This window comes from Molossus molossus, unplaced genomic scaffold (genome assembly GCF_014108415.1).
Source record: "Molossus molossus isolate mMolMol1 unplaced genomic scaffold, mMolMol1.p scaffold_m16_p_11, whole genome shotgun sequence".
In the NCBI taxonomy this organism is placed as follows: domain Eukaryota; kingdom Metazoa; phylum Chordata; class Mammalia; order Chiroptera; family Molossidae; genus Molossus; species Molossus molossus.
In genome coordinates this window covers 82,838,042-82,965,971 of record NW_023425346.1, presented here as the reverse complement: position 1 = coordinate 82,965,971, position 127,930 = coordinate 82,838,042, and the positions used below count along the sequence as shown (strand labels likewise).

The following is a 127,930-nucleotide window of genomic DNA, read 5'->3' as shown; positions in this document are numbered from 1 at the left end:
GTTTTGTTTTGTGTGTGTGTGTGTGTTTTTAAATCTTTTCTGTCTAGGTCATTTAAATACCAAGTTGGGAGAAGCCACCTCAAGAATTCCATTTCAAATCCAGAGCCCTACAAGTACATTTGATTTAGGAGATTGATTGGTAATTTGTGATCGAAATTAAGAGAATGAAGCACTGGAAGAAAGACCAGCCAGGAGAGAAGGGCGGTGTTCCCTTGACTGACACTGCTGTGACCCTGGCCGCCTCATCAGGTCCCTTCCAGACCTTCGCGGAGCCTCGCACAGCACAGCCTAGGAGAGCACCTGCTGGGTAAAGCAGAACAAACTGTTCAGGTTTCTATTATGTGCATCCATCGCCAAGAAGGTGTATCGATTTGCAATCCTATAAAATTTGCATAACAATTTTTAAAGTATTAATTTGTGAGGCAAACTACATCTCATTATTTTAATTTGCATGTCTTTGAATGTTAGTAAGGGAACTTTTTAGGTGTGTATTAACCATTTTTACTGCTATTTTAAATGACCAGTTTGTGTCCTTGACTCAATAGGCCATTTTTTAAAATAATCATAGCATACATATAATTAAATTAATGGACGTGGTTTCTTGGAACAGGTTGTTTCCTGTATTTTTTTAAAGAAGGGTACAAAACAAAAATGTTAACATTGTCAAGTGGTCATTGTAACTTGGACAATCAAAAGTACAAATAACTTTCTCTAGTCACTGTTTTAAAGCACAAGGCTTTTATTTGTGTTCTAAGAAGGATGGGGGCATGTTTTTCAAATGCTATTTTGGCTTAAGCCTATTTATTTTTTTAATCCTCACCCAAGGATATTTTTCTTTTTATCTTCAGATAGAGTGGGAGTTAGAGAGACAGAGAGAGAGAAACATTGACATGAGAGGAACACACTGACTGTTTGCCTCACGAATGACCCTGACCAGGGTGGGGGACCAACTGCAAGCCAGGTCCGTGCCCTTGGCCAGAATCACACCCATGACTCATTTGATCCTCAGGCCGATGCTCTACTGCTGAGCCAAACCGGCCAGGGCAATGCCCTTTAATTTCAGTCCAAAACACTAAAACAGAATCAGTTTGCTATATATGCATGACCTCTCCTTTCAGGGTGATCCCCTAAATGCTTCACTGTTTCATGGGACTACATAACTTTCAGGTTAAATAACAATTCATCTATCTAACAGAAAATTTCTTCACAAAAAAAAAAGTGTGTGTGTGTGTGTGTAAAGAAACTAGCATTCAGCAACAGCACTGAATCAACCATCTTTTGACACTAAGTTGTTCTTGGGTACTATTTCTTATGGGAGAGGTAATAGAATGGTAAGATGTTGGGGGCTTACCATCCTGCTTACCAAGTACAGATTTTAAAAAGCTCTCATCATGTCTCTCCCCACACCTTCAGAGGCCCCGTGTTCACAGATGTTTCCATATCATCATGCCCTATTCTTGCAGGCTTTTCGGACACACTCAAATGCACGGGCACAGCTTGTTTTTGGTGTGAGATATCCAGCCGTCTCTTTTCACCAATACGGCGCCTAGGGGCCTGGCCAAGCCCGACCTTCGCCAGAAACCCGCTCTAACAGCCCAGCCTACACTGAGCTCCGCCTTGTAAACTGCTGCCACACCCGGCTCCTGCGCACACGTGACTGTTCGGTCACATGCTCTCTTGCTTGGTATTTAGCTGTTTTTCAACTCAGGAGTGCTGTCTCATCATTCCTACCAAACCTGGCATTCCACTGCATCATGGCTCCTCCTTAAAAAAAATTCAGCCCAAGTTTCACTTAGAATGGGTGTAGTCAGAAAAATGGATCATCTTTTTTTAATACCTCATTATTAAGTAAACTATATTTTTCTATTTTCATCATAATGATTTTAATACCTTTCATGTATTTATTTTATTATGATATTTGAATATTTAATATGCCCAATTTTATTTCTGAAAATATTTTGCTAGAGCTTTATGAATTTGGTTTGCTAGACCAAATTCTCATTTCAAGACTGGAAAGAATGAACCATGGCCACTTGATTAGTTGTCATAGTTAAACAAGACATTTTTTTCATAGATAACAATTTTACAGTCATTTCCAATTTGTTTGCTAGCATATTATAGATCCATAGAAACTTTCTTTGGTAACTTCTCTATTCTCTATTCAGGTTTAATGTTTATTTCTAGAGAACAGAGAAATTACTAAAAATGAGTTCTATCGATCTATAATACTATGCTAGCAAACAAATTGGAAATGAATGTAAACTGGTTTTCCAGGGGGAGAAAACAAACAATTATATACTTTGATTAATATAAACAGACAAGGATTTTACCTCTCATTAAAGGTGGAAACCACATATGGTCGGTGAGAGATGGCAGCTTTTCAGAACAAAAGTCTTGACTGCACCAAAGGAACCGTTTACACCCTTTGTAGTAAGAGCTGGTTAGAACGGGAACGGAGCGGAGACAAGGCAGGTAGGGGACTGCGGCATTACCTCTGTTGGAGAGGAAGTGGCTGCTACTGAATTTTATTGAAACAGAAATAACTTTTCACTGGAGAGGAGGATCTTCTTTGTATGTGAGCCAATATTTTTAGTAAGTGCATATCTGCCAACTACATGGGTCAGAAAAGAATAAAAAGGAAAACTACCAAAATGGACACAAATATAGATCAGGCTTAGAACTTGCATAATCCTAACTTAGCAATAACTGCATGCCTGTGAATTAGTAGGAGCCTAATACAAATCCAGCAACAATCCTTAAATAATGTGTCTGCTTTCTTGCCTTCCTGTATTTTCCCATGATGTTATAAAATTTTTGAATTTTCATGAGGCCGTTATATTTTCAATATGTACACTTTTATTTTTTTACTCACCATAACATTTGCATGAATGACCTGGGTTGATTGTTTTAAAATATTTGCTATATGCTTTTATTTTATCTATTTTCTTTTTTTTTATCAAATTTATTGGGGAGACACTAGTTAACAAATGCTTTTAAATCCACAGAGCAGCCCAGCTGGTATGGCTCAGTGGTTGAACGTTGACCCATGCACCAAGAGGTCGCCGGTTTGATTCCAGGTCAGGGCACATGCCCAGGTTGTGGGCCCAATCCCCAGTGGGGGCATGCAGGAGGAGGCCAATCGATGTTCTCTTTTATCCATGTTTCTATCTCTCTTTCTTTCTCCCTACCTCTCTAAAATCAATTAAAAAAAATAAAAAAATCACGTTCTCAAGTCCCTGTGGTAGAGGGGAAGCATTAAGTGCTGAAGGTGGTCATCTATCAAATGTACCTTAGACACTAAAAAGAGGCAATTCCCATTAACTGGGGGGGGGGGGAACACATGGGAAAGATGGAAGGGGACCAGGAGCAGTGCGTGAGCAGAGCCCATATACGTGAGCATGAACAAGGCATGTGTCAAATACTGAGATCAAGAAATGAAACACTGCCCTGGTCGGTGTTGCTCAGTGGTTAGAACGTTGGCCTGCAGTCCAGAGAGATCCGGGTTCGGTTCCCACTAAGGGCACGTACCTTGGTTGCAGTTTGTCTCCGGCCCTGGTTGGTCGTGCGGGTGGCACTTTCATGTCGATGTCTCTCTCTCTTTCTCTCTTCCTCTCTCTCCCTCCCGCTCTATCTGAACAAAAAATGGGAAAAAATGTCCTCAGGCGAGGATAAAAAAAAAAAAGAAATGAAACACTGTCACTGAGTGCAACCTGGATTTTAATAGATGATTTGAATGAATGTTTCCTTTTTTCTTACTTAAAAGCCTTTGTGGGCTGGGGAGCAAATCCAAAAATAATAGCTAAAACCCTGTGGATACTCTTATAGATCAATTTACTGATTGTAAATGAGCTTCTGCTGATCAATTCTTGTAATAACATGAACTTTCAACCTCAAACAAGGACAAGTTTTACAAAATTATTTAAGCTTTAATCAAACAAAGCCTATCTAATGAAAAATCACCTATTTTCCAGTTCTGATTTTATTTACAGGTACAAAAATAGATTAGAATATAACAGCAGGCATTTTGATTTAAATAAGAACAATTCTAAAATAATATAAATAATAAAATTCCTTCTCAAGCTTACTGGGCTGGTTGTCTTTGCAATACTTTTAAAGTGCTCATTTACATTAAAAAGCACAGTATTTCACTCACGGGTATGGCTCAGTGGTTGAGCATAGTCCCATGGACCAGGAGGTCACGAGTTCAATTCCCAGTCAGGGCATAAGCCCTGGTTGTGGGCTTGATGCCCAGTAGAGGGCGTGCAGGAGGCAGCTGATGGATGTTTCTGTCTCCCTCTCCCTCCCCCTTTCTCTCTCTGAAACCAATAAAAATATATGTTTTAAAAAGCATAGTATTTCAAGCAGTATCATTTAACACTATATTATCTTGGCAAAAATGCAGGGATCACTGACTGAAAAACCATCAGAACAACATAAAGCTAAATGTTAGTATGGTGGAGTTGTCATGCTGTTACAACGTGTGATATGGCAACATAAGCATTAATAATTGCTCTTAGAATGTTTAGTGCCTAAATATTGTTAGACTCTTACAGGCTCTAAGTAAAAGGCACGCCCAGGTCACCTGATGGGCGTTTATTTCTATACACAGGAAAGAAAATCCTTGGGACCTACTTGGATTTCATGGCAAACTGGAGAGGCATCCCTGTCCTAAGTGGCAGCTCAGACAACAGAGAAATGTTTCTACCAGAGTGCTGGAGACATGGGCGTGTACCTAGCCACCACCTCAGAAACCAGCTCTCTCCTACTGCCTGCTCTACGGAGCCCACCGTACTCACGACTCGGTTTCCCCCTCGGTCTCTCCCTCTGTTGCCTCAGCTTACATACACAGTCCCTGCTTCTACCGCCTTCTCTGGAAATCAAAATGATCAAGAAAGAGGATGTGATTGGACCCACTGGGCACCATCCAACAGGGAGTCTTTCCGTTGGACAGTCCTCAAACCAGGTCACCTCATGGGCTGGTGGGTTCTGTACGTCTAGCCTATGGAGGGGGTTGCTTTGGGTACAAAGAAGGATTGGATCCAGTCAGTAAGGATTATATGATAACCAAGTGACATGACAAAACACATGGCAGCTTATATAGAAGGAACTGTGGCTACTTAAAAGGGGCTCCCTAGAACGTCATGGCCTCGTCTCTAGTTCAACTATGCAAAGCCTGTTACGGAAGACACAGAAGTGAGTAGGGAAAGGTCCCTGCCTTCATAAAGCAGTTCGAACTGTTCCTATGTTTTCAGGTGGGATTTCACGTGTCTTCTTAAGGGTTTTGAGTTATCGTTCTGCCTTAGCTTAGAGAACCTCCCTCTCTGAGCCAGTCAGCATGTTCAATGAGAAATGCTTGAAATCAGGTGTTCAAGTTGAACTTCCTTCTCCCTGACTTTCACAAAGAAGACTGTACCAAGTTTACATCTTAAAGAAAACAAAATAAAAGTTTTTATAACTAGCATTCTCTAAAATTAGAAAAGTAAAAACAGATCTCTTTTCTAGTCACCTAAATACAGCATTCTTCAAATCAGCAAATTTGTCGTGTTGCTTATTGATAACTGCATTTGTTGACTGCGTGAGTGAAGGCATTGTTTGGATTTAGGTGCTTTTAAAAATAAGTCTTTTCCATTTTAACCAGCCATCAACATGCATTTAGGCCACTAGATTTCACAAGCATGCTAAACCAAAGGTGACCGGCAGAGGCGTAATCGGCAGGGGGTAGAAAGCAGACTGCTGTGGGTGAGGGAGGTTAGTGTGCGGTAGTGATGGACGGGGAATGTGCCTTCTCAAGTTCTGTAATAGAAGAGGAAAGACAAGATTGCTGGATTAGGGGAGGATAAGGGAGAAAGCTGCGATTCCAGCTGGAACTTTGGCATACCAGTGTATGGAAAGAGTAAATACAACAGAAGAAGCTAAAGGCATCAGAAAAGGAAGGGTTACTTTTTGGAAAAAGATCTAGCAGGAGACAGCAGAGTACGGGATCAAGAATGACAGGAAAAGAGAGTTAATCTTGGAGAGGAAAAGGAACTCCTCCTCCTTCAAGATGAGGTTGAAAGTATACAGATGAGATGAGAAATAAATTCATCTAGTTTGCACAATAGATTAAACATATTCATGTAAATAAACAATACAGTACTACTGAATAATCTAGAGGCATGAAATGCATGGACTGTAAACCTAACATTTGCTTGGACTTAGGATTTATCTTATTCTAAAAATGATATATTTTGTTGCTGCCCTGAAAACAGTAATATTCCTCATTTAAACATAATATACACATCATTTTGGAACAATAGTAGGGACTGTCAGTTCTTAGCGTGCAGTTTTGAAAATCAGCAAATGCAGTTGCAAATTAGCAAAATTAAAACTGGTAAGTCTCATTGATACGCTCATCTAAGCATAAAAGTTTCCAGATCATCATTTTATTCATATATTGCAGCATAAGTTAATATACGTTCAGTCAAAAACAGCTTCCATTATACAATTTAGGTCTTCTCTGGTTAATTAAACTCGGTTGGAAGCAAAACAAAAGAAAAAGCATTTTAGAATCATCCAGCTACTGACAATTTTCCCTGTGAATTTACACATACACATACACACACACACAGAGCAATTTCAGAAAATGTTGCAAAATCAAAGTGACAGGAAGCAAAATAGCATGGACTGATTTATTCCAGGGAAACCCTCTGTTCACCAGGTAGTTTATTACCGCCATGATAGAGCAGAAAAGCATTACTATGAACACAACATACCATGTTGATGAGAAGTAGCAGGTAAAAGTCCCAGTCCTGTGGCAGCAGACAAACTTGCTAGTTAGCAGCCTGCAGGCTCGGATTAAGGCAGCGAGTGTCCAGTTCCCATCACCACTGGAGAGCCTGGATTTCTCAGCTTCTTCAGTGTTACCTGCAACTGCATTCACTTCGACAGACAGACGCAAAGTGCAGTCCTCTGAAATTAAGAGTAATTCTTCTCGTTTCCACCTATGGGCATTCAGAGATGAACATGGAAAAGATTCAACAAGGCCCCTATACAGTCAAACAGACGTCACCAGAGGAACCACTTCTAGAGCACCAGGGTGTGCTCTTCATTAGCAGCGTGAGGCAGGCTCTCCTAAGGAGCAGCTCTGTAATGACGTCGTGTTGTAGGTGGCACTTTAAGTGGTATCCCTGGAGGGGATGATGACCCTCAGAGTCTGGGGGCTGGAGCTGCCAGACAGCTTTTCCCTAGATGAAGCAGCAGGTTAGCAGCAGACATGCCCATCAAATTCTATGTAGAAAAATCTAGAAGTACCTACCAAGCTCTGCTGCCAACAGCTAAAGGACAAGTAATTACACCTAGGGCTTCTTGAACCACCTTGATGGTCAGTAGCACTTTCAAGACGAGAATCTAAAAGGCAGAGATGAGGGCAACGCCGGGCGCCTGGCTCAGGCTGCCGTGCTCCCCGGAGTGTGCTCTGGCCAGGTGACAATGCACATCTGTGCACAGGGTCACAACCATCTGGTGCTACCTCAAGGCATATTTTTGCAAGCTGAATGAATTAAAATTTCTCTCCCTAGTGATGGTAGTGTGTAATTGTTGCAGATAACAGGATTTCAAGTAGAAGAGATTGTATTTTTAAAAACAGTTATGGACTAAAAAACTCCCTTTTACTTGGACCAACAAGCATATATTACCCATATACTCAACATCGTCAGTCATCAGAGAAGTTCAAATCAAAACCGCGAGCTATTACCTCACACCCATGGGGATGGCTACCATTAAATAAATAAGTAAATAAATAAATCAAACATGTTGGAGAGGGTGTAGAGAAGTTGGAACCCTTGTGCTCTGTAGGTGGGATTGTAAAATTGTCCGACTATTATGGAAAAAAGTATGGAATTTTCTCATATTGTTAAAAAATGGAACCACCATGATCCCGCAATCCACTTCTAGGTATTTACCAAAAAAACTTAAAAAGGATCTTAAAGATATATTTGCACTCCCATGTTTGCAGCAGCACTGTTCATAGCAGCCAAGAGGTGAAAGCAATCCAAATGCCCACTGGTGATGCATTCCTAAAATGTTGTAAATACATACATACAATAAATTATTATTCAACCTTAAAAAAGGAAGGAAATGTTACAACATGAATGAACCTTGAGGACATTACACTAAGTGACATATGCCCATCACAAAAAGACAAATATTTATGAAGAATCTAGCGTTGTCAACTTCGTGGAAACAGAAAGCAGAATTGCAGTTACCAGGGGCCAGGTGAGGGGTGAGGGGGGAAAAGAGGAGTCCTCTAATGGGAATCGTTTGTTTCGCAAGATGAGCACGTTCTGTCGATGCATCGCCTAATGTGGGTATGTTTAACACCACTGAACCATACACTTAAAAGTGGTTAAGATGAATAAATTTTGTTATTTTTTACCACAATTTTAAAAATTAGGTTTAAAAAAATTTAGCTTCATAAGGCTTTACTCCAGAAATTTAATAAGAAAATAATATCCAGCCCTGGTCGGTTTGGCTCAGTGGTTAGAGCGTCAGTCACCCTGCAGACCGATGAGTTGCGGGTTCGATTCTGGTCAAGGCCATGTACCTGGGTTGTGGTTCAGTCCCCAGCCCTGGTCGGGGTCGTGCAGGGGGCAACCAGTCAATGTGTCCCTCTCATATCAATGTTTCTCTCTCTGAAGAAAAATGGAAAAATAGCCTTGGGTGATTAAAAAATAATAATTTCCAACACAAGAGACTTCTAGGGTAGTAAGGACAGAGAACTAGGTACCTGTGCCTTATGCTCCACTGCAAGGGAAAAGCAAACAGGTGGTGCCCCCATGCCCTCGGGAAGAGGTGCCACCCTCAGCCAGTGGCTCTCACTCCGCCATGCGTCCAGGCACCATAAGGTAGGCAGCCGTGCCCACAGCTGCAGGTTGCGCCACGATGGATCTACTTTAGGTAAATTCTGAACACGCGGAAGAAACTAAGGCGAACTCAACATTCCCAGCAGAAAAGGTGGACAGCTACTTACTGGCAGAAGGGACCCCCAAACTCAAGTCCCCCTTTCCAGGATGTAAGGAGAAGGGCTACTTATTAGTGAGAGATTTAAATTCTCCAAAAGCAAAGGGGGAGAGTATGAACCGAGGGGCCAGGCCCGGGGCCAGGTCTGCATGACAAACTCCAGTGCCTCCTGTCAATTTTCTCAAGCAGATTCAAAACTAAATGAAGCTGATTCTCAGTTTACTGTAAGTCTTCTTTATTTACAGTATAAGTCTTTAAAAGGTAAAGGCAGTTTTATTTCTTAAATAACATGTCAATCATATAAAACAGCTGGAACCAAAGTAGAGAAATATATACAATATAATACATTTGGTATTTTCAATATAATTAATTGAACTGTAGATACTAAGTTAAAAGAGGCATTATGATTTACAATATAATTTCTCTAGTTAAAATTAAACCTGTCGAAAGACATAATGTACATTTTTTTTACAAAACCAGCACAGAGGCATTAATAAAAATGCTCATAATTGTAATTGTAATTTTTCTATAATACACTGCACCCGTGTTACAAAAACAAACAAAAAAAGGCATTGCACTAGATGCTTTGAACACTGAAGAAGTCAGTATGTTAACACTGGAGGAATAATGAATGGCCCGATCTGTTTCACCAACAGGCTCATTCTCAAGTTTCCACTCATTAGCGAAGCGGATTTTTACCGATAAATTACTTTCCTTGGCAGTCTGATGCAAGCCCGCTGCTAAAGGGTCAAGTGCCAAGGAGAAACTAATGCCACAAAGACCAATACAACCCTACTATTCACACCATCCAATAAAAGCCAGAGCTAGAAAACCACTCACTGCTGGGGCAAGGAAAAAATTATAAGCAGGACATTCTATAGGAAATTTTGAATATCTATACATTTTAAATATTCAATAGACTATAAAAGGGCTTGCAACAGCTTACTCCCCTTATTTTCCTTAGGCGTGGGTAAGAAAAAGGTAAATCCTTTTTATTTTTTAATAAAGTTTTGATGGCATCAAAAAGCTTCAAATTTATACAATGCAACATGTTTACACAGCTTTCTTGTGCTACTATCAATTATTCTCAGGATTCATATTTTATTCTAAGGAAGAAAGTATTAAAATTTCTTATATATTCTTAACTTTTCAGCATTAATATTCTCCAGGCCTCAGAATGGAATTCAAGAGAGGTAAAGTCATCCAATGCTTCAACACTGAGTAGCATAATATTTGAAGCACCTTATATATGTGGGTGGTCGAAACAGCAGCAGCAAGGGCCGGAGTTATAGTTCTCCCACTCACAACAAATTGAACTTTAGATGGTTTTAAAAGGACAGATCACCCTTGCAAGGCAGCAAGTATTGCTTCAGATATTATATTGGAATTTTCTTTTAAGCCACAGAAGTATCTACGAGGCAGCAATACTTTAAAAAAAAGTAGTTCTTAAAGTCAGGGACATGGAAAACAAAATCAGCAAGTCACATAATTACTGTCAGGAGCTATTCCAGTGGAGGATCCAAGGAGCACACATGACATTGAGACTACAACAGAAACGGCCTGATGATAGGTGGGGAGACACTTCTACTGGAAGTGCTCATTACTGGGGGTGCAGGAATGGACAGGACACATAACCCAGAGGATCCAGACAGAAGAACTAAAGAGCGTTTGCATTCAAAACGAGATGCAGACGCCATTGCTCCTCTGTGCGTCACTCTGGTTCAACTCCTTCACTAGCGTTTGATAGCAAAACTAAAATCACCGTGTTTTGGTTTTCAAAAGGCACACCACATGTTGTTGTTTTTCAAATGCTTATCATCAGATCAGTCATTAGTCCTTGGTCAAGTTGTTTCTAGTTCAAAACAAACCATGTTTCTAATAATCACCATATACCAAACTAATGCTTTCATTTGCTAAAGCAAATTTTGCAAAATGTTCCCATTTCATGTATTACAGTCTCTGAAACTGAAATGAATCTAGATTTCTTTTTCTTATGTGAATGTTACAACAGAAATGTGCTATTTTATCAGAAGCCTGAAAAGAGTAGAACTCTACAACTATATAAATCCCCAAATTATACTTGTTGTGCAAAGAAGCTAAGAGGAAAGAGCCAGGGTTACCTTATTATTGTTTTGTATTTCTGACCACTTTCTAAACAACTTCTCTATTAATCAAGAAATTCCTGACTAAGACTATTTTCCCGTTTAACATTTCTCAACAGTCAGAACCAGCCTAAAAACTGGTACAGAAAGTTAGGAAACAGGGATGTCCGACCTGGAAATTTCTTAATTGTACAGATGTCACTTAAATTGCTGTTTATAGTGAAAAAGACACCACCGTTGCAAAAAGTGATCAAGTGCTTCCCTTGCTCCCAATCTTGGGCCTAATTTATTTTTTACATTTAAAACTATCCTCCATTAACCTTTCCCCCTTGGGGATTTAATCACTGTTGACTCATTTACTAATCAATGTAGACTCGTTACTAATTTACTAATTTCTCTTGAAATTAAGAGAAAACCTAGACTAAGAGCATGTGCAGTAAGTGAAGTTTCATATATTAATTGCACAAAAGTTGTAAACAAGCTTAAAAAATAGCTCTGGAAACAAGGCTTAAAGTTAGTGGCGGTGGCCTCCTGCCATCCACAGAGAAGTGAAGACAGGACCTAAAAAACATCAAACATACTGGAAAATACGACAAGACACACAACGCGGCAGGATTCCCAATTTAAGTCAAGTTCCTCTGTTAAAAAAAAAAAAAAACCAGATTGTGTCCATCTGCTTAACTGGCCATTAATAGAATTATTCAGAAATTTTTAAAGGTTTCAGAAATTCTGGTAACAGGCAACATTAGATTGTTACGTAAGAAACAAAGCCAAAAAAATTTACCAGCTCTACAAATGTTTTTTAAGTGGAGAATGTGTCAAATGTGATGCTAAGAGAGTCACAATTTATGAAACACTGTTTTCTTAGCAGGGCTGTTGGCAAATATGACAACCCATTCCTCACGCTGTCTCCTCATCGCTCACCAAACCCTGTCCTCAGACCTCTGAAGTGCGTCCACAGTTCTGCTCTAGTGAAAAGCGGTCGCGGAGCTCTCCGGCCTGGGGTGGCCGATGTGCAAATCCACGGATCTCCCCCTCGGGCACAGATGGCCGCACAGACAGAGCTGAAGGCCTCGGGCAACAGTGGCGAATGTGACAGAGAAGTAAAACGTAGCTTATTTTTGGTCCTTTGCTCCAGCCCCCTTCCCTTCTTGGTCCCTTTCAAAATAAGTGCTTCACTTCAGCAGTTCAGACCTAAACCTGTCCAGTGGTCTGGTACCATCAGGAAATACTTGTCCATTGCTTCACAAAATCTAGTTCTGTATAACTCTGGAGAGACCACAGTTGGCATTTTACCTAAAATTATGAAAAAAAAGGGGAAAAGGAAACTGTCACGTAAATGATCAGGCAACTGACTTCAACAACTATGTTCTTTCATGTAAACTGCCATAAAGACACACCCCCCGCCCCCCGCAGTCTCAGAAAGGGGAAGGGTGCTGTTCACTGAGCCACAAGGGACAAGTCCTCCCAGGCAGGAGTTTCTATTTTAAAGGACGAGCTCTTGCCTAGAGAGATGTACAAAGCACTGAGGGGCTAGCAGTGCTCCGAGAACTTAGAAGATTTCAAGTGTTAATTAAAGATAACCTCTCATTCAGAACCTCTGGCCTTTTTTTGTTTAGTTTTTTACTTTGAGTACCTCTGGCATTGTAACATCAATTTAAACACAGTATTTCCCCATCTACACAACTCCTTCTGTTATTTAATCTTTTTTTTTTTTTTCCATCCTCAACAGAGGACATTTTTCTTTTTTTTTGTTCAGATAGAGTGGGAGGGAGAGAGAGAGAAAGAGAAACATCGACGTGAAAGGGACACATCAAGGGGTTGCCACCCGCACGACCCAACCAGGGCCGGGGACAAACTGCAACCGAGGTACGTGCCCTTAGCGGGAACCAAACTCAGGTCTCTCTGGACTGCAGGCCGACACTCTAACCGCTGAGCCAAACTGGCCAGGGCTGTTATTTAATCATTTTAGAAATTATGATAAAATCAGAGATAATCGCCCTGGCCGGTTTGGCTCAGTGGTTAGAGCGTCGGCCTGCGGTCCAGAGAGACCCGGGTTCGGTTCCCGCTAAGGGCATGTGCCTCGGTTGCAGTTTGTCCCCGGCCCTGGCTGGGTCGTGCAGGTGGCAGCCACTCGATGTGTCCCTTTCACGTCGATGTTTCTCTCTCTCTCTCTCCCCCTCCTGCTCTATCTGAACAAAAAATGAAAATATATCCTCGGGTGAGGATAAAAAAACTAAAAAAAAAAATCAGAGATAACCACTAAATTTTTTGGAATTAAAAAGTACCCATTTTTTAAAACATTAACTGAGAAGGAAAACATGAGAATAGGTTAAAGAACAAACAAAAAAAAAATCTGCTCACCTTGTCCTCCTAAAATTCCTGTTGATTTCACAACCATCTCAAGCTTTTTGTCCCATGTAAATGTTCGGATATAATCTGTTACAGGAAGCAATATCAGCAATAACGGTGTATCAATAAACACGGCAAATGACAATAGTAGTTGCTATCACTCCGACAACAGTTAGCGCTCACTGAGTGCTGACCATAAGCCAGGTGTTCTCCTAAGGGTTTCCCCTGTTATTCATTTCATCCTCACAACAACCTCACAGGGCTTCATTTATAAGTGACTTTTTGAATACAGGTATTTTTGGTAAAGATAATGAAAATGAGGAAAACTGAATAGAAGGTATTATTTATATAACAGAATTTAAAAACTATTATTTTTAAGTGAAACTTGATGAAAATATTCAATAAGTTATTAGTGACCAGGTTCAGAATAATCTTCAAATTTGACTCTGGTTTCAATCATGAACTGTAAGGTATGCGTAAAAACTTACCTATGATTCCAACAACCAGCTCATTGCTGGTGTCATCTCGCCCAACCAGCAGAGAATAATCTATAATGAGGTGGCTAGAAAGGAAGTGGGAGTCGCTGCGGATCGAGGCTCTCAGCACAGCTTTGGAATGAGAACGGATATACAGAGGGTTGTCCCGCACCATCTTTAAAAGATTCTCATCCAGCAGGACGACATCACAACTCTCCTTCCCGGTATCAGTTTTCACATTCCTATTCCTAAGTGAGCCCTTCAAGTCAAAAACCTGGCAGGAAGAAAATATGGTCATATGTGAGTTGCTACAAATGATTAATGTAGTTAAATTAAACAGGCAGAAAGGTTTCCTATAGCCACTACCATTATATACAAGTTTTAAGTTAATATAAAAACTTAACATGCCATTAAATGCATGCATTATAATTGTATAATACATAAAATACGTGTGATATAATTGTATCATATGAAATTAATACCAAGTACTAAGTTACTGAAACATTTCAGAAATAACTGACCCATTTAATCAACTTTCAGAAACATTGACAAGTAACTCCAAAAATATATCGCTGGATTGAAAGGCAGTTTAGAAACCTGATGCAAACAGTCTCAGGACACTTAGAAGTTTTGATACCAAAACTCTGTGCGATTACTCATGGCAATGGAGAAGCAACAGCCTATCTTGAGGAATTTTGGGGTGGTGGCAAGTCAGGGGACTTGGATACCAGACCGGTTCAGCCTGAAGTGCACTGGACAGACCACTGCTAGTCGGTTGTTCCAGGCTCGTGACGACATAAGGAACTGGCGCCGGAATGTTAGTCAGTAACATCATGAAGCACATGGTCCAGTTCAGCAGCTGTTTTTCTCACAGCAAGACCTTCTCAGTGAAGAAAGCCGTGCACTGAATTACATTCTGGTACAAGCTCCTATCTCACTACAGGCTGGAAACACTTCAAGGACCAGCACTTTGAAGAGTCCTGCTCTAGAATGTAGACCAAACTGAGTTCTAGAAATATCTGTGTGACTGCCATACAGTACTTCATTTCTGTGGGCCTCAGTTTCTTCATGTTTAAAACTGAGATGGAGTAAGTAGATGTGCCTTCTAACCCTATACTTCTGTGTTTCTAGGACATTGGAGATGTTCAATTTTAGAATCAGCTCACAATATTTCTCTTTATTCTTCCATACAGGGTTCAACAAGCCAAAGTTAAATCTGCCCTACCAGCTACAGTTTAACAAGTACTATCGAACAGGATGTTATTTTTGATTCGGTATGTTCAGAAACCAGAAGTATAAAGGGTTCCAGTAGGGAAGTGCTTTGCAGAGTGCAACATTCTTACCTGTGCCATCTTTCTCCCGTAGAAAAGATTTTCCATGACAAGGAGATCGAACTTCTTCTCGGTGTTGTTTTGAGAATTCTTATAACCAATTCTGTAAACTCCAAGAATTTTGGCTAATGCAGTGGGCCTCTAATCAAGAAAACAAAGAGTAAACTCCTATCGAAAAGGATTATTTGTAATTTAATACAACATCTGGATTATGCATGTAATGTTCTAATGACTTCTATTAACACGAACAGTCAGAGGGCCTCGAAAGAAGCCTGAGCCCTTGAATCCCAGGAGCAAGCGAAGCAGCAATGCCAATAAAAAGATCAGCTCCCCCAAGGGATAATCCTCCACAATGGCTCAGATTCACTGATTTTATTATGACACAGAATTTCCCCAGTAACATGCAATAAACCATAAATGGGAAAAAAATCCACATGGCTCCCTCATATTTTCTCTGGGAGGGGCACCGCTCAACGACAACTGGACAAACCTGGGCCACTGGCTCCTCTCTTTCTGCCCAAGGGATCCATGCCCTCATTTCTCAACATACATTTCAAATTTCTGTCTCAGCAGAATTACTGATTACTAAATGCTCAGCTATTTTCATCCAGTCTTAGTGTTTTTCACTGACACATACATACTAAGTAAATGCAACCTGCTTGAGATCTTGTTTGCTCACGGCAACGGCAGGAAGGAGTCTGGAAGCACTGCATTCCAGCGCATCTCTGTAGCGTGACAGAGACCCAGTATGTCCTGGTCACACCTCACCACACAGGAAACGCTCGTTAGGACTAACTCTGAGGCTGTAAAAAAGCCCCCTGAGCCCCAGTTGCAAACCAAGGTTTGAGGTGTGTACCTTTTGCTGAACGGCATTTATAATGTAACTGAAGTAGTGTGGTGCAAAGTCGAGGAAAGACTGGACTTCCAGACGAGGCATCTGCTTCAAAATGAACCTATCATCTAAAAGGCAGAAATGTCATGTGTTTACTCAATCACAATTATTTACTGAGGTCATCTATAATAACGCATTCCAAAGATCCCAAATGACGTAGTTGCTTCATGTTTTTAAGAGATATGTTCTGATGTTACAGAGAAACTCCTCATCAGAACATAGTTCTCAAGAAACTAAACGCTGGGAAGGCTTCTGAGGATTTATATAGTCAAGAAATCTCTACTTTGCCAAGTACCATCCCTAAATTCATAGCTGATCTGCTTATTTATTTTTTGTGAATCTTCACCCAAGGATATTTTTTCCACTGATTTTTTTTTAGAGAGAAAGGGAGGAAGGAGGGGTATGAGAGAGAGAGAGAGAAAGAGAGAGAAACATGGGTGTGAGAGAGACATATCGATTGGTTGCCTCCTTCATGTGCCCTGACTGGGGCTGGGGACCAAACCTGCAACCCAGAGAAGTGCCCTTGCCCGGGAATTGAACCCACAACCCTTCAGTGTGCAGGCCACATGCTAACCACTGAGCCACACTGGCCAGGGCCTGATCTACTTTCTAAAACTACTAAAATCTTATAAAAACTTTATGTTTTCCTTTGCTAGCAATCCACTAAGTAATGTTACGGAAGTTCTGATCAAGCCACCCGCTGAATGATGGCAATGGCTGCTCTCGGTGGGTGTGCAGAACGGATGTGAAGAGCGGATGGTCACGACCGTCAGGAAACCTGGTGGTCAGAATCCTGGCCTTCCTACTTTCAGGTGAAATGTTCCATTTTTCTCTTTCTCTCATCTGCTCCGAGGTACCCTTTTCTGGAAGTTCTCTGTTAATTATTTCCATTTGGAACACTCAGGACTAGAGAGAATTTAGTAAGAATGTGATCGATGTTTGTCTCTAATTACACACCCTATATATGTATACTCTTTTAAGTATTTTATGACACAGCATCAAGTATAAACAGAAAAACAGAAGACTCCGCCAGCTGGCATACGACCTCCGCTCTGGCGCCCACAACCGGCTGCGGAGGACGCTCGGGCCGGTGGACACAGGCTCACCTTCAGTGGCGTAGAAGGCGGCCCCCGATTTGCCGCCTCGGGCCTGCCAGGGCGACGAATGCGACAGGGAGCGGATGAAATCTTCTTCACTGCTGCCCAAAATCACTTCGCGCATCTTATGGAACTCCCCGGCGTAGTAGAGCCGACAATAAAACTTGGCATTAGCATCGGAAAATTCTGTAAACAGAAGTGTTAACAAAAAAAAGCTTTTATGAATCAGAAACCTCTTTTCCCTCTTGCCCAATTCCACACCCCCACCACATGCAACCACTGAATTTTCTCCATGACAGCATTTTCCATGTTGAGTCTACTATATCCCTAAAATTATCAAAATTTTGTGAAAGTCATTTTTAGGGAGGACAAGAGAGCACCTGATGACCCCTTTACATACTTACAGAAACGGCACACATAATATAAGACCCAGTTCTCATTTCAGACGGGTTACTCTCTTTTCATCATTGTACATTTACATCTTAAACTTTACTGTATATCATATTCTGGGTGATCACTTCTAGCATCTACATATACACAGACAGACAATTCTAGATACCTTGTCGAGGCTCTCTAGCTCTAGATTACACAATAATCATTAAAACACTAGAAATGAAAGCAAATTATAATTTATGGGTTAAATTATAATTTCAACTAAATGTACAAGTTAACTTTCTTTATAAATGAATAATGTATATTTTATGAATTAAATCTAGATTAAATAAATGTACGTCAGCACAAAGACTTACTCACTTCAAAAAGTACTCTATTTAGTACATAGCTAGAAGCCTCAAATAATAGAGTCTGCTCAATTAAAGTCCCCGTCCCCAAACCCACATTTTCTCTCATACTTACGAAGCTCCACGTGAGGGTTTGTGAGGTGCTTCTTTTGTGTGTCTCCTCCATCCACTTCATCTGAAAGGTGAACCATCAGTCAGGCCAAAGTGGTCAACAGTCAAGGCTTCACGCTGCCTGCTCTTCCCCCCCCCGACACAACAGTCGAGACTGGCAGGTCCCCGCTTTATCCTAGTCAAGCCAATCTCGTGCCAGCATTATGTGTAAAATTTTTATAATAAACTATTACAATAAAACTGCATGTACCTTTAGAAGATCAATTTTTTTAAAAAATAGAGAATTTAGGATGAATAATAATTTTTCTTATATTTAAGTGATTTCTATGATAGCAACATATTAACTCAGCTCTTATACCAAGATTTTCCACAGCTTCAGATTTCATGACGTTTCCCCTATGTGGGTAATAATGCTTCCCCAAAGGTCTGTGATGCTTTCTTTACATATACTGAGATATTTATATACAATATATTAGTGTCTGCTTCAGAGCTACTTGTGTTTTATATCTGACTGATTTGTCTGACAAACCTACTGCCACATCCACTCTAATTACTGTAGATCTGGAATACTTTTTAACATCTAGAACAAGACATCCTCTAAGTTTCGTATTTCAAAAATTTTTTTTTCAAAGCACCAATGCCTTCCAAGGATCACAACCAACAATAGCAGCCTGTAGAATACTAAACAGATAACTTAAACACTAATGAAAATGTATCACGCAGTGGCTATGTTTTAAATAAACTACTAATTCATGATCTAACGCAGGGGTTGCTAGTCTATTTGGGCCCGATGTTAAGTATTTTACTCAGTTGCAATTACTCAACTTGCCAATATACACATGAAAGCAGCCAGACAATACGTAAATGAATGGGTGTGCCTCTAATCCAATACAACTTTATTTACAAAAATAGGTCAGCATAGTTGTCTGACTCCTGATCTAACTCCATACTCAAGCAGTCAGGCAGACATGTATTTTTAAATATAAAAATGAAGGTGGACAGCAATAGCCTCAACATGATAGGAACTGGAAAAGAAAGGAAACACCTGAGGGGTTGATGGAAGAAAAACATCTGAATATATACTGAGTTACACAGAAGACAGATGCTTACACGTGTAATGGCACTTAGTCCGCAGTAAACCTTGGGAAACACTGCTTTTGCCATTTCACAGGTACAGAAACTAAGGATTTCTGACTACAGCACAGTAAGTGGCTGCAAGGACCTGTGAAGCCAGGGGGACTCTCCGAGCACCACGCTCTTCCACGCGGCCACGTTGAGGTGTGAGGAGAGAACGGAGTGCCCTGGTTCAGCAGTAAGAGTTACCTACTAAGGGCTCTAAGGAACCTAAGGCAACCACAATAAGTTTATCAAAATGAGAGCCTGGAGTAAGCACATGCAGGCCCCTTTAACACACCTGGAGGCTCCGCGCCTGGATTCTCCGTGCCCTCCTTGCCCGTCTGCCCGACCTGGTAGTAAGCGCTATCTGCTCCGCGTAAGGTCTCTCTCTTCTGGGAAGACAGATCAGGGCTTTTCCCTGCTGTCCCGCGGAAGAAGGACAACATTCCAGAAGCCTTTTTGGCTTTAAAAATAAGAGGCCACATATTAGGTACAGGTCACTACAGGTGGAAAATTAAAATTTTTAACTCATTCCTTTGTTTGCAGTAACCATTTTCTACGGGCAATAAATATTAGTAGCCCTGATACTTTCATTTGCAGATTATTATTCCACAGCTTTTATGGGTTTGGAGGGGGGCAGTCAAGCACTGTCATTAACAGAAACAGAAAAAGAACAACAGTCAGACAGCTATATATCAATATGTGAGAAATCCGAATAAAATCTTTGAAAATATCTTTCTAAGACAGTCATATATCTTAAGCAACAAGATTAAGTTAGAGCTGAATTCTTATAGCATTACTATTAAAATAATATAAAACAATATTTCAAGCTATGAGAATCCAAAGTTAAAGGTACTACCTTCATATAACTTGTGTTCTTACTTTTTTTTTTTCTAATTTTTTTTTCTTTATTGATTTTAAAGAGAGAGGGAGGGAGATAGAAACATCGATAGGAGAGAACACTGACTGGCTGCCTCCTGCACGCCCCGCACTGGGGATCTGGCCAACAACCTGGGCATGTGTCCTGCCTGGGAATCAAACTGGAGACCTCTTAGTGCATAGGTCGATGCTCAACCACTAAGCCACACCAGCCAGGCTGTGTTCTTACATTTTTTTTTTAATTCATTTTTTATTTGGCAATTACAGTTGACATACAATATTATATTAGTTTCAAGTGTACAATCCAGTGATTAGACATTATAAAACTTATTAAGGAATTATTCAAAAAAAAATCTCATACCCATCTGACACCATACATAGTTATTAGATTATTACTGACTATATTCCCTATGCTGCACTTTACACCTCCATGACTACAGTATAACTACTAATTTGTACTTCTAAATCCCTTCACCTTTTTCACCCATCCCTGCAACAGCCCTCCCCTCTGGCTACCATCAAAATGTTCTCTGTATCTATGAGTCTGTTTCTGTTCTGCTTGTTTATCTTGATTTTGAAATTCAATTATTTATAGATACGTATTTATTGTCATTTTACTGTTCATATTTTAAATCTTTTTTTTTCTTCTTCTTCTTAAAGAAGACCCTTTGACATTTTATGTAATACTGGTTTAGTGGTGATAAACTCCTTTAGCTTTTTCTTGTCTGGGAAGCTCTTTATCTGACCTTCAGTTCTAAATGATAGCTTTGATGGGTAGAGTAATTGCAGTTGTAGGTCCTTGCTTTTCATCACTTGTTCTTACATTTTAACACAACAAAATATAAGATTTTTTTTTTTACCATTTCTCAGAAAGTAGTATAGGATGGTCAAAAATATTACTAAAGCTTGCTCCATACTTTTATTCTTACTTTGGAACTTAATATGTATGATCTATGAGCTTAGTATATATGATTGTAATCTTGGACGTTTACAGTCTAAAAACCCTTATCAAATGTTAATTGTAAAGTGCTTACTTAGGGTGTCAGAAACCAGTATGGTCTCCTTAATATCTAATCCCACCTTGTTCCTTGCTAACTGGACTCCAATTCAAGGAGAAGGGGGCAGCCACGTGTACAGCCCAGGAAATGGATTTCTATGAGCCAACCAGGACAATGCTCACTACTTTCTCAGTCTCCTTTGCAGAGAGGGGTGGCCACAGAATCATTCTAACAAATTAGACTGAAGCGGGGAGTTGCTGCTTTCTTAATGAAAGGGAGCAGCTGCAGCTTATACCTCCCTTTTTTCTGCCTCAAATGCAGACATTAAGTGGAACATTTTGTTGTTGTTATTGTTAATCCTCACCCAAGGATATTTTTCCTGTTTGTTTGTTTTTTTAAGATAGAGTGGAAGAGAGGGAGGGAGAGAAAGAGAGAGAGAAACATTGATGTGGGAGAGACACAATAATCATTAATAATAATCAATAATAATCATTGGTTGCCTCTCGCATGACCCCAACTGGGACCAGGGATCAAACCTGCAGCACAGGTACGTGCCCTTGACCAGGAATCGAATCTGAGACCCTTTGGTCCTCAGGCCTGCACTCTAACCGCTGAAACAAACTGGCCAGGGCAAATGGAACATTTCTGATCATGAGTAAAACTTAAGAGAATCACAGAAAAACTAACTACCCCTACCTATGTTGTCATGACAATGCTGAGTGGCTAAATCACTACCATCAATTGTCTCCCCACAGATATGGTTATTTTAGAAAAATAAACTGTCATTTTTTAAACCCCAATAGCCAAGAGTTTTCTGTTACTCATAGTGGATACATTCCTAACTGACAAAGAGCCAAGTTCAAATCCCAGTTGTCTATCAGCTGTATAGTCTTGAGCAAATTGCTTAATTTAAGTTTCAACTTTCTGAAAAATGGGGCTATGCTAAATAACTCTTAGGCGGTTAGTGTGTGGATTAAAGAGCCAATGCGTTAATTCTTGTCACAATGCTGACAACACTATAAAACCAACAACAGAAAGCTGCTGTTATATTTCTTAAGTTGTAAACTTTAAACCAAAAGCTGTAGTAAGTAGGAAGGCAGAGATCCTGCCTGTTTTTGCATAGACCTGAGTTTCTAGGAGTCCCAAAGTCAATAAACTTAGGAATCAAAGAAAAGCAAAATATGTATAAAAGAGGATATACAAAAATATTTCAATCCACATATTTCAAAGACCAGAAGTAATAAAATCCTTGCTAGATGGCATTTCTTAATTTGTTTCCTTCTTCAAACCACAACTACAAACAACACTAGTAAGAACTCCTTCTCCACTGGTAATCTTACTTGGTTGTGGTTCTGCTTCTGCTGTCCGGCCTGTCTGTCCTCCGCTGCTCTCAGGTAACCTAACAGGGCTGCTGCTCTTTGGTCTGCTGTCCAAAGTACTAAAATGAAAAACGTAAGGGGATGGTTTTACACTGTTCAGACAGAAAATAGCAAGTACTCTGATTGCTGCATTAATCTATTCCCCACCTACCCAACTCATGATATCATAAATTTGATTCATAATTTATATAAACACAGGTTAGAACATGGAAGAAAAAGTCTTGAAATGTCTATTGGACTTAAAAAAACAAGAAAGCAAAATGTTATAACTATAAATGTGCGTGGAGAAATACATGAAAGCATACGTTTTAATATTTTCCCCAAGTCCATTAGAGCTGTATTAGCACCTACACAGGAAATACCAATTTCACATTTCTCATGCTAGTCATCATAGCATATAATTCAAATGACATTTTATCACAACAGTAAAGTTGGAAAACCTATTTCAGTAAGAATCAAAATAATGAACTTATGCCAATCTGTCTGACTGTCCAGAACACTGAACAGACTAAAAGAACTGCTCTGTCACCTGTTTGCTGGAAGCCCTTCTTCGGCACTGTTCCGCAGAGTCCCCTTGGACAGTTCCTCTAAGGCGTTTCGGTATTCTTTACAACTTAGGGTAGAAACAGGGTGACAAGTGTTAAACACTAGGCTCTCCCTTTAAAATAAATCATACACTTTCAAATAAGCTTTTTATTATAAAAACACAATCATTATAAGTATCCATAATTAAACAAACACATTTAACTAAAAGAAGTTATCAAGTAGAAACTTCATGAAGAAGGTTAAAATCTTCAGAAAGAGTAATACAAAATATAACCCAATGCACCAACTACTATTAATATCCTAAGAAAAGACTAAAAGCCAACACACTAATACTTAAGTCATATACTTGCTAAACAGCTGATTTAAGAGTATGATGCTTCAGGGTTTAGTTTAATACAGAGGAAAGGAACTTGAGAGTGCTTTTCAATTTAAAATGTTATAAAAAAAATTTTATATTGCATTGACAAAAAAAAAAACAACAAATCCAACTCTTGGACTAGAAGTCTGGGGCCCCTGATTTAGATAAATCAAATGGCAGGGTACAGAAGCTTCTTTAAGACACATGGTAGCTGTGGGTATATAAATGGGTTAAGGCATAAGAACAGTATTACTCTAAGAAAGAAACTTTACATGGTATGTGTGGAAAGCAGGAAGGAAATGAAGAGTACAAAAAAAAGATACTCAGATGATATACAGCAGATACAATCTAAGTTATTATGTCGATAAGTAAATCGAAGGAAGGGATACAACAGATACATACTATAATACGGAGAACAGTTAGAGGATATAAGGATTAGTAAATAACTTGCCTAGCCAATTTAGTTATTAGGTGCTTGCTTAAGACTCATCCTGGCCAAGTAGTTCAGTTGTTTAGAACACTGTAACACTGTCCCTATACACCAAAGTTTCAAGTTCAATACCCAGTCAGAGCACATAAAAGAATCAACCAATGAATGCATAAATAAGAGAAACTACAAATCAATGTTCTCTCTCTCTCTCTCTCTCTCTCTCTCTTCTCTCTCTTCCTCCCCTCCCTCCTTTCTTCTAAAATAAATAAATAATTTTGTTTAAAAAGAATCATCCTGTAATTAGTTGGGTAAAAAATACATTTTCAGATACAAAAAAATAAGCTATCATGCCCAAAGAGATGTTTTTACTTATATTTAATCAGTTTGCTCTAGTCTATGTGACACATCTCAACATAAGGCAATTAATACATACACATAGAATATGGAAATGTGGCCACAGCTGCAAAGGCCTTATGAATAATACCTGAGAGCAAAAGCAATGATGGAGCTGGGTTCCTTCTCACAGACAGCAATGGGCACCCGTTCGTGTTCATACATTAAGTAGTGTTTATCGGGGTCACTGTTCACAATTTTTAAATACATAAATTATTAAATAAGAACAAAATTATCAAAAAATCCAATATACAAACAACACATTGCAAGTAAATCTCAGGACAACTGTAACTCTATACTGCACCACTATAAAAATATAATTAAATAAGCTAAAATGTATGTAGAACTTGTACCAAAGAGCCAAGGAAAATATATCAAAAGAAAATTTTGAAGGCAATTAAAAATTATCAAAATTATTTTTCAAATCAGAGGATTCTGAATAGTCACTCCAAGGGTTTTCCACACTGCCAAGACTTTACACCATATTTGTCTCAAGTAGGATTTGCAATGAACAGAAGTGTAAAAGATTTTGTTCTACTATAAGCTTGAAAGAAAAGTCTTCTAGGAATTGTGGAAACGTAATACTAGTCCAACAAGAAATAACATAACACTGCTGCTTTCCTATCAGCGTGTGGAAACCGTGGTGTAACTCCATTTTAACCCAATCCTGCTCCCCCCACTTCCACCCTATCCCCCTACAGAAACATTCATTCATCTAACAGCTATTTACTGAACACCTAATGTGCCAGACACAACACTAAGAATAACTATTACTAAGCACCTAAGATGTTAACAATATAATAGTGAAAAAAAACAGGGATGGTCGAGTGTACATACAGCGAGATAAAGAAACAAGTAATCCTATAACAAATATAATTACCTCAACACCTAAGGCAAGAGAAACAAAGGAAAAAATGAACACATGGGACTATATCAAACTAAAAAGTTTCTGTACAGCAAAAGAAACAATCATCAAAATAGAAAGGGAACCCACTATATAAGAGACCCTAATTGCCAATGATGCATCAGATAAGGGATTAATTGCCAAAATATACAGAGTACTCATACAACTCTACAAAAGGAAGACAAAGAACCCAATTAAATGGGCAGAGGAACTAAACAGACACCTCTCCACAAAGGACACACAAATGGCCAAGAGACATACGAAAAAATGTTCAACATCACTAGTCATCAGCGAGATGCAAATTAAAACAACTATGAGGTATCACTTCACACCTGTCAGAATGGCCCCATCAACAAATCATCAAATAACAAGTGTTGGCAAGGGTGTGGAGAAAAGGGGACTCTAGTACACTGCTGGTGAGAATGCAGAGTGGTGCAGCCACTGTAGAAAACACTATGGTGTTACCTCAAAAAATTAAAAATTGAACTGTCATTTGACCCAGCGATCTCATTTCTAGGAATATACCCTAAGAAGCCTGAAACACCAATCAGAAAGAATGTATATACCCCTATGTTCAAAGCAGCACTATTTACAATAGCTAAGATCTGAAAACAACCCAAGTGTCCATCAGTAGATGAGTGGATGAAAAAGCTGTGATACATATACACAATGGAGTACTATGCATCTGTTAGAAAGAAAGATCTTTTATCCTTTGAGACGACATGGAGGGACCTGGAGAGTATTATCCTAAGCGAAACAAGCCAAGCAGAGAAAGACAAATATCGCATGATCTCACTTATTTGTAGAATATAATGAACTAAACAAACTAATGAATAAAACTGACTCAGAGACATAGAGGTGGGGTACAGACTGACAAACCTCAGAAGAGGGGGTGTTGGGGGAAGAAATAAACCACAGAACTTATATGCATGTACGCATAACCAATGGACATAGACAACAAAGCTGGGATGGGACAAGGGGGATGGGGAGGAGGGTGTCAATGGGGGAAAAAGGAGAAACATCTGTAACAAAAACAAAAAAAAATAATTTTTTAAAAAATAGAATTACCCTCTGTGATAAGTGCCATGAAGGAATCATAGCACATATGACAAAGAGACCTAACCTGGTTGGGACAGGGAGCTGGGGAAGGGTCTAGTAAAGTCTTTCTGAGAAACAATAATGCATAGGAGTTAATGACTAAGAGGAAAGCAAGAACATGTCCAACAGCCATAAAACAAGAGGGACCATAACCAGTCAGGAAACAAAGATATCTGAGTCTAAAGCACAGGAAACAAGCACCGTTTACATACTACTCCTACTACACAGGGTGGGGCAATAGTAGGTTTAGAGTTGTGAGTACGTGAAACACAGAATTCACTCTTGTATTATTTATTAATTATTGTATTATTTTCCATATGAACAACTGTGAACCTCCTTTTGCCTCCCTCTGTAGTATGTGAGGTTCCTGTATTGTGAATCTGCTCCTCTCTCCCAAGACTGTGAGCTGCAAGCACTCCTGAGAGCAGTGATTTTCTCCTTGTTAATCTTGTTCTACATCCTGGGGCACTAGAGCTGGCACTCAGTAAATTTAAATATTGACAGGATAAATAAATACAGACGCCAGTTAAGAATAAAGTCCTTATTAAGCAGCATCTGACAACCGAACAGGTCAACAAGCAGAAGAAAATTAAATTCTCACAGCCGGTCTATGTTTTTTCCCACTGTGGCAAGCCCAGTATAAACAAGGTCACTTGAAAATCCTATGGGCCACTGTAATTTATCACCACTGTTAGAAAAGTAATGTGTCCCAATAACTTACTGGATCAATACAATATCATCCTCAGATATAATCAGCCATGTGTTTTTAGGATTATGAGATCAAAAGATGTAACAGTAAATATTTCAATATATATGAAGAATTATTTACAGAACCAGTAATTTTAAGCATTAAGCAACGTTAGTTAATCATTTTTCATCTACTCATCTACATATAACAATGATGTTCTACAAATTACATTATACCAAAAGACATCTCTTTTATTATGATGAAATGTAATTTAGGATTGGGAAATAGAGATATACAGTTAAACACATTTAAATGTATAGAGAGTAAATCTAGGTAGATTTTTAACAAAGTAAAAACAAAACCACCCCACAGCCACTGGCTTTTATAATACTTACAAAGGAAATGGAATAGGGTTATAGCTGTTTCCTGGAAGCAGATTAGCAAAGATGGCCTTCATGGTTGATTTTTCCTTCACCTGGCTGTCTGTGGATCCCAGCAAATGTCCATCAAACACATCTAGGATAAAAAATATTCTACTTACATGTTAATATTCAGAAGAGTAAAAAAAACATATAAAGCATCAACTTTATTTACTTTTTGGAACTCAAACATTTGCACATGATGATGACCAATTATGGTGTAACATTTAAGATCTGGAATAATAACTATTATGGACTGAAACAGAAAGCAACAGTGAAAACAAACTGAGCACCGACTGCAAGGGGTTCATACTTTTACGTTTTAGCATTCCTGAAATTGAGACCCACCTACAATGAATGGCAGAGGTCACGACGGAATTACTGCCTGAGCATGCATGAACTAGTCATGGCTGTTCCTATTGCCACTTCAGCTCGATTATGTGCACTGTGGCTATTACATGTGAGTTTAATTACAATTGAAAAGTTATTTTTTAAGTATGCACTACAATTAGGTAGCTGCTTAAATAGAAAGCAAGGAAAGAGAGAAGCAAGGCATACAATTGCTATTAGTGAAACATCTATTTGTTGTTGTAGAAATGCTGCAATTTTTCTTATTTTCTTAGAAGATAACAATCATGTGCTTTATGGGGCTTCATAAAGTAACACCCCCGGAAAGTAGACGAAGCTGAATAACATTTTGTTACTGAGATATTTACATGTCAAACAGAGCAACTAAAGAAGTGATATGGTAAAGAGCTGTATCTAAAAAAGGACATTCAACAGTATAATATTTGTCAATTCTAAGGGTAGGAGCAGTGTCAAAGCGTTCAGAGCGCTCGTCTCTTTCGGATAGCACGGGACAGTGCCGGGAGCGGTACCTTCGGGAGCGCTGGCTGTGTCCGGCTCCGGGGGCCCTCCGGCCGGCTGCTCGGGCAGGGCCTCAGGGGGAGTGGGCAGCTGCAGGTGGGCAGAGCCGCTGGAGCTCTGACTGGACAGGGCTGCTAAGAAGCGGTCCTCTAAAGAACAGCACAGACGTAAATGAGTCATTTTAAAACACTAAGTCCATTTCTACCTGATAGCAATGTATTTTTTTTTATTTCTCTTTATTGTTGAAAATATTACAGACGTCCTTCCTTTTCTCCCCCATTGAGACCCTCCTCTCCGCTCCCGCCTGCCCTGACTTCACCACACTGTTGTCTGTGTCCCTTGGTTGTGCATATAGGCATACAAGTTCTTTGGTTTCTCTCTTCCTGCCTTCCCACGCCCCTTCCCTCTGAGGTTTGTCAGTCTGTTCCCTACTTCCATGTCTCTGAATCCATTTTGTTCATCAGCTTATTTTGTTCATTATATTCCACAAATAAATGAGATCATGTGATATTTGTCTTTCTCTGCTTAGCTTGTTTTGCTTAGCATAATACTCTCCAGGTCCTTCCATGTCATCTCAAAGGATAAGAGATCTTTCTAACAGATGCATAGTACTCCATTTTGTAAATGTACCACAGCTTTTTTATCTACTCATCTACCAACAGTCACTTGAGCTGTTTCCAGATCTTAGCTATTGTAAATAGCACTGCAATGTTTTTAAAATGCCAATGCATAGTTTTACTTCAGAAACGAAAAAACTTTAGCTTCCTAAAAATTATTTAGACCATTTTAGTACATATTTTAGAAATGGATACAAAAATCCAGACAGGCTACATGACTATGATCACATCTGAACCAAGTCTAACTCCTACCAATATTCTTTGCAATAGACCATAATGCAAAGTTATGTTTATTAGTTCAATCAATTTAATAGGGAATGAAATTATGACACTACTGAAAACAATCACATGCTATACAAACGAGGAAAAGTCACTTAATTATAATAGAAAAATGCAAGGAACTATATGAGTTGAGCTCTTATTCTACAAAGATAATCTATGTAAAAACCTGCAAGTTTTCTAGGATGTCACCAAGTTATTCAATGAAGTACTGTGAAAAACAGCTTAAGCCTAAAAAAAATATTTTAGTGACATAAAATCTTAAGTAAACTTGGTAAGACTTTTGTGGTGAAATTTTAGATGATTAGATTTATTTATTTTTAAAATATGTTTTCATTGATTTTTTTTTAGAGATAGAGGAAGAGAGAGAAACATCGATGTGAGAAACATCAATTAGTTGCCTCCTGCACGCCCCCTACTGGGGATCAAGCTGCAACCGGGGCATGTGCCCTGACTGGAAATGGATACCGGACCCCTCAGTCCATGGGATGATGCTCAATCCACTGAGCCACACCCACCAGGCTCAAAATTAATAGCTAAAAATACCCACTAGTCTAAGAAATGTCTCTCAATCTAATGACAGGTAATCACTAGGTTCAAGGACCAACCTTTTTCTCCATTTTGAATCCCTGGCGAAACATTCCGTGGCGATGCATCCACTGCACTTATCTGAACAGAAGAAAATACTCTATTCTTAAGGGAACACTAAAATCACATTGAAAAAATCTTGAACCAAGTGAATCTTAAACCTCTGGTCTCAGGACCCCTTCAGCCTCGTAAGAATTATTAAGACACTCAACTTTTATGTAAGTTATATCTTCCAATTTCACCATATTAGTAATTAAAACTGAAAAGGTTTTACAATTATGCATTAATTCATTTAAAAATAACAAATCCATTATATATTAACATAAAAAACCTACTTTTATTGTTTTTCACTTTTACAAATATTTTAACGTCTAGCTTAGCAGAACAGTGAGATTCATCTCTGGCTTCTGCATTTAAGCTGTTGAGTTACATTATCATGCCTGAAGTACACAGAAAGAAATCTAGCCTCACACCAATATGTAATTGAAAAAGTGAAATCTTGTAGAGTCCATGAAGGTTCTTGGAACCCCAGGGGGTTCTTGAACCACACTTTGAGAATATTGCTCTAAACCAGTGATTTTCAACCAGTGTGCCACAACAATTTTTTTTTTAATTTTTAATTAATTTATTTTTGTTACAGATGTTTCTCCTTTCCTTCCCCATTGACACCCTCCTCCCCATCCCCCTTGCCACAACAATTTTTAAAACATGCAATTCCTGACTATTTAGTCAGGGGCACGGACTTCTTTTCCCTTATATGTACTGTCAAATAAAAAATGGCAACAGCCGGTTGCAGTTTGTCCCCGGCCCTGGTTGGTCGTGCGGGTGGCAGCCACTCGATGTGTCCCTTCACGTCGATGTTTCTCTCTCTCTCTCTCTTCCTCTCTCTCCCTCCCTCTCTATCTGAACAAAAAATGTCCTCGGGTGAGGATAAAAAAAAAAAAAAATGGCAACAGCCAACAAAACAGCCATCTGGTGTGAATAAATCAAAATTACAAATTACAACTATTCTTTTTGTCAGAGCAGTAAAAAGTATATATTTTGGTAATTAGTTTACATGTGCCACGAGATGAAAAAGGTTCTAAACAGTAGCTCATTAAAACATCTAGGAGTACTTAATGCTTATCCATCAAGCCTAGTAATCTTTTATTATCCACTGGACTTTCTCAAGTCCCATTTTCCATAGACAAGATATATTTAGAATGACTACAAGTCCTGTGTATAGTGTGATTACAAAGTCGTATCTTAGATTGCTGCTTAGACATTCTTAGATTTGCTCACCACACCAGTGAGACCTTCCTGGCCTCCCTGTATAAAATAACCCATCACCACCCACTCCCTCAGCAATATTCTCCTTTTTTTTCTTTATAGCCCTTTTTCCATTTTTTTAAAAAAAATGTTTACTGGTTCATTTGTTTGTTTTCAGTGCCCTCCTCATCAGACGAATGCTCAGCAGGGACAGTGACTGCGACCTTTGTCCACACACACGCCTGGCACCTGGAACAGTGCCCAAAGCACACGAGTACTACACAGGGAATGAAAATAAGGGCACTGCTACAGATTTTCAAATCAACTTTCAATCGTTCAAAAAGATAATCGTCAGGCAAATGATTCTGTATTTTAAACTGTGTCTACATATTAATTAAAGGTCTTACACATCTAGGTTTGCAATTTCTCCAGTGGGCAAACAGGCCACGAGCAGTCTGTGTTAGCCATTAGCAGTCCTAGACTATGTGGCAAATATTAATATAAAAATCATCTTCAGTAATCCTTATTCTCCCTCTCACCTATACTCTAAGGAAAAGTGATTCCTACATAATTATTTATGAGACAAAAAGGAAGAATTCATTTATACATTACTAAATAACACAAAGATTAAAGGCACTTGGATGTACCATTCCATGAAAACATTCCTCTATAGGTATTATACACTTGTACAAAAAGAAAATATTCTCTCAAGAGCCTTCATGGTATCAGAAATACTAAGCCCTTATATACACTAACATTAATTCATCTGAATAGGGTTAGTAGTGTGGTTTGCAGAATTCTAAGATGGTCCCCAAAAGCCCGGCCCTGGTGTATACACACACCTCCCTTTTATTCAACCAAACACTAACCTAGATATTGCTGTATAGGAATTTTGAGATGTATTTAAGGTCCCAAATCAGTCAACCTTACAGGAGGAAGGATTATCCAGGAAGGCCTGACCGAATCACGAGTCCTTTTAATCTGTGTCTAGAGGTCAGACACACAAGAACTCAGAGATCTGAAGCATGAGAGGGTCTGGCACATTGTTGCAGGCTTTGAAGATGGAGGGACCACATGGCAAGAAAAGCAGGCAGCCTCTAGGAGCTGAGAATCTTCTCTGGTTGGCTGACAACAAAAGGACCTCAGTCCTATAACCACCAAGAACTGAATCCTGCCAACAAGCTGGATGAGCTTAGAAGAGGATGACAAGCCTCAGATCAGATGATAGCCCCGGCCAAAACCTTAGCTGGGAGAGAGCAGAGAACTCAGCCATACCATGCCAGAGACAATAAATCTGTGTTTTAGGCCACTGAGTTTGTGGTAATTTGCTATGCAGCAAGAGAAAACTAGCACAGTTAGGAACGGCTAATTAAATCAAATGTAGAACCCCTTAAGAAAAGCTTCTCACTTAAGCCCAGAGATAAAGAACAGTTAAAAATAAATTAGGACTCTATTATACACTCAGAGCACCCACAACTTCTCTACAGCACCTACTGCCACCCTGATGCTACCCCCAGGGATGTCAGTTGACAGGAGCTTTTGATAAATGTTTCAAATAAACTATGATAATTAATTAAAATAAAATTTAAAACAAAAAATATTTTATTTCAGGCTAAGATAAAAAAATTAATCTAGGTCATACCTCCTTGAAACCTTACAACTTTAAAATGAGAAACTCTATTTAATATTATTAATAAAGTATGTATTAAACTACTACTTCTAAACATCATAAATGAAATTAATAACATTTACATCAATAAAGGTCCAAAGCAAAACTACATTTTTTCTATCTGTGTGTTTGTGCATGCACGTGTTATGGTATGCCTAAGTACCCAGGGTAGAGAAGAGATGCCCACATTTTTTTAATCAAATTAAACTGAATCCTACTATACTTTCTTCTGTATCCCATTAAGTGATCTATTCTCTTAGCTCGTCTTTTTTGCCTTACTTATTCAGTGGATGATTATTTGTCAGACAATCACCCTATGCCGCAAAGTCCTTACTCTCACAGAGGATGGAGGTGCTTCTTTACACCTTAATGGGGGCCGGTGGCAGAAATAAACAGGCAGTTATTGCAATAGTATACTGTGCTCTATGTGTGAAGTGCTGTTTTTCCCCCCCCCATCTGGAATACATTCCAAATGAACCACGTTCTTCCCAGGGTTCCTCACTCCTGCAACTGTCTAATCATCTTATACGCTTGCCTTGCAAACCACCAAACTTAGACTAATCTGTGCTAACTTTATGGCTGGTCCTCCCAAACTACTGGTGTCCAACTTCAAATGGATTGTCAGCTACTATTCTGAACTTGAACTCTCTCCTCAAATTCCTCATCCACAGGTGCCTTGCCTTCTGTCTGACCAGAAACTGTTTTCCCTTCTCACCTGCATATTTACTCACAACTGAACTCACCTTGCTTCCTTCCCTCCTATTTTAGAGGTCAAGACTTCCATCTGTCTGTCTCATCTGAGTCTTTGCTCATAGTATATCTTCTCTCCCCCTCGTGTTGTCTCCTTCTCCACTGCCTATCAACAGGCGCACATCTCTGCTATTATAAAACAAAATCTACCCATAACACTTTGTTCTCTCCAGCTACCAGCTCATCTTTCCTCTCGCATAGGCCATTCTCTAAAACTATCATGTCCATTCTGTCAACCAGTGGTTGTTGGCGCCCTGTTAATGCCAAGAGGAATCCTCAATTTGGGGTGCAGTGAAGAAGGAAACTTGATTCAGTGCAACACAGCTCAGCTGTGACATAGCACGGCCGTGAAAAAAGCGTGGCTGTGGAACAGCCCTGGGCCAGCCTCTCTACTGGACACTCTGCTCCGCTCTGCTCCCTGCAGGTCTGCTCCGTGCTGCGCTACCGGGCTCAGCTCTGCTCCGGCAAGACCTCTTCACTGTTTCAGCTCAGCCAGGGAGACACGGTCTTCGGTGGAAAGGAAGAGTGCACTCCAAACTACACTCTCTTACCTTGCTTTCTTCCCCCTGTCTCAGTCTTCCAGGACTTGGAGGAACTGAAGGCCGCTTTCTACCCTTTTCCTGCTGAAAAAGGTCCTGCAACCTAGAGTTAAAGACAAAGAAGAAAACAAAAAATGTGGTTTCATGATATCCCCAATAATGTTTACAAATTTTCTCCTTTCAGCTTCGTAACCACAATAATTCGATTTTCCTATTTCAAATGCAATAGATTTTAAGGTTGTGCATAACTAGGACTGTTTTTGTCTTATTTCTAATCAACTAATCAAGAGCTGGTACTGATTTGACTATAGTCATAAAAGAATAGCAAGTTATGCCCAGGCCAGTGTGTCTCAGTTGGCTGAGCACCGTCCCATGCAATGAGAGGTCGCCAGTAAGATTCTCGGTCAGGGCACAGACCTGGGTTTCGGGCTCAATCCCGTAGGGGGTGGGCAGGAGACAGCCAATTGATGTTCTTTCTCATCGATATTTCTTTCTCTCTCTCTTCCCCTCTTCCTCTCTCTAAAATCAATAAAAAATATTTTTTAAAAATCTTTTTCCTTTATTGATTTTAGAGAGAGAGGAAGTGAGAGGGAGAGAGAGATAGAAACACTGATAAGAGAGAATATCAATTGGCCACCTCCTGCATGCCCCCCACTGGGTATTTGGCCCACAACCTGGGCATGTGTCCTAACTGGGAATCAAACCAGCGACTTCTTGATGCATGGGTCAATGCTCAACCACTGAGCCACACTGGCCAGACTAAAAATATTTTTTTAAAGTAAAGTATTAAAAAAAAAAAACACGAGCTTTAGAGACCAATACACCCTGAGCTCAAAGCCCAGCTTTGACAATTAGCATCACATAACTTGGGCAAATCCCTTAGTGTCCAAGAGCACAGTTTGCTCCTCTGTAAGACAGAAACAGTATGTACATTGTAGGACTCGTAAGAACAAATAAGAGTGAATGTTCACCTAGTGTTTATTTAGTGCACAGCATAATCCAAGTGCTCAAAAAACAAATGCTGTAATCATCCAACTGAACATTTAAGTATTAAAGGGAAATATTTCCCAAGATAAATGTTTAGATAAAGGTATATGATATACAATTAAGATATATTAGATTCAATAAGCACACACACTAAGTATTTGAAACAACACTAAAGGCTATTCTCACTTTTGATTTTCTGTTATCTTCACAAACTGCCTAAAGATTAGCATGTATTTCTTTTTTTTTTTATTTCATTTTACTTTTCCATCCTCATTTATCCCTCTATGTCCTCTTCCATCACCACCACCCCCTCCACCCCACAATCACCAGACTTGTCTATGTCCAAGCGTGCTTTCTTTTTCTTTTTCGCTCAAACTCTTCACCACCCCCAGACCCCCATCCCTGAGATGCCTGCCTGCTCTCTATCTATGAGTCTGCCTCTATTTCGCTTGGTAGTCCAGTTTGTTCATTAGGTTCCACATGTGGGTGAGATCACATGGTACCCGTCTTTCTCTGACTGGCTTATTTCACTTAGCATAATGTTCTCGCATATACATTTTAAGAGATGAAAAAATGTGGGGGTAATAGTGGTCACACAAAATAAAAGCTTCCACAGACTGAAAGCAAAATAAAACATCCATAATTAATAAAGACACTTAAATTAAAAGCCTCGTGGCAGAGCCCACTTTGCAGCACCAGGAGACACAGCGGCTGCACGCCACACCTGTTATTCCAGGCTTGGAGCACCTCGCAGAGGCTCTGCTTCTTGGCAATGAGGGACTCGAAGACCGACTGCAGCTGCTGAGGGGCATCGGCAGAGGAAGACATAAGCCTCGCTTGCACCTTCTCAATCCAGTTCTTGAACTCACCTTCTTCCATCTACAAGAAACAGAACAATTCCAGCCCAGCCATCTGAGACACACTCCAGAAGAATCTTCCAGTGAGTTAGTAGTTAACTTTTGGGTTTCTGTCAGAGAAACAAATTACCTCCTTTTGTGCAAAGATATCTTCCATTTTTTCCTCTCTTGTTTTGCTAAATGTGTCAGTTTTCAAAGATGCAAGTCTTTCATCAATAGCAAGATATACCTGTGTAACTCTAACAATATATAGAAAGAATTAAACACTTTAGAAGAGTGAAATTAAATTTTCTCACCTCATATAAATAGAAAAAAGAAATGTCACACAAAACCTTAATATGTTTTGATCTCACTTATATACGGAATATAATGAACATAACAGTCTGAGGAATACAGTAGACCCAGACACATGGAAGTAGGGCACAGACTGACATCCCTCAGAAGAGGGGATGGGGGGTGGGGGTGTGGGAAGAGATAAACCACAGAACTTATATGCATGTATGCATGACCAATGGACATGGACAACTAAGTCGGGGACAGGGTGGAGGGGGGGTGGGGTGGGGGGTGCCAATGGGGTAAAAAGGTAAAATATCTGTAACAAAAAAATAAATAAATAAATAAATTCATAAAAAAAAAAAACCTTAATATGTTTTATCTAATTCATATGCCATTTTGCAGAACAAAAAAGACCCGAAAGGATGTACATCAAATTTTTAACACCTGTTACGTCTGACAGTGTCTTCTTTTTCAATACTTTTATATATGTCTACATTTTAATTATTTTATATCAAGCATATTTAACACACAATTAGAAAAATGCCATTATTTGTTTTCAAAGAAAGCTAAATGAGCAAACCTGACATTTAAAATAGCTATAGATTACAGGCAGTCCTGAACAAAGAAGATAATCAAAGAAAGTAACACTTACTTTTGAAAGAAGTCCTTCAAATCCTGGAGAAGGGACACTTTCAATGGGGCCTGACGTTTAATGAATACTTTGGGGAGTGGAACACATACTTCAAGAAGCCTAATAGGCGAATAACTGAGAGAAGAAAATATGAGCAAGGGTAGAAAAGTGAAAAATATGTTAATATTTTGAGTAAAGGCATATCATGATGGTCAACTAAAGGCTATGAGACATAAGAGATAATAAAGTTTCTATAAAGTGGTTTTAAAATAATCATAAAAATATTGTAGACAGCCCAGCTGTGTGGCTCAGTGGACTGAGCATTGTCCCAAGGACCGAGAGGTCCTGGCTGGATTCCTGGTCAGGGCACATGCCTGGGTTTCGGGTTCCATCCCCAGTAGGGGGCATGCAGGAGGCAGCCGATCAATGTTTCTCTCTCACACCGATGTTTGTCTCTCCCTTCCTCTCTAAAAAAGAAATTTCTTTTAAGTTAAAAAAATATATTGAAGACAACTTTTGAGCATTATAAATATTCTCCCCAGTTCTGGGAGGATTTTGGTTTGTCTTTACACTGCACCGTGGTATCATCTGTTATTCCCCTGAGGCTATCCTCATGTGTTTAAAAACAAAATGCCTGGGATATAAACCTCTACAAGTGGGGAGATGACTCCTTCCCCCAGTTAGCTCAGACACACCTTCCTGGCTCCTGAGGATTCTTCAGGAGTCTTTCCTTTCCACCTAATAAACACTACATCCCACCTAGGCCCTAGGTCACAGTTAAAAGCTCTTAAAAAAAAAAAAAAAGAGTCCAGTTACAAATATTTCCTATTACGTATCAAGAGTTGTTTCAGGTGCTGACAAGGTCCAAATTCCTACCCTCAGGATTTAGGAATAAGATTTGAAAACAAAGGAGACAAATAAATACTTAAAATATGTAATTATCAGATAGTAAGTGCTATGGAGAAAAATAGGAAATGCTGGGGTGAGAGTAAGTCAGGAGGTGAAATCTAACTAAAGACAAGCAAAGCAGGCAGACATTTGGGGAGCAGGCGGTTCGAAGAGGGAAGAGCATAACCAAGGCCAGCCAGGATGCAGGTGAGGCTGCAGCAAGGGGAGCAAGGGGAGTAGTAGGAGGTAGGAACAGAGGTACTCGGCAGCCAGAGCACGTAAGAGCTTACTGGTCCGTCAATGGACTCTGGCTTTCACTCAGGGTGAAACAGACTCCCATCAGAGAGTGTGGCCTGCGCTGACTTTCATCTAATAGGATCATTCTGACCACTGTGTTGAAAAGAGGCTGCAGGAGTCAAGGCCAAAAGGAAACTGGTTGAGGCAACTAAAACATCTGGTGAAAAATAACAGAGGCTCAGTCGAGAGTGGTAGTGGTGCAGGTAGTGAGACGTGTTCAGATTCTGGAAATATTTTTTTAAATAGGTTTTTATTGATTTTTCTAGAGAGAGAGGAAGGGATAGAGAGATAGAAACATCAATGTGAGAGAAAAACATAAATCGGCTACCTCCTGCATGCTCCCTACTGGGGATCGAGCCCGCAACCCGGGCATGTGCCATGACTGGGAATCGAACAGGGATCTCTCCGTCCATGGACAATGCTCAGTCCACTGAGTCACACTGGCCGGACAGATTCTGGATACATTCTGAAGGCTTTCTCAAATCACTTAATACCACAGTGTAACTACCCATCTCTGAACTAGTGATTTTAGCTCTATCCAGAATATCCACTTCCCCTCATGCCAGTTAATTTCTTAGCAAAAATTCTGACAAACTCTCAGATGCAAAAACAGAAACTACAGTTAAGAGTAACACCTTGTAGTAGTAGATGTACTAGTTCACATCATGACTCCATCACTTGCTGGCTTTATAAGTGAGATAATACACCCTCTAAGTGAGATTAATAACAATACCTATTATCTCTCAGGGTAAGGGGTAAACAGAATTAACAGTACTGGAAGCTTAGCACAAGGGGTTGGCCCTCTGCATTTGCAAAGTCAGCGGTGGGGTACAACACACACCGCAAATCAATTCGATCTAGTAATAGTGAAAATGTAACAAAGCTTCCAGGGAGTACGTGATTGCGTACAGGGTAGCTCTGACTTCTTACCTGAAAGATGCCACCATCTGGTTATAGGAGAAATACTGGTGATAGTCATGGTGGATGGAGTGACCGCAGGGCTCAGCATTGGCTCTACGAGTGTACTGGTGCCCATAAAACCTAAGTTCAAGGTATTTTGCAAATGACATGGACCAGGACTCATTGGAAAGAGCAACAACTGGTGTTACCTGAAATTCAGCATAAATCGTTTGTTATCTAATCACATACTGAGAATCTTTTTTTTAAATAATACATTTTCTTTTCTAATGCAAATCTAATATATTCTGACTACGGAAACCTGAAAAAGAAAGAAACATTTAAAGGTGGGTGGAGTCAGGGATGGCTGGGAAGAGCAGTATCACCAGTAATCTGACCACCAACATCAATATGATAAAAATTATTTCCTGTAGTCAGTTTCATAATCTTTTCTTTCTTTTAATTAGTAATGGATCATCAATGTTTCCAATAAAATACTCTTGTACAACTTGATTTTGAATGGCTTCAGAGTATCCCATTATATGGATGCATTTAACCAATCCCCACTGATGTGCCTTTAAGTCATTCCAAGTTTTTCTTTATTTTGATGATGCTCTTATCTCCCTTGTATATAAATACTTCTAAATATCCATAATTATTTCCTTGGAATAAATTAATAAAAGTGGAAACAGGAAGGTCAAGAGACTTGAACATTTGCACAGTCTCTGTCGCTTTTAGCCGCGCTGTCTCCGAAACAGGTGTGCTAGTTCACACAACCCCCAACAGCATCAGAGCGCCAGTTCCCCACTCTCGTACCAGTCTCAGGAATTATACGTCTTTGAAATGTGGTTTCTTAAGGAAAAACTAGAAACATACTTCACTGGTTTTTATTTACACTTCTCTGACTACTCGTAAGTAAAATTTATTTGCACAAACTATTGACCATTGGTATTAAATTGCTTCGTCGTGCCCTTTGCCCATTTTTCTATTTTCATGGGTTATAGAAATTTAATATTAAGTAGATTAATGTTTGGTCACATATGTTATAATTTTGATACACAGAAGTTTTTCATTGTGATGTAACATTACCTTTTCCTTTCTAGCATAATCCCAAGTAACAGACTATCCCCCTAAAAAAAAGAACTACACAAGAGAAATAAGTATCATATGAAATATTATAGCTACTGGGTACATTTACCTGTTTGCAGATTCTGCACCAGGAATAGGTGAGAATCGTATGTTGATATCCAGGTACTGGAGAATCCAACTCCTTCAGGATTATCTGCACACAGCCTTGGCCGTGGACGAAGCGCCGAATATGATGCACCATGGGGGTATCACAGAACATGCTAGGACACTGATAAGAAGGCCTTTGACAAAAAGAAAGTCCTCACATTAACCATAAAACTGAGGAGCGATGTGTAATGAATACTGACTAATCAGAGCCACTGTCAAGGAAGTGCAGCGTCCTCTCTAGCCTGAGAATGACTGGTGGACGGTCTATGCAGGTTCCACTGAAAAGTACTTCTTGGGAACCCTGGCCGATTTGGCTCAGCGGTTAGAGCGTCGGCCTGCGGTCCAGAGAGACCCGGGTTCGGTTCCCGCTAAGGGTTGCAGTTTGTTCCCCGGCTCTGGTTGGGTCGTGCGGGTGGCAGCCACTCGATGTGTCCCTTTCACATCGATGTTTCTCTCTCTTCTCCTCTCTCCCCCTCCCCCTCTATCTGAACAAAAAATTTAAAAATGTCCTCGGGTGAGGAGTAAAAAAAAAGTACTGCTTGGGGTCTGGAGCTGAACATGCTGTCTTCGATGACAGCATGGTGAGAGTTTCCCTATTTGCTGAACATTTTTAAAACTCCTTACATTTCTAGATCTTCTTAATCCCCATAAAGAGGGCTGGTAAAGATCAAGTTACTTGCTCTTTGAAATATAAGTGGCAGGTGATAGCACTAAGACTTCAACTTAAGATCCTCTGCTTCTGTTGCCTCTCATTTGAATCACTGTAAAAACACAAATCCTAAAGAAAAGAAGAAGTCTTAGTGCTCGCAGGATAATTAGATAGACAAAGATCTGAGGAATGAACAGGGTAAGACATCCCCAGTTGACTATAAAATAGACTTTCTTTGCATGTGGTATGAAACTGAAGGCCACACAAACAATAATTCATGTTTATGCTTTACGTTGAAATTCTGGAATTCAATGAAGCAAAAGTGGAACATAAAGAGAAAATTTGTTCTTACCTGAAACAGTATCTCTCCAAAAATATTCCTAATGTAAGATCATTCTTTCCATAAAATTCCATTGTTACAATCCTAAAGGAAGAGATCATTTCTTAGTATGTATCATGAGACTTACCACAAAGCAAAGACAATTTATGAGGCTACAAACTGATTATCTATTAGATGTGCCTATAATGTAATACTGATGCAGCTAATATTCTTTCCTTGTTACAGAACAGGTTTATCTCAACGAGTTTGGACTAGCCACGCTACAGCATCTTATCCACTCCCAGTCCACTCGTATCTCATGAAACTATTTCATCAGGATGCATAAACTATAATATTAAATGAGTAAAACTGTCTCCTGCTCTCTGGTCCACACCTTACTGAGCCTGGTGAACTGCAGCTCAAATTCTTCCAGCAGGCCAATTTCTAACTTTATATCTAACTTATAAATGCCCACAAATAAGAGAGCTTGGCTAGATCCCTGCTGAAACCCACATCTTATTCAAGCCCTGCCCTAAGGAGTCCTTACACTCCAAGAGAAAATGCCTGTGGGCCCCCTCGGCCTGTCGCCTGCTGTAGCCCTGCTGACACTAGAAGAATCCCTGATCTCACTGGCAGAACAGTGTTCCTGGGGTCCCAGATTAAGCTATGGAACACACTTTGTCATGGAAATGCTGCTCCAAAAACAAGGAGCTATGTTTCCAAGTACTTTGAAAACTAAAGATAAACTATGTAACTAGGCTTTTTTGACTAACATTTAAAACAAATCACTTATTACATTACAAAGTGTGTTTCTATCAATTTACTTATAATTAAGTTTTAGATTAAACCAATGCAAAAGACTGACTGTTTTTATGAAAACAATACCTAAAGGAAAACCTGCCTAAATTACGTTATCATCAAAATGCTGAAAACTAGCTTTTGTATCAACTTTTTCACTTTTATAATAGCAAATTTCTCTTCCAGCCTCACATTCAGTTCACTCTTACTTAAGGTAATCTCATTTACTTCTACCAATGAACAAATGGAAATTTCATATTTAACTCAAGTTTTAAAAGTTCTCTCTCTCATATATAGCCATCAGCATGCCATATACCTAAAAACAGATCCTAGGGACTGAATTTTTATGTAAAGTTGCTGGAATTCTGCTCTTAGGTAAAGTGCAATAGTGCAGGGGACAAGAATCCTACCAAGGGCTGACACAGGCACTCGGGGCGTTGCTGGACTGGGCAGAGGAGCTGCTGAAGAGCACGCACAGTCTCTGGTGGTTGACGGGGTTCAGACAGTCCACCTGAGAGAGAAGGAGACAATGAGCGCCCGCAAGTCATAACACACTCCAGGAGCAATGCGTGCTTCTAAAACCCAACACATCCCACCCCATTTTGAAAGCCTCCTATCTGTAGGGGTTCTGCTAAAGATGTAAAAGAAACTAAATACAAGGAAGAAGAGCAGTTAGTTTTTGTGATAAAACAATCCAAAAACTTGAAGTTAAACTTAAAAATGCAAACTATTATCTAAACAGCTTGTTTCTTAAATACTATTTATTTTTACAAAACTGCATTAAATTATTTTGGGAATATATAGCTTATTAAATATGAAAGAGTCTGAACTAATGGCTGGATACATCATCATACAGATATGGAAATTCTAAGGTATTTAATTATTTGTACTTCATACCTATTTTTGGTCATTATAAAGATAAAGCCCGCTCTCTGCTGAAATTCAAATAGTACACAGGTACATAAAAATGTTCCTGAGGTACATACAGCCTCCCCTCCTTTGAGGTCGCCCGACACCCCCCAAATTGATAAATTTGACTGTATAGTTAAAGACCATGCATTCTTGCCGCTAGCTCACACACGTATACACACAGAAACCTCTACACAAGTATACGCAGGGAATTGTTTTTATAAAAATGAGATGATGCTACATCTATCAAAACACAACTTGCATTTTAATACTTGAAAATATACCATGGGCTCTATCTGGTCCTATAATAAGACCCAATTCATTCTTTTTGTAGCAAGCAATTAGAAATAATGCTTCAGTAAACATCCTTTTACATATATTCTAATAGATTTTTAAGCATCCTTATATAAAACACTTACTTGTTCATACAGGAATCAGTTATAAAAGACACAAGTCCTGAATCCAAAGTATATTCATGCTCATATAAATTAATAGAGACCTCTTATACATTATATAAATGCATATAAACAGATATTTATATAGTTTATTATAGGTACTTTTCCCTACCTCACTAACCATGCATGCCTCTTACACTTTTCTTTTGGCCAATCTCACAAATAAAACATGGTGCACCATTATTATTTGGCATTTCCCTGAGTACCAGTGATATTGGACATTTTTATTTGTTTTATTAAACAACTGCATGTCCTGATCTAGAAATGGATTTATTCATTAGTTTTATTAACACCATCATCAATAATGTGCTTGTGAATGAAATCTTCCTTAATTTGCCTTTAATTTTTGTTTAAAAAGTAAAGATAAAGGGCACTGTCATAGTTAAATAACACTGCAAAGTGTTTTATGTTTAAAAATGAATAAATCTAACTTTTTTTAAAAAAACACATCCATTTCCCACAATAAGCTTCCATTGCTCTCTCCCCCTTACTACCAATGAAAGAATCAAGAACACCCACACCACACCCAAGTCATCCTGCCAGAAATGTTAAGCAGCCCCAAACTTCCCCTCCCTCAGAGCTCTGCCGAGTTTAGCTTGAAACCCTCAAAACATAGTTTCATTACATTATACTCCTATTTCAAACATTTTAAAGCAACACATAAATCAAAAGACCTAAGATACCAAAAAAGGATAACAGAAATATTGAACAAATCAGCACACAACTTGTCATATTTGATTTTTTCTTACCCTGCCATAACAGTTTTCAGCACATCTAAATGTACACAAGCACCCAAAATGCGCTTGCTCACCTTTGACGACCACACTGCGTCACTTGGGATCAAGCCTTTCTCTTCATCGGCCTCAGTTTTGCTTCCTGATTTGCCACTTGAAGTACCTGAAGCATCCTTTGAATAAGCAAAAGGGTCTGAATTTTTCTGAATTCTTCCTCCTCTGGCCCGATAATCGGCCAGCATCCTAGCCAAGCTCTGGCTGTCGCCCAGATGCTCGGCAATCCTAGTGCTCACTAGCTCATGCGAGGGCAAGACCTGAATAGACTTGGCCTGAACACTTCCGTTCATGCCCTGAAGGCCAGAGAGGTCCCTGAGCAGCTGTTTCTTCCGCCTGCTCTCCATTTCTTTGAATTCTTTATTGAGAAGAGGAGACCAATAAACCTGCTCTGCAAAATAATCTCGGGTAGAGCATCTCATCCCCTTTTCAGTTAAAAGAAAGGGCTCCCGGAATGTGATTACTGGAGAGATACAGAGGGTCACATCTTTTAATTCCTGTTTAAAGGCCAAAGAATAAGTCTTTCGTTTATCTTCAGAAGAGGTAACTTCCTCAGTAACATAGAGTCCAGTGTCATCCTGTAGAGGATCTCTAAACGTTCTCATTTGGCTTTTGGGATCCTGTAGCTCATCTGTTTGCTGCAAAGTCTCAGGCTGCTCAGTGCCTAGGGCTCCCTGCTGGTCGTCCACGTGGAGCGGCAACAGTGATTCAGGTACGGATGGAAAGAGAGCACAGGGGACGCCTGCTGGGCAAGCAGCACTGGCGTACTCTTGGTGCTTCACAGAGGCAACATCCTGTGGAACACTTTTTCTTTCCGGGTCACCCTTCTCAAACACAAGCCCGGACTCGAGCAAACTGCTATCATCAGAGGGCAGCAACTCCGACGGGAAGTCGGGCTCCCGAGAGCGGGGACTTCCACTGAACGGCTCTTGTGCAGCCCCCTCATCCTCCTGTCCCTCAATCAGAGAATGGAAGGAAGGGTTTTGGGTTAATGTAGGAGGCATAGCAAACTCATCCATGAGGAAGGAGATTTCGAGTTGAGAATGATAAGCCACACAGATCATAAATATTAGGATCTCCTTAACTCGAGCCAACTCATAATCAGAGCCTCCTCTAAGCTTGATTGTACAGCCCAGGTGCTGTGGACAGCCTTCAAAAAACATCAATGTTTTGGTTTGTTCTATAAATAAACAAACAGAAAGTTAAGAATAGGTGGCAATCCAGAAGTCCAGACTATGCTAACATCTACAAGTAAAAATGTCACAGTTACTGGCCGGTTTGGCTCAGCGGTTGAGCGTCAGCCTGCGGATCAGAGAGTCCCGGGTTCGGTTCCCACTAGGGGCACATACCACAAAAAAAAAAAAAAAAGAAAGAAAGAAACTTTTGCCCTGGCTGGTTTGGCTCAGCGGTTGGAGCGTTGGCCTGTGGTCCAGAGAGACCCGGGTTCGGATCCCGCGAAGGGCACGTACCTCGGTTGCAGTTTGTCCCCGGCCCTGGCTGGTCGTGTGGGTGGCAGCCACTCGATGTGTCCCTTCACATCGATGTTTCTCTCTCTCTCTCTTCCTCTTTCTCCCTCCCACTCTATCTTAACAAAAAGTGGAAAAAAAAGTCACAGTTGCCTATCCTCATTTAACCAGTGCTAACAGATATTTCCTACTAAGTAAACACTTTTTTTTTTGATAGAGAATGAGAGAGGGAGGAAGAGAGGGAGAGAGAAACATCCATGTTAGAGGGACACATCACTTGGTTGTCTCCTGCACAACCCCAGCTGGGCTGGGGATTGAATCCAAAACTCTTTGGTCCACAGGTCAATGCTCTAACTGCCAAACAGGCCAGGGTGATATAGATGTTTTTGTCTCTCTCTCCCTTCCTCTCTCTCTCAATTAAAAAAAAATTTTTTTTTTAATCCTCATCCGAGGACATTTTTCCATTATTTGTTCAGATAGAGCAGGAGGGAGAGAGAGGAAGAGAGAGAAACATCGATGTGAAAGGGACACATCGAGTGGCTGCCTCCCACACAACCCTACCAGGGCCGGGGACAAACTGCAACTGAGGTACGTGCCCTTAGCGGGAACCAAACTCAGGTCTCTCTGGACCGCAGGCCAACACTCCAACCTGGCCAGGGCAATAAAAAAATATTTTTAAAAAATAGTAAGAAGAAGTAAACACGGTAGTGCTGATGAGGTTACTAATACCCACAGGTCCCCAATCTCAGGTGAATCTATGCTTAAGATCACTCACCATTAGGCAACTGAAACATCTGCATATAAAATTTGTGACAGGTTCCCAGGTGGGGTTTTGTAAGCAGCTGGTCCATCGACATCACTAGATCACCTTGGGTCATCCGACTGATTCGTTCTAAAACTTGCTAGAATGCAGAAAACCATTATAAAATTAGAGACAAATAAAATTCTCAGTAAATTTAAGCTGGAAAAATTTAAAAATAACCTTCACAGTGAATTTCCTTCATTTGAGTAATTATATGACTTTCTGATTCTAGGTTAGTTTACGCATAGTTGCTTAGAAATAACCAAGTGCCCACTAAAATAAACCACACACATACTGAGAACATTATCAAAGGCAGTTATGCATCATGCACTGGTGCAGGACACTGTGGGGGCGGGGACTTCTGGAACTGGCCTCTATTCTTAAGAGAGTAAGTTGTCAAGGGAGACAACATTTTCTGCTTGTACAATTCCCCAAACAATATAAGGGATCTTTGGTCTTGTAGACTCCTACAATGAGTGTACATAGCCAATCACACTTTCTTCCAGCCTGAGATCCTCCGGTCTCAAATAGTGAAACAGCTGCCATACCTCCTGTCCTACTTTCAATAAGGACAGTGCAGCAAAAAAAATAAATAATCAATGGTCCCTGAATACCTACCACACATGCTACACACTTAAGCTGCGATTTAAAATGACAGAAAAATAAGAAAACTCACTGATTTTACATTAATGACCAAAGTAATGCCATGTTCCAGTAACATGTCCTGGGCAATCCGAGATACTGTTTTCTCTACTAGAACCAATGTGGGTCGAACATCAACTATTCGCTGAACATAATTCTTCAAGAACTCCCTTTCCTAAAAAAGATAAATCAGAAATATTATACCTGGTACAATTCAAGATCTAGACATTAAAATATCAGCATAGTTTGCCTATTAATATCAGACTGAGTTTAAGTTTTCTTCATCCATAAATAATAAGTCTAAAAGCAAATTAATTCAAACACAACCAAGGATATTACTCATCTTTCCAAACTACTGATTATGCTGAAAAGAGTTTCAGCAGAAATTCCATTCTTCAATCACTAATTTTACTTTGAAGGGTTTTTAATTCTTAATAACCTGTACCATAAAAGCCAATAATCCAATTAGCTGGTTTTCAGAGGTTAAAAAAAAATAGACCAAAAATCCCTAATCTCATGACCCCTAAAATGAAAGCAATTTCAAAGTATTTTTAATGTAGGTAAGGATTCCTCCTTCTGCATTCTGAAACTAACAGAGCATCCATTCTTCCGAGTATCTGCATAAATCACTCTCTAACAGATGCTCTCTCAGCTACTTCCTAATTTCAATCTCCCCACAGATCATACTCTACCTAGAGCAGTTATAGTTAAAAATTAAAACAGCATTCTTAATACAGTTTCATGACAAGGGATTATTTTCAAAGCAAATGAATATTATAAACAATAACCAGAGTTAAAACAATACAAGCCATTAATTGTTTCATAAAACTTCTGGGCCCAGATAGAAACAACTAAACATGTGAGCATGTCTGTCACTTCTACCCCATCTGCCCAGAGTGTTTTCTGAACAAGACTGTATTCATGATCAGTGTCGCCAGCAATAGATGAGCCTATTCCCTACAATGAACCTGCCCTGCTATGAGTATATTTCTCCTCACCTCGCTGTTTCAGTAACAGAAATTGTGTATTTTCTAATTCTCCCATTCTTTCTTATTAATTTATTTTTCTTACAGATGTTTCTTCTTTTTCCCCCATTGACACCCTCCTCCTGATCCCTCTCATCCCCCTACCCCCAGCATTGTTGTCTATGGCACGGTGACCCATACATGCATAGAAGTTCTGTGGTTTATCTCTTCCCTCCCTCATCCACCTCTTCTGAGGTTTGTCAGTCTGCACCCTACTTCTATGTCTCTGGGTCTATTTTGTTCATTATATTCCACAAATAAGTGAGATCATGCTAATTCTCCCATTCTTAACAAAAATAGAATTGATTTTATTTGTGCAGCTTCAATAAAGTATAAGGAGAATAAGTTGACTTTATTAAAGATTCTGGCCTCTGGCACAGGGATGTTTTCCTCTCAGTTCCAACTTCAATCAACTATTATATTGTACATTAGACACCATGTTTAAAAAAAAAAAAAAAAAAGGCCTGGGCCAGCCTCCACAAGGACAGAGTATCAGGAGGCAGGTCATGAGCAGGGAATGGAGCAGTGGCGGACCAACGCACCTACAGGGCCGGCCTGGCGAAGACAGCAGGAAGGTACAGGCTAAACTTCTCCCCACCCTTGGTTTCTCATCCTCCTTTTCCTTTCTCATCTACTTTTCAGCTTCTTTGACTATTTAGTTATCTCATACTGAGTAGGCAAAGAAAAAGGAGGGAGGCAGCTGATATTTTCTATCAATTCAAACTAAAAGCTTTAACAGGGCAGGAGTTAAAGGTATTATGAACTATATTTTAAAGCACTGATGAACAAGATGCTTTAGGGTATATGAATCAAACCATGTTTCCTAAGTGCATACTTGCTCAGAGCCTACTTCTCTAACATGAAAAGACTTTTCAGTCTGTTAACCTGACTGTAAGAATGGAGTTCAAAGAAAGTAGATAAATTTAGTATAACTTTTTTGCAAATAAATATCTGTGTATGTCAATTACCTAGTTCATCAATTTTAAGACATACAGTTTTACACATCTTAACACCTCTGCAATCAGGATGAGTGTTAGGATCAATGCGGCTGTGATCTAACCCTGTAAGTCTTCTGCTGACCCCGCTGGTGAGATCCAGAACATCAGCATCAAAGTAGCTTAGATTCCATGAACATAACTGTGTTTCCCTTACTCATTTCAGTTCTCCACTGAACAGTCACAGTAAGTCAGAGCTAGAAGGGATGGTATAAATCTAGTCAAAACCTCTCATTTTTACTGATACGTAGCTGAATTCCAAAGAGGAAACAGCCCCAGGTAATATAGTTCACTAAGTAATAGAGCAGAGATTCATAAACCCTGGTGCCTTTCACAATTCAGTTCCTTCTGTTGATGTCAATGGATTCGGTACAAAAGCTATTGTTCCTTCCACTCTTGGAAAAATGTGCCTATCACCTATAAATTTTCAAGTAATTGTTTTCCTAAATATTTCTGGAACCAAATATAAGTGTTTCTGCTGTAATATGAAATACATTCCTGAAAACCTCCTATTTTGAACAAACACACATTAAAATTAATATCATTTGTGGGATAAAAGGGGTTGGAGCAGACAACTTTTAAAACCTATGCAACTTCATATGCAGAGCACTAACAAAAACAACTGGTACCTTGAGAGAGAACATGGACAGCCCAGGCAGGCAGCTCAGCATAGCTGGAGGCTGCCTCAAGGGAAATTCAAAATGTACAATAACAAATGCATTGGTACAACTGGAAATGGAACTCTGAGCAGCAGAGCCAACAACCGCCCCCCAGAGCTGGGGGTGCGCCTCTCCCAGAAAGGAGCCCCTTGAGCAGAAGCTCAGCTGTAATTTCCTAAAGCAGAGTCAAACGGGTTTTTGCCTGTGTAGCTGCAGAGCTGAGGGCATCCCAGTGCACAAATATCCTTCCCTATTCTTGTTTCAGTGAGGAGTTCTTACCTGCAGCACAATAGGGTCAATGCAAGTAAATTTAGTTTCCTCCCTGTAGAGATATTCAATGGAACACTTCAACAGAAGAATTTTGGGGTTTTTAATACAAGAATTCATCTACAAAAAAAAAATGTAAAAATCTGTTAAAGCCTTTAAAGTGTGTACTTTAAGGGGGGACATCTGTAATACTTTCAACAATAGACATAAAAAAATAAAATAAAGCTTGTACTTTATAGACCTTTATTAATCATAGCTTTAAATTCACAGTTTTAATTTCTCTTAAACAGATTATCTAATATACTCGTATTAAAATACTCTCATTTACTTCTTTTGTGGTATTCTATTTTTTTAAAGCAATGCAAAATTCTTCAAAAACTGGCTTCATTTCACTAGTGCTATTTTAACCTAATCCTCTGTGATCTCAACTATTTTTTTACTTCTTATATTGCAATAAGAAATAACAAGTCCTGGGTAGAGGAAAGAGGGGCTTAAAGACCATAATTTAACCTTTCAAAGACTTAAGTGTAGAGGAGGGAGAAATGAATTAAAATGTCTCCTGAATATATTTCTAATAGAATAAATGTCTAAGCAGTCATATACTGGGCAAGCCAACTGAATAACAAGAAGTTAAAAAAAACAAAAAACCTTAAAGCATCCCCAAAAGCAGAGAGCCAAACGGTATACCCTAACCATGCAACTGAACACAGGCGACTGAAGACAGGCAGAAGAACCTGGATACTGCAGTGGAGGCTTCAGACTGACCAAGCTGACAAGCTCCAAACTGACCAACAGTCCTGCAAACACTGATTCACCCGCTAGGGAACTAGTCAGGGTTCTTTCCGCAACCACAAAGGAAAGACTGTCTCTAAATACGGTCAGTGGGGCAAGACAGTCATTCATGCATGTTTCTACCACTCCCACATCTCAGTTCCGGAGAAGAGCGCAACACATTCACCTCTTAGTTCAACAAAGTTCATTTAATTTGATTTAAAGTTCTACTTTAATGAGTAATGTACTGTTTTAGTAAGACTATGTAGAAATACTGACTTTGGATCACTGCTATGAAATAATATCAAATTCAGGCATACTTCTACTTATCTACTGTCACTAACAATTTTCAGGAGCTTTAATACCTTACAAAAAATAAATGATTAGTCTCTGCTTAGAAAGTGCAAACAAGAGTGTAGCTCATCCATCTAGTTCCTCAAACCAGAAATCTGCCTGAGTTCTCACTGTAACCAAATCAGTATCCCCAGAGGTGCGGTCAGAGTATCTCTATTTTCAGTAAGTTTCTTCAGTGATTCCGAAGTACAGCAAGGTTGGAGAACACTACTACAGATCACTGGAGTCTTAACATGTGAGGACCAACAAATGACACTGGAAACACCTGAGGTGACTACTTTAAAAGCAGCCCCATCCTTCCCCTAGGACACTGGCATCCCCCTAACCCTACTGAGGGAGACTCTCCCAGGGAGGGCCTTAGGAGTTCGCATTATTAACAAGGACCACCCATGACCCTGATGTACACACTTTGAGAACCCGTGACCTTCAGAATAGTTTAAGACACTTAAAGGGCTACAAAGCCTGCTTCCTCCACCCCCTCCTTTTCCATGTTGTACCTAAGGATGTCTGAGAGTTTCCTGAATACACCGGTGTATTTCACTCCACTCCTCTGTCTAGTGCTAGAAAGTGCCTCAGGCCTGCAGGTAGAGATAGAAAGTGAGAAAGATAATGGAGAACCAGTGACACTTCTGCAGCTCAGCCCAGAAGAGAACAGAGTTTTAAAGTGCTAGGCCTCTAGCCCTGGCCAGAGTGGCTCAGTTGGCTGGGCGTCATCCTGTGCACCAAAAAGAAAGGGCTGCCCTGGCCGGTTTGGCTCAGCGGTTAGAGCGTCAGCCTGCGGTCCACAGAGACCCGGGTTCGGATCCCGCTAAGGGCATGTACCTTGGCTGCAGTTTGTCCCCGGCCCTGGTTGGGTCGTGTGGGTGGCGGCCACTCGATGTGTCCCTTTCACATGGATGTTTCTCTCTCTTCCTCTCTCTCCTTCCCGCTCTATCTGAGTAAAAAATGGAAAAATGTCCTCTGGTGAGGATAAAAAAAATAAATAAATAAATAAATAAATAAAATAAATAAAAAATAAAAAAAAAAGAAAGGGCTGCTGGTTCAATTCCTGCCCAGACTATGGCATGCCTAGGCTGTGGGAAGTTGTAGGAGGCAGTCAATTGATGTTATGTTCTTATATGGATGTTTCTCTCTCTCTCTCCTTCCCCCTTCCTCTCTCTTTAAAAAGCAATAACAATACTTTTAATAAAAAAATAAATAAAAGGTTAGGCCTCTGGAAAAACTCCAGTTGGACAGATAACCCTTGTCTCTGAGATGAGGCAGGGTCAGGGGAGAAATGATGCCAGCATCCCTTCACTGTGTTGGTCTGGAAGCCTGAACCTCTCTCGCTCTTCCTTCTTTCTCCTGATGAATTCCATGTCCAAATCCTAATCCTCACTGGCTCTGGGAGACCTTCCCTGAACCTCCATAATTTCGCCTCGATGGCAGACACTGCTAAGTTGCTCCTCAGTACACATTCCCCTTTTATCCATGACTAGGGTACTACCACTTATCAGCTTGGCAAAGCTGGAGCTGGCTAACTTCACTGCTGAACAGAATCACGTTACCTTTTTATGTGCAATATTCTTGGTACAAACAAATCCATTGACAACCACAGAATCAAACTTCTTTCCACCTGGGATCTGATGAAACAAGAAAATAGTAAAATTCAATACATCCTTAAACTCCAGTCAGACAGATGCTATTATTTATTTCCAGCTTTTATTTCATCTATTATATACTACAATCAGAACAGAAAGTTTCAGGACATAGTTCTTCCTTTCAACCAGAAACTAATGGCATCTAGCACAACTGTCTATTTCATACCTCCCACTCTCCAGGGAACTCTCTGGAACCCTAAAACACCCATCTGACTGAACAAATCAGTGCCACTCAGCAATCAAAACCACTATTAAGTTAAACACCATTGGTAATAAATACATACAGGACCCCACTATGATCTAAATTAGGTAATTACCCACTGCTTTTCTTCAGAACAGTCACAGTAATCTGAAAATGGGCCTTCTCAGGGATGACACATCAAGAAGAGGAAACAAGAAATTATATTTGTTTGGGTCCCCAACTCATCCCACAACCAACTCCCTGTACTGTTCACCTCTCACTTCCTGATTGGCTTCCATGCCCTCTGAGTGTGTTGCTTACAAATAGAGCAGACAGAAAACCCGCCCCCTCCCCACCTAGCACCCCTCATGGTAATGGGCCTTTTATTTTTTCTTTTGGTTTGATGAGTGCATTTTATTATCTGTTGTTTCCCAGCAATTAGATACCAAAAATTGGAGGCTTTTGTGAACACAAAGGGGATTAACTCACCAATACTCATGATGCTTTTCAGGGCAATGATTGTTTTGTTTTGTTGTAAAAAATCCTCTAGAGCATATCTGTTCTCTCAAAGGAACTTGGTAAAAGTGGCATTTGAGTATTTAAGCTAGAAGTCTCAGGACATGAAAACAGACTCTCATTTAAGCAGAGAAAAGCCAGCTTGGAAGATGTTCTCGCTTACAATCCACTTTGATTACCTCTTCAAAAGATCTCCATTTCAGCTCAGCTGATAAATCTTGGAAGATCATATGTATTCTGTCACAGCCACGTGTGAAATATTATGTAATTAACCTTGGATTACATCAATCCAACTGCATAATAAAGTCATCTGGTTAATTTTGGTTTCCAAATGTGCTTTATAACCAACTCAGAAAAAAATATTACATGTAATTCATGCCACATATTGTTATATAGGCATGTACTAGCGTATTTATGGTATTATATTGCATGGCAAATGATACAATAAATTCAAATAGAGACATGATTTCCCTTATGTTGACAATATGAAGTTGTAAGCATTATTCTTTAATCAGAACACAACCAGTTCACTGAAGTCACGGATTAGACTTCTCCGATAATGACCCTTTTAGGTCACCATTGAGAGACAAATTATAACGGGGCCCTTCACAGTTCCTAGCATTAGAAAAGCATTAGCAGCAGAGCTCACTTTTTTGATGTGGACAAACTGACGGATATCCATGTCATCATCATGGTTCTTCACATCAGGCCGGACTGTCTGAACAACCTGGCAGACTAGTGATACAATGATGTCCCTCCAAGACGATGACAATGACTCACTATGGAGCAACTGCTGGAGTAGTGCCATCATGTGGTTGTGATTAGCTGAACTACAAAAATGTTACAAAAAAGAAGTTTGCAAAGTTAATGCTGCCAGAGGCAATAATTTTGAAGCTACAATAAATAGCCAACAAAGAAATAAGCATATAAATTAAGGCTCACAGGTAAGAGCTGCATGGTCAATTTTATTCTTCCATTATACCTGCACCTTAATAATTTGCACATAAAGAAAATTGTGAATATCCTCAATTAAGATAACCCCTTTAATTTGATACAAATTTTAACACACAGATTACAGCTGGGACAGACAAGCACAGTTTAGAACTCTTGTTATATAAAAAATTCCATTTTTGACTTTATAAAGAAAAAGAACTACACATATGCCTGCCAAGTCATTGAAGATTATAAAAATGGAAAATTAAAATAAAAAGCTCACTGCCTTACAGCAACCTCTCCATGGCCTGCTTCTCTCCATTCTCCTCCCGCAGCAGCTCCAGGTTGTTATGATGCCAGCCCAAAGGTGTGAGAGGCAGCTCTTTGGATTTTTCCTCGACTCGACGATTAAATAAGGATTCTAAGTATAAAATGAGAAATTATACTTATTGTCATGTTTTACACCATCAACTTAGAGATTTAGAGATTACCAATGTGTTACAGAATAGTAAGAAGCTAGGAAAATTCCAGGAAAGCAGAATGGAGAACTAAGACAGATAGATAAACAGCAGTTTGCAGCCACCTAGTAAATCCTACCTTCCCTAAACCAAGGACACTCAAGAGTAAGTGGTTTGCACCTCTCCTCCCCAACCAGAGGGTAAATAGCTTAAGTCACCCTACTCAGGGAGATGACAGCAGAAATCCAATTAAGTGCCATTTGCCAACCACAGCCAAGGACATGCTCTAGGAAAGTATGTTATTTATGCCTTTTAAAGAATACAATTCACATTCTACTTTAAAGCCTTTTAAAGAATTACTTTTCAGATCACAGACCTTCTCTCAAACCAAGTCCAAGAATATGTTCTTGACATTCTCAAATTACTATACATAAAAATTGTGTTGTGATGATACTACAAGACTCAATATATATTTTCAGTACCTACTCTGCCAATCAATGTGCTAGGCCCAAGTATATCCTCATGAACAAAATATACACCATTGTATATACAGTTTTTGATAAAATTACCTTTGATGAAGGCGTCACTTATTGAGAGCTGTTGTCCTCCACTGTCAGAAATCAGATACTCTGCATACCAGGAGAGAGAGAGAAGGAAGACAGAGACTCATGACATGCTAGCACAATTATACAGAGAACACACCCACACACAAAGTATGACTCATACTAAACCCATCACTGCCCAGCCAATTCAAGAAAGCTTTAGGTAATACTTGTCTTTAAACTTGTTTCACACACTTCATACTAAACTTAATAGACTTGAATTAATAACTCACCAGAACCATGAAATACTAATGTTAGATAATACCCCGTTAACAGGTCTTTCCCTTATCAAAACTGAACTGGTTTGTGGAACTTGGAATCTTCAGTAATTTACATGACAAGCCTACAAAGTTACATAATTTTTCTCATGTATAACTGCATTATTTAACAAATAATGACTTTGTCTACACACAGGTAGTTCACAGATGAGAAGCCACTTAATAGAATAATACATGGTGTTTTATTCATTTCACAATATAAGCTATAAAATAAGTTAATACAAAAGTAACACTGGAGGAAATAAAGCTATAATTCATCAGGATTCCTTTTAGTTTTTTAATTAGAGTTTTAGTTTTACAAAAATCCTAACCCAACACTGCTAAGTGGTTGGTTGCAATAACTGCTGCAAACAGCATGATGAGCTCTTTTAGAATCTTTAGAATATTAAATTTGTTTCTTACAAGTGAAACTTATCCTCTACTTCCCCATGAACTTTTCTCTAGGTCAGTGACCACACACAGCTTAAGTGGGGTTCTTCCTTCCATGCAAATTAAACCACAATGCATTTCAAGTCCTTTAAGGCAGCAATTTTCAACCTTATTAATTTCATGGTGCACACAAACTAATTACTCAAGTTCTGTAGTACAAAAAAATATATATTTTTTGCTGATCTGACCAAAAAATAGCTGAAATTTTTATTAATTCACACTGCACAGCTACTGTTGTGTTGGCCATTGTCATTTTTTGTATTTGACAATGTAAGGGAAAAGAGGTCAGTGGCCTCTTTTCATGTATTGAACGTTTTAAAAATTCTTGCAGCACACCAGTTGAAAATTGATGCTTTACAGTATTGATTCTCCACAACATTCTCTCCAAGTAGATTTCACTGATAAACAAATGGACTTCAAAAGTCAATGTTTATAAGCCAATATGCTCATTCTTCTAGCAAGAAAGTGGAGAAAAAATTTTACTTAGAAAATTCAAGTGTGCCATGCCAAATACAATAAAATGAAGAATATAGACAAGTAAAAATAAATGTTAACACTTTATTCCTACACCTCCCTCACAAAAATGAATAATGCCAATTTCTGTTTGTTCAAGTATTGTACTGGCTTTAAAAGCTATACTCTTCATAATAAAGCATATATATACACAACTTTGAATAATTACTAAGCCAGCGTTTATTAAAATACCTTTCATTTTCAAAATGTAACAGAATCTACAGACACCGTGTTTACATTTCTTGGGGACACCCTATGTATGTGTGTGTGTGTATTAAATTCATATCTAAATATGAATATAAATATTATGAAAAACTTTCAAACATTCAGAAAATCCTGTATTCCCTCCACTTAGATTCAGTAATTATTATCAATTTGCCCAAATATGATTTCTCTATACATACAGGTGTGGTCTTTTTCCCTGACCATTTGAAGTTACACATATCATACACTTTACCACTAATACTTTGGCATGCATCTCTTAAAAAATAAGGGCATTCATTCTTCTCTATAGCTACAATACCATTTACACATTTAAGATTACTTTCGATGTCTCAATATCATCTAGTTCATCCATATTCAAATTTTTCTAACTGTCCCTAAAATGCTTTAGTATTTTCTTCCCCTCAAACCTGGATCCAATAAGGTTCATACATGGCAGTCTCATCTTTTTCGTCTACAGCAGACCCCCTACCTTTTCCACACACTGAATTTTGAAAGAACCCAGGCCAAATGTCCTGTGGAAGGCCCACATTCTGAATTTGATCACTTGTTTCCTCATGGTGCTATCTGACTTGCTCCTATACCTCACGTTTTCCTATAAAGAGGAAGTTAGATCTACAGGCTTATGGAAGCCATGATTTTCACTTTCTTCTCCAGGTTCTCACTCATTAACTTTCCAAGAATGCTTCCGAATCCTGCTTACAACACAGAATAAAACACATTTCTTTTCATTGTATAACCCCCTCCAAGACCAACAGTGAAACACTAATCAAACCAGATCACACTGTCTTTTTCACAAGTTTCTAAAAATAAGGGGTTTGCTTACAGAAAATTAAAAACAGCAGACTTTTTAAGTGCAAATATTTCAACCAATTTTATAAATCCAAATTTCTTCAACCTTAGAAGACAGAAGACAATCAGGAAGAAAAGATTTAATAACTATTACCTTTAACTTCAATGGAAAGAGTAAAACCACCCATTCCGTTTGCATTTTAAGAGGAATAAAAAAGAGGCAGGAGAAGTCTATTATTTCACTTCACTACTAGATCACTGGTGGTTACTTTCTGGTAATCAGTGTTTATCTTAACCACAACGCAGAAAAATATCAATTACTGAACTTCAACTTCACAAGAAAAATAAAAAAATAATTCTTGTCAGTATGCTAAATGCTAACAAGAAACCTGTGAAAGTCAGAAACATTTATTAAGGAATTTATAAAGTATTTAAATTATAGACTCTCAAGATTGCAAATGACCCAAGAGCTCAATCTAATAATTACCTTCCTTCTGGTGCTGGAACCTCCTCTATTATATCTTAATGAGGCGGCTAAAAGATTCCTTACAAATTCTTTTAAAATTCTAGATCTCGATTTTTCATTTCACAGATTCAGAATTAAAAGCAAACTTAGAAGTCACTGAGTCTACCTAGGCTCTCAACGACCCTGAAAGGTGGACATTCAGATACCACCTAGATACTCCTGGGGCCAGCAGCAAAGCTCACTACTACTAAACTTCGTTTTTCCTTCAGCCATATGGAAAATAAACATAATTTCTTTCCCCTGTTCTTCAGGTTCTTGAAGACAATACATGAGCTATTAAGAATGGCTTTCTCCACAGTATTAATAGTAAACTTTTTAAGCCTAATTGTATTAAATTTTATCTTGTTAGGCTCAATCTACTGCTTAAGTAAAGATCTTTAAATTCCAGTCCTGCTGTCTAACATGCTGGCTATTCTTTCTTTATTTTAATGATTTTTAACTCTGAAAAACATTCAAAATACTGACCAAAAAATGTTGTTGAAACATCCTCTTCCTGTTGACTTCAAATTATTAATTACTCTTGCAATATTTGGTACAACCATTAAACAAACTTCAAATCCATGTGTTATATTAACAGTGGTCCTGACATTTGCCAAACACATTAAGCTTTTAATGTTTTTAACATAAAGAGGCTCACAGAGACATTAGAGCCTCTGCTTGTAACAAGAAAATATGACCACTGCCTGTAAGTACCAAGTGAAAAATGGTCATTGAGAGACCATCAAATGTCTCATTAACATAAGACAACAGTATGTCTATCACAGTCTTCTGATCTACAAATTTCATATCACCATAAAATATGGAAATAAAGTTGTTTCAGAATGGCTTATATTATTTTTTATTTATATATTTTAATCCTCACCAGAGGATTTTTTTGTTGTTGTTGATTTTCAAGAGAAAAGAAGGGAGAGAGAGAAACATCGATGTGAAAGAGAAATATCAATCAATGGCCTCCCACACACCCCCCCCACTGGGGACCGACCCACAACCTGGGTACATGCCCTGACCAGGAATCAAACCTGCAACCTTTTTGGTGTATGAAACAATGCTCCAACCAACTGAGCCACCAGGCCTGGGCTAGAAGGACTTATTTTAGTTTACCAGTGCTGGTGCCCTTTTCTAAATACTACAGTACATTCTGTTCATTACATTTTTCTGCACTTTAGCCAACTTCCAATGTCACATCAAAAACCTATCTTTTAAAAAATTTAATTCATCTATCATTACCGTCATCTAAACTCCCTCCTATTCTCCACAATTCTTCAACGATAAACTATGGCCCAATGATCACAGATGCAAATTATTTCAGTAATCTGGTATATAGTTAGTCTGAACTGGCAACGAACTTATGCAAAATAACCAGGCATTCTCTATCTCTCCATTATCTTGAACTTCACTTTCCTCTTAACTATGTGTGTTCTTTCCTGATAAGGTTATCTTGTGGGGGGAAGGGGGGCTCAATTAATATTAATTATATCAAGTTCCCCAAATAACCGGCTTAATTTTTTTTTTTTTTTTTTTTTGGCATCACAATTCTTAAAACCTTTTCTAAGATATCCTTGGCATTTACTCCCTCCTTCGGGGACTTCTGTTCTCCTGCCATTTTTTTAAGTGCTGACTCCTTCCCTCCTTCAGATTCATCCTCATATGAACATCGCCTCGTACAATTTCCGTAGACAGTCTTTTTAAAGGACTGGGATCAGAGAGGTTCCAGAAGAGCCGTGATGGTTTTCCAACTGCAGGTTCTTCCCTTTAACTTTCCTTAGAGACACATTTGAGGTTGGACTGTGAAAACGTCACTGCTGGAACCTCCTGCTCTGGTCCTCTCCCAACACTATGAAGTTAGATTTCCTAAGGCAATGTCTGACTGTGCTCAGCAATCCATCTTTTGCAATGACTTCTGTGATGACAGGTCACTTTCTTCATGATTTTCAGAACCTTCTTAACTTTCCAAGAGGTGAAATCAGCAAGTCAAAAACAGATTTCGAGCTCTACTTTCAGCAAGCTGAAATTGCTAACAGATGTGTCCAGAGAAAGACAGCCTCCATCACAACACATCCCACCTCTGTAATTTCTATCACAAAGGCATCGTCAAATATCCTCCACGCGACTACAGTCTCCAGTTAATTCTCACACAACTGTCACATCTGCTTCACTGTCCTTCTATACTCACCCAAATGTTCTCCACCGTGTTTCCAATTTCTGTTTTGAAGGTTCTCATAAAGATGAGTATCTTACTCAAGGTCAGTGCTGCTCAAGTCTCCTCTTTTCCCATACCCTCTCTAAATTTCTATTGTTAAATAAGATACAACTTTTTATTAAAGTAATGCAGATGCTATTTTACCATGTCTTGATGATAATGGTTAATATTGACAATCGTGAGAAATTTGTTATAGAAATGTGAATGTTTCCAATTACGTTAGCCTCATTGTTTAAATTCAAAAGCTTCTCTTTTCTGGTCATATATTTAGGCTCACAATAGGGAGTAGCAAAGAATTAGGCAGGCATTTCTAATCTGAGGAGGCAAGTCAGCTTAAGAGCTAAATAGTAAAAATTCACACTCTAGAAATCATTTTATCTTTATAATAATGATTTTTCAGTTATAACAATATAATAAATCCCACAATTATTTATTTACTTTATGTATTTACTTTTACATAATGCTACTTTAGCACTAAGCTTTAAATTGGCTTTTAATTACATCCAAAAAAGTAAACCTCTTCACCCACTTTTTTTTTTTTTTTTTTTTTTTTTTTTTTTTTTTTTTTTTTTTGTACAGATAGAGTGGGAGGGAGGAAGAGGGAGGAAGGGAGAGAGAGAGAGAAACATCGACGTGAAGGGACACATCGAGTGGCTGCCACCCGCACGACCAACCAGGGCCGGGGACAAACTGCAACCGAAGTACGTGCCCTTAGCGGGAACCGAACCCGGGTCTCTCCGGACCGCAGGCCAACGCTCTAACCGCTTAGCCAAACTGGCCAGGGCTAAATACATTTTTTTTTTTTTTTTTTTTTTTATCCTCACCCGAGGATATTTTTTCCATTTTTGGTACAGATAGAATGGGAGGGAGAGAGAGGAAGGGAGAGAGAGTGAGAAACATCGACGTGAAGGGACACATCGAGTGGCTGCCACCCGCACGACCAACCAGGGCCGGGGACAAACTGCAACCAAGGTACGTGCCCTTAGCGGGAACCGAACCCGGGTCTCTCCAGACCGCAGGCCAACGCTCTAACCGCTGAGCCAAACCGGCCAGGGCTTCACCCACTTTTTAAAAGCATTTCATTTCTTATGTACTGGTATGTTGTTAGAGTTTAGTAACAGTTTACCTTATTTTTCCTTTTATACCAAATTTCTTTTTAATACGGCCACTATTATTTTTGAGTTAGTAGATTAAAGTCTCAAATAAGATAGCTAAAAATGAAGAATGAACTCGTTTTGTAGAGAAGAAAGCTTTTTCATAAATATAGCGTATAAATAAAAAAACATTTTAAATTATAGTAGGAAGATGTTTTGGAATAGGTGAATATCTCTCCCACCATCTAGTTCAAGTCTCTGAGAAGGGAAACAAGCTACTGGGTAACAGCATAAGCACAGGCTTTAAAGTGTAAAATGAAGATAGCGAAATGAATAGAGCAGAACATCCATGTTATAAATGCAAAGAAATACCACCTTGGAAGTTGCACATTAAGGGAAGAGCAGTCAGATGTAGCTCCTTTAAATTGGGTGGGGTGGTACGGAGGGAAAAGACAAGAAATAAAAGGAACCAACCAAAAAAGGTGTGGGGAAAACGAGAAAGGGTGGACTAAACCCACACCGAATCCCCTCAGCCATACGGGACAGAGGAAGCCAGAGGGACCAGCTGGCACGAGATCCTACGGCCCAGCTCTCCAGCCTGCGTTTGGATTCCAGATGGTGACTACCTCCTACCTTTTTGGTCAGCAGGGTGAGGGGGCACATGTGGGTACTTGGAGGGCTTCTTGATATGGAAGTTCACGTTGTCCAGCTCCACGTTCAGGCTGATAGATGCAGCTGAGTCACTGTCCACTGTGGACTGGAAACTGCTGACTGAGGTGCGCTTGCTAGGACTGGCAGAATCTTTTAGTGTTGGCAAGGGGAAAGAAATATAGGGAGAGGAGGGGAGTAAAAAATGGGTTTCATCAGGGTATTGGAGGAAAGGAGAAAAATGTTTTTTTAATACACAAGCCCAATGTGCAATACCAAAATGGATACAGTATTTTCATGTACTTCTGTGTAGACTTAATAAAATTTGATCAAGTTTAATATGAAATGGGTTTTTTAAATGAAGAAATATACTGGAGGTTCTGCAGAAAGTCTGATATCATAGTGAAGAGGTGAGAAAGTTGTCGGCTGTGATATTAGCTCAGAGTTATTTTTAAGCTGCTGCAACTAGAGACTATGGCAAAATCTAAAAACGCCAGTAGCCTAACAAGTAGGTTTCTTAAGAAAATACTGTATCTAGGACAAGAATTGCTATCAGATGTTTATATTTAGTTGGAGCCCTAAATCTTAAAGTAGGATCATTTCAACTAAACAAACAAAACATTCATTTTATCATACATATACAGTAATGAGTCACAAAAACTAAAATGTTAAAAAGTTAAACTCACTAGTCAAATTATCGTCACCTTCTTCAGCTATCTGTTCTGTGTCACTGTCATCAAACTTTATGTCTTTAAACCAGGATGGCTCAGAGTGTCCTTCCACAGAATTCACTGAGTCACTGTCTGGAGAAGGGGTCTCGGAAAATTCCGTACTCTGCAAGGATCAATACACAGGATCTGAGCAATTCACCTTCAATAGCAGCAACGATGAGGCTGCCACACTACAAATTCTAACCCAATATTTCTACAAAGATAAGCACTGAATACATTTATATAAAAATAAGTTAACAGCAACTAAGTTGTAAACCAACATCATGCTAACAATTCCACTCTTAAAATTGTAACTTTCATTAATCAGTGGGTTGAGGCAGCACGTTATAAACAAAACATAGTATGCAGATCTTATAGTGTTTCATTTCATCCTTTGATCCTGAGAGTGAATGTGTCTTGGTATTCTAACTCTGTGCCAATGCTAGAGCGAATCCTGGAAAACAACTTTTAGATTTTAACCAATAACACCACACCAGTCTTTTGAGTCATTTGTCCTTTCTAATCAATCATTTTCCAGTTTCAATTTATAAAGGTGTTACTGAACAGTACATATATCAAATTAATATAAACCAAAAGTGAACATATATCCTTTTTTAAATTTTTTAATTTATATATTCCTTTTAGAAAGGAAGAGAGAGAGAGAAATTTGTTGTTCCACTTATTTACGCATTCACTGGTTGATTCTTGTATATGCCATGATCGGGGATTGAACCCACAGCATTGGCATATAGGGATGATGCTCTGACCAACTGACCTACCTGGCCAGGGAGAAATATATCTTTTTTTCAAAGTTCTATCTTTAAATAATTCCCACTTCCCTAAGTGTAAAAAAAAAAAAAAAAATTCATTGCTGTACAATTGAATACTGCTAATGCATCAATACCTATTGCAATGGTGACATTAAATTTTTTCAATCATTTTGTTATGTATACTCCCTCTTAGCCCTAAAAACACAGACACAGTAAAACTGAGAACCACGGAAGGTAAATGACAAGCAACTATAACACCACAAGGCTAAGAAAAACCACACCAACTGAATACTGTGATTCCAACAAGTTTTTTTTTTAAATATCACCACGTATCAAGTAAAAATAATGTTTTAACTTTCCTCAAACAGCAAGGAAAAAACATGTTAGAGAAATGTATCTTTGGGTAGCTCAACTACTTTTCACTCCTGCTGATGAAGAAAGACCCCTCACCAAACTAGCGACATTCCCGGGAGCGGCAGCGCGGACAGTACCTGCAGGGGTCTGTACAGTGCGTACTCATCCCTGAAAAGCTGGTCGTGATGACTGACACAGTCCAGCCAACGGCCATCCACCATTGCTTGTCCAATTGCTATAGCCTGCGCCCTGCAACAAGACCAATGAAAAGGAAAACTTCTAAAAGTCAGTCAGAATAGCTTTACAGGTACATCAGCCAGAATAATTTTACAGGTACAATATGAGACACAAACTGAATTTTTGTTCCATTCTAATCAGAGTTGGAATTTCAAATGGTCCTTGAATAGGTGAGGGGGTAAAACAACAGAAACTTAGAGTTAAATTTTTAAAAAATTTCCAGGGCCCTGGCCGGTTTGGCTCAGCGGTTAGAGCATCAGCCTGTGGTCCAGACAGACCGAGGTTCGGTTCCCATTAAGGGCACGTACCTCAGTTGCAGTTTGTCCCCGGCCCTGGTTGGGTTGTGCAGGTGGCAGCCATTTGATGTGTCCCTTTCACATCGATATTTCTCTCTCTCTCTCTCTCTCTCTCTCTCTCTCTCTCTCTCATTTCTTCTCTCTCCCTCCCACTCTATCTGAACAAAAAATGGAAAAATGTCCTCAGCTGAGGATTTTAAAAAAAATTTCCAGGTACCACAGTATAGGAGAACCTAGCGGTAAAGCAGTCCTAACAAAACTTAATTCTAGCATTTTTGAAGTACTCAATGCATGCACGCCCCTGCACTTACAAAAGGAGTGCAAAAGACATTGAGCATAGCATGACTCCAGCTCGTGGAGCTTATAGTCTTGATGAGAAGACAATACCAAATATTGTAGATATCAATACATTATGTACATGCATTTTGTACCTACACAGACACTTAGTAACACGTTGCATTTATATGGCATTTCACAATGTATCAAGCACTTTAGCCATATTATCTCATCTCATTCTCATGGCTTCATCACAGAACTGTGTATTTTCCCCTTATTAGAACTGACAGGTCCAGTCTCAATGACACTGAATAACCTGACTAAAAGCACACAGTTAAAAAGAGATATAACCAAAACTGGAGCCCAGAGCTTCACTGCTTAAAGCTGTTCTCTTTCCTTACATACTTGTTTCTTCCTATGAGAGCAAAAGGAACTAATCCGAGCAAGTAGAAAAGATAGGGAACATGTTACCTTGAAAGGCAACAGGACCTGTCTCTCTCTTTTTTACAAATGAGTTGTGAGATTTCAACATCTCTAGGATATTCCAGGTATAGCTTGTGGACCCAATTCTCAAGACAGAGTGCAATGTCCAGATTAGGGAACAGTAGCAAGAGAAGCCACTGTGGTCTCAGGGTCTAATTATATTCCCCAATCCTCTTAACTAAAGAACTCTGTGTTTGGGAAATTACTGCACACTTCTGCTTTTAATAAATTAGGTAAATTGTGACCCCAGCTGGTTCTTTGCATCTATTCTCTACTGGTTAAAACCCAGAAAGAAAGAGGGTTGACTAATTAGCACCCACATACCAAATGCAGAAAACAAATCCTACTCACACAGAACATTGCTCCCCTCATATCTACAACAATGTGTCCTCATTAAAAATAAATTAATAAAAAATATTAAAAAGTCTTTCTTTCTTAAGACTGCATTACCTTGTAGCAATGTGTCCGTTTCGGATTAACCAGTTGACTAGCTCCTTCCCTACAATGCAGTTAGGGTGCGTTCTCAGCCAGTAGCGGTGGTCCTGAAACTCCATTCCACTACTGTGATGGCAGATCTTCTTCCACAGGTCCTTTAACTGAACGCTGTCCTGCAGTCACATTATCAGCAAGTAATTACTCCTGAGTAGGATGCTACAGACCTTTTGAGATTCTTTCTTGTGATTTTTAGATTAATAAGGAGAAATAAACTCAGATGTCTTTGTATGGCTAATTTACACAACAGAAATGACACCTGCATAGGGACCAGCTTCAACTCAGCTCATCTAATTCCAAACATAACTTTTTCTCTTGAAAACCAACTACCCCCCACTTTCACCTCCCCCACAAAATCAACCATCCCAAATAAGTGTTTTCAGTCAATGGCACGTTATCAGTCTCCTAGTTATCGAGGTACAAAATTTCATACTCCTCTCTGGAGACAGGGCAAAGGAGAGGGACTGAACTGCCAACAACACTGATCTACAGTAAACGTTTCTAGTAGCCTTCTCACCTATGCCCAACTGCCAGGTGAATCTTCCTAAAAAAAAGGCCTTCAATGAATGACTCCCTTTTCAAAAAACTTCCAGTGTTGCTCAGTGCCTACAGGTTCAAATCTAAACTTGTAAGAAGTGAATTCACCACCTTCCACCAGTTGGCTCCAAATAACTTTCCATTCTCACTGCCCACAGACTCCAACTTAATCTCGCTCCCGACCTCTCCCAGTTAATAAACCCTACTTCAGCGCATGAACAATGCCACGCTTATTCTCACCTCTTTACCTTTCCTCACACCTTTAAATAAGGTTTGCTTTCCCCTCTGCCTACCCAAATCCAACCCATCCTGTAAGGTCCAGTCCAAGCCTTTCAGTTTAGGGTCTTTCCTGACTCCCTCACTATTAATGATCTTTCTATTCTTTATAATTAAATTATTACTTCTTTTACTGTTAAGGACCTGCCCATTAACCTCTTATCTACCTTTGAATTGCAAGCTTGAGAAAAGATGCCATATCTTCCACTTCTTTGAGTCACTCTTAGGATTAAACATAGTATTTTACACATAGATAAATTCAATAAACAACTGATTATTATCTCATATAAACATATAATATTAAATGTCTGAAAGGCATTCCATGTATATGAGAAACATGTTTTAAAGTTTAAAGAGCAATCTGGAACCTAATTAAAAGTTAAGCTCTCTTATTACGTCGGCACCTGAATTATGATCTCACTAGATGAAAGGGGTTAAGAAAATATTAATGCAAAATATGAACATGGAATGCTTGACCAATTTTTCAAGTGATGCTAATAACTTAAGCTAATTATTTCCCCTATGTAATTTATATGCTAACTGGCTATTTCATTTTTGTGTTTCTTTAAAAAAGAAAAATCAGATGCCCTAGCTGGTATGGCTTAGTGGTTATAGCATCAGCCCAAACACCAAAGGATCGCAGGTTCAATTCCCAGTCAAGGGCATGTACCTGGGTTGCAGGTTCGATCCCCAGCCACAGTCGGGGTCATGCAGGAGACAACCAATTGATGTCTCTCTCTCACATCAATGTTTCTCTCTCTCTCCCTCTCCCTCCCTCCTACTCTCTCTAAAAAAATCAATGTAAAAAATATCCTCAGGTGAGGGTTAACAAAAAAAAGAAAGAAAGAGAAATCAGAGAGAAAAACATTCTTTATTTTCAAAACTAGCTATGGGTCAAAACACTGGACCAGTACCAGAAGAATTTTGCGCTCGTCCTCATTGGTCTCTGTCCTAACATATGTTCGGTTAGCCTGGGGACTGACAGATGTCTCATATGAAGGTACCATGGGAGAACCAGATCGATCCAGTGACAGGTTAGTAATACTGGCTGATCTGGAAATAAAAACAAAAAGTGAAAACACAGTTGTAAATTCATCATCAATAAATAGAATTACAGATGAAAATTCATTTTTAAATAAATGCTTATTTGCCAACGTTATGGGTACTTTTAAAAGTAGTCATGATGATTATGTATGATGTTATCACTGGGGGAGGCTGAGAGAAGAGCATCCGGAAATCTCTGTACTATACTTCCAACTTCTATGTTGGTCTAAAATTATTTCAAAATAAGTTTAAAAGAAAGTTGTTATGGAAAGATTACAGAAAAAAAATTAAAGCTTTTTAATTTTATCAATAAAAAAGATAGTGAAAATCAGTTCCCCCCTCTAACTGTATGAGTATTCACATAATATCCTTAATTTTGCTTCTTGGCAAAGTCATCACATAAATGACTTGTAAGTGGAATATCAATAGCACTGAGCAAGCTTTTATTTATTTTTAAAAAAATAGCTAAAAATTTAGTTAGCGTCTACCTAGAAAAAAAATCAATTCTGGCTTCCATATAAAGAATAAAAGGCAGACACATCTGTGATGTAGTAGACACTATATACTCATTCAGTAGAGCAATATACGTATCTTCCCTCATTTAATCCTCACAGCATCCTATGGAGTAGATACTACTAGATCCATTCTACAGATAAAAATAGTCAAGAATCAGAGATTAAGTAATTTATCTCAGGTAACAGCTAATAAATAGCGGCTGCCATTCAAAACCAGGTCTCACTCGAACCAGCATGAAGATAAAGATACTTCTGCCCACAGCACTGTCCCGTGCACCATGAGGTCACAGGTTTGATTCCGGTCAGGGCACATGCCGGGGTTGCCAGCTCAATCCCCAGGAAGGGGAGTGCAGGAGGCAGCCAGTCAATGTTTCTCTCTCACATTGATGTTTCTATCTCTTTCTTCTTCTCCCTTCCTCTCTCTCTAAAGTCAATAAAGACATATATTTTTTTAAAAAAAAGCATAAAGATACTTTTAAAATAATTTTTAAATTACGCACAGGCTTGTAACAGGGTTAGCTTTAAGTCATTCTTAATGGTTAATAAGAAACCACTGACATCAAATAAAAGTACATAAGCAAAATTTTTTAAATAATCAGTTATTCATTTCCAGGAATTTTTTTAGTGAAAAGTTGCCACTATGTCTTATTCAACTAACTAAACTCTCTTTTCCAATGTGTGCTTTACCCAGGCATTCTGCTTCTCTAACATTCTAACCATCCCTACACATATTCTGACAGTGGCAACAGGAATAAAAGAAAATTAGTCCATTTTGTTGTCAAATAGTCTAATAAGTAGCCCAGTAGCAAGAATGCTGAAATGAAGCTAAAATATTACTTAAAGGTAGTCCTCACTTACTAAATTACATCTTTCCTAAAGACTCACATCAATCTTAGCATTAATTCCAACCCCGCGAAGACATACTGTACACTATCACAGCTATCACTACATTTGTGCATAGGCCACGAGGAATACTGTATTTGTCCCATCTTTCGAAAAACTGTCTCAACTCCACATCCCTTTGCATTTCCCTCCTTTACTATATCAAAACTCCTATCTCCAATTCTCTTCCAATCTCTCCTGAACCCCAAAGGAACCAGTGAAATTGCCTTATCAAGGTTAACAACATTAGTGTTAAATCCAATGGTCAGATTTCATTCCTCATCTTACCTGACATATCAGCAGCAGAACTTCCTTCCTTGAAAAACGGTTTTCACTTAGCTACTAAGACAACACACTTTCCAGGTTTTCCTCTCGCCTCATCACTGTTCTCTCCTTCTCAGACACTTTTTCTGGTTCCTCTTTGTCTCCCCAACCTCAGTCCTTGGTCCTTATTTCCTCACTTTCCACACTCACTCTTTTGATGGTCTTCATCCTGGTTCACAGCTTGAAATACTATTCTCATGATGACAACACTCAAATTTATATCTCCAGCTTGTACTTCTCTCCTGAACTCTTGATATCTCATTTGAATGTCTAGAAGGTATCTCAAACTCAACATGTCTAAAGCCAAACTGTTCCTCAAAGTCTTCCCCATCTCAATAAATGATAACTCCATCCTTCTAACCACTCAGGCCAAAAACCTGAGTCATCTCACACCTCCAACTGTTTAGCAAATCCTGTTAACACTAAAATCAAAATATATCTAGAATCCGACCATCCACCCCCACTTCTCCTGCTCTGACCTGAGTCAATTATCTTGCCTGGATTATTCAACCAGCTTTCAAAGTGGTCTCTCTGCTTCTACTCTTGTGCCTTACAATCTATTCAACAGAGCAGCCAGAATTCTTCTTTCAAAATGTAATTCAGTTCATGTAATCCTCCTGAACTCCCCACTCAAAACTCTTCTGTAAGAGAAAGCTTTTTTACAGTAGAATGTCAACTAATAAATGTAGAAGAAATGATGAACTAAGGAAGTCACCATTTTGTAACCATCATAGTATAAATCATAAATGGATGTTAAAACTATTGAGTGAGAGATTGATAAGGAACAGAATATTTATACAGTATCAAAGTATCTCCCCCACATATTAATTAAAAAGAGGAAAACTGTAACTTACAGTGAAGAAACACAGGACCCCACCTTAATCAAGAGATCTAGTCCATAATAACAATGGGATAAACTTGCATCATATTCTTTCTGACAAGATAGACTAATAGGAATATATCACTTATATAAATTCCTGTCCAAAAATGTGTAACCTAAATCTAATCATGAGAAAGTATTAGACAAACCCAGATTGATGGCATTCTTCTAAATAACTGCACTGTCCTCTTCACAAAAACCAATACCATGCAAAGATAAAGAAAAGCTGCTGCCTGGCTGGTGTGGCTCAGTGGCTGAGCACTGACCTATGCACCAAGAGGTCACTGGTTCAATTCCCAGTCAGGGCATATGCCCAGGTTTCCAGCTTGATCCCCAGTAGAACGCGTGCATCAGGCAGCTAGCTAATCATTGTTGATGTTTCTCTCTCATCAATGTTTCTATCTCTCGCTCTCTAAAAAAAAATCAATAAAAATATTTTTAAAAATTGTTTAAAAAAAAAAAAAGCTGCAGCCATCCTGTCCCATCTTGTGGGGAAAAAAAATCAGACACACTTGTAAAGTTCATAGTTCACAGGCATAGGCACAGGCTCACTAAAAGACTAAAACCTAATCTCAAGACTGCATACCAATTCCCTTCCTCCAGCCCTTACCACCACAATACTAAAGGCCTATTTACTGCAGTTCCTTTTACCCTGTACATCATGTCCATCTTTCAACAAAAAGATTACAAGGCATACTAAAAGGTAAAACACACAGTTTGAAGAGACTGACAAAGCATTAGACTTAGAATATGACACAAATGTTGGAATTCTCACACCAAGAACTTTTTAAAACTATGATTTATGTGCTAAGGGCTTTAATGGAAACAATAGACAACATGCAAGAAGAGACAAATAATGTAAGCAGAGAGATAAAAATTCTAAGACTCAAAAAGAAATGCTAGAGATCAAAGACACTATGCTAGAAATGATAAATTTCTTTGATGGAGCTCATGACCAAGCCAAATGAGTTAATTCACTAGTGAATTCTACCAAACATTTAAGAAAGAAATTACATAGCCCTGGCCGGTTTGGCTCAGCAGTTGGTGCGTCGGCCTTCGGTCCAGAGAGACCCGGGTTCGGTTCCCGCTAAGGGCATGTACCTCGGTTGCAGTTTGTCCCCGGCCCTGGTTGGTTGTGCAGGTGGCAGCCACTCGATGTGTCCCTTCACATCGATGTTTCTCTCTCTCTCTCCCTCCCGCTCTATCTGAACAAAAAATGGAAAAATGTCCTCGGGTGAGGATAAAAAAAAAAAAAAAGAAAGAAAGAAATTAATTTTCTACAGTCTTTTTCAAAAGAGAAAACAGAAGGAATACTTCATAACTCGTTCCATGAGGTCAGCATTACACTAACACTAAAACTAAAAAAAAAAAAAGGACATTACAAGAAAACTACAGACCAGTATCTCTCATGAACATAGATGCAAAAGTCCTCAACAAACTCTCAGCAATCTAATCCAACAGTGTATAAATATATAAAGATTTATTTTATTACTCTTGCAACTTTTTGCAAGTTTGAAATATATTCAAAATAATTCTTAAAAAACTTTTAAAAGCTCAAACTCTCCAGTAGCTTCCTATCTCACCCAGGGTAAATGGCAAAGCCCTTCCTTACAATTAATTGTAGAAATGCTCTAGTCCAGGTACACAGGACCTCCTGTTATTCCTTGCCAGGCATGTTCCGTTTCCTTGGTACACTTTTCTATAAAATGTCCACAGGGCTATTCCCTCACATCCTCAGATCCTTGCTCAAATGTCACATTCTCGGTGAGGTCTTCAATGACCACACTAACATTCCACTCTCCACCCCTGTTCCTTGTGTTTCAGTGTTTTAAATTTTTGTCTGATTCACTGCTATATTCCAAGTACCTAGTTTGTAGGTACTTAAATACATAATACTTGTTGAAAGTACATTAAACCATGGTGATTCAGATGTCTAGTTCTTCAGGTTTACAATGACTTATTGACCACTTCAACTTGTAAAAGAAAAGCATTTTCAGTGGGAGGAGTGTACATTAGTAAGTTAAAAAAGAAGGACATGTGCAAGTATAGAATGATTACAAGCACTGTTCTCAAGAAATTTGGCTAAGAAAAGAAATAATTGGGAATATAGGTAACTAGAGGTAAAACACAGAGGAGGAGTTGTTTTTAATAGCTGACTAAAGTTAAGTTCATCTGCTAAGGTAGAAGAGGAAGGTACAGTTCCAGGATCTGAAGCCAGTGGAGAATAGTGGAAATAACCACTCAGACAATACAAGTGAGGGCTGACTAGCAAAAGGGAAATGATAGTTTAATACAGATTTCAGATCAAAGAAAGTGTATAACAATCAATCCCACCCATTTTTATCTGTTTGTTCTTCTCATTACTATGAAAAGAAAAAAATCAGACACAGAACAGTGTTTTCATTTGGCAGTTTACCTATTTCGAGCAGGAGATTTCCCAGCATCCTCTTGCACAGACACAAGTCTTGCTGAAAGAGAAGTATTTGAGGAGTCTGGATGAATCAAACTATAAAGAAAGAAAGAAAAACTTGAGATGACTTGGGATAGTAACAGACAAATCCAATTTCAATGAAACGCTTTTAATGCTGAAAAGCAGATGGTTTTCTCCTGTAATAGAGATTGTGGGTCATTTTTGCTTCCTTCCTTTAAGGTGAAAACAGTATGGTTTTTGTCATAAGTATATCAAATACCAAAAGACTGATAATAGAATTTATTAAGTATATGGAATGCCATTAAAATAATTAAAGACTTATAGAACTCCTCACATGAATAATACAATATTGAAGTGATTCAGGGGAAAGTCTTGAGCTCATATATTTTCTTCTCAGTCCCCATTACCCACGAGAATAGCACTGCAGAGTCAGACAAACCTAGGTCCAAGTGCAGGCTCTACCTCTCACTAGCTGTGAGTCCTTGGGTACACCGCTTAATCTCTATGAACCTCAGCATCCACATCTGTCAAGAAGAGAAAGTAGTGCCTACCACAGATGATGAAAAAACAGTGAACATTAACCAATTAGCACAAAACCTAAAATTTTTTACCTATCCTACATCTCTCAGGATGTTTTCAAACTTGATTTGTTTTATTAAAACACACTGCCAATTCTGGGCTCACACAAAAGGGCTGAGTATAGCTAAAAGCCATTATAACTAAAGTAAGCAAGAACTAAAGAATCCCTATGCTTTTATTAAATGTAGAACTGATCTTTAAAATTTATGAAATACATGTAACATATAAAAAATCATGCCACAAACACCAATGCACCATCGAGAAATTTACGAGAACATTACCACTGATTTCAAGTGCTTGTGTTCTCCCATCCAATGCCATCCCCCTTCCTGCCTTCAATGAAACTACCATCGTAAATTTTATATTTGTCAGTGTCTTCCTTTTCTTTAAGTTAACCGTGTTTGTATCCCTAGATAGTATGTTCGCTCTGTGTGATTTTGAACATTATTTAAATAAAAAAACGACTGGATATAAATGTGACTTCCTTTTCTAATGTACATTATGTCCCTGAGATTCATATATGTGGAATGTAGCTATAATTCATTCATTTTGACTTCTGTTTAAATTCACTGGTTACAACCTAGCCGGCGTGGCTCAGTGGCTGGGTGTCAACCCATGCACCCAGAGGTTGCCGGTTCAATTCCAGGTCAGGACACATGCCCAGGTTGTGGGCCCAATCCCCAGTGGAGAGCATGCAGGAGGCAGCCAATTGATGTTCTCTTTCTCTTTCATTGATGTCTATCTCTCTCTCTCTCTCTCCCTTCCTCTCTAAAATCGATAAAGAAAAAATATATTTTTTTAAAAATTTTAATAATAATAATAAAGTAAATTCATTGGTTACACACTAATTCCTCACTCCCTTAAAGGATAATCAATATAATCACTAATCAGAAAGAAATTAGTTAGAACTCTAAAAAACTTTAACATGGCCCGATTGGTATTATGCACAAGAAAACAATTTATCTAAAGAAAACAATCAGAAACTGATAAATCTAGCATTCTAATTCAAACAATTCCAGGTAATTTAGCTAAAGAAAACAATCAGAAACTGATAAATCTAGCATTCTAATTCAAACAATTCCAGGTAACTTCCAGAAAAAGTTGGTAACATCCTCCTCTACCAGGCAGCGTAGCATATTTAGACATATGGAAAAACGTGAACTGTTCCCTAGGAAGAAAAAGAATCTAACTTCATTTGTAAATATTATGAATATAAATCTTATGAGCATTCTCATAATAAAGCTACATTAGAAATTATTAATCTCAATAATTTCTATTGCCTATTCAACAAATATTATCAAGACCATATATAGATTATACACTGTTCTGGGTGCCAGGGACAGAACAGTGAATGAGTAAGATAAAAGTCTCTCCTCTTGAAGAACTCACATTTTAATTAGTCAATATAATCACATTCTCTGTGATCCTTCTGGAGGCAAGCCAAACAAAACAGAGGAAATGGGGAATTTGCAGAATACAATTCAAAGAAAGTAAATGGTAACTAAAAGCACTCATAGGGCACAAGACTATCAGTATTTCTTGATATAAAATTATATTTAAGTGACAGTACCTTTGCCAGGCAAAATCATCCTCTAAAAATATGTTGCGACTGGCTTTTCTACTCCCAACAGGTGTTCGGGGTTCACTTGGATCAAGGACAGACACTGAGGAAGCGGAATCAGAAAGAGCATTCAAGTCTTCCCCAATGGAATTACTGTCTGTGGAGTGAGCATAACTTAAGGCTATCTTTCTACAGTATGTGCAAGCTCGGAGGTCCCCTAGAAAAGGAAAAAAAAAAAAAAAGGAAATTAAGTAAAAGGTAACAATAATATATTACGTAACAGATGTATTAAATCTTTGGGTTAATAGTTAATCTAATAAAAGGGAAGTATCTTCAAAAAAGGGCTACCAAAAAACATTTGTTAAAAAAAGAAATAATTTTGTTAGCTCACTTATATACTTTAAAAACCATGATTATAATAAATTCATCCACGTATACAAATTACCTCAAATATTTATAACAAGTTAAGAAAATATCACTCGCCCTGGCCGGTTTGGTTCAGCAGTTGGAGCGTCGGCCTGCGGTCCTGAGAGACCCGGGTTCGGTTCCTGCTAAAGGGCATGTACCTCGGTTGCAGTTTGTCCCCAGCCCTGGTCGGTTGTGCGGGTGGCAGCCACTCGATGTGTTCCTTTCACATCGATGTTTCTCTCTCTCTCTGTTCCTCTCTCTCCCTCCCACTCTACCTGAACAAAAAAATGGAAAAATGTCCTCGGGTGAGGATAAAAAAAAAAGAAAGAAAATATCACTCAATAACACTAGATAGAAAACTCTGATTGAAAGAGTATTTTTCAAGGTTCTAAAAGTGAAATAACGGACAGAAGGTTCAAGAAAACAAAATTTAAATAGAGTAAATAAACCAACACAAAATGGAAACAATATATTCCCTAGGCAAAAAGGAAGGAAGAAAAATCGTACTTGGGTCTCCATTGTCAAGTCCTGAAGAATAGCCTCCACAAGGGGGCATTGTTTTTAAAACTAACAAAAAATAGGCTTAAAAATAGTATGAAATAAATGGGGAGATTGTTAAGAAAATTCTTATAGTGAAAGTTAGAATGTAAATAAAATATTCTTGGGAAGATAAACAACTAGGTTATTTAATACTTTTAAACACTAATTTTATTTAGGATGCAGTCCTGTCCAAATATACATTTTCATTTCTACCCTGTTTTTCTATAACAATTATTTGTGTGATTCTGTAATATTTTAGTGCACTAAAAAAGGAGGTAAGATAATTAAACTTCACAAGTCACACGTTATTTGACAATTCAACCTTAAAATTTTTTAGCATTAACATTAGAAAACTGATGTGGTAGAACAAAAAGATTTTATAGTCAACTATACTGTGTTTTTTTAGCATAATTACTACCAAATATAACTTATTTCTTTTTTTTCCATTTTAAGACTACTATTATATAGTACTCAGTTTTATTAAATTATGAATATATTTTAAGCAGAAGTAATATTTTGCTTAGTTTATAATATTTTGTTATGACAGCCCCAGGAAACTATATTAAGGAGACAGGATTTTATCCTAAGGGTAACAGAGCTCTGAAAGGGTTTTAGGCAGGGGAATACCCTGACATGATCAAATTAGCATGTGCCTTCATTTAATTAAGAATACTAACTGGATGCCCTGGCTGGTGTGGCTCAGTTGGCTGGGCATCATCGTGTGCACCAGGCGGTTGCCGGCTCAATGCCGGTCAAAGGCACATGCCTGGGTTTCAGACTCGATCCCCAGGGGGGGAGTGCAGGAGGCAGCCCATCAATGTTGTGCTCTCACATCCATGTTTCTCTCTCTCTTCCTTCCTCTCTAAAAATCAATAAACTATTCTTGAAAAAAAAAGAATACCAACTAGAATATGAAAAATCAATTAGAGGTAGAAGAAAACTAATGGTAAAAAAAATCTTTTTAGAGGCTGTAGCCATAATCTGGATGAAAGATAATTCAAGTCTAAAACTCTGTAGTAGTTTAGGTGAAAAAAGAATAAGACCAAAAGGGAAATCTGCATGATAGTAAAAATAACCATGAGAGAGACGCTTATAGTGTTTTCATTTGGATACCTTCTGCCCACCTTACACTCTCAAATCACTGTATAAATCCACACACCACCATGTAGTTTTTTTCTGCTTCAACAAATAATTAAACTTCCATATTGCCAATATATATGCAAAAATAATGAGAGATGCAATTTACTACAGCACAGTGTCATATACTCAAGGAAGACCTGTATTTTGTAAAATGAAAACTCTCACAGCAATATAAACTCATTACTTACTCTAACCACATGTAATAAATGTTAATGTCCCTAGGGTTTTTTGATAACATCTATGATACACTGACTGTTACTCTACTTATTTATGAGCATCCTCATCTACTTCGTTACTTGACTATAAAGCCCTTAAAAGCAAAGCTATGTCTCCCTTACCTCTGTGTCCTCCATGGTTCACATATAAAGCCCAAAATTAAAACTGGCTTAACATCAGTCCTGTATTATAATTATTTTATACTTAGGACATTTTTTTTTTTTTTCCTTTTTAATCCTCACCCGAGGAGATTTTTCCATTTTTTGTTCAGATAGAGCGGGAGGGAGAGAGAGGAAGAGAGAGAGAGAGAAACATCGATGTGAAGGGACACATCGAGTGGCTGCCACCCGCACAACCAACCAGGGCCGGGGACAAACTGCAACCGAGGTACGTGCCCTTAGCGGGAACCGAACCCGGGTCTCTCTGTACCGCAGGCCGACGCTCTAACCGCTGAGCCAAACCGGCCAGGGCTATACTTAGGACATTTTAAAATTGTAAAACTGTCAGTAAAATGCATTTACCTGTATAACCCATAAATTTTCCTGGGATTTCTTGACTACAGCAACGACTGCAGAAAATCTGTCCACATAATCGGCAATGGTGTCTGCGCCTAAAGGTTGTAAATTTCTCACTACAGTCATAGCACTCCTTACATTGGCTATCTGGCATCCAGTATTGCTTCAGGTCACTATCCTGTAACCATAAAAATATATGAAGTCTTCTTGAAAACAGTGATGAAGATGCATGACAAATGCAATGCTAATTAAAATCTTACAGGGTTTCTTTTGCAGAAATTGACAACCTATTTCTAGAATTCAAATGGAAATGGAAAGACCAAAATGACCAAGACAATCTTGAAGAACAAAACTGAAGAACATATGACCAGCCATCAAGACTTATTCTAAAGCTACAATTTTAGACAAAGAATCAGTTCAAGGATAGAAAAAAAATGGAGCTACGGAATAGCACAAAAGAGGCCTCTAGCCCACCCTCACACAATGTATGGACTTATGACAAGATCTCGAATGCAATCAGTGAAGGGTGATGTTTTCCAAAAACAATATGATGCCAAGTCTAAAGGAAGAGCCATGAGAAAAAAAAAATGAAGCTTGACTCCTAAACTTCACACAAATAATAAAGCTTCTTCAAGAAATCATGGAGAATATTTCCTGACCTCAGGCTAGATAAATGCTTCTTAAACAGAACACAAAAAAACACATATAACTATAAAAGGGGAAAAATTATAAATTAAAAGTAAGTGCCTATGTGTATAAATACAGTGTTCCTGGGTAGAGGGAATACTAACTGAACTTTCTTGCAAGGACATTATGCCATTTTCAGTGAGTACAGCATGAACCCCATATAAGGGCTTAATAAGTAATCTGAAGCCCTTAGACCGTACCTGGCTTTTCCCCTCCATGATTTCCTTGAGGCGTTTTAATACTGTGCTGAGGCTTCGAAGCTGAACAGCTGTACGAGGGTCATGACCTCCAAAGGTAGGTTCTGCTTTTCTTCTTGTTTCTGAGTCAGATTTACCAAAAAAAATAAAAATAAAAAACGTCTTGTTAAGAGTCTTCAGTATCTATGCAAAACGAGGTACATATGTGGTGCACAGTGCCTCTTACTGTTAGCACATACTTATGTTCTCACAGCCAGTGACATGGACTGAGAGTTAAAACTAGTCTTTATAAAGGTAACAGGTGTTGAAAAGTGTTTCTTTCCACGAAGTGTTTTTATATTACCATTTAAAACACTATTTCACAAGTAAGGGCTCCTAAGATAAGCACTGTCTGAGACCACTCATGGTTTTAAAGCCTGGGACAGGAGGATTGCTTAAATGGCCCAAAACTTCCCAGTGATTTCTTGGGGCCGTTGGTCGCAAGCCATAATAAACACCTGCTAGAAATTTAGCAGAAGCAAAAGCAATCCCAGTGAGTTAACCTAGCTTAGTCTCTACAGCTCAACAGCAACAGGGCTGAGCAGTTCAGTTCAGTCTGCAGACCACGTATCCAAAGTCTCAGACAGCAGATGATCAGAAAGGAATATAATAGCTCAGTCCACAAAGAGTCTGACAGACCTCAGAATATCCACATCAGTAATTTACCCACAGACTTTCCTTCACCAATGTCCAAGCAGATTAAAACTGCCCAAGAACCGCTAGAATGCCAATGCCACCCTCCATGCCACCTCCCACCTCTACAGCTCCAAACTAGAGGGGATCACTCACACCAAAAGGGCACTACTGAAGCCAGTCTTATCAATTACCAAATTCCAATGCCAGCTTTGTAGCCAGATGGGGTGTGTCCACCCAAGCTGTCACATATTATTTCTTTATTTTAGAGTAAGACTACTACTGACTGAAGTGTCCACCTATTCCTATCTCCGGCAGTCACAAAACCTAAGGATGAAATACAGATGGCTCGACAGAAACAATGAACATGCCTACCAGTTTAAACTCATTAACCTATTAATCTAAGGTGAAGCAAGATGGAAAATACCCTACATCTTTCTTTAACTCACTTATTTGCCTAATTTGTTTTAGGTGCGCTTTGTTTTGGTTCAGTGGGGAAAAAAGGATTACAAAAAATGAGAGGTCAGTACATAAATCCAAATTGACAAAGATAATTTAATTACAGAAATAATTATCTAAACAGCACCTATGTTAGAAAACGTTATCTTTCTATACATAGTAATGTCCTAATTTCAGCAGATACCTGTGTTTTTAGTAAAATAAAAATGTATAAGCATTAGCCTGGGCCATGTAGCTCAGTTGGTTAGAGTGTCGTCCTAATATGCCATGGTTTCAGGTTCGAGTTCCGGTCAGGGCACATATAAGAATCAACCAACGCATGCATAAATGGGTGGAACAGCAAACCAATGTTTCTCTCTCTCTCTCTCTCTCTCAAATCAATAATAAATTCTAAAAAAAGAATCTTGAAAAAAATGTATTAGAAGGACCAATTTTTTTTTTTAGTATCACAATATAAAACAACTCTCCATGATTTATTAGCTGAAAAAGAGACAGATGAAGCTATTAGAATTGTAATTAGAATCGTAACAGGTGTGCTCCCATGCACAGGCAACAAACAATGAATTGTGAAGCCCCTTGCATTTGGCCAGTTAGGAGTTAAGAGCGTGCTAACAGCATCATCCATTGGAAAAGGAACAGCAAGTCTGTTCCTGAAACCAACAGAGTCAGAGATCTGAGATAAAGACGAAAGAGCCCAGAGGGAAAATCTGTCCTGACACTCTTCTATTAAGCAAACAATCTTAGCTGTGTCTCTTATAAAACAGATATTAGAAAATTATATGATTCTCCTAAGGTCATAGAGCTATTAAATTGTGGACTTATATGCGGCCTTTTATGGAAAAGGAAATTGACTGGTCAAATAGTCCCAGGTTTCTGAGCCTCTAGCAGCTAAGGCAGAATAAAAGAATCAAGCGCACCTGATACAAGACAATAAGAAATGGCGGGGACTATAGCAAACCAGACATAACTGATATTTAAATTCAAGTTTATCAAAACACCAAGGCAAGATTTGGTAGGCTGTCAGTTTGTAACCCCTAAAACATCAGATTCTAGTCCAACTCTTCAATTTTACAAATAAAGAAATCCTATGCTTAATTCAGCATAGGCTTTAGTCAGAAGAGCTCCCTCAACAAAAATAGAAGTGTTGCCACAGTCAGGTTCAAGAGCTAAGGAGAGTTTACTAAGGTTAAAGGTTAAAGTGGGGATAGTCTCTTCCTCTCATCCCTTGAAGTAAAGGGAGAGCTCCATTCTCCCTCTCCCTCTTTTCCCCTCTGATTCCTTCCAAATGGCTGCTGTAACCCAGGCTGAGGCTCCCTTCCCTGGGAGACCTGTGAGGTGATGCAGCCAGCTGTTTCAGTCTTGGAACTTCTGCTTGGTTTCTCCTCCTCCAGACCCACCAGAAAGAGGTTCTAAACCAAGTCTCAATTAGCAATAAAATATCCTCCTGCAAACCACCATTACCTGCACCTGCCTATTTTTCACTCGAAGACTGTTGTGGAGAAGGTTGGCCACACAAGACAAGAATCTGGTGTCAGGACATTCGATTTCCAATGCTGTACCCCTTCCCTTCTATTATGCCACCTCTCACTGCCTTTCTTCTCTCACCTTGAGTTGGGCAAACCACGTCACTGAGTTTAATAATCTAACAGAAATAAAACATAAAACAACTCACTTTATCTAGCCTTCAATTCAGGCACTGATCCCCAGCCTAGACTCATCAGAAGAGCATGAAAATGAAGGAGATGATTGTGTCATAGACCAAGATGGAGAACATACAGGCAAGAGTTCAGCTTATCCAGCCACACTGACAGTTTGCACCATAAGAACAAAGGCCAAGAGCCCACGGCAGCCCATGAATGAAGCTGATAGAGTTCTGCAGCCAGAGGCATGCACATCACATTGCACTAGCCATCCCATGAACAAATGCAGGATTCATTCACAAAGCTGAAACTAACCTGTGTTCTCCTGGGGATGTTGCAAACTGTTCTCTGCTGAAACCCAAGCAAGGAATTAATAAAATAAAAAAACAATCAAGAGATTTCTGCCAGCCTATTAAAGTTTAATAAAATGTTCAAGAAATTTTGTTTAGGTATCTACAAATTCTTTCACTATCTAGGCAACAGTTTCATTAATTCTGATGGGTACCTGACTATTCCAAACAGCAGAAAAGTTAAGTCAATAAACAACCTGAGAAACAATGACTGTGGAAAAATCTGATACACAGAGCGGAATGACATAAGAACACTGCCTTACCTAATACTGTTGAAGAGCGCCGCTGGAGTTCCTCATTAAGCTGTTTTTTATAAGGTGTAGGTGACCTCACAGACTGTGCTCTTGAAGGGAGCAGAGGGCTGGTCCAATTTCCACTTAAAGACTGCTGCTCTCCCTGGCCCCCCTCTGCTCTCTCTGTAGCAAAGGAAAGCTTGCATTATTTGAAAAATTAAGACTCAGAGTTCAGCAAAGAGACAGAAATAGATGAAATCTTACAGGATGGAATGTATATATGTATTACAGGCAAAATTAAAAATTAGGATTTTAAAAAATTCTAAAAAGTGGCAAAATTGCAGGCCAATAATCACTTTCTTGATATATGTGATCTTCAGTTTACTTTATTTTTCACTATAAATATCTTGAGCATATTAAAGAAAACAGAATGCACCCTGGACAGTTTTGCTCAGTGGTTAGAGCGTCGGCCTGCGGTCCAGAGAGACCCGGGTTCGGTTCCCGCTAAGGGCAAGTACCTCAGTTGCAGTTTGTCCCCGGCCCTGGTTGGGTCGTGCGGGAGGCAGTCACTCGATGTGTCCCTTTCACATCGATGTTTCTCTCTCTCTCTCTCTTCCTCTCTCTCCCTCCCACTCTATCTGAACAAAAAATGGGAAAATGTCCTCGAGTGAGGATAAAAAAAAGAAAACAGAATGCAAGCTTCACACAAAGGCACAGATTTTTGAGGGGATCTGTTTTGTTCATGGGATAGATCAGATCCCTTGCACTATTAAAATAGTGCCCAGTGGACAGTAGGTGATCAATAAACATTTGCTAAATAAAAAGATTGTTGTCTTATGATGACTACATATAATGCAGTCTCTTGAATGGAATCTTGGAACAGAAAAGAACATTAGGTAAAAACTGAAGAAATATGAATAAAAGACTTATTTTAATTAATAATTATCAAAAATGGTTCATTCATTAATTGTAATAAATGTACCATATTAATGTAAGATGTTAATAATAGGAGAAACTGGGTGTGGGGAAATGAGAATTCTCTGTACTAGTTTCCAATTTTTCTGTAAGTCTGAAACTATTCTAAACAATAAGTTTTATTTTTTTTAATTTTCTGTAAAATGGACAAACACTCTATAGGACTTTAAACATGACTACTAATAAAAACCAGTTAATACTATTAAAATTTCTACTTAAATTATTAACCCCTAAATTCCTTACAACAAAAAGGATATTTTTCTAACCCATTTCAAATAATAAATTAGCACTGGCCGGTCTGGCTCAGTGGTTAGAGCATCGGCCTGCGGTCCAGAGAAACCCGGGTTCGGTTCCCGCTAGGGGCATGTACCTCAGTTACAGTTTGTCCCCGGCCCTGGTTGGGTCGTGTGGATGACGACCACTCAATGTGTCCCTTTCACGTCGCTGTTTCTCTCTCTCTCTTCCTCTCTCTCCTCCCACTCTATCTGAACAAAAAAACAAAAAAGTGTCCTTGGATGAGAATTTAAAAAAATAATAATACAGCCAAACAGAAAGCAAAAATATGTAGGTCATGTTTTCTTAATCTTTCTTTCAGGTAAAAAATATATTACTTAAAAAGAACTCACTTTAAAAGTATCTTTTCATTTGACAGCATTACATTTACACCTCACCTAATGGGTTTAAATCAACAACAACAGGTCTGAAGATAGTTTCCATTTTTGAAAAATAACTTTTTCCTCCCATATGCTAATCCTTTTAGGTTCATTGCCTTAATTAAAATATTTTGCCTATTAACCCTAAAAGAACAAAGTCCATTCTGTGAACTTAAGAAGCTGAAACATAATAAAAAAACTTTTTTAAACACTTTAAAAAGGGATCTCCTTTGAACATTTATTCAGATCTTCACTTACCAATAAATAATATTACAGTGAAAATTCTAGCTTTCTCTTAAGCTTAGTGGTTCTCAACCTTCCTAATGCAACAACCCTTTATTAATAGAGTTCCTCATGTCGTGGTGACTCCCAACCATAAAATTATTTTCGCTGCTACTTCATAACTGTAGTTTTGCTACTGTTATGAATCGCCATCAGAAATATGTGTTTTCTGATGGTCTTAGGCGACCCCGGTGAAAGGGTCGTTCGATCCCTAAAGGGGTCACGCGACCCACAGGTTGAGAACCACTGTCTTAAGCAGTAAACCCCAGTGACCTATGATTAAAGCTCTCTCATTGTTAATAATTTACATTCTTGCAAAGACACAAGAGAAACCTGACAAGAGAATTTCAGAGAATCAAAACTGCAGGTTCTCTGATCATTAAGAATAAGTCTTACCTTTGTTAAAGCGAAAGAGATTTACAAATGAACTATATGCTGATTTAAAAGGAGGTTCGTCCTGATCAGGAGTCAAAGGCTTAAAGTGTGTGAGATGAGAAGGACTAGCAGGAGATCGAGGCAAGTCATTGGCAGAGTCCAATGTTGGGGAAGTCTTATCATCTGTGGCCATTTCATGAGTCTAAAAAAACAAAACAAAAAACAAATAAGCACAAGATATAAAGTTCCTCAGGAAGCACAAATGTTAATTCCAAACAGGATTCCTAACTATCTGAAAACATGACTCTGAGAATTCAGACCTATGAAAACCAAAGAGTAAATAAATCTAGTTTAGCATATACTTCAAATTAAGGCTTGAAAACTCTCGGGTCTAGATCATAAGGAAGGCTCAATCACCTAAAACCATGATCATATAGCCAATCTAATTTTCAACATTGCTACAGAAATTATAAAAATTATTTAAAAATTAGAAGTAGCGCATAAATGTGAATAGCTAAAAAGAAATTAAATGCATTTTTGCATAGTTTATATCTTTTTCATTTTAAATTTTTTTGTAAAAAGAGATATTCAATAGCTTTTTAAAGTTATGGGGAAAAACTGGTTTCACACAAGCATATAAATTCCTCAAAGCTTTGTTTTAGTCATTTCAATTTTTTTCTTTCAAAACTTATACAAGATAAATATTTTCTTTTTTTTTTTTTATTAATTTATTTATTTTTGTTACAGATGTTTCTCCTTTTTCCCCCATTGATTCCCCCTCCCACCCTCCCCTCCCTGTCCCCAGCTTTGTGGTACATGTCCATTGGTCATGCATAAGGATAAATATTTTCAAGAAAAGAAAATGAAAGCTACCCCTTCGTGACACTTCTGTATAACCTCAAAAAGTATCTCAAGCTATGCCTTGACACCTTGAGATTATCCAAATCGACAAGCTGTTCCCCATCATGTTCCTCCCAGGCACTAACCAAAACTCATAATTAAACCAAAGCAGTAAAGGTAACCACATCACCAGATGAAAATTACAGAAAAGCACTGATGTCTATTTTCTGCCATATTGATTAATACTTCAAATAAAAGAGAACCATGAACTATGCATCACTTTAGTCATTAAAGTCTTAGTTTTCATCTAATTTATACTTCACAAAGAGGACATTATACTCTTTTAAATGTTTTCACTTTCAAAATCATATTTACCATCTCATTTAATTTTTACAAAAATCCTGGAAGGCGCACAGAACTGGCCTTATTACTGTATTTTACCTTTAAGGAAACCGATGTACACTGAGTCTAAAACCACTTTCTTGAGTATCACACAATTAGTCAGTAGTAGAGCTGTAACTAAACCCCATGTTTCACACCAGAGTTCTTTTAAGCAAAATTACTTTTGTAGCTCTTCACAGAATTCTAGCCTATCTAAATTCTAACTACTCAAGAAACTGCCTGATTAATAATTTACTTAACAAATTAAAGCAGAATTAAACCACTGGCTTGAACGGAATTTTCACAGTAAATGTTTATTGAATGGGGGGGGGGGGGGAGGAAGGAGCAGAGGAAGAAGAGGAAGCAGAGAAGGTCTCTAACATTATCTTCTATTGGGGAGGGTAGTCAGCAATCCTTCTAAAGTGTCGTGAGGATCCATATTCTAGCATAAAGGATTAGGAAGTAAGCTGGAGACTGGTCAAATGCCAAATGGTGAAAAAGGAGGGGAAAAGAGTACTGGAAAGAAAGAATAATGTGATGGCAATAACCCTCGGGCCTCAGAAATCAGCCTACACTCATTCTACTATGATAAAAGTAACATCAGAAGCAGAGTTAGCAATGTGCCCAAAGAGTCTTAGCATTACTTTTAAGAGTCTTCCACATACAAAACTTTCATTAGGCTATGGAGATGTGAGGATAAAAATTACCATGAAAAGATTCAGCAAATGTAGTTTCTGAAACAAATACAACTACATAGAGTTAATCTTAAAAACCACATAATGACATCAGGATTCCAGAAAAAAACTACAACTCTTGCTCTCTGGTAGCTTAATAACTGTCTCTGATATAAACTAGGACTCTTTCCTGAGAGATAACTAACAGTATTAACCTACTCATCCAAAGACCTCTGATGTAGCACCAGTTACTTTCTTTGCCTCTTCTCATTGAAGGCTGCTATTTGTTATATACAGATCCACTTCACATTGTCTTGTTGCTTACACCAACCTGAAGGCTAATCAGATATTAAAATGTAGAAAATAAACCAAATCTGCCAGCCAATATTAAAATTTCTGCAGATGAAAAAAATTCAAATATTGCTCAAGTCATTTCTAAGTAGTTTTTTTAAAGTGATTTGTGACAGAAAGGGAAAGTAAGGGAGAAGGGGAGAGGAAATGGAAGAGAGAGAGGGACGGAGGGGGACAGAGAGAAACACGAATTTGTTGTTCCACTTATGCAGTCACTGGTTGAGTCTTTTATGTACAGAAACCATGGAATATCAGGACAATGCTCTAACCAACTGAGCTATCTGCCAGGGATTCTAAGTGTTTTGTGTGTGTGTGTTTTTAAGTACTCAAAACATAGCTAATATTGCAGGGCTGCTGAATATTAGAAATGTTACTTTTCATCAACAAAGTTTTGTTGTTGTTGTTCAACCTTTGGTCAACATGCCAACAAAAACACTAAAGGAAAACCACAACGTGTTCCACAATACTCTTCCCAAAAAGAAAAGGGGAGGACACAGGAAAGTGCCTCTGCAGAAGAGACTTAACCGGTTCAATCTTTGCCACAAACCCAAAGCCAAAGTGAGAGAAACTGAGATTATTTTTTGTAAGAATCCTGATGGAGTGGGAATTTTTGGAGTGCCAGAAAATGAGATTCAAATAAATCAGTGAGAAGATTGAAAAAGATTCAAAAACAGAAATAATAATTCAAAGAAATCAGAAATAAGACGGCGCAATATACCAAGCAACTACTTGAACTGTCCATAGTATACGAACTTTATCACAGAGGATGCAATGAATCAATACATGATCATTTAACATATACATACATCACATAAACAGAAATAACTTGCTTTAGACTGAATTCTAGCATTTCTCATATTTCTGGAGTGTCTTAAGAATAACCTCTAGCCTGGCCAGTGGTTGCGCATTGACCCATGCACCAAGAGGTGACAGTTTAATTCCTGGTCAGAGCACATGCCCAGGTTGGGGGCCCAGTCCCCAGTGGGGGGCATGCAAGAGGCAGCCAATCGATGTTCTCTCTCACGGATGTTTCTATCTCTCCCTCTCCCTTCTGCTCTCTCTAAAAATCAATAGAGGGAAAAAAATAACCTCTATTAGACAAAATACCTTAATTCCTTAAAAATATCCATCACATTCCAGTCTCATCCTCTTGCTGGGAACATCCTAAGCAAAGGGAAAATACCGATTGGGAAATCCAGTCTCCTCTTAGGCTGTGAAACACAGGCAGAGACGCAATCGCCTCAAACAGCAGAGGCAAGCATTTAAGGAGGCATCCACACATTAGAAACCCAACGAGTGCTGTCGTTTCTGTCGCTCATGAACTTTCTTCTCCCGTCTACGGACGCACCGCTGACGCACAGATTCAGAGCTCATCCACCAGAGGGAGGAGGAACTGGGCTGTGCACCTCCAAAATAAGCTTAGGGACGCCAGACGAGGGAACTTCGAACGTTTCCAAGGAAACCTCTTCAAGAACAGCCCCACCCGGCTCCCTTCCACACTCACATGACAAGGGGCAACCGGGGAATCGGGGAGCCGGCTAACAGCGGGCACAGGTCCTCTGCCCGTCCCTGACCAGCCGCGGTTGGGGAGCCCCAGCTCTCGCCTTCACTTTAGCCGTCCCCTCCGCTCCGGCCCCGGAGCTCCCCAAACCGGCCTTCGTCCCCACTCTCAGCCCCAGCAGGCAGCGCGCCAGACCCCCGCCCTTACCTGCGCCTCCCGCCCGGGCCGCCAACTCCTCCTCCCCAGCCGCCGCTTCACCCCGTTCTCCCACACGAAGCCCGGTTCGGGGCGCAGGGCCGCCGTACAACGGCCACCGGCAGTTGCGGCAGGAAGCAAAGCTGCTTACAAGATTGATGCGGCTTCTCCCTTCCCCCCAAGGCTCCGCCCTTTTTCTTCTCCTCTCCAATCCGCAACTTTCCGGGACGCCGGCTCCGCCCCCTCCCAGTCCTCCCGACGCTCGGATCAGATGTTCAGGCGGAGGGAGTCCAACCCAGATAGAGTCGTCCTCGACAAATTGGTCGAAATCGGGCGGTCCCAGCCTTGGTAGAAGCAAGAGAGACTGCGCGCGTGAGCATCTGGCGCGCCAGGTCACCAGACGGCTGCAGGCTGGCCGGCGGCTACCGTATGTGTTCGAATATGCGGGCACTTATAATATGCAACTGCGCTCAGTGTTCTCATGGACTGGCAGAAACTTGTGCCACATAGAGCACTTATTTCTGTAGCCGAAATTGTTATACTTGGGTGACTCTACTGATAACTAGCCACGTGACCGTAAACAAATTACTAATTTCTTTAGTCCCCAGATCTCTTATCTTTAAATGGGACTAATAATAGTACCCACTTCACAGATAGTTGTTTTTTTTTAGAAGAATTGCACAGAAAGCATTTGGTACAGTGTCTAACTAAGGTAAATGATGTTAGCTCTGTGTACATAAACCTGATAAGCTCAGAGGAGGCCAGTATGGCAAGCCTTACACACTTATAGATTTCGCCCTAGCCGGTTTGGCTCAGCCGGTTTGGTTAGAGCGTCGGCCTGCGGTCCCGAGAGACCCGGGTTCGGTTCCCGCTAAGGGCACGTACCTCGGTTGCAGTTTGTCCCCGACCCTGGTTGGGTTGTGCGGGTGGCAACTACTCGATGTGTCCCTTTCACATCGATGTCTCTCTCTCTCTCTCTCTCTCTCCCCCCCCCCCACTCTATCTGAACAAAATATCGAAAAAAAAAAAAGTCCTCGGGTGAGGATAAAAAAAAAAAAGTAACCACATTGGGTGATCTGAACATAAAAATTCCTAACTAAAAGCAAGTTATGGCAGGTACTCACTCCTAGGGCTGTAACTTCCTTGACAAAAGTTAATCTTTACCTTAAGTGAGCCTGTCTTGTCTCTCTGCATCTAAAATAACATTCATTTGAAATGTCAGAGTAATCTTTTTCAGACTCCTCAGAGCACAACCTCACTCAGCACAAGAGCACCAGATCACAGAAGCCTTCATTATCTTGTTCCCCCATACCATCATTATGGTGGAAATGTTAATTATTAACTGCCTGTACCCACCAATGTAAAAGAAGAAGGTGTCTCTTCCTTTCACTTTTTATCCAGTCCCAGAGGTCTTTGCCCCTCCCTTTGCTTTCTCTCACCCGGTTAATCTACCACCAACAGATTTCATGTAATCCTCCATGGCTCCTCCTTTTGTTCTAATGTATAAAATAAATTGCAGAACTCCCATTCTCTAGAGTATTTTCTCAGTTCATTGAGGTTTTGCTTCCCGGCAATTGTCAGTGTGACAAATAAACTCATAAAAACTCTCTACAGGTTTCAATGTTTCTTATGTCGACAGCTCTATACCTAATCTTTTCATTCAAGTTTTGAGTTACAAAGACTGGTGCAAATACAGTTACTAAGCCCCATCTTGCTCAGCTTGCATTATCCATCATTTTGCCCAGCAATAAGTATTGTGCCATTAGCTGGAAAAAAAAAAAAAAACCTGCTGACTGCAATTATGGGGCTTGGCAGGGGCCACTGGAAAGGAAATTAAACCAAAAGTGGTTTGCTTACATAGGCATTAGAGCCCTCTCAGGCTAGTGGCCTTGTTTAACTTAGCAGTAGTGAGACTAAATGACCATTTGTCATTTTTTGAGTGACTAATTTGATGACTAAGTAGACACAAGGGATAAAATTATGAACAAGATATAGTCCATGTGTTCAAGAAGCTTACAGTCTAATATCTGCATTAAATTACAGTTTGATTTCCGTGGAAAAGAGATGGAAAGTGGCTACCATTTGAGGAGAAAAATTAGTTTAGCTTCTCACCTCATACCAGACATCAAAATTAATTCCAGATAAATTTTGTTTGTTTGTTTGTTTGTTTGTTTGTTTTTATCCTCACCCGAGGACATTTTTCCATTTTTTGTTCAGATAGAGTGGGAGAGAGAAAGAGGAAGAGAGAGAGAGAGAAACATCGACATGAAAGGGACAAATCGAGTGGCTGCCTCCCACACAACCCAACCAGGGCCGGGGACAAACTGCAACGGAGGTACATGCCCTTAGCGGGAACCAAACCCTGGTCTCTCTGGACCGCAGGCCAATGCTCTAACCGCTGAGTCCAGATATATTTTAACTGTAGATATTTTGTATAAATATGCTTCTCAAAAACTTTTGTCAGAGCACATATTTATGATTCTTGCTGAGTCGATTATTATTATAATGATGCTATGTTTTATCTCTATGATGATTAGTATTATTAAATTAATTAAACAAGGAGGCCATGGAACTAGGGTGGCTCTAATGCCTTAGTAGCCAATGTAAGCAAGCCCAAACCTAAGCCTGTTAAGGCCTCAAGGACAGCCAATTACAAACAGCCACCTAAACTTTCCCAAATGAGGCATCTGCATAAGTTATAGCCAATCCAATAATTTCTTTGCTTTGTTTCTGCTTCTTCTCTATAAAGTCTTTCCCCCTAGTTTCTGCCCTGGAGTGCTCCTGACCACTTTGAATTTGATGATGCCCAGTTCTTATTCAAATAAACTTCAATTTGCCTGGCCAGTGTGACTCCGTGGTTGAGCGTCGACCCATGCACCAAGAGGTCACCGGTTCGATTCCCAGTCAGGGCACATGCCCAGGTTGTGGGCCAAATCCCCAGAGGGGGGCATGCAAGAGGTAGCCAATTGATGTTATCTCTCATCAATGTTTCTATCTCTCTCTTCGTCTCCCTTCCTCTCTCTCTAAAATCAATAAAGGAAAAAAATCAAATAAACTTCAATTATTTTATATGCCCTTGTTTATTTTTAACAGTATCAATAGGAACTTACAATTTTTTAAATAATATGTTATAGCCCTGGCCAGTTATGCTCAGCGGTTAGAGCGTTGGCCTGCAGTCAAGAGAGACCCGGGTTCAGTTCCCGCTAAAGGCATGTACCTCAGTTGCAGTTTGTTCCCAGCCCTGGTTGGGTCGTTCAGGTGGCAGCCACTCGATGTGTCCCTTTCACGTCGATCTCTCTCTCTCTCTCTCTCTCTCTCTCTCTCTCTCTTCCTCTCTCTCCTTCCCAGTCTATCTGAACAAAAAATGGAAAAATGTCCTCGGGTGAGGATTAAAAAATAATAATAATAATGTTATAATTCATTTCTTCCACTACTCGTTTTGATGGTCAGGTTGTCCCCGATTTACCCAGTGAGTGCACCTTTGAGCTAGCTCCTGCCTCTATTTCACATGCCTCCAGCACCTTTTGAGCACTTTCTTACTTTCCGACCCTAAAACATACCAAGTTCATCTTGAACTATCTTTGCCCCAGGCCTAGAATTAGTCAGTTCTCTAAGGACTCCTGGTTCCCTTTAATAAGGAATGCAAAGATGTTTTTAAAAATCATGAAATTCAGTTCTGGCTAAGGGGTTAATATCCAAAATATACAGAGTACTCATACAACTCAACGAAAGGAAGACAAACAACCCAATCAAAAAATAGGCAGAGGACCTGAATCCAAACAGGACATACAAAAGGCCAGGAGACATATGAAAAAATTCTCATCGTCTCTAATCATCAAAAAGATGCAAATTAAAATGACTAGGAGGTATCACCTCACACCTGTCAGAATGGCCGCCATCAACAAATTATCAAACAAGTGCTGGCAAGGGTGTGGAGAAAAGGGAACCCTAGCACACTCCTGGTGGGAATGCAGACTGGTGCAGCCACTATGGAAAACAATATGGTGTTTCCTCAAAAAATTGAAAATGGAACTGCCATTCACCAGTGATCCCACTTATAGGAATATACCCTAAGAAGCCTGAGACACCAATCAAGAAGAATATAAGTTCCCCTATGTGCATAGCAGCACTATTTACTATAGCTAACATCTGGAAACAGCCCAAGTGTCCATCAGTAGATGAGTGGATAAAAAAACTGAGGTACACTTATACAATGTAATACCATGCAGCTGTAAGAAAGAGAGATCTCTTACTCTTGGAGACAACATGGAGAGACCAGGGGAGTATTATGCTAAGTAAAATAAGCCAGTCAAAGACAAGTACCATGTGATCTCACTTATTTGTGGAACATAATGAACAAAATAAGCTGTTGACCAAAAGAGATCCAGAATCATGGAAGTAGGGAACAGACTGACAAACCTCAGAGGGACGAGGGTGGGAAGGGTGAAAAGAGATAAACCAAAGGATTTATATGCATATATGCACAACCAATCAACACGAACACTAGGCTGGGAAAGCAGGATGGGGCTGGGAGTGGGAAGGAGAGGGTCAAAGGGGGAAAAACGGAGACATCTGTAATACTTTCAACAATAATAATAATAATAAAAAGTCTTTACATTCCTTGATCCAACAGTTCCAACTCTAACAAGCTAGTCTAAGAAACTGGTTCAAGTGCAAACTTAAGGTATATCTAAATATGTTAGTCACGGTTATTTAAAACAGTAAAAATAAATAACTAAAAAGGAAACAGATGTCTAATCAACACAAACCACATGAAAGGAATACAGTCAAATGATGAACAATTAAGTAGTCATCAAGAATCATGCTTACTGAGACTTCCGGTCAAGATGGCGGCGCAGGTAAACGCTATATCACCCACAACCACATCAAAATTACAACTAAACTACAGAACAACCATCATTCAGAACCGCCTGACATCGAGCTGAATGGAAGTCCTACAACTACGGAATTAAAGCAGCAGCCACACTGAGACTGGTAGGAGGGCGGAGGCGGATGGGCTGGTCCCACACCCACATGTGGCGGATAAAAATCAAGAGGACACCTCGGCTGGGAAGGTCTTCCCTGAGGACTGAGGGGTCCCCGTTCCACACCAGATGCCCATCTCAGGGTTCCAGTGCCAGGAAGAGAAGTCTCCATGACTTCTGGCTGTAAAACCAGCGGGAACTGAGGCAGAGAGAGGCTGAGGCTGTGGGAGCCGCAGGCAGCTCCTTAAAGGGCCCACACACAAACTTACTCAGACTTGCCCCCTCTAAGCTCAGAGGGGAGGCAGCTTAAAAGGCATCAAAGACATACAAGGAAGAACTGAGCTGTTTGGCCTTGGAACAAGGGCTGGAGAGGCAGCTTTCTCTCAGACAGATGTGCTGGAAGAGGCTGTTGTTCCTTTGGTGAGCCCTCTGCAGGGTGGAAGACAGGCGCCATAGCTGGGCCTCCAGCAACCTGGCTCACACTGTTTGCCCCCGCCCTGGTGATTCCCTGAAGCCCTGCTCCACCCAACTTACAGGCCCACCCAAGCTGTTTCCATAGGATTGGCCTGTCTTGGATCCTGCTTCACAGTTTTCTAAAATCTTTCAAACAAGCAGCATCTTGTCTCAGCAGCTCCATACCTCTCACTAAGTGGCCCCAGGCCTGGCATTAGAAGCAGCCAGCCTTGGTTCACAGCTTGGCTTTGCCTGGGCACCTCCAAGCCCAGCACAAGAAGCAGCCATTGGCAGATCACTTTGTAGCTTATGCCGGGTGGCCCCGGGTAGAACACAGGCAGTGGCTGACCTTGCCCCAGAGACAGCACACCCAGTGGACAGCTTTAGACCACATCGAAGCACCACCACCCAACCACCTCCACAAGTGACACACTCAATGCGCAGACTCAGTGGGTACCAGAGCCCTGCTGAAGTAAGTCTTGCTCTGTGTTGGGCCCCTACACCGCTGATCCTTCAAGGGAGTCAGAAGCCAGTGGTCAGTGGGCATAGCCAGTCCTTGCAGCTGATCAGCCTGAGTAAATCCCTCCCATTGATATGCCAACAGCAGTCAAGACTCAATTACAACAGAAGGGTGTATAGTCCACACTAGGGGTGCCCCTCGAGGGCCCAACTGGGGTGATCAGGGAGGCTGTGCCACTGGATCCTACAGGGCACCTACAACAATAGGCCATCCTCTGAAGCCTAGGAGACATAGCAACTCTACCTAATACATAGAAACAATCACAGGGAAACAGCCAAAATGAGGAGACAAAGAAACATGTCCCAAATGAAAGAAAATAACAAAACTCCAGGAAAAGAACTAAACAAAATGGAGACAAGCAATCAATCAGATGCAGAGTTCAAAACACAGGTTATAAGGTTGCTCAAGGAACTTAGTCACACATTCAAGAACTTAGTGAGACCTTCAAGGAACTTAAGGAGACCTTTAAGAAACATAAAAAGGACCAGTCAGAAATGAAGGATGCACTAACTGAAATAAAGAATAATTTACAGGGAACCAATAGTAGAGGAGGTAAAGCCAAGAAGCAAACCATCGATTTGGAATATAAGGAAGCAAAAAACACCCAATCAGAACAGCAAAAAGGAAGAAGAATCTAAAATAAATGAGGGTTGTGTAAGGAGCCTCTGGGACAACTTCATGCGTGCCAACATTCTCATCAAAGGGGTGCCAGGAGAAAACCTATTTGAAAAAATAATGGCAGAAAACTTTCCTAACTTGGTGAAGGAAACAGACACAGAAGTCCAGGAAGCACAGAGAGTCCCAAACAAGATGAACCCAAAAAAGTCCACACCAAGACACATCATCATCAAAATGCCAAAGGTTAAAGGCAAAGAAGGAATATTAAAAGCAGCAAGAGAAAAGCAGTTTGTAACCTACAAAGGAACTCCCATAAGACTGTCAGCTCATTTTTCAAAAGAAACTTTGCAGGCCAGAAAGGAGTGGCAAGAGATATTCAAGGTGATGAAAAGCAATGACCTACAACCAAAATTACTCTATCCTGCAAAGTTATCATTTAGAATTGATGGACATATCAAGAGTTTCCCAGACAAGAAAAAGCTAAAGGAGTTCATCGCCACCAAACCAGTATTATTTGAAATGTTGAAGGGTCTTCTTGAAGGAGAAGAAGAACAAGAATATGAACAATAAAATAGCAATTAATACACATCTATCAACAATTGAATCTACAAACAAAATGAGCAAGCAGAACAGAAACAGACTCAGATACAGAGAACTGTTTGTTGCTTGCCAGATGGGTGGGGTTAGAGGGATGGGTGAAAAAGATGAAAGAATTAAGAAGTACAAATTAGTTATTAGACTGATGAGTCTTAAAGGGAAGGGGGGAGGGAGGGCAGGATGATATAAACCAAAGAACTTCTATGCATATAGGCATAACCAATGGACACTGACAATAGTGTGGGGAAGGCAGGAGGAAAGCGGGATTCGGGAGGAGGGGGTCAGTGGGGAATAAAAGGGGGGACATCTATAATACATTCAACAATAAAGATGAGTTTAAAAAAAGATCAACAACAACAAAAAAATAAACACATGCACACAAAAAATCTTGCTTACTGAGACTTTGCAGAGCATTTACCTTCTGAAAAAGTTTTCTTATCTGCAAAATTCTCCACCTCCCATTGACACATCAACCCCCTATAGTTTGGCTTCTATCAGAATCATTCTGATAGAATTATTCTTCCTAAAGTGCTCTCATGACATCCTCCCACTTGCCAAAATTTTCAGGCTTTGTCTTTCTTGCCCTCTCTGTGGTACCCCCTCCTTTTTGAAAATGTTCTCTTCCTTTGGCTCCCATCACTCTCTGCTGATTCTTTTACTATCCCAGAGAGTCTTTTTCATTCTTTTTTGGGGGCTCCTTTTCCTCCACCTGGTTCTTAAAGATGTTAATTATTTCACAGAGTTCTTGCTGAGATAGACTTTTCTTCTTATTCTGCACAGCACCCCCATCCACATTTTCATATTCATATTTCAAGGAATAATTTATTTTCAGCCAAACATCATTTGCTATATTTATTTAATGTTGCTAGGTAATGTATTATTTTATAGTTTTGCTTCTAGTCATTTTGTGTAGAAATTTTTTATTTTATAGTTGTACAGGAGCTAGCAGCATGAGGAGCATATATCTAGTTTTATGCATATATATAGTAACATTAGAAGTCAATTCTAGGGATATACAAAAAAATATTTTCATTGATAACGAAGTTCCTACATTACTGGCTTAGGAAACACGATTTTAGATGCTGAGACTGCTGTAAGTGTTGTCTTTCTTCCCACGCTGGCTTAGAGCCAAATTTGCGATCCGTTTCCAGCAATGTTTAGAATTTGATGGTATACATTTTGTGATTAAATTCACCTTGGTTGTATATCATTTCCTGTATCTATTCTCTCTTCTCCTCATTTTCCTCATCTAGATTCAATGCGTTTTATCATACTGTATTGTATGTATCTTGAAGTCTGCCCTAAATCCTTTTTTGTTCAGGTAGAGTGTGGAGGGAGAGAGAGGAAGAGAGAGAGAGAGAAACATCAACGTGAAAGGGACACATCGAGTGGCTTCCACCCGCACGACCAACAAGAATGAATAGAAATACTTGTAGTAGTGGGCAAACGGTTAAAAAAAAAAAAAAATGTGAACCTGACATAATATGGAGTAAAGCTACAATCTCAGGTGACTTTGGGTCTCAGATTGGAGATGAAATGCACACTCATACACCTCTATAATCATTTCTACAGGAATAAATGGAGGTAACAGTTACTTTTCGTTAATCCTCCTCAAAAACCAAGCACTGTGCTATGTATTCTTTCTTCCTTTTCTCTTAGGAAAAATACTAGTGCCCTCTAGTGTCAAATATGCACCTTATGTAGTGCCTCATATCAGTTCATCTTCAAAGAGTAATAATCTGATGCTAGAGATAATTTTTAAAAATAAATTTGAGAACATTACATCCTGAACAGCAATACATAAGCATGCTATTAACCTACAAATCACTATTGAAAATACTCCTTTACCCCCATGTTTTCAAGAGTAAGGGAAACACAAAAAATAATTCCCTGCAGGGGACAGATTTCTTTTTTCAATCCACTGATTTCTCAGGCTTCACATCTTTAGTCTAACTTCTCTAGAACCCAAATAATAATGTTCTCATTATCTTTATCTTTTAATGTAATAACAATTGTGTTTGGTTATAGTATGTAATAGTAATTGGAATTATAGTAGTTTACCCTTATAGGGGGAGAGGAGATAAATTCCAAGACTCCCACTGGATGTCTCAAACCATAGATAGTACCAAACTTTTTTCCTAAACATACATACCTATGATAAAGTTAAATTTATAAGTTAGACACAGTAAGAGATTAACAACAACTAATAATAAAATAGAACAATAATAACAACATACAGTAATAGAAGTTATGTGAAATAAGGGTTACTTGAACACAGGCTCTCAGATGCTGCAATATCAGATAGTCGAGGTGATCACTGAGTAGCAGACCACTAAGTGACTAAGGAGTAGGTAGCTGTTTAGCATACAGCATGTACCTGCAGGACAAAGGGATATTCACTTCTCAGGAGGGACAGAGCAGGATGACTGGAGATTTCATCATTCTATTTAGATCAGTGCACAATTTAAAACTTATGAATTGTGTTTCTTTTTTGTTTGTTTGTTTTTTACCTTTATTTTATTTTATTTTTGTTACAGATGTTTCTCCTTTTTTACCCCATTAACACCCTCCTCCCCATCCCCCCCCACCCCATCCCTGGCTTTGTTGTCTATGTCCATTGGTTATGCGTACATGCATATAAGTTCTGTGGTTTATCTCTTCCCTCCCCCCACCACTCCCTCTTCTGAGGGTTGTCAGTCTGCACCCTACTTCCACGTCTCTGGATCTACCCTATTCCTCAGACTGTTATGTTCATTATATTCCACAAATAAGTGAGATCACGTGGTATTTGTCTTTTTCTGCTTGGCTTGTTTCACTTAGGATAATACTTTCCAGGTCCCTCCATGTTGTCTCAAAGGATAAGAGATCTTTCTTTCTTACAGCTGCATAGTACTCCATTGTGTATATGTACCACAGCTTTTTTATCCATTCGTCTACTGATGGACACTTGGGCTGTTTCCAGATCTTAGCTATTGTAAATAGTGCTGCTATGAACATATTCTTTCTGATTGGTGTTTCAGGCTTCTTAGGGTATATTCCTAGAAGTGGGATCACTGGGTCAAATGGAAGTTCAATTTTTAATTTTTTGAGGTAACACCATATTGTTTTCCATAGTGGCTGCACCAGTCTGCATTAAATTTACCATTTAATGTTTTGGGGACTGCAGTTAACCGCAGGTAACTTAAACGACCAAAAGTGAAACCGCGGATAAGGGGGGGAAAGGGTACTGTATAGGTACAGACGCGCTAAAGACCTAGTCATTGGGGTGGCGGAAAATATTTACTATGACATGCCTACTTGCATAACTGGTCAATCCTTTGCATTCAGGCTGCTGTGGTTGGAGTAGTCCCCAAAGCAACCCGCGCTCATATCCGGGAATCACCCTTCCTTGCGCCAAAGGCGGTTCCAGCCTACTGCACATCAGGGAGAGCCGGGAAAGAGACTGGTCCAGGCGCTCAGTCTCCCCGTTTGCCTTTACTGTGGCCTGGAAACTCACTGCTCCTGACTCTAGATTGTTACTAAGCCGAGTGCCCTTTGGCGGCGTGGGTCTCAGAATGCCAGCCCCAGCGCGCCCTGCTCCCCCGCCTGCAGATGGCACTCGCGTCCTTCCACCACGAGAAGCTGTAGCGGAATTCGGGGCGGCGGCTGCAGCCGCTTTCCCCGCCCCTGGCGCAGAGGAGAAGGCGCCGCAGATTGCTCCCCTGCGCTCCGGGACCCGCCTTGACCCTTTGCCCCGCCCACCTCGGAGGCTTCGGCGCGCGACGATTGGCGGCGTGGCGGGGGCGGGGCTCCGGGAGGTGGGCTGAGGGGGCAGGGCCGGGAGGGGACAAAAGCCGGGAAGAGGAAAAGCCTGCCCCGCCTGCTGGTCCGTTGGTTTCTCCGAGATCGAGTGAGCCGCGGAGACCGCAGGAACCCAGCTGGAATTGCCAGCGTTTGCACTTGTGCGTTTGGTCGTGGGAGTGGCTGTGGCGCCCCCCCCGCCCCGTGCGTCGCCAGGGTACCTACTCCTGCAGGTAACCGCAAGCTACGAGGGGCAGCCCGGGCACCGGTTGTGGGGGAGGCTTTGAGTCCGCAAACGGCTGGAGTGGGGAGAAGGAAGAAAGCTAAGATCTTGGGTGTGGAGGAAGGAATTTAGCGTCGAGTTCTGGTCGCAAGGAAGGGGGCAGCGAAATACAGGTGTTGCCCGTGGGAAAGGGAAATGGGGAGGAGGAGGGTGCGAGGTGCCTGGATGTGGAGAAGACTGGCTCTTAGGTGAAATTGGGCAGCAGAAAGTTGGATGCAGGAACAGTGGAAGCCCAGATCTTAATGCAGAAAGAAAAATGGAGTGATTGGAAGCTGCAGGGACACGTAGAAGACTAAGTCTTTGGTTGAAGGGGAAGAAAACGTGCAGCTATGGGAACTGAATGCAAAGAAAGAGGGAAGCCGAGGGCTTGGCGGCATGGAGGGGGAAGAGCTCAGCACCCGTTGGCGGAGGGGGCGGAGTGGGGACGAAGGGGGGGACGGAGGAGACACCGCCGCCACCGCGGGGATCTGGAGTTCTGGGGAAGGCGTTCCCGGGTTGGCTGCGGGAGCCCTTTTAAAGGTCCGGCGTCGGAGAGGGAAGGAGTGGGCGTGGAGACCAGGAAGGATGAATCGAGCCAGCTGCCCTTGCAACCCTCTTGCACAACGGCTACAAGGACGTTTGCAGGATAAGAGCCTGACGGTCTCGACATCACATGAGGACGTACAAACCTCAAGACCAGCTTAGGGCCGGCGAACCTGGGAAGGGCCCATGGACGCGCCCTCCGGGTGTACAGGCCGAGAGATTGGTGCCCCCGTAACCTTTATTTGGAAAGTGCTGCAGAGCCGAACTGTCCGTTGCCCCTCTAGGTTCACTCAGCACCGTACTTTAAAGCAGATAAACCGGGCTGTCTAAACCCTCCTGACAAGCGAGGTTTGTATGGTTGTCTTTTTATTCCCGGTTTGTTTGTTTTTTAGGAGATCAGCTGTACTCAGCCCAAGTTTGCAAGACTGAGAGGAATTGGAGTGATTAGAAGTTGATTCACTGTAAAGGTAAGGATTAGCAATTTCTCCACTTCTGTATTTTCTTTGATGTGCCTATACTGCTTTTAATTAATCTTGGAGATCTTGGAGGCAAGCACTGCAAGGGAGTGAGTCAGGAACATTTCCAACAATAAATTGCAACTACTTCCTTATTTCTTTCAGTCCAGCAGCTTTTTAAAAAATGGCTAAAAAATTTGGGGTTGATGAAAATAATTTGGGGTTGATGGGGTGAGTAGCTTTTTTTATTAAACTACTCTGTATTAGTCCAGGTTATTTTCTGGAATTACACAAGTGTCAGGAGATTGGAATTCGGTTGCTTTCAGACAAAATGAACTGGCCTGTGGGGAAGCCCCTCCTTTTAAAGTCGGGATTGAGGTGGAGACAGAAAATCTGAGGGGCATGGGTAGACAAGTGAATCCATGGGCCTCAAGCCCACCTCATGGAATTCAAATCTAAGAAATAAAATAATGTCCTACATTGTAGTAAACCAGGGTCTACAATAAAGCTTCCATTGTTTAGCTAAAAGGTGATAAAAATTTTTGTTATGTGAGGAAACCTGAAGTGTTCAGTTATGCATTATGAATATAGAAAGATTACTGCTCAAAACATTTACTTTAACTGAAAATGAAATAATTAACTAAAAAATACTGTCATTCAGTATTGAAATTTTAAGTATGGTATATTACCCTCTCTCCACCTGCCGGGACCGGTGCAACGCAATGAACCTACAACCACATGCTGGTTGGAGTGAGAGGGAGATTTGTAAGAGAGCAAATGCTCCAGCTCTCTGGACGTAGTCCCATTTATTTGCAGGCTGGTACCCCCAGGTTACAAGTGGATTTAAGTACATTATATCCTTGAGATGGCATTACTGCAAACATCCTAGCTTTGTCTCTTGCTTTTTACAGGAAGAAACCTTGAAGCCAAAAGATAACAAACCCTTATTCACATGCAAATTAAGTACCCTGTACACCTGGGCCAGCCCCACCTCCCCTCCAGCTAGGATTCGGAGAATGCATTAACAAGAGGTTGAGGAGAATGCATTAACAAGAGGTTGAGGAGAATGCATTAACAAGAGGTTGAGGAGAATGCATTAACAAGAGGTTGAGCCCTGGCCAGTTTGGCTCAGCAGTTAGAGCGTCCACCTGCGGTCCGGAGAGACCCGGGTTCGGTTCCCGCTAAGGGCACGTACCTCGGTTGCAGTTTGTCCCCGGCCCTGGTTGGTCGTGCGGGTGGCAGCCACTCGATGTGTCCCTTCACATCGATGTTTCTCTCTCTCTCTCTCCCTCCCACTCTATCTGTACAAAAAGTGGAAAAATATCCTCGGGTGAGGATAAAAAAAAACAAAAAAAAACCAAGAGGTTGAGAGTGCTTAACAGGAGGTCCATCTTCCAACCCCCCAACCCCACAGTATATGACCTTCTATTAATTGTATTTGCCATCAAAGAAAAATAGCCAAGTAATAACTCTTGCATTATATATATAAAAATATGGCCATGGAAACGTAGTATTAAGACCAAGGTAAGTTTGCTGCCTCTTTTCGTTTTATTTTGTGTTACATACAAGAACAGATGTGACAGTGGGATCAGCATGACTGAATCATATACTTTAAGCCATACTGTAAATTATACTTGAAATTACAAATGGGAAGTAATTGACTCATCCATACCAATATGTTTGTTTCTTTTACAATGGTTGAGTTCCAGATGGTTCCCCAGTAATAGTCTAGGGAACCTCCTAAACACTAATAAGCAGGATTCTAGAATTGCAAATTTGGGAAATGAAAATGAGCCCGGGGGTAGAAATACATCCTGGCTTGTCACAAGGAACTGAGGCTTACCATCTACTGATTACTATATATTTTTTTAATCCTCACCCGAGGACATTTTTTCATTTTTTGTTCAGATAGAGCGGGAGGGAGAGAGAGAGAGAGAAACATCAACGTGAAAGGGACACATCGAGTGGCTGCCACCCACACGACCCAACCAGGGCCAGGGACAAACTACAACTGAGGTACATGCCCTTAGCAGGAACTGAACCCTGATCTCTCTGGACCATAGGCCGACACTCTGAGCCAAACTGCTCTAACCTCTGAGCCAAACTGGCCAGGACTAGTACATTTTTTAATGTGAAGGCCAAATTACTTGAGCTCAGCTTTTCAAGAGAAACTGTTTATAAGCCTCTGACCAAGTAATTTTTAAAGTCCATTCTCCTGACTTTTGCAGTCCTCAGCTATGAATTCAGGGGAATAAAAGCAATTTGCAGTTGTGTTGCTAGGGGGAGGGAGGAGTTTCCATTAGAACATCATGGAAGGGAACAGATACCTTTAGCATGCTCAGGGCTTCCTCTGCCTCTCAGGGAACATGTATAGGACATAGCCTTCCTTTAAGCCTCATAGTCTTGCTTCTTCCAACGGGTATGACCCTGTCCTTCCTGGAAATTAGATGGCCTTGTATTTGTTACCCCTACACCCTGTTCCTCAAAGTGACATCTCTTCCTGAAACAGTTCTGCTTCCCTATGCCATACACTGGCAGCTTATCTTTGCCCATGAACAGTCAGAAGAACAATAGAGGAGTTGGGTTACTGAGGAAGAGGAGAGGGACATGCTTGGGTCCTGAGCAATGACCTTGTGTATGCAGATTCCTCTAGTTGAGATCCCACTTTTGTATTTAGTTCCAAATCCTCAGTATCCAGTATTGTCTCTAGGAAAACAGTTCACCAGGAACTCCTCGTCTTTTACTTTGAGACTTAAAGTTCTTTAAACATAAGTCACAAGAACTTGTCACATCTCCTCAAAGGTGGTTATTTTAATCAAAACATCCTCCTGGCCCTGGCCAGTTTGGCTCAGCGGTTAGAGCGTCGGCCTGCGGTCTGGAGAGACCCGGGTTCGGTTCCCGCTAAGGGCATGTACTTCGGTTGCAGTTTGTCCCCGGCCCTGGTTGGTCGTGCGGGTGGCAGCCACTCGATGTGTCCCTTCACGTCGATGTTTCTCTCTCTCTCCCTTCCTCTCTCTCCCTCCCACTCTATCTGTACAAAAAATGGAAAAATATCCTCGGGTGAGGATAAAAAAAAAAAAATCCTCCTGAAAGAGGGGAAATACTAGCTCTCATCATTCTGCCCATCTTGAGGGCCCCGTAAAATGAGGAGTTGAAAAGAAGTGTTCAAATAAGCATAATATTGTTTAAATAATCTTATTTTATAAGACAAACCAATAGTCACAAATAATGATTACATTACTGAGGGCATATTACAGGGTCAGGCTCCCTGATGCTCTAGTTGGGTGGCCTTGGGGAAGCCACTTCTCTTTTATCAAAGTAAAATAGGAAAATAATTTCTATCTTTCATGGTTGTGAGGGCTGACTCAAATCACACATGAAGCACGTAACAATGCATTTTGCAGAGAACATGCTCAATTCTAATGGTAAATGTAATTATTAGTTTTTTATACATTCATGCTTTAATGAATTATTCCTTTTGTAGTCACCACATGTTTGTATTTTGTTTTTATACTATTGTAACTATGCAGAAACTTAATTTCTTTTTTTTTTTTTATCCTCACCCGAGGACATTTTTCCATTTTTTGTTCAGGTGGGGGGGGGGGGGGCGGAGAGGAACAAAGAGAGAGAGAGAGAGAAACATCGATGTGAAAGGGACACATCGAGTGGCTGCCACCCGCACAACCGACCAGGGCCGGGGACAAACTGCAACCGAGGTACATGCCCTTTAGCAGGAACCGAACCCGGGTCTCTCAGGACCGCAGGCCGACGCTCTAATCGCTGAGCCAAACCGGCCAGGGCTGAAACTTAATTTCTTTAATATGATCTTTTCTCCTTTCCTTTTGATTCGAACTGGCCTCATCCAGGACCAGATGTACCTGCCCCCTTCTCCCTTGCATGTCCACTCCCTTCATCATTAAGGCCTCAGGACAATGAGGTTCTGGTTAGCATTTAACAATCTTAGGAACAAAGCCTTGGGATTTTGGTCACAGAGACAGAATTTCAGTTACACTAAAGATGACATCTAGGCCTCAGTTGTGTTTTAGCTCCAGACCCAGAAAAGTGGTGAAACCAGATGAAGCGGCACCGTGGCTGGCATCAGGACCAGATGCCCTGCTCAGCTACACCCTACCCTAGTGCCAACCAGCCAGCAGAGACCACAGCCAGCCCTGGCCACGACCCTGACTCCCTTAGTCACCCGTGATTAATGATTTCCCCCAGCATAATGTATCCCCTGAAAGCCATCGGGACGCCAGGTCTTTGAGCATTAGCTCACTTGTGACTCCAGGTGTGGGCCACTTTGACAAGATATGTGTCTTATCTTTTTTTCTTTTTAAAGGTTTATTGAAGTCAAAATGTCTCAAAAAATCCATGGCGGTTCTGTGGTAGAGATGCAAGGAGATGAAATGACACGAATCATTTGGGAGTTGATTAAAGAAAAACTCATCTTTCCCTATGTGGAACTGGACCTGCACAGGTAAGTGAACTACAGTCATGTGCGACTTAATGCCAGGGATACATTCTGAGAAATGTGTGGTTGGGCAGTTTTGTCGTTGAGTACACGTCATAGAGTGTACTTACTCGAACCTAGATGGCACAGCCCACTACACACCTAGGCTCTGTGTCATAGCCTATCGCTCTGTAGGGGAGGAAAACTTCCCCTCTACCCTTCTGGGTTCTGGGCTGAGACGTCCCTGTAATAAAAGGCCTATTAAAGGCAAACAAACAAGCACAAATCTAATAATATATATACCTTCTGTGTACGAGGGAGCGACTCGGGAGAACTGATTAACTCTCCAAAATGGCTGAAGTCACCACCTTAAGTATTGTCTTTGGCTGAAGACAAAAGAAGGTGTTGATGAAGTAGGGACAGTCAGTTACAGGAGGTTACCAGGGAAAGCACTGTAAACAAGGGTTAAGTGTTGGGGATATTTAAGTCTTCCTCTTCATAAGAATCTGGAGATGAGGCCATCCTCCTCTGGGAAAAAACCTTTAACAGATGGAGAGTTCCCTTACAAATGTAAATGCATTTTGAAGGGGTAAGTTCTACTTTGCTTTTAGAGATTCTCACTGTCTGTTTTTTCTTAAAATCAACCAGCCTAAAATAATTTTTATGCCAAAGAGACATATTTTAGGGTGACAAATCCTGAGGCTTTTCAGCTGCACACCTGTACTGACTACTGTAGGCATTTGTAACAATGGTAAGTATTTGTGTTGCACTGAGACCTCACGACTACTATGACATCATTAGGTGATAGGAATGTTTTAGCTCCATTATAATTTTTTGGGACCACTGTTTTGTATGGGGCTCATGACTATTCCTCCACATAGCAAACTCAGAAAGTATATTCTAAGTGATTTCAGGATATAACTAGCTTTTTAATGTAGATACAGTGATATCTTGTGAATAAAGTTCTTGGTGGAGAGTGCCTGAAATATGCAAACCAATCTTCTGTTTTACATTTGGCATTGCTAGGTTAAACTGGACATATTGTGCCCTTGCCGGTTTGGCTCAGCGGTTGGAGCGTCGGCCTGCGGTCCGGAGAGACCCAGGTTCGGTTCCCGCTAAGGGCACGTACTTTGGTTGCAGTTTGTCCCTGGCCCTGGTTGGCTGTGTGGGTGGCAGCCACTCGATGTGTCCCTTTCACGTCGATGTTTCTCTCTGTTCCTCTCTCTCAATCCCACTCTACCTGGACAAGGTATGGAAAAGTGTCCTCGGGTGAGGATGATTAAAAAAAAAACAAAAAAAAAAAAAACTGGACATATTGTTCAGAAGACAAGAAGTATGATGGAAACAGTGTGATTCTTAGGTCCTTCCAGCCCCTCTTTTCTGTAAAGGTTTTATTTGTAATCAGTCTGGCCAAGAGTAGCACAAAGTCTTAATTTGTAGAAGGTAAAATCATAGAGGTATGTCTCTGATAAATTGTAAATGTAGTCAACACATTTTTGTCTTTTCAAGCTCTGTTTTCTATCCCTCTACTTAACTAGCCCCTGGATCTTTCCCCCTTTTTATTCCATGCCTTTTGCCTTTTTCATACAGTTGTAGTACAGAAAGAACCCTTGAAGTTATTTTAATAAAATGCCGACCTTTCAGAATTTTTCTTAAACCAGTTGTGTCCTAAAGACTTGAGGCTTTGCCCCATGTTTAAAGTGTTTAGAGACACATATGAAAGCCTGTGGAATTCTCTCTTATTTTTTTTCCTGTGTTTTTCACAAACTTGCTCATGCTTTTTGGACATTTGAACGAGGTAGAGACAATTTTTACAAGGGTGAAATGGCTGAAGACTGTCACATTTTAGCCAAACTGCTGGCAACTGTAAGCGTGTTTGCCTTGACCCAGAATTATGCATCAGACTGTGTCCTGAGGACCCGTTATGGTTGCTTGGGTGTAGACATTCAATTAACGTAGTGTCATGAGACACCCTTTTTAATTATTCTAAGATTAAACTGTTGATAATAACTCTATTGCAACCATGAGAAAGAGCAAATACCTGCAGAGGTCAACAAAACATACAGGAAATACAGCATCATCCAGCCTGGCTGGTGTGGCTCAGTGGATTGAGCGTCATCCCATGGACTGAGAGGTCCTAGTTCGATTCCTGGTTAGAGGACATGCCTGGGTTGCAAGGTTGATCCCCAGTAGGTGCTATGAGGAGGCAGCCAATCCATGTATCTTTCACATCAATGTTTCTATATCTCACTTCCCCTGTCTCTAAAAAAAATCAGTAATAACATTTTTTTTTTAAAAAAGCATCATCCAAGTAGGTTAAAGAAGCATTTTTACCAGCACTCTCCTGTTTCAGAACTTTAGAAGGCAATAGGTAAGTCTGCAGAGTTCTTGCCAGTAGAATAGCTATAAAGATGCTCTGAGTCTCTGAAGCCTAGAGACATAGAAGTTTTATTTTTATTTATTTATTTATTTATTTTTTTATCCTCACCCGAGGATATTTTTCCATTTTTTGTACAGATAGAGTGGGAGGGAGAGAGAGGAAGGGAGAGAGAGCGAGAAACATCGATGTGAAGGGACACATCGAGTGGCTGCCACCCGCACGACCAACCAGGGCCGGGGACAAACTGCAACCGAAGTACGTGCCCTTAGCGGGAACCGAACCCGGGTCTCTCTGAACCGCAGGCTGACGCTCTAACCGCTGAGCCAAACTGGCCAGGGCGAGACATAGAAGTTTTAAAGGACAGTCCTTAGGCCTAGAAAAAGCTGTCACTGGCAGCAGAACAAAAACATTTTTGGGGACTCAATCAAGTTTTAAATTGTTCTAACATTGATACTGTTACATGACATTTTGAGGGGAGTGGAGCAGTGTGTTTGTCTTGTGCACGCTGGACGGTGGTCCAGGCCCTTTATGCCTTCTTTTCTCTTAGAAGTGTTAGGAAGAAAAGCAAAAAATAAAAATAAAAATCCACGAATTTTCTGCTTGTCTCTCCTGATGAAAATAGTTCCTATGAACATTAAAAACTGTTGGCTGTACTTCTTGTTTGAGTTAGGAGTAGATGTTTGCAGATACTCAGCATTTCCTGAGCCAGGAGATAAGAGAGTCAGTGCTCGGTTACCCTTAGTGAATTAGCTAAGGTTAAAGCAGTCTGGAATTCTTTTTATTTGGAAACACATGAAGATTGTTACCTTTACATTTGCATCATGAGTTGGGGTAAATAAGGAAAGGAAATACAAGAACTAGAGGGAAATCTACAGGCTTCATGGTTCAGCAAGTTACGAAAGCTGAAAAACATTTTTTAAAACATGGAGAGCAAAATAGTCACACTAATGTTTTCGACAAACTATTTCATATTTTAGATAAAGCGTTACAATCATTGTCTGTGCTCTGTGAACTACCAAAGTTCTTTTCAGCTCTGAATGACTTGCAGTCTGGGCGTTGGTGTAGATTAAACTGTAGCTCTGGGTCCATAAAACTTGTTTGATTCCATTACTTATCCAGTAAACTGCAGGCTTGTGTCCAGAACAGTGAGACTTGCCCAAGAATTAGGGAAAGGTTCATCATAGAACTAACTGACATTGATGAAGGATCCATTAGCATTTTTGGCATGAATGTCACATCTATGACTCCCACTACTTTAATGTCAAAATACAAGAAAAAAAAATTTCTAACTCTCTGGCCTATTTATTTTTAGAGCACAATATTTACTAAGGAAAAAAATGAGGTGGTGCTTAGACTTGCTTTTTTTTTTTTTTAATCCTCACCCGAGGACATTTTTTTCCATTTTTTGTTCAGATAGAGCGGGAGGGAAAGAGAGAGAGAGAGAAACATCGACGTGAAAGGGACACATTGAGTTGCTGCCACCTGCACGACCAACCAGGGCCGGGGACAAACTGCAACCAAGGTACATGCCCTTAGCAGGAACCGAACCCGGGTCTCTCTGGACTGCAGGGCGACGCTCTAACTGCTGAGCCAAACCGGCCAGGGCTAGACTTGCATTTTTATGTTGATTGTATGGAAGTCTGTCAAAGGGTTGCTCCAGCACTGTTATTGTCTCTGGATGGTGAAAGCAGGCAAAGGCGCAAAGCACGAGGGTTTCGATTCAGTCTCCTTCAGAGACTTCCCACTGCAGCACAGGGAGCCGAGGCCCAGCAGTCCAGCCTCAGTGCCTTTTTAGCCGGCACCGTCATCTGTGTCTAGGGCGCATTAATGCTGAAACTTGGCAGATGTAGGTATATTGAGAGCCTTCGCTTACTGCAGGGCAAGCTCTCTGTGCAGAGATGATGATAGAATGGTAGCAGCCTCAGTCGCCTGTCAATTTGGCAAGTTCCGCTTATGATTTCTCCCTCCCAGCTATGATTTAGGCATAGAGAATCGTGATGCCACCAATGACCAGGTCACCAAGGATGCCGCAGAAGCTATAAAGAAGTACAACGTTGGTGTCAAATGTGCCACCATCACCCCCGATGAGAAGAGGGTTGAGGAGTTCAAGTTGAAACAAATGTGGAAATCGCCAAATGGTACCATCCGAAATATTCTGGGTGGTACCGTCTTCAGGGAAGCTATTATCTGCAAAAATATCCCCCGGCTTGTGACCGGATGGGTGAAGCCCATCATCATAGGTCGTCATGCGTATGGGGATCAAGTAAGTCATGTTGGCATAATTTGAGTTTCCATTCTTTCTTTATGGCCTTTGGCTGCCAGCAGTTTTGATTTACATGTGTTTTATTGTTTTGGTGACTACTCCCATTAAACAAAGCTCACATTTGAAAAATGTTGAGAAATGCATATATGTATATCTGTATATTTACACATTTAGAAAGAAGTAAATACAGGAGGACTCACAGATAGGCATCTATCTATCTCAACACAAATGACTTTTCTCTATGTGTTTTTTTTTTCTTCCTTTATCTTTTTATTAAGTTAAACCATATAATATTAACATTTTTGTATAGATAATTTCCTGTGCTTCAACCAAATCAGTAGTACTCAACCCTGGCTCTAAAAGGATGCCTTTATCGGTTTTTTGGATGTTTCTTTTATTTTGCCTTTTTTTTCAATGTGTTGTTTTGTTTTAATTCCAATGCTTGGGACCCACCCTACACCAGCTGAATCTGAATTCATGGGATTCAGACATTTTACTGCTCCCTAAGTGATTCTAATGGGCAGGCAGGGTTGAGAACCACCAAAGGTTATATGAAAAGTGATCACTTCATACATAAAAGGAAAAATGGACTCAGTAGTTGAAAATAGTTGCTTTAAACCTGTTCTTTCCTTCTTGGAAAAGAAAGTTTAGTTTTTGTACTTGTACAGGTATACTGGTTGCCAAATTACACAGAAAACCAGCCAACTAAACAAAATCATAATCTCATGTTGAAACTGAAGTATTCAGACTTTCATAGAAAGCAGCTTATGTCATACAAGACCCTGAAAAACAAAAGACCCTACTTCTGAAACCCACAGATTTGATGTATGTAGCTGACCTTAAAAACAGTCTGACCAGGGCAGACCACATCTGTTCCTGGGAACAAGGTCACCAGGTCAGTCCTTGAAGGGTAATTCCCTTTTGTTCTGTGGCCCAAACTATGCCTTCATCCTGTTCAGTCTCTTCATGGGTATGTCCCAGAGGCCCAAGAGAGAGTAGATGGGAGTACTACAAATTCCTATTCTGAGAACACCACTCTAAGTTCTTCTGAGTTGAGTGGTGTCATTTTTTGGCTATTTTATCATTATTATTATTATTATTATTATTTTGGCATCAGTCACTCGGAAGAATGCTCATTCTATTTATTAAAGTCCAGATTGACAATGAAGATGACAAAGAGCCAAGCTGTGGTTGATTCCCTGATCATTTGAACATCTACAAAGCATGTGTGGTGCTTTGGTGCCTCAGTTTCTTCATTTTGAGAACCGGGAATCAGTTGCCGTAGTAAAGAATTTTATATGTTCTGCATAGACTAGACATTGAACCTGGATCACAACCTGACAGCTCTTCGACCAGCTGTCATTAGTATTGCCCTACACCAACCACCTGCTGGCACCTGGCTCTGAACGTGGTCTTCTCTATGTCCCTGAAGAAGGTGCAGTGCAGCAGATGTGAACCAATGCTAGTGCGGGTGGGGCACATTTTCCCACCAGCGTAGCTTCACGCCCCGGAGAGAGGTGGCTCTCCTTGGATGGCCCCGTCCTAAGGGTCACCAACCTGTCACAGCCGCTTCCAGAATGGTTGCTTCTTATGGACCAGTCTTGGGCCGGGCATTAGCAGTGATAATAATCACAAAGAGCCTCAGCTCTGCAGGTCGAAGGACCAGATCCCAAGTCTTTTCATCCGAGATGCATTGTTTCCACAGCATCACAGTTCCTTCCTTGTAAGATAGATGTAAGAATCAAATGAGATAAATAAGATGATGCTAGTTAATCACTATAAGCATCTGTCCTATAGTGAGGACAAGGCATTAGCTCTTTCTTTGTCATCTTCAATACTACAGCTAGTATATTATCACCTCCCTATTGGAAGACTTTCTTGACCTCCAGGTCACGTCATCTCTCTTCCTCTGCCGTCCTATACATTGTTTTCTAGGCCCACTTAGTATGTTTAAAAGCTTTTCTGTTGCTTTCCACTTTTGTATGTCTTTCTTGGGTCATAAGCTTCCTAAGTGAAAATATTTTGTTAACTCTGTCCTCTCCATATCTGTGCTCAGAAAACTGCTCTGCACAGTAGGCACCCAATAAAGACTGATTTTTAACATGCAGTACCACTAATTAGCTTTTGGGACTCTGGACCTCATCATCTCCATCTCTAAAATAAAAGGTCAAACGACACTGCCCTGTTTGTCTAGGTGTCTTCCAGCTCTGTTCTGTGATTTTTTTCCCCATTCTTTGTAATACCAGTTGGAATAGTTTTTTTAATGCTTTACCTTCCCCCCTACCCCCAATGTACAGTACAGAGCAACTGATTTTGTTGTTCCTGGGCCTGGCAAAGTAGAGATAACCTACACACCAAGTGATGGATCCCAAAAGAAGACGTACCTGGTACATAACTTTGAAGGTATGTGATTAAAGTTTATCATGATCATTTTTTTACAGATCATTTAGACAACATTGTTCCTGATTGTTTAAATTTAGTTGGGTGGCTGCCTAAAAGTACAACCCAAATCTACAACTTTACTACGGGACCTAAAGTCTAAATAAAAAAGTCATTGGCCCATGGACCAGAGAATCCCTGGTTTGGTTCCCGAAAAGGGCACGTACCTTGGTTGCAGCTTGTCCCTGGCCCCAGATGAGGTCGTATGGGTGGCAACTGCTGGATGTGTGTCTCTCTCACATCAGTGTTTCGCTCTCTCTCTTCCTTCCTGTCTCCTTCCCGCTCTATCTGAAGATAAATGCAAAAATGTCCTCAGGTGAGGATGAAAAAAGTCATTGGCTTTCATGCCGTCCTGTGGCATGGATAAAGGCACAAATGGGATTAGCTACTCAATTGGCAGTGCATATAAGCCAGCGGTTCTCAACCTGTGGGTAGCGACCCCTTTGGGGGTCGAACAACCCTTTCACAGGGGTCACCTAAGACCATCGGAAAACACATATTTCCGATGGTCTTAGGAACCGAGACACCGCTGCTCTATCCGTCTCCAGGCGGGTCCGCCCACATGCAGATACGCCCACATACAACATGAGGAACTGTATTAAAGGGTTGCGGCATTAGGAAGGTTGAGAATCACTGATATAAATAAGCAAAGATGGGTTGATAAATAGGCATTTCTCTTAAAACACGAAGGGATGGTTGGCAGGAATCTTGTGCACGAATTACATCAATTAAACATTACTAGCCCCAAATCACCTGTCATGTAATCCTCATCTTTGCTCTGGTGGGTTTGTGCTAAGTATTGGTTGTGTTATATATTTGCTGAAATGTTCTTCTTGCCCATCTGTGGAAGTGGAACATTTGTTTTTTGCCTTTTTTTACCCACCATTCTGCTTGCAAAGGTCCATTTTGGCAAATTTCACTCAAAACAGGGGACCTTCTCCACTATTGAAATTATTAAAAGCACTCAAAAATTACGTTTTTTTCTCCTTAACGTCTTTAAATATCATTTTTAACTGAATTTATTGGGGATGACACTGGTTAATAAAATTATACAGATTTCAGGGGTACCATTCTACAATACATCATCTGTATATTGTATTGTGTGTTCACCACCCCAAGTTAAATCTCCTTTCATCACTATTTATCCCCCTTTACCTTTTCTACCACCCCCCCTCCTTCCTTCTGGCAATCACCATACTGTTGTCTGTGTCCCTTGGTCTTTCTGTCTTTTAGTTTTTTAATCCGTCGCCCTTCTCACCCAGCCCCCAGCCCTCCTCTCCTGACAGCTGTCAGTCTGCTCTCCATGTCCATAAGTCTTGTCATTTTAATGGAATCGAATTCTGCCATTTTCAGCACCTTTCATATTCGGAGCCCAAGTTGGCCCTGGACAGGCATGGATTCAAGTTCTATCTTTCAGTAAAAACAGAGTTTAACAAGAGTTGTGAAACACCAGTGATCACATGTAGCATTAGTTTTGCCACCAGTGACAGTGAACTTTCAGTACCCTCCAGAGAATTACGAGAATATTCCTTCTCTGGTTGGGGATTGAGTACACACTTAAGAGTTTAAAATACATTGGAAAATTTAAACATATGAAAAAAACAGTTTCAAAATTATTCACCCTTTCTTGAGCATATTTGTGCTTCATATCAGTAGGTTTTGGTATCTACAGGATCCTAAAAAACATATTTTTCTCATAATTATTGACCTTTCAAAACAAGTTAGAATGTCCTTAACTAGAACTGACTTTACTCCTATTGTGTGCCTCTAGAACTCATGGAATATTCAAGCTGGAAGCCTATCTGTGACTTTTTAATTCTATTTTTATTTTTTTTATCCTCACCCGAGGACACTTTTTGCATTTATCTTCAAATAGAGCCGGGAGGGAGAGTGGAAGGGAGAGAGAGAGAAACATCGATATGAGAGAGACACATCGACCAGCTGCCACCCACACGACCCTATCTAGGACTGGGGACAAACCGCAACAGAGGCAGGTGCCCCCAGCAGGAACCAAACCCGGGACTCTCCGGTCTGCGGGCCGACGCTCTAACCATTGAGCAAAACCGGCCAGGGCCTGGCTGTGACTTTTTAAAGACGGCTCAGATATGGGAGCTGGGAATTGGGTGGTTTGGTGATGGTGGATGGATTTAAACTTGTTACAACTATACCCTATTTACCTATCTCTTTTTCTCTCATTGGTGTCCCCCCACAGAGGGTGGTGGTGTTGCCATGGGGATGTACAATCAAGATAAGTCGATCAAAGATTTTGCACACAGTTCTTTCCAGATGGCTCTGTCTAAGAGTTGGCCTTTGTATCTGAGCACCAAGAACACTATTCTGAAGAAATATGATGGGCGTTTTAAAGACATCTTCCAGGAGATATATGACAAGTAACTACAGTTCTTTTTTCCTTCCTTTTCCTCACGCTGGTATCTGTAGCACAGACTCTGCACCCTCATCCCTTTGGTTCTGAGACAAATTGAGTGAACAGCATCACTCTCCCGTAAAGACAAGAGCAACACAGATTTAGTAGGAGTGAAACAGAATCACTCTAAGTTGCTTTTCGAAGGTAAATGTGTTCTCAAATAGGGGCCCCGCATTTATTTTTTTTTAGAGCCAGAAGTGTGTATTGTTTGAAGAAAAGTGCCTTGTTAGTGATAGAAAGTTCTAATTTTTCAAGCATGAGTTTCTGAGTGGGGCGCATTTCTCTTCCTGACACCCATCGCTATGATTTAAAACTCTGCTCTAATGTGGTCTCTTGAACTGAAGTCCACATTTATAACAACTGTGGATTCGACAAGTGAGCACGGGTTACCGTTTAAGACAGCCTCACTCCCTTTTAGGTGAGGTGTTCGGGCCGGGGCCCCGATATTCGATCTCCCTCGTGAGGCGCTTTAATTTCTCTTCGCATTCCCCCATCACCTAAGCCTGGAAGCTGCCCTAGGTTCCTGAGTGATATCAAGCAGTAGAATAGTCTTTTTTCCCCTTATTACAGTCTTAAAGTAAGCTGAGGCTCCAGAATCTGACCAGTAGTGCATTGAAAACTGTAAACGTGGAACTCAGGAAACTGCTGTCTTGCTCCATTCGCATCTCCGGAGTGGGTGAAATCACCCTGCAGATGGGGCTTTGGGGTTGCACAGCCAGGGGAGGACTGGGCAGGGGTTCGATCCCATGTGTCTGATTCCCAAGTTGGTGCTGCTTCTACTAAAAATGCTGCTTCCAGCCCCCCTAAAACTTCCCCTTTGGAGAAGCATGTGATGTCCCTAACAAAACCGATTTTCCTCTCTTTTTTGTTCTTTCCTTTCTTAGGCAGTACAAATCCCAGTTTGAAGCCCAGAAGATCTGGTATGAGCATAGGCTCATCGATGACATGGTGGCCCAAGCTATGAAGTCGGAGGGCGGCTTCATCTGGGCCTGTAAGAACTACGATGGTGATGTACAGTCGGACTCCGTGGCCCAGGGTAAGGAGCCGGAGGACCAGTAGAGTTGGAGCCAGTCCTGCAGCAAGTGGTTGATGCCACAGTGGTTTTCAGGTTTAGGGAGGATTCTGCAGCCCTTTGTAAAGAAATGTTAGTGCTACAAGGCATCTGGGTCCATCTGCTCAGCTGCCGGATGCAGACGTTAAGCTCTGACTGGGGAAGCTACTCCGTCGGGTCACACAGGAGGTAACCCAGTGGGTGAGACTCCTGGCTCCAGCCTCGGATGTGTTAACACTTTATCTTTCAACCTTTTCCCCACTTGAACTTTCAGTGCCTCCAGCGTCAGCCCAACTGCCTCATCTGAAAATCACTCCCTTTCCCTGCCTTTATTTCCCCTCTGAAAAAGTGGAAAACTAGGTCACTCGGCCAGGAACGGGTAAGGGTCGGGGCCTGAGCCGTCTAACAACCAAGAGTTCATTCCTTTTTTCTTATTTTTGCAACATGAAACTGGAGGCTAGAAGGGAACTTTGAAATCACTCACCTAGACCAACTGCTTTCTCTTTTTCTTCCTTTCTGTTTCTCTCCCTGCCTTTTTATTTCTTTCTCCTTTTATTCTTGTCTTTCTCTCCCTTCTCTCACGTGAAGAAACTAAAGCCAGAGGTTCAGTAATTGTAGAGGTACATGTCCAGTGAGAAACAGCTGCGTGTGAGATCCCAGTCTTCAGCTTCTTACCCAGAACACTTCCCTCTTTACTGAGCTTAAACAACCATCTTGACTCATTAACAACCCTTAAAGTGAAGGTATTGATGATACATAAATGAATAGGCCACTGCATGAAAAACAGACACTAGACAGGATTCCTCATTTCTCGACATCGATCAGTATCAGCGAGCACAGCAGCCAAACAAAGAGTTGAAAAGAAATCCAAGAGCTCATTCCCTGGCAGCAGGAATCAACATGTCCTCGCTGCCAGCCCTGAAGGCTGTTCTGATACTATAAAACATGTTCACTGCTTAGCTGTAAACACAAAGGAATGGAGCAGAGAAGCCCCGGCTGTTCATAGAAATTCAGAGACCAGGGGCTGCATGTCCAGTGTAATTAGTAGAACCTCTCCTTCCCTTGACTTCCTCAGCACCAAGTTGCCCTTCAGTTTCGGTTACCATGGCAGCTATGTCAACTTTAAACTCCCCTGATGAATGTGTCCACTTTAATTATGTTTGGTTTTCCCAGGAAGTACTATTTTTTCTTATGAGAACAGTAAGCATCTCTTAATCAGTTTTAAAATCAGTAGGTCAACCGGGAGATCACTTTGATGTCAGATGACTGGTTACACACTCTGCTCTCCTGTTGCGCTGACTGATGCAGTAGGAAGGAGTGTTGGTTTGTGATGGCTTCATGGTGGGTAGGGGGAACCTCCTTGTAATCAGAGCTCTTGGTAAGGGACCCAAACCATTCCATCATTTCCAAATGTCCTCATAGCAACAAGAAGATAGTATAACTCCGGCAAAGTTATAGAGGTTCAAAGGACTTTGAAATAGGCGTTCTGAAGGGTTGTGTCCAGGAGCACGCTGCTAAGCTACCTGGAACCAGGCTGTCTGGCCAGGGCCTATGGATACCTGTGATCTCAGGGCACTAAACAGATTAAAAGGCAGCTGAGCTGTCTTCACGTTATTCTTCTCCAGAGGCATGAACTACTTTGGACGCACACCAAACATTTCACTTATGGCTTCTATTTTGACAGTAGTATCAACCAGTGTTTCCTAGCACTAATGCCTAGACAAACTCACCATGGAGAGTGACAGATCCTGCACGTCTCCAATCAATAAATATTTGAGAATTTGCTAAAGCTTCAGACCAACACATTGACATGAAAAGAACTCGTAACACCACCCGGAAATTTCTTTTTTCTTTTTTTTTTCTTTTTTTTACTGCCTTGACCATGAATCGAACCAGCAACCTCTTGATGCATGGGTCAATGCTCAACGAGTGAGCTACACTGGCTGGGCTCCCACCCAGAAATTTCAGAGATGAGTTTGAAAATGGTTTATGTTTTTTAACCAAAAAATAAAGTAACAACCTATTATAAGTGTGCATTAACTCCGCAGGTGCTTTTGGGAGATAGCAAAACTAAGAAACATGTTCTTTGAAATCAAGAGTAATGAAAGAAGAAAAATCAGTTGCATGGATTAAAAGTTGCAGTAAGGTTTCCTGAATAGGAAACCACAGAATACAGTTATTTTGGTGGGGCTGTTAAAGAGACTGGGGCAAGTGGGATGTTCCTGGGTCTATCCCTTTCTGTCTTGAACCTGCCTTTTCTTACCAGGCCCATGGGTCTGTGAGCAGCTTGAAGACATAAGACAACTGGCCAGTCTTTGTTTTTCCAGAACAGTGAAGCATCTGCACATAAGAATATCAGTAACGTACTAGCTCTTATACTCTGTGGCAGGTGCTGTTCTAAGGAATAAACTTCACATGTTTATTCATGAATATATGTGTATTCATCTAATTCTCACAACAGGCCAATTAAGGAGCTATTTTATTTCCATTTCATAGGTAAGAAAACTGAGCCACAGTAGCCAGAAAGTCATAGAACTAGGGTGGAATGCAGGCAGTCAGACCCTGAGCCCTTCATCAGGGAGCAGGTGCTCTGAGGTCAGTAAGAGGAAAAGGAAGGATTATTGTTTGTTTGGTTTACCGTGAAGATTAAGTCACTTACTCATCCCTGCGAGACCCAGTGCTCTCCAGGCGACTGAAGCCAATACTTGCTCTGCCACTTGTAGGTTACGGCTCCCTTGGCATGATGACCAGCGTGCTGATTTGTCCTGATGGCAAGACAGTGGAAGCAGAGGCCGCCCACGGGACTGTAACACGTCACTACCGCATGTACCAGAAGGGACAGGAGACATCTACCAATCCCATTGGTAAAGTTGTGTTTTCCTGCTACACTGATGTGCAGCCAGAGAGTGGAGGTCTCAGAAAGAGACCCAGACGTGCTCCTTTGGCTACCAGATGCTCTGTGTGTAAAATTACCACCACACAGCCAGTTTGGTCCACAATAAGAGCTATTTTAATATGCTTCTGAAAATATACACTATATATGCTTTTTTTTTTTTTTAATTCTTATCTGAGGATATTTTTTCATTTTATTTTCAGATAGAGTTAGAGGGAGAGAGAGAGAAACATCAAGTGAGAGGGACACATCAACTGGTTGCCTCCTCCCCACCCCCCCACCCCCGACCAGGGCTGGGGATGAACCACAACCGAGGTGCGTGCCCTTGACCGGAATCGAACCTGTGACTCATTGGTCTGTGGGGCTGACACTCTAACTACCGAGCCAAACCAGCCAGGGCTATATATGCTTTTCAAGTTGGTGGAACAGTACACAGTACCGAGGAGAATGTTATCCACAGCATGTTCCTTTTCCTCTGGGGCAGTGAAATGTCATACATGGCTAAGAATCCAAGAGCCACACGAATAGATCCTTCCCACCTGGCTTCAAGGACAGCACATTAGAAAGAGATCACAACCCTGGCCGCGTGGCTCGGTTGGAGTGTTGTCCGTACACCAAAAGATTTCGGGTTCCATCCGACGGCATGTACAGGAGGCGACTGATCGATGTTTCTCTCTCACATTGATGTCTTGCTTTCTCTCTTCTTCTCCCCCTCCCCCTGCTCTTCCCCCTCTCCCTCTCTAAATATTTCCTCGGGTGAGAATTGGGAAAAAAGAGAGATTACAGCCTGGGAAGAGGAGGGGAGATCAATACAGACAAAAGATAGAAGAGATTGTGACCTTTTACAAATAGTAAATTCCTTAGGCTTCAAGTGCTACTTCACACTATGAAAATGTGCCTCCTGCTTCCTTGAAGCTCTACAAAACCCAAAACATTCCATTTACAAGAACATAGATTTTTAAGTTTTTATTAAGTAAAATATTTCCAACTTGCCTAAAATTTAGAGTGCATGTGGATAGCATCTGATGAAGTCAGTCGCCTAAATAAAAAATGTTCTATTTTTTGCCCGGCCGGTGTGGCTTAGTGGTTGAGCATCGACCCATGCACCAAGAGGTCGCCAGTTCGATTCCCGGTCAGGGCTTAAGCCCAGGTTGTGGGCCCGATCCCCAGTGGGGGGTGTGCAGGAGGCAGCCAATTGATGTTCTCTCTCATCAATGTTTCTATCTCCCTCTCCCTCTCCCTTCCTCTCTCTAAAATCAATAAAGGAAAAAAATTTTTTTTAAATGTTCTATTTTGGGAACTGAAACATTTGGAAACATGCCTAGCTGGTCTGATTGAAGTGTGTTTGTTTGTTTGGTTCTCTCTCTTTTAGCTTCCATTTTTGCCTGGTCCAGAGGGTTAGCCCACAGAGCTAAGCTTGATAACAACAAAGAGCTTGGCTTCTTTGCAAAGGCATTGGAAGAAGTCTGTATTGAGACCATCGAGGCTGGCTTCATGACCAAGGACTTGGCTGCTTGCATTAAAGGTTTACCCAAGTAAGTATAAGACGCCATGAGCTCTGTGGTCAGATTGCCACTTATCCTCAGTGGGATCAAAATATCAGTGCTTTTGGAAGTACATGAATTTGTTATTCATCATCTAGTGCAGGGGTCAGCATACACAATCTGTAAATTGTCAGATAATAAACATTACAGGCTCTGTGGAATATACAGCCTTTTCAAAACTAAGCAACTATTGAACTTTGTCTCTCTGGCCTGAAAATCATCGTAGATAATTAGCTTCTAGCTAATGGATACAGCAGCATTTTAATCAGACTATGTACAAACTAGGCTGCAGCCTGGACTGGGTCCATGGGCCAAGCTGTAGTCTGCTGACCCCTGACCTAGTTGACAATCACTGGGTGACAAGGTTCCATTTAGTTTTTGTTGTTGTTGTTGTTGTTTGGTTAATCCTCACCAGAGAATATTTTTTCCATTGATTTTTAGAGAGAGTGGAAGGAGGGTGGGAAAGAAAGAGAGAGAAACATCTATGTGAGAGATACAGCAATCGGCTGCTTCCCAAATGCACCCTGACTAGGGATCAAACCTGCAACCCAGTACATGCCCTTGACTGGGAATCAAGCCCTTGACCCTTCAGTCCTTGGTCTGATGCTCAATTCACTGAGCCACACTGGCCAGGGCAAGGTTCCATTTAGTTTAACAAGAAAATTGTAGCCCTGGCCGGTTTGGCTCAGGTTAGAGCATTGGCCTGCGGTCCAAGAGACCCAGGTTTGGTTCCCACTAAGGGCACGTACCTTGGTTGCAGTTTGTCCCCGACCCTGGTTGGTCATGCAGGTGGCAGCTACTTGATGTGTCCCTTTCACATCGATGTTTCTATCTCTCTCTCTCTCTCTTCCCCTCTCTCCTTCCCACTCTTCCTGAACAAAAACTGGAAAAATGTCTTGGGTGAGGATAAAATAATAAATTTAAATAAAAAAAAGGAAAGAAAGTTGTAGACAGAAACAAAGTGACCCACGATGTTATTTTATTTCACCCCTCTCTTTTTTTAACTTTACAGATAAAAAAATTAAACAGCACAAGTATTAGATGCCAAGTTGGTTATAGTCCCTTCCTTAAGTATCTGTAACCAGTATTCAGATAGTTGAGGGTCCATGAATTGCCCAGGGTTTGTCTAAGAACATGGTAACTCGTATCCCAGCTGGATTAGCTGCTAATCAGACTCCACCCTCAAAGTCAGAGCTGTTTACTCTGATTCACCTCCAGGAACACCCCTAAAATTTAACATCAAACCCATGTCCCAACTATGTGTCTTGAGACATCTCAGGGTCAGTATACCCCAGGATATACTCAATCACTACATCGTTCTTATCTTCAATTTCCAGCAAAAATGCGTGCTTAAAATGTCCTTATTTGTATGGTACCTTTGTAGCCTATTTGAATAGGCACCTATCAGCAGGATTATATTAGCAAACCCACTGTCTTTTTTGTTTTTAAGTAAGACACTTACAGAAATAAGATCATTAAAACTTTTTTATGGACATACGACAGTTTGTGGGGATGTGGGTAAAAGCAAGGCATACCCAGAATAGATTTTGGTTTTTTGTAAGAAGGAGGAATAAGAGGATGATTTCAGTCTCCCAGGCATTAGTCTAAACTGAAGCTCTGAGATAGTTTCACCTTCCAAGCCACGTGGCAGAGAACCTGCTATGAACGTGTGTGGGGCCCAGACGCAAGCTGCCTGTAGCCTGGGTCACCCCTTGAACCTGAGCACAGTCATCAGCCCCAACACTTGTAGCTTGTTAATGTTAATCAGTTTTCTTCTAGAAATAAATAGAATGCTCCTTGAGCATTTCTAGAACTTTCCTTCTGCCTGCTACGGATCAGAGACCAACGATAAATTATCTTCTTTCCTTCCTCTATCAGCGTGCAGCGTTCTGACTACTTGAATACGTTTGAGTTCATGGACAAACTCGGAGAAAACTTGAAGATCAAACTAGCTCAGTCCAAACTTTAAGGCCGTTCCTCAGCTGAGGAGGAGAAGCATTTTTGGTAACTAGGTCCACTGGTTTACATTTTTCTGTATAACACTCAAGGGAAGGGCAAAATCAATTTTGTAATTTGTTTAGAAGTCAGAGTTTATCTTTTCTATAAGTTTACAGCCTTTTTCTTATGCATCCAGTCATGCCACTTCAAGAATGTGGCTGGGGACTTTTTAAATTTAAATTTTATTTTCTACTAATAGCTTAGGAATTGCTTCAGTGCTGATTCGTCCTCTGTCACTTTTTCTCCTGTTCTGACATAAATGACCAAAATGAAGAATGCTTGAAAGTAAACTACAGCCACAGTTCGGGCCCCTAAAATTGTGTCCAGTAGAAATTCACTGCCTTCCCCACTCTCCGTGGCCCGGGCTCCGGGTGCTGTTGGTGGAACAGGTGGCCCTTCATGTGAGCTACAGCCGCACCTTAAACTGTAAGAACTGGAACGACGAAGGTCCCTGCAGCTAAAACGTGTCAAAGACGCAGCAGTCCTTGGGGTAAGGAGCTCCGGCTTGCGGCCACTGGGGAGTTTGGAATCCAGAATAAAGACCCCCTGCGGGTTTGTCCTCTGTGTGCCCCCCCCCCGAGCCTCTTGTGGCCTATGGATGATGCTCCCCCAAACAGCAGATGATGCCCCCCAAACAGTGTGTTTTATTCAAGTGCAATAATACAAGCTGCACCTTTGTTTCGACTTCTGGCCTGTTTTATTTCTTTGATTTAAATGTGATTTTTCAGAAGTTCGTTTTAAACACTATTCTAGTCTGCTCTTCATCTAAACTGTTCATTTTAATTAAAATTAAGTGCTAATGACTAATCTGAGTTTTTATTTAATGAGTCTGCTTTCATTGCCAGGCACCATGCCAGGTCCTTGCTGTAGGAATTTGATTTTGAAAAAATCTCTGCCCTCAAGAAGTTTACTGTGGGGAAGATGGATAAGTAAACAGAAGGAAGATGCGGCTCCTCCAGCGAGAAGGAGCGAAGACCAAAGCTAGAACAAAGGGGCGGCTGTGGAGTGTAGGGGTTGAGTCTGCAGGCTAGGGGCTCAGGTGTTAATTATGTCAGTAGGGCGCTGGTGAAGACAAGAAGGGAGGGACGTGATCATATTTTCATGAAAGAAATGAGCCCTGGGCAGCTTTTATGAAGAATGAATGGTAGTGGAGGGAGGGAGAGGGGAGTGGTGGGCGCAGCTGAGGAGGGAAGACCAGTTAACGGTACTGTGGGTACTGGAGGATTTCCGGTGGGAAGAGAATGGGGTGGATCCTGAGAGAAGAAAGTTGAACTGATGGGGATTGGGGGAAGGGAACAAGTCAGGTTTCGCATGTCCAACTGCACACCTGGAGAAAGGCTGGTCCACAGCCCAGCAGTCTCCGTGTATCATGGGGAAGGAAACTGGCATAGAGAGGAGCTTTGATCGAGCTTATACAATACACCAGTGGCTGCTTTGGCCTAGAACCCAGGGGTCCTTATAGCTGAGCTAGGGCTCTTCCTACTATAACTGCATGTTTTCAGGTTTAAATAGAAGAAGAAAGCATCACACGGAACAAAATGATGGCATTGATTGGATGATCTTCCACAGGCCCTTTAGCCCTCACAAGTAGTCAATCAGATGAGCTTTTTGGCAGCAAAGCCCTGCTCCAATATCCGATTCCACATTCTGCCAAGAACCAATGTTCAAAAATGATCAGCAAATGAACAGATGCTGACCAGTGCACCATGAGACTAACCGTTTGTTTTGTAACAGCGTCAGGATCAGAATCGTTGACCTGGAAAATGACCCACTTAGCATAACACTGAAGACAGCAGGATCGGGGACAGAAGACAAGAGTTCTAGACTTCGAAATTCTCTAAATTGCAAGCACTGTTCCCTAAGTGGAATTTTAAACAAAATATTTAAAATTTAATGTTAGCAGTTCATCATAGCTAGGCTGTATTCTTGCCTGACACGTGAATTCCCATCCTTTGAATATTTGTATAATAAAAATTTCCCCAAAATTAAGGGTCTTTCTCTTAGAGTTAAGAAGGTGATAGAATTAGAAACTCATAAAAACATTAAGGAAGACTGTATATAAATACTGATTAAAATTTTGTACTTTTATCACCAATTAGAGGTTTTATTTCATAGTGCCTATTTTTAATATTAGGGGAAATGTAGTATCCAAATTGCTAATTGCTCTGGAACAAGAAACTTGAATAACTGAATTTGGATGGTATCTCAGACTCTGAAAGAGATGAATTTTGCCAACATTGAAGCATTGTAACATTTAATTTTGATATCAAAGTTACAAAAAATTGGAACAATAGTACGGAGAAGTCCTTAAGCAATTTTAACATTTGTTATATCATTTTCCATCTTTATCTCTTTGTACATACACACAGCCTTTTTTTTTTCCTGGACTATTACCCCTAAATAATCCAGTATGTATTTCCTAAGAAGAACAAGGACATTCTCTTATATGACTATAATATGATTACATGACTGCTCCAATTATCTTCACAGCTTCCCCTCTACACTGCATTTAGTTGTCATGTCTCCGTCTCCTTTTGTCTGAAACAGTCCCTAAGCCTTTCTTTGTCTTTCTAGACTGACATTTTCGAAGAGTACAGGCTAGTTAATTTGTAGAAAGTCCCTCAACTTGGGTTTGTCTGATGTTTTGTGATTAAATTTTAAGTTTCACATTTTTTGGCAGGAATGCCATGAAGCAATGCAGTGTCCTTCCCAGTGTATAATAGTGGGGAGAGAAAGGACATGTAATGATTTGTCTCAACTGGTGCAGTTGGCTTTGCTCATTTGGTTAAGGTGGTAGCTGCCTTGTTCTCCACTGTGAATTTACTATTTTCCTCTTTGTAAATATAAGTAACATGTAGGGAGATGCTGTATAAGTATACTGTTTGTCATCAAAATTCACCCATAGTTTTAGCATCCATTGGTGATTTTGTAACTCCATTATACCTTCTATAGTTCGTATATATATTTTAAATATATTTATATTCTATAGAGAACAACTTTCCTATCTCTGCATTTATTTATTCATTCACATTAGTATGGATTCAAGCATTCTTGCTTTACAGTGGCTTATACTATCATGTATTTTTTTCTTTTTTTTATCCTCACCCGAGGACATTTTTCCATTTTTTGTTCAGGTAGAGTGGGAGGGAGAGAGAAGAACAGAGAGAGAGAGAGAGAAACACCGATGTGAAAGGAACACATCGAGTGGCTGCCACCCGCACAACCGACCAGGGCCGGGGACAAACTGCAACCGAGGTACACGCCCTTAGCGGGAACCGAACCCGGGTCTCTCAGGACCACAGGCCGACGCTCTAACCGCTGAGCCAAACTGGCCAGGGCATACTATCATGTATTTTGATACTCAAATTGCCTCAGATTTCACCAGTGGGAAGCCATCAAGCTGGGTCCTGTCAGCATAACATGAGTATTTTGCAAGCAGTTAACTGGGTAAAGAAAGATGCTATCTTGTATATTAGGCCACCCAGTATCAAGACTTAGTTTTCTTCAGTGAGGTTTCCTCTCAGAAGGGCCTTTGTAGGCAGTCTTCCTTCTCTACCAATAGAATGAATTCCTCCTTGCCTTCCTTTCCAAATCAGAGCCCCGACTGGAGATGTATTTAACAATGTAATGCTGGCGTTGAAGGACACGTCTGAGTTAGGAGCAAATGAAGGTACTTGAGTGCTAGGATCACTAGTTACGGATCCTTTGGAGAGATGAATATATCTACTTTTAGTTTTGTATAGTTTACTGTATTCATTTCATTTTACAATAAAGTTTAAATATATATTAAGAAATCTCTTTTGAATCCTGTGGGCTAATTGCAGAGGACCACATTCTCCTGGATCAAGTCCAAGGATTCTTTCCAGTGCTGGCTTGCCTTCCTGCAAAGCCTTGTGGTCTTACCTTTGGTGCAGTGACCCAGCTCCAGTTACATTGTCTTTAACTTTTCAAATCCAAGGGAGAAAATGTCTCTAAAATGTCCCTGTAATTGTACCCGGATTGTACACAAAGAATTACGAGTAGAAATGCTCGAGAGTCTTTCGTTGGCTTTTGGGACCTTCCTTCTCTCACTTGATGAATCCATGACACTTAATTTTTAGGAGTATTGTGTTTAAAGCTTTAATTTGATCTCTGTTGGGAATGGTTCTCTTCCTAGTTCTCCTTGCTTTGTTTTGCCTTGTGCATTATTTATATGTTCAGAGACTAGACTTCAAGACATTTTCTAACTGGATCACATTTTTCTATTTTTGAGTCATAAAATTTTTCTCCTACTTTTATTCTACTTCAGAAGATTTCTAGGCATGTCCTACAAAGTTTTGATACTGCAAATTTAAAATGTTTAAATTATGTGATAGAAACCAGAAACTTTGACTCTGAATTTTTATTCTAATATTTAAGAGCTACTCTCACCTATTTAAAATTTCCATATTTTGTGGTTATAGTTACTCCACTTACTAGAATTACTCAATGAGGTTTTTTTCAACCATGTTTCTATTTTTGTTGTTTGAGCTAGCCTACATGTCAGTGATTTGTTTTTTCTTGCAGATTAATTACCACACCTTGTATTATTCCATGAAGACCTACAACTTGGATCTTAGCCAAAGTTTTTAATCTGGTTTTTCTACCTGGATCAAAATTTTTATGAGAGACTTTTTTTTTCTTTCCTTATATCTTAGAACACACTTCACCCAATAAATAGATTTGAGTGTGTCCTCTAATCCTGACACTGTCTTGGGATATCAGTGTTCCATAAGACCCACAGCCTCTAGATGGGGATACTTCTCTTACAGGTCAGCTATACCAGGTACTCAAATTATACCAGTGGTAAGAGCCAGATAGCATGGGTTCTGAGTCATTGGGTTTGTTACAGTGTTCTAAAAAATTCTTTACTATTATAATGGAAATATCTTTCAGAATTTCTTTGGAGTTAGCGTGCTTCTCATTTTCTATGAATACATTCTTCAGATGTCTAACAGCTATGTCGAGATAAGCAACATCTTTAGCTGTACCATGAGTGCTTTAATCCCCACCCTTTTGCACAGTTGTGACTAACACACCTGGTTCAGTGATACACATTCCATTTCCTCAGACAATTACTGGAAAAGTATCAGGTCTGATGTGACTGTTTCACAAACTCCCAGGGGAGCACAGGAGGAAATTTGAAATACATCAAAGGATGAAATTTTCCTACTCACATATTTCTTCCCAGTCCAATTCTTTATTTTGGGAAGTAGTTTGAGCTATCATCTTTCTTTTTTTCCAGCAATGAACTCACTAGTTATTGTGTGTACAGAAGTGGTATTCAAATTTTATCATTTGCATTGTACATGAAGCATTAACCCATTTGGATTCTCAACTGCATTTGGAGTGTTTTCAAAGCTTCCCATAAGAAACAAAGATGTGCCCTGGCCGGTTTGGCTCAGCGGTTGGAGCGTCTGCCTGCGGGCCGGAGAGACCCGGGTTCGGTTCCCGCTAAGGGCATGTACCTCGGTTGCAGTTTGTCCCCGGCCCTGGTTGGTCGTGTGGGTGGCAGCCACTCGATGTGTCTCTTTCACATCGATGTTTCCCTCTCTCTGTCTTCCTCTCTCTCCCTCCCACTCTATCTGTACAAAAAATGGAAAAATGTCCTCGGGTGAGGATAAAAAAAAAAAAAAGAAACAAAGATGTGCATGTGGTACCTTCTTGGAGTCGAGAAGACATAAGCCTTTACACTTGAAATCGTTTGCAGGTTAGGTTATTTTAGTTATATAGTGTCAAAAACCTTTGAGGGATAGCAGGCCATTATTTTGCCTATAAATGATATAATAGGAAATAAATCGATGGGTTTATCTTTTGTGTAGCTAATACCATGTGTTTTTTTAAAAATATGTTTTCACTGATTTTAGACAGAGGAAGGGAGGGGGGGAGAGATAAAGAGAGAAACACCAATGTGAGAGAGAAACCTCAATCAGCTGCCTCCTGCACACCCACTACTGGAGTTTGAGCCTGCAAACTGGCCATATGCTCTTACCAGGAATCTAACCAGGGACCTTTTGATACATGGGACAGAACTCAACCAACTTAGCCACACAGGCCAAGGCTCCATGTGTTTTCTTTGATATAAACTTCATTGGGTTCAAGGCCACAGATTAAAACTATAAAGCCACTGCTTTAACCATGAGGTGATCTGGTCTTGTAATAGATGTTATCATACCCCACTAAGAAGGATCTGTCAAAAGCCAGTGATGAGGAGAGAATCTCAAAAGCAGCAAGAGAGAAGCTACTTAATCATGTATAAGAGATCCTCAATAAAATTAACTGCTGATTTCTCATCAGAAACCATGAAGACCATGAAGCAGTGGATGATCTATTCGTAGTGCTGAGGGGAAAAATAGCCGAGAAATACTTGAGAATAGTTGAATCTATATGTAAGAATGGCCTATAATTGGAATGATTTTGGAGGGTAGTTAGATCACCTTTAATTTCCCCTTCTTATTACCA

General features: G+C 40.2%; 2 protein-coding genes across 11 annotated transcripts; one reads left to right on the top strand and one right to left on the bottom strand.

The window, feature by feature from the left end:
* Positions 1-6,851: 6,851 nt before the first annotated feature.
* Positions 6,852-87,936, bottom strand: PIKFYVE (phosphoinositide kinase, FYVE-type zinc finger containing). 9 transcript variants are annotated; one of them, XM_036253252.1, is made up of 43 exons: positions 87,807-87,936; positions 83,874-84,054; positions 81,598-81,750; positions 81,300-81,335; positions 78,217-78,335; positions 77,336-77,507; positions 74,520-74,727; positions 72,356-72,445; positions 67,209-67,347; positions 65,440-65,597; positions 63,835-63,946; positions 62,550-62,697; positions 61,849-62,016; positions 55,129-55,188; positions 54,393-54,522; positions 53,818-53,998; positions 52,379-52,453; positions 49,719-49,826; positions 46,795-46,935; positions 46,092-46,218; positions 43,874-45,030; positions 42,109-42,209; positions 40,934-41,005; positions 39,895-40,066; positions 38,730-38,908; positions 36,636-36,749; positions 35,838-35,946; positions 35,575-35,729; positions 33,876-33,966; positions 29,678-29,738; positions 28,185-28,322; positions 27,283-27,403; positions 24,289-24,384; positions 23,000-23,083; positions 22,432-22,529; positions 19,513-19,677; positions 18,103-18,162; positions 17,257-17,433; positions 16,115-16,218; positions 15,271-15,399; positions 13,940-14,201; positions 13,464-13,538; positions 6,852-6,980 (listed from the first exon to the last, which is right to left on the bottom strand). In XM_036253252.1, the coding sequence occupies exons 2-43, from the start codon at positions 84,043-84,045 to the stop codon at positions 6,955-6,957; spliced, it is 6,243 nt and encodes a 2,080-aa protein (XP_036109145.1). In that variant the 5' UTR covers positions 84,046-84,054; positions 87,807-87,936; the 3' UTR covers positions 6,852-6,954. The 9 variants fall into 9 exon arrangements, with proteins under 9 accessions (XP_036109145.1, XP_036109147.1, XP_036109150.1 ...); XM_036253249.1 differs by lacking the exon at positions 6,852-6,980 and adding an exon at positions 11,791-12,395; XM_036253250.1 differs by lacking the exon at positions 6,852-6,980 and adding an exon at positions 11,791-12,395 and having other exon boundaries at positions 62,568-62,697.
* A 10,935-nt stretch (positions 87,937-98,871) lies between these two features.
* On the top strand, positions 98,872-122,234 carry IDH1 (isocitrate dehydrogenase (NADP(+)) 1). Of its 2 annotated transcripts, XM_036254338.1 has the most exons (11): positions 98,872-98,980; positions 99,945-100,019; positions 104,347-104,484; positions 108,809-109,100; positions 111,398-111,503; positions 113,752-113,929; positions 114,849-115,000; positions 117,739-117,879; positions 119,281-119,443; positions 121,331-121,456; positions 121,725-122,234. In XM_036254338.1, the coding sequence occupies exons 3-10, from the start codon at positions 104,363-104,365 to the stop codon at positions 121,419-121,421; spliced, it is 1,245 nt and encodes a 414-aa protein (XP_036110231.1). In that variant the 5' UTR covers positions 98,872-98,980; positions 99,945-100,019; positions 104,347-104,362; the 3' UTR covers positions 121,422-121,456; positions 121,725-122,234. The 2 variants fall into 2 exon arrangements, with proteins under 2 accessions (XP_036110231.1, XP_036110230.1); XM_036254337.1 differs by having other exon boundaries at positions 121,331-122,234.
* The last annotated feature ends 5,696 nt before the right edge of the window (positions 122,235-127,930 follow it).

What these genes read in the sequence shown, in the direction of transcription:
- PIKFYVE (XM_036253249.1), bottom strand. Translation starts at nt 84,045, where the DNA reads ATGGCCACAGATGATAAGACTTCCCCAACATTGGACTCTGCCAATGAC. An exon ending in AAAATTTATGGGTTATACAG is followed by an intron (nt 74,728 to 77,335) that starts GTAAATGCATTT and finishes TTCCTTTTCTAG; the next exon opens with GGGACCTCCGAGCTTGCACA. An exon ending in TCACCCTGCTGACCAAAAAG is followed by an intron (nt 55,189 to 61,848) that starts GTAGGAGGTAGT and finishes CCTGGTATGCAG; the next exon opens with AGTATCTGATTTCTGACAGT.
- IDH1 (XM_036254338.1), top strand. Translation starts at nt 104,363, where the DNA reads ATGTCTCAAAAAATCCATGGCGGTTCTGTGGTAGAGATGCAAGGAGAT. An exon ending in GTGGAACTGGACCTGCACAG is followed by an intron (nt 104,485 to 108,808) that starts GTAAGTGAACTA and finishes TCTCCCTCCCAG; the next exon opens with CTATGATTTAGGCATAGAGA. An exon ending in CCTGGTACATAACTTTGAAG is followed by an intron (nt 111,504 to 113,751) that starts GTATGTGATTAA and finishes GTCCCCCCACAG; the next exon opens with AGGGTGGTGGTGTTGCCATG.